At 34.5% G+C, this 144,179-nt stretch overlaps 3 protein-coding genes, 2 long non-coding RNA genes and 1 pseudogene across 6 annotated transcripts; all 6 read right to left on the bottom strand.

Moving 5' to 3' along the window:
- Positions 1-17,717: 17,717 nt before the first annotated feature.
- Positions 17,718-18,760, bottom strand: LOC132295878 (uncharacterized). The gene is made up of 3 exons (XM_059794143.1): positions 18,344-18,760; positions 18,033-18,212; positions 17,718-17,732 (listed from the first exon to the last, which is right to left on the bottom strand). The coding sequence occupies exons 1-3, from the start codon at positions 18,758-18,760 to the stop codon at positions 17,718-17,720; spliced, it is 612 nt and encodes a 203-aa protein (XP_059650126.1).
- A 40,173-nt stretch (positions 18,761-58,933) lies between these two features.
- Positions 58,934-59,611, bottom strand: LOC132295877 (E3 ubiquitin-protein ligase RING1-like). Its single transcript, XM_059794142.1, has 2 exons — positions 59,134-59,611; positions 58,934-58,938 (listed from the first exon to the last, which is right to left on the bottom strand). The coding sequence occupies exons 1-2, from the start codon at positions 59,609-59,611 to the stop codon at positions 58,934-58,936; spliced, it is 483 nt and encodes a 160-aa protein (XP_059650125.1).
- Positions 59,612-61,763: 2,152 nt separating this feature from the next.
- LOC132295876 (amino acid permease 3-like) lies at positions 61,764-73,915 on the bottom strand (annotated as a pseudogene).
- A 21,510-nt stretch (positions 73,916-95,425) lies between these two features.
- On the bottom strand, positions 95,426-96,848 carry LOC132294346 (uncharacterized). Of its 2 annotated transcripts, none has more exons than XR_009478039.1 (3): positions 96,785-96,848; positions 96,610-96,683; positions 95,426-96,408 (listed from the first exon to the last, which is right to left on the bottom strand). It is a non-coding gene; the product is annotated as an uncharacterized LOC132294346 (long non-coding RNA). The 2 variants fall into 2 exon arrangements; XR_009478038.1 differs by having other exon boundaries at positions 95,426-96,053.
- A 50-nt stretch (positions 96,849-96,898) lies between these two features.
- LOC132294345 (uncharacterized) lies at positions 96,899-102,012 on the bottom strand. Its single transcript, XR_009478037.1, has 5 exons — positions 101,859-102,012; positions 100,222-100,281; positions 97,497-97,681; positions 97,174-97,410; positions 96,899-97,087 (listed from the first exon to the last, which is right to left on the bottom strand). It is a non-coding gene; the product is annotated as an uncharacterized LOC132294345 (long non-coding RNA).
- Positions 102,013-105,779: 3,767 nt separating this feature from the next.
- On the bottom strand, positions 105,780-115,576 carry LOC132294342 (amino acid permease 3-like). The gene is made up of 5 exons (XM_059792167.1): positions 113,695-115,576; positions 113,350-113,586; positions 113,120-113,213; positions 107,213-107,427; positions 105,780-107,067 (listed from the first exon to the last, which is right to left on the bottom strand). The coding sequence occupies exons 1-5, from the start codon at positions 114,068-114,070 to the stop codon at positions 106,238-106,240; spliced, it is 1,752 nt and encodes a 583-aa protein (XP_059648150.1). The 5' UTR covers positions 114,071-115,576; the 3' UTR covers positions 105,780-106,237.
- Positions 115,577-144,179: the final 28,603 nt, after the last annotated feature.

The following is a 144,179-nucleotide window of genomic DNA, read 5'->3' as shown; positions in this document are numbered from 1 at the left end:
TGCAGGTGGAGGAATGTGAGTTATAATTTATAAGCCTTGAAGTAAACATACATTGTTCGAACTACTTTACAATGAGATATTTTTTTTTTTAATAAAAAAAAGACTTTACAGTGTCGATTTGGTTTCCCCTGAAATACACCGATGGAATTTAATTTCATCGGTTTTTCTTTACTTTAGTTCGAGAAGCTATGCAAAAGGAGAGAAAAGATGTTGACATGATCTTATGAAAGATGACCTCCAAATTGAGCTTATGTGATTCAAGATTTTGCAGTCTAAGAGAAAGCTTGGAAAGCAGCTGACTCCCTTGACTATGAAAAGCCTTGAAGTTGACTAGTTGGAACCGTAACATTTAAGTGTAACAGAAACTCGTTAATCATAAGAAAGTTACAGTATACACTGTTGTAAACTATTTTCCAAGTTAAACTCCTTTCAGGATAGAATGAACGTATGCCAAAGCAGAAAGTGTATCATGTTTAATAGGTCCAAAAAATTAGTCACAGTATACCCTAACTTTTCTCGGGGTGAGAACAGTAAATACTTACACTCAAATGAACTTGTCAAGTACTCCCACACGGGACAGAAACTGTTGCACAATTGCACCTGAGAGATGCTGTCGGGAAACACCGCCGTAAGGCACTTCTCCGCAAAATCTGTATCAACTTTGATTCCCTTTTTCAAGTTAAAAAATGAAAAAAAAAAAAAAAAAAAAAAAGGGTTAAAATTTGAATTTTTTAAAAAACAATTGATAACGAACTTGATTTAACATTACATACCGCAAAGTAGCAGCTGGCTATAAGATGTTGCAATTGCAATACATCACACACTAACAGCAACAAAAAAATCAAATTGAAACTACCTTTTTCACTAATTGAAATACAAAGTACCACCGTCAAGACAAAAAACTATGAGAAAGGGTCACCGTGACCATTGTGACAAGGTGTCATCGTCACCGCTGTCCTCATCAACCACCAGCACTTTATCATCGATCTCTTGGGCTCACTAACAAGTGACAGTTCATGTCCACCAACACCAGCACTAGCACTGCTGTCCACACTGCAACCGCCCAAACCACTTGAACCACCGGTGTTCACTAACAAAGTTACAGTCCGTATGTACACCAAACCAGGTCATCAATTGTCTACCACCTAAGTTGCACAAACCACCAGCAACTCCCACTCACGTAACATTAATCACCAATGTGACCTCATCCACTTAATCCTTCATTAACCAATGCCAATCCCTTAAACTTGACCACCACAATTGCCCGGCCACATTGCATTTTAGCATATTAGTGCCACTTGCAGTTTGGCTAGAAAAATGCTGCTTCGATTAGCCTTTTTACCAATTACAGTGCCGAAACAAAGAAACATGACACTAAATGCGCAAAAAACCAACAGGTCATAAATTCAACAATCACCAAATTATCCTTTTAAATTTATAAAAGTTCCATACCAAGATTTGAAAAAGATCTTGTGATTAGGATAGTAAAGAATATATAAGCCCTAAGCAATTTTAGATATCAAATCCTCTGTACCAACAACCAATTTTGTAAATAATTTGTCACTTCAAGATGAGTATAAGATTCACACCATTCACAATTCAAATACTGTACATAAGAAGAAACATAAGCTTGTATCATGGAGTTTGACATCTCAGCTATATCTAACATTGAAAACATCAAATTAAAATAAGAATGATGTAATTTGATAGTCACGTGATGGTGGTGACTGTGTATATGTATATGTATATATGTATGATATACGTAGTATCATATTATATTAGTAAAGTATGTTATAAATATATAATATTAATTATTATCTCTGTTTGTAAGTTTGAGTGTATCAGAGCTTTCCATTTCACTGTTGAACACTTCCTAGATCTGATGCATGAAACAAGCCAAAAGCTCACAACCCTATCGTTGGTTCACAATTGTCGTACACTTTTGTGCCCCCAACCATATATCTTTCTCTCTACAAGTCCATATCTATAGAAATCTCCCATGCTAATATTAGTCAAGACGCTCAGAGATCTTATTTTATCCTAAGTTGGATAATTCTTATTAGTGAACTCTCTTCTTTGCTGTTTCAGTTTCAACATTTCAGAAGCTCTGCCAATGCTCAAACTGATAAAGTTAAATTAAAATTGCATATAATCTACTTTTTCTTTTTCATAGATCAAATTAGGGTTTAGAGAGATGAAAAAGAAGAGAGCCTAATTAGAAGAATCATATTACACACCATTGTTTCAGAATTTAAGGAACTGAAAAATCGTGTGTACAGTGACCAAAGATTCTTATAACTAAAAGAATTAGACACTATATTTTCAACTCTAAATTTCCTTCAATTCTAAGTGTTTTGACTTAATTTGAGTGCATCAACATATTATCAACATCATCAATCGTCATTGCTAGAGTCAATGTTGACATCAACATCCTCATAACGTTGACATTAACATCCTCCTCTAGAATCGTCATCTAGAATCATGTAATCCTCTTGCATAGATATACATTTGATTAAAATAAACTAAAAAGAGACTTCCTATCGTAATTGGTCATTTTAAAACCAACATCACTGCTACAACGGTAAGGGGATTTAAATAATTCAATTAGCTAGGCAATAAAAACATACCTATTTTCTTTTTGCCCACTCCACCCATTCCCATCAACTCTCTTCTTTCAGAAAAGAGACCTATATTATTAGGACAAAAGAGGAAAAGTTTTAAAAGCGTTAATAAACTTGTAAAACATATATTCTGCAATTGAAAACTAAAATTTCAAGTCTTTAATTCCTATTAATAAATTGTTCGAGCATCACATCATAACAATATTATATATATGTATGTAGAAACAAAAACAAAAAATCAGTATGTAAAACATGAATAACTAAACGTAACCAATGGCTAAAAATGTCAATTAAAATTTTAGAAAAAGTAAGAGTTGTTATCTGATGACCGATGAGGCATGTTTCTTGAACCTTGTTCTTGCTAAATGTTAAAGCCCAATGCTAACCCTAAAAATAAGAAAACACTCAAGTTGTAAGGAAGAGATTTCATAATCTCACTCATAACAATTAAAACACCACCATCTAAGTACTATCTATATCATGCATCAACCCAACCCAACTATGCTTTCAGTCAAAATGTTGGACACCTATCCATAGAAATAGGTGTGATTACGGAAAGGTGTGATTAACACATATTATACTCAGCTCTTATGTTAAATTAATCCAATAATAAAGTACAATGCATCAATTTAGGAATAATCTTCAAAATTAACAAATCAATATCCTGATATTCTGCATTCTAATAACAAAAGAAAATCAAAAACCAAAATTTGAAAATAAAAATATGACAGAAAGATTGAATATATCCTTCATGCATTACACAGATTGTATTTTTATGTGAAACAAAACATCCAGGATTTCTCAATGGGGGTGGGCTAAATCAAAATATATCAACCAAAATCAACTGTTGTTTAATTCAATTTTTGTTAACTAACAATGTTTCTTTAGACAATTGACTGATTAAGGCATAGAAAATCCTATTTGGGTAATTAATAAAAAAAATACCAATTTATTTCTGAACAATTCACCACTCAGTGCCTTATCTCTTCTTAGAGCTTTACCCTATATTAAGTACTTTTGCTTGTCAAAGTTCTTGTTATTATTATTTTTTTGAAGTTCTAAAAAGATTTCCATCTTCAAAAAGCTTGGCATGTTGATAAAAATTGTTTCAGATTCAATCTCTGTAGATTTCTAATCCAATTCAGATTCTTTTTTTTTTTCTTTTTCATGCCTAGATTCAAATTTTCTTGTAGATATAATTGACAAAAAAATAAAAATAAAAAAGGTTATAGAAATAAATAAATAAATTATTTGTTTTGCTGAAATAAAATGTAGATTACGGTGATTAGCTTGGGTTAATAGAACAAGAGACTTGCCATCTGGACCGATTGCAGGATCTTCGAGAAGAGAGAAGGATAACCCTATTCAGCTTTCTAGAAACATTTGCTTGCTAATGTAATGTCTAGTAAGAACTGGTACTACTGTTAGCGATACCCTTTGGGAACAATGAAAGAAAAGAGATCTCGGTAATGAAAACTATAGGGGGCTGTATTGGCGAGATCCAACGGTGAACAAGGAAAATCACTGAAATCCGCTCAGTTTCCACAGAAGCTACCTCAAAATGCAATGCAAATCTTGTTACTTTATATTATATATATATATATATATATATATATATATATATTAAAAAAAGATCATAAAAAATTTCACTAAATAGGATTTAGTTTGCAAAACAAGAATTACAGACCTTGATTAGTTGATTTAGAAGGAAAAAAAAAATTAAAACAAAACCCATACATACAAGTTACCAGTTGCAAAGAGAGAGGGGGCAAGCTTGAGAGTTGAGAGACAGCGGGCCAGCGGTTGAATCTTGCAAACGATGAACCCGAACTGGAACAGCGGGCGATGGAAATTGAAAGATATGGGTTTTGATTTTTTGAACAATCTGAAATGATATGCCGATATGGGTTTTGAACTTCTGATTCTTGCAGACAGATAAAAAAAACTGAAATATATGGGTTTTGAACTTTTGATTCTTGCAAACAGATAGAAAAACTGAAATATATGGGTTTTGAACTTCTGATTCTTGCAAACAGATAGAAAAACTGAAATATATGGGTTTTGAACTTCTGATTCTTGTAGATTTTGTAGTTTGCAGTTGTAGAGAGAGAGAGAGAGAGAGGTGAAGTTCAGAGTCGAGAACGAGAATAGAGATAGAGGCGATTGGGAGAGGCTGAAATGATTTTCCCTAAAAATAACTAACCAGTCAAATGGTCAAATTTATGAGTCAAAAAACAGATTTAATACTGAAATTGCAGGATTTGGCTCTGACAGAGTGATAATGATATTCTGGAGTTTTGGAACTCACAAAGTCGAGAACGAGAATAAAGATGTTGCCCTGAAAATATTTTGTTTTTTTTGTGACCCATCATCCATGGGCCTATAAATTTTGAGGTAGACGACCGCCTTTACCATCTTGGGTCAGGACTGACCCTGAGCTTATTCGGCTCGGGCCTTTATTTTTTTTTTTTCAAGGCTTCTTCAATCATAAACCTTTCCAAAACCTGAAGTCCACCCAGCTGATCAAGAATTGATTAGTACTTGGCCCTTTTTTATCAAGTTAACTGCAAAATAGGATTTGAGTTAAAAATAAAGTCGTTACATATTATATATACACAAACACACACACACACACACACACATATATATATATAGAGAGAGGGGGGAGCTTAAAAGCTTAAAAAACATTTTGGAAAATTATTTTAAGGCCGAACTCTTAAAAGTAATTTTACTTACTAAAATTTTGATTGGTTGCAAGATATTTAAAAATGGGACCTACGGTCCCAATCCCCATCTCTATATATTGCAAAGAAGACTAATCAAAATTATTTTGTATGTCAGGCAATTCACTTTTATTCTTCGGCTAAGTAAGAAGGCTCAAACATTTTAGATAGAATGCATCATTACCAAGTGCTATCATTTATTAAAATAAAAACAAGCATACCATTTTTCTTCCTACAACAAATTCATGATTTTAAAATTCATATCTAAAATGACTCATTTTTTTGAAAAGGTCTATTTTAGATGATGAATTTCTACCTTTAAATCAATGTAAAAGTAAATGAGATCATTCAATTCATGGAGATATCCAAACAACCCTTTAGAATAGCATACAGACATACCTGTCAGCCCTTGTGATGAGCGCTGAAAAGTGTGTATTTAAACCCCTTAAGCTTAGGCATTCTAGTACCTTTATCTATCTTACTTTACTGTTTTAGATTTATTTCATGTTATTTCCATTTTCAGGCATTTATCCCAAAAATAAGCTAACTCAGCCAAATAAGAGCATAAATGAAGCAATTCTGGGATGAATCAAAGAAAGGAGCCAAGTGGAAGCAAAAGGAAGCAAAAGGTGTAATTCAACATCTTCGATCGATCTCAAATCAAAGTTCGATCGATCCAACATGATTGATCTCAGCACTTCAAGATAGATCTGAGCCATGGTGACATTTTCAGAGATCTCAAAAGTTCGATCGATCCAACATCATTCTTCGATCGATCGAACTACCTCGTCCTTGTCCAAATGATTGATCTTATCTAGTTGTACTGCCCTACCAACCACTTTTGTCCTTTTCCCAAAAATATATTCGAAATATCTCATATTTGTTTTTATCTAAAAAGGCGCCACCATTGAGGAACGATCTAACTTCAGTTGGATAAATCTCAGCTATGTTCGATCGATCCAAGTATAAGGTTCGATCGATCGAACTTCCTCCAGTGCAAAAAAGTTAAATTTCCAACTCATTAAAAGCTGCCCTTATCCAATCATTGGGGAATATTTTGTCTACGACCACAGCTCATTTTGTGTGTCACTTGACCTACCTATATATAGAATATGATACACTTTTTGAGGAGGATTGATCTATCACAATAAAGGCTATTCTTAGGGAGGAAGAAAGGAGGAGAAGGCTAGAGTCACAAGCTTGGGAGCTCTTCATCAACCAAGGAGTAGATTTCTTCCATTGAGTTTGCCCTTGAGGGTTGGAGAAGCATTACCATTAGTGGCTAGACATCCTCTTGGGGCTAGAGTTAGCCCCAAGCATGCTTTCTACATCTTGATTTTGTGTATTATTGAGGGATTAGTGTTGTAATACATGTTTTGGCACTTTTATGTATATAGATCTTGTTTATTCAATGATTTATGTGGTTTAATGCTTCCAATTGATCATTTCATTCTATCCATATGTCTATGTATGCTAGAATAGTTGTTCATGTGTTTGTCTCTATTTCTTGTGTTATTGATGCATGTCTATGTGTATTAATGCCATAGATCTAGAGATTGTCAAAACATAATGCTTAATAGAATGCTCTTGTAATTTTCTTGATGGTTCATGCTCATTGCTTGATGGATTGTGCCTTTCCCTTAGCTTAATTAGTTTAATTTCATGTCATTAGCTTAATTGCAGTGTAGTGGTAGTATAGTTGTTAGATGGGAGTGTTAAAAATTTATCACTTTAATTAGTGGCCTTTACATGATTATACATATGATATTATGATATACTAGATAATTCCATAAGGAGGGTTATAAGAAATTAATTGGAAAGTGATCCAATATTAATTGCACCTAGTGTATTGAAGACCAAAAGTGTAAAGTTTTGTAAACACTTATAACGCCAATTTTTGAGTTACATACACTTCTATAAACTTAAGTGACACTAATGAAATTAAAGTTAATGTTCACTTAATGAAGAGTTAAGTGAACATAACATTTGGTAACTTTTTCAATTAGTGTTCACTTAATGAATAGTTAATGAAGAGTTAGGATTTCTTGTAACTCTTGGTGTTTTTATGAAAATATAAAAGTCTTTAATGGGAAGACTAACTTTAATGAACTAATGTTATATATAAAGGTCCCAAACCATACTCTCTGATGACATGAATTGTGATATGAAACACCACAATTAGTACCCACTAACTATAGAGAGAGAAGTGGTTTGAAGATCTTATAATTTTACATTGGTTATTCAGAATAGACGAAACTAGTTTTTGGCTCAGTTTGAAGTTTAGTCAGCATCAATAACTAAGGTTCAAAATCTCTTACTCATAATGGACCAAGGTAAGATATGTACCAATTCTAAATTTTATAACTCATTGTGTTTTTGTTCATCAAAGTTGAATCATAATGGGCTAATTATTAATTAAAGTATTTATTATGTATAACAAGTGGTATCAGAGCCAACGGTTCTCAATTTTGATGCATGAAACTTATATGAATTTCTTGAGTATCTCTATAGATTATTTTGATGCTTGATTATGTATAACCCAATTAATACTCAATATTGATGAAATTATTTTTAGTTCACATTATGAAGTGTTCAATTTTGAAGTAGTATTGATAAGCCCAACGGAGGTTCAATACTATGAATATCTAGTTGGACATTGTGAAATAATTAAACCATATATAGTTATGATCAGCCCAACGGTGGATCACTATGGTTAAATGAATGTTATGATTAATGTAAAGCATATTGGAGTTTTTCTGTCCAAAGGTGATATAATTCTATAAGGAATATGATATGCACTACATCTTTGTCAACCTCATTTATGGTGACATAGGCAAGGATGATTTTAATGTTATATATATATATATACTAATAATATATTGTAGTTCTGCCCAACGAAAGAATTACAATTGCATTATTAGTTTCTTATGATGATATGGTAAATCTATTGATTTTATATCTAACTACTTTTGATTTTAGTTAGATTTATTGAAAGTGTGGTGTTAATTTGCTAATTAGATTATTTCTTTGCAGCTATGAATCCTACTGCAATTACTGGTTACTTGTCTGGTATTGAGGCTTTAAGTGGAACAAATTTTAAGAAATGGAAGGAACATATTGGAATTGTTCTTGGTTGTATGGATTTAGACTATGCATTACGGGAGCCTGCACCTATAAAGCCTCCTATTGAAAGGACTATAGAACAAAAGGCTTTATATGAAAAATGGGAGCGCTCTAATCGCATGAGTCTAATGATTATGAAAAGCTCAATTATGCCTGCAATTAGATAAGCCATTTCTGACTCCGATAATGCAATGAGCTATATGAAATCAGTTGAAGAACAATTTTTAGGTACTTCCAAATCTGTTGCTAGTACTCTAATGATGAAAATGATGACAATGAAATATAATGGTCAAAGTGGTGTTCTTGAGCATATCATGAAGATGAATGATAGGCCTCTCAATTGAAAGGAATGGACATGGAAATCTCTGAAGGATTTCTCGTTCACTTTATGATCATTTCTCTTCCTGCCCAATTTGGTCCATTTAAAATTAATTATAATACGCAGAAAGAGGAGTGGAAGATGAACGAGTTAATTGCCATGTGTGTTCAAGAAAAAGATAGGCTTAAAACTGAAAAACCCAATATGGCTCACCTCATCATTGCGGTTCCAAGTAGAAATAAGTTTAAGAAAGGTAAATGTAAGAAAACTACACATGCTAATGTTGATGCTCACCAAGTCCAAAAGGAAGATGCATTGCCATTTCTGTCATAAGAAAGGTCATGTGAGAAAAGATTGTCAGGGTTTTAAATCCTGGTTGGAAAAGAAAGGTAAAACCCAATGCTTTGTGTCTTATAAATCATACCTTGTTGATGTTCCACCAAACACTTGGTGGATTGATACTGGTGCAAGTATTCACATAACAAATTCTATGCAGGGATACCTTACAAGCAATAGACTAAATAAAGGAGAGCGGGCCATTACATTGGGAAATAGAACAGAAATAGATGTTGAGGCCATTAGGACTCTACGTCTAATTTTGAACACTGGTTTTATTATGGATTTAGTAGATACACTTTACGTTCCTGTATTTACTAGAAACCTTATTTCAGTTCCGAAACTTGATTCTTATGGTTATGAATTAAAGTTTGGAAATAAAAGAGTTTCTTTATTCCATAATTCTCATTTGGTTGGCTCTGGTATCCTACAAGGTAATCTTTATTCATTGAATTTAGATTCAAATTATGCGCAATCTCTTTTATCCTTTAATGTGAATTGTGTTACCAAGAAAAAGAGAAATCGAGTGGGTGAGAATTCATCCATGTTGTGGCATAAACATTTAGGCCACATATCAAGAGAAAGGATGGCACGTCTTGTTAAAGACAAAATTCTTGATTCACTTGATTTCTCTGATTTCGGTACTTATGTGGATTGCATAAAAGGGAAGTACACAAAAATTAAGAAAAAGGGTGCTTCAAGGACCACAGAATTGTTAGAAACAATTCATACTGATATATGTGGACCTTTTCCAATCTTAACCATTAGTGGACATAAATATTTCATTACGTTTATTGATGACTTTTCTAGGTATACTTATTTGTATCTTATTCGTGAAAAATCTGAGTCACTTGATGTTTTCAAAATTTATAAAGCTGAAGTTGAAAATCAATTTGACAAACGGATTAAAAGCGTGAGATCCGATAGAGGCGGTGAATATTATGGTAGATTCACTGAATCGGGTCAAAATCCGAGTCCTTTTGCCTTATATTTGAAAGAGAACGGTATTTTTACAAATTATACAATGCCAAGCACACCTGAACAAAATGGTGTTGCTGAGCGTTGAAACCGTACTCTAATGGAAATGGTAAAAAGCATGATATGTAATTCCTCTTTACCTGAATTTTTATGGGGTGAAGCTTTGAGAACTGCTGTGCATATTTTAAATCGGGTTTCTAGTAAGGTTGTACCTAAAACTCCTTATGAGTTATGGGTTAGTAGGAAACCGACTTTAAACTATTTTTATATTTGGGGATGTCCAGCAGAAGCTAAAATATTCAACCCACAATTAAAGAAATTAGACTCTAGAACTATAAGTTGTTATTTCATTGGTTATCCAGGATGATCAAAAGGGTTTAGATTTTATTGTCCTACTCATAGTACTCGAATTGTTGAAACTAGACATGCTGTGTTTTTAGAAAATGGGGATGTTGGTGGGAGAACTGAGCCTAGAAAAATTTCCTTTGAGGAAGATCGGATTCTTATGCCATTACAGGTGGTCCAAGATAAGGTGATACATACACCTATTATAGAAAATTGTGGTATTAAAGAAACTTCCCACATTAAGGAATCTACTCCAATTGTAGAAGTACCTTTACGCAAATCCCAAAGAGAAAGTAGGCCTGCTATATCGAATGACTATGAAATTTATTTAAATGAGTGTGATTATGATATTGGCTTGGAAAATGATCCCATTTCTTATGCTCAAGCCATAAGTAGCGATAAACCAACTCTATGGCTTAATGCCATAAATGAAGAGTTAAAATCCATTAAGGATAATGAAGTCTAGGATCTTGTAGAATTACCTGAAGGATCCAAAACTGTTGGTTGCAAATGGAGTTTCAGAACCAAACGTGATTCCAAAGGCAATATTGAAAGATACAAGGCCAGATTAGTTGCTAAAGGATACACTCAAAAAGAAGGGATTGATTATAAGGAAACATTTTCTCCAGTTTCCAAAAAGGACTCCTTTCGAATAGTCATGGCATTAGTAGCTCATTATGATCTAGAGCTATATCAGATGGACGTCAAAATCGCCTTCTTAAATGGTGACTTGCATGAAGTGGTCTATATGGACCAACCTGAAGGTTTTCAGGATAGAGGCAAGGCCCACAAGGTGTGTAGGCTTAAAAAGTCCATTTATGGTCTAAAACAGGCTTCTCGACGATGGTATCTTAAGTTCCATGAAGTTTTAACCAACTTTGGTTTTAAGGAGAATCCAGTGGATTCATGTATATACCTTAAGATTAGTGGGAGTGAGATCTGTATTATAGTGTTGTATGTTGATGATATATTGCTTGCCAGCAATAATATGGGAATGATACATGAGACAAAATAATTCCTGTTAAGGAATTTTGATATGAAAGATATGGGTGAAGCATCATTTGTTATTGGTATTGAAATTCACTGAGATAGGTCTCGCGGTTTTTTAGGATTATCCCAACGAGCCTATATTGATAAGGTTCTTAAAAGATTCAACATGCAACATTGTTCTAATGTTGTTGCCCCTATTATAAAGGGTGACAAATTTGGTGAATTCCAATGTCCCAAAAATGATATTGAAAGGAAACAAATGAAGGGAATTCCTTATGCTTCTGCAGTTAGGAGTATTATGTATGCTCGAGTTTGTACACGTCCCGATCTAGCATATGTGGTAGGTATGCTTGGTCGATACCAAAGTAATCCAGGTATTGATCATTGGAAAGCAGTTAAGAAAGTACTGCGTTATCTGCAAGGAACTAAAGACTACATGCTTACATACAAAAGGACAGATAACCTTGAGGTTATTGGTTATTCAGATTTTGACTATGCTGGATGCACGGATACTCGAAAGTCTACTTTTGGATATGTTTTTATGCTAGTAGAGGGGCCTATTTCATGGAAGAGTCAAAAGCAATCACTAGTTGCCTCTTCCACTATGGAGGCTGAATTCATAGCAAGTTATGAAGCCACATGTCATGCAATATGGTTAAGAAATTTTATCACAGGATTAAGTGTTGTTGATTCAATTACAAAACCCTTGAAAATTTACTGTGATAATGATGCTGCTATTCGATTATCTAAAAATAACAAAACTACTGGAGGATCGAGGCATATTGATATCAAGTATTTGGCTGTGAGAGAAAGGGTTTTGAATCAAATTGTCTTAATTGAATATATCAGTACTGCACTCATGTTAGCAGACCCATTGACAAAAGGTCTCTCACCTAAGCTCTTTAAGGATCATATTGCGTGCATGGGCTTGGTGGACAATCTTTTATGTTTGGGTTAAAAGTGTATTAATATTTTTGGTGTGATCACATTATGTTTATGACAATATGATGATTATGTTGTGTTGCTTTCAACTTTCGTGCACATTTAAATATAAAAGCAATACTGGACCGTTAATGATGAATTAGCACTAATCACCATTACTTTGCTAATGTCATCAGTATTAGTTAAATCTCACCGATTCATGTTGATGAAGGTATTAATGCTATAACTATTGAATGGTATTGAATCGATGAGTGATTCAATAACTGCAATGATTTGACACTAGTAGTTTCATTGAATAGAATCTAATGGAGATGGTGCAACCTCTTCTTTGGAAAAATATGTTGGCCATTTTATGTGAACAATCTAGTAGATGGTATAATCATGCAGGCCAAGTGGGAGAATGTTAGAAATTTATCACTTTAATTAGTGGCCTTTACATGATCATACATATGATATTATGATATACTAGATAATTCCATAAGGTGGTCCAATATTAAGTGCACCTAGTGTATTGAAGACCAAAAGTGTAAAGTTTTGTAAACACTTATAACGCCAATTTTTGAGTTACATACACTTCTATAAACTTAAGTGACCCTAATGAAATTAAAGTTAATGTTCACTTAATGAAGAGTTAAGTGAACATAACATTTGGTAACTCTTTCAATTAGTGTTCACTTAATGAAGAGTTAATGAAGAGTTAGGATTTCTTGTAACTCTTGGTGTTTTTATGAAAATATAAAAGTCTTTAATGGGAAGACTAACTTTAATGAACTAATGTTATATATAAAGGTCCCAAACCATACTCTTTGATGACATGAATTGTGATATGAAACACCACAATTAGTACCCATTAACTATAAAGAGAGAAGTGGTTTGAAGATCTTATAATTTTACATTGGTTATTCAGAATAGACGGAACCTAGTTTTGGCTCAGTTTGAAGTTTAGTCAGCATCAATAACTAAGGTTCAAAATCTCTTACTCATAATGGACCAAAGTAAGATATGTACCAGTTCTAAATTTTATAACTCATTGTGTTTTTGTTCATCAAAGTTGAATCCTAATGGGCTAATTATTAATTAAAGTATTTATTATGTATAACAGGGAGGACAATCCATGTTGTTGTTTGATGCTCCAAACTCCTGAATGCAAGTAGCATATGTCTCTAACCTTATGATGTATTTGGCTTGTGAGCTTAATGAAAGGATTAATGACTTGCTAGATATATTGTGCTTTTCACATGCTAATTAGACAATATATACTTAATTATTAGATATATTGTGCTTTTCACATGTTGCTTAGACAATATATACTTAATTGGTCATCTTTGCTAATTAAATCAACCAAACACACACACACACATCAATATTGCAACACACATTTCCCTCATTAGTCACTTGTTAAGGGTGTAGAAAAGTATTGTTTGGTGGTGACCTCTTAACCCCAAGATCTCTCTCTCTTACTTACTCTTTATTGCATTCAATTATTTAGTTTAATTTGCTCTCTAGTTTAATCAACCAACCAACTATTTGTTTGATCACTCGACCAACTAACTCTAATTGTGATTCCACAACCAAATTTGACTCCAATCCCTTGGGACGATCCCTACTTGCCCTAACTATATTTTTAGTGAAGGTAGTAGTGGCTTTTATAAATGTAAAACTTGGCCCTCGCCTTAATTGTAATACCCCGATATTTTTAAAGGATTTATTAATTAGGATTAATTATTTTATTTTATTTTTCAATGATTTATTTTATTTTATTGAGTGCTAGATTAATAATCTTATTTTAATTAAGTTATATTTCGTGATTATGTATGATGATTGATTGTTGGCATGTTGATGTTATTGGTATAATGTGACTTAGTTGTACATTCTTAAGTGTTTTTTTTTATTATTTTATTTATTTAAATTAATTGTACTGGGTTTAAGGGAAATTGGGCCAAAGGATATGGTCTTGGGCTTGAATGAAACTTTATTGGGTTAATTAATTAAGCCTATGGTTTTGTGATTATTTAATCATTTTGGTATAATTATAACTAGATATTTAATTATATATAAATATAATTAATTAATTAATGTTATAGAAGGACATATATAGGATATATGATTTAATTAACTAATAGTTAATTATGGAAGATATATATATATATATATATATATATATATATAGGTGATATAATATATGTTTATATATATTATATTATTTAAAAAATAATAATTATTATTTTTATTTGGTAATCCTAGTGGGAATAGAATTAGGGTAATTAATGTGTATAAATATAGATATAAGGTTTTATTGTTAAAAATTTTACACGTTAGAAAAATAAGAGAGATAGAGAGAGAAGAAGAAGGGAAAGCTGACAAGGAGTAGGCCGGATCTGAGAAAGAGGATGCCAAAATTTGAAAAGACAATCAAAGATTGAAGCGTCGGTTTCGTTTCGAAACCTTCAGGCAAGTTTTTTTCTAACTCTCCTCTTAGGACCCATAAGTTTATCACCTTGAGTATCATAATTTTAAATTAAATTTACTGATTAAATCATAGTTAGATTAGAATAATAATAAAAAAAAAACATAAATTATTATATTTGATTTGTGGATTTATTGGATTTTAATGGTGTACGTATGTGTTGTATATTTTTTAACAATCAAGGTGTAGGTGAATTTGTGACCCAAGAGGTTTAATTAGGGTTTCTATATGTTCTGGTATTTTTCTAAAATTTTTTGGTATTTTTTTTATATTTTTCTGGAATTAATTAGGTTGATTTTTTTTATATTAAATTATGTGGAAATTTACATTGTATATATATATATATATATATATATATATATATATAATATGGTTTATATATATATATATATATATATATATACACGCTGGGGAATTCGGCGCCTTTAATAAGAGGTGTTCTACTGTGCGGCGCGGCATACAGCGCTACAATGCGCTTTAAATTAGGACCTTAGGATGGTCCTATAATCAAGGGAAGATCCAGTGTGGTGCAATGCATGGAGTGAGGGTGCGGATGATGATCTGAGGCGCTGGGTGAAGTGGTTGAGTGCACAATAATCCAGTGCATCGTGGCGCATGGAGATCGGATGCGCGGATGCATCTAGACCGTAGATGAGGTCTGTTCAACAAAAATTGATCCACTGTGGGTGAGTGCACCAGAACACAAAAGAACAGCCAGTTAGAAGATGCCACGTTAGCAAGAGGAATAATCAGGCGCGTGGACAGCGCGTGAGAGCGTGGGGGCGCGTGAGGCCACGTGGCTATTTGTGGTTGCGCGTGGAAGCGCGTGCAGCAAGTGTAGGAACATTTGGCGGTGCGTGGGGGCGCATGTGAACGTGTTTGGGGTTCTGGAAAATTACTGTGGAGTTCGGTAATGTCTCAGAGTTGATTTCAAGTTTATAAATGTTGAAATTAATTACTAAGGGATGTGTTTTAGGTGTTTGAGGGTTATAGGATGCTACTACGATAACTAGTTGCATTTAGTTAGCGTAATTATAATTAATTAATATATTGGTTATGGAAGGAACTTTACATACATATATATATTTATTTTACATATGTATATATATGAATTAACTAATATGTGATTGGTTTGGAGGGAAATATATATATATATATATATATATATATATATATATATATATATATGTATTGATATATGTATATGTTGTAAATAATTAAGAATTATTATGCAAGGTAATATACATATATATATTGTGTGATATATGTGTATGTATATATATATCATTTAAGATGATTAATATTATCATTCTTATTTGGTATATCTTGATAGGTTGATTATTAAATTAATGATATGCGTAGAATATGCATGAGATGGCTATGTATGATTTAGCGTATGGTTAAGTTTAAAATTGATTCATGGTTAAAGTGTAGGCATGAATGAATTGTCAAAGGGTTAAATATATTACCTAAATATTTATATGAATATAATACATACATGGAAAGCATGGATGAGTTGCTAATTAAAAGTATAAATAATTATACTTGTGGAGGCATGGTTGAATTGCCAATGTATAAATAAACATACTTAAGGAGGCATGGTTGAGTTGCCGATATATAAATAAATATATTTATAATGGCATGGCTGATTTGCCAAAATGTAATTATATTGTTGTGTATTTGATGATTAAAATATATAATCTATGGTTACTGTTTGTGTAAGTTGGATTAGGATTAGATATTCTTAAAGTAGAATAGTCTTAGTGTATTATTTTATACATATTAATAAAATAATACTGGTAGTGACACGGATGATTTGTCAAAGTCTAGATATTGACTGTGTGATTTAAATACTTAAAAATCATTATTGGTTTTGGAATTAAATATAATGTTCTTATAATTATATTTTATGGTTTAAATTATTAAATTGCTGTCTATGATGGAGTTAGGGTTAGAGGAGTTTCTTTAAAAGAAATTGTGGATTGGACTAGGTATGATTATTAATTAATCATTGATAATGGGTTTGGAATTAATGAACTTGGTAATAGTTGTGATAGTTATATTGTATATAATTATGTACATTAAAGATAAAGACTTTATTAGGTTTGGTTTTGATTAGAGATGATCTATTTATTGGTTTTCAGAGGTCTGGTAGAGAGAACTTGCTCGTAGGGTTTAACCCACGATTTATTTTTCAGGTTATTAGAAGTTCAAATCTCAAGGTTGAGGATCCGCAACTGGAGGACTTATCCATTCCTTCTTCTTATTTCAATGTTGGATATTTTCTTATTGTAGATAATGGATTTTATTTAGAGACCATTGGAGTATTGGATTATGTTATCAGGGGCCCTTGACTTACGGGATTCCCGAGTTGTAACTTTTGGAGTTATTAATGGAATTTTTATTTAATAGATTTTCCTTCAGCGAATTATTTATTTATTTTATTTCTTTTTGTACTCTGTGCTTGTTTGAAATACTTTAATTGTTTTGATATCCCCTGATTTTGTGCGCGGACTTGATCAACCCGTGTTCCGAAATCAGGGGGTATCACAGTAATGCACACTCTTAAGCTTGTGGTGTAGTGCGACGACAACAACCCCCCACCTTGATACCTTGCCATTTGCATCAGAGTAATCTCTAAAAAAAGTATATATAAATAAATACCTGCCAAAGAGATGATTCAATCATAAAACTGTTTATACAAACCACTTTCTTCTGGCTTCCACAGGGTTGCAATTTGGACAAAAATCTAGAAAATGAGCCAAGAGCGCCACCACGGACCATCTGTTGAAAATAACACATTTCTGTTACATTTTACTTCAAGAGAGTTAGCAGCTCCAAGAGTTATGAGTTTATAAAATGAATGTTACAGCTTAATCCATGTCTGTCTGTAAAATGTTACCAGACAAATTAGTATGACCGCAATATTAATGATGATAGAGATGGACTAGCTAGATAGCTTTCATTTTGTTATAATATGAAGGAACAAGAATGTAGGATATGAAATGTTAATTTTGCATGTGAAATTTGAATTAAACCATAGTTTTAAACAAAAAAAATAAAGTACCTTCAGAAGAGTTTATTCTATTGCCTCTGACATTGAGGTACCATGACCTCCAATTTGACAATAGACTGATTGGCCACAAAGAATGCGGTTGAGTCCACCACCTGTTCAGTTGATCTGCTACCTCTTCCACACCAAAATTTTCAGCAATATTGTCAATTTGATCAGAATCATCGTCAACTTTTAGCTGGTACCGACACACTGGACATGTATTGTGGATGCTCAACCAAGGAATGATGCAATCAGGGTGATAAAAATGCTTGTAAGGCAGCTCTCTCACTTCCACACCAACCTCAAACTCATCCTTTCAGACAGGACAGTAGGAGTCAGTGCTCAAATGTCCCGATGTGAGTATCACCGTAGGCAAAGCCTCAATGGCTGAAACAGGTGCAGTAGTGGCCCGGACCTATCATTCTGTGTCAGCTCCTGAATCACCTCTTCAATCCCATTACCGGGAGAGACTTCCATCGAGTCCATGGCCTCAGGAACCGCGCTTTCAGGTGGAGAGAGGGCTCCTGGGGGACGAATAGGGCGTGCCAAATGGAGGATTATCCAAGCTTCGCAAGCACGGCAGTTTTCATCACTAGTTTGGCTTGTTGTTGAGGGGGGATCAAACATTGCAACCATGGCATCCAGTAACCGCGATGCAGGGGATGGTTCGAGAAAGAGCATTGGCCTTGACATGTCGAGCTCAGAGCCGAGTAGGCCTAAACAATAGGGACATAAAGTTTGAGATGGGTTGGTTGAGGCTATCCTGACAGTTCTTTGGCATTGCCTACACCAATAGTAATGGTGAGTTCTCATTCTCTGGACTCCATTGACCCTAACCCGAGGGCGATTGATCAGAGACATGGCTATGGAGGTTGGAATTGGAGTGGGTTTTTGGAGATTGATTTAAGGTGGAAAGGAAAGAAAATGATGGAAGGTTTTATATGTTTGGGTTTGTGAAAAGAAGAAAGAAAGGGATGGCTTTTAGGAGTTGTATACTGAGATTCTATCTTTTTAGAAAAACAGTTGCCTGACTTGATTGGTTTCTTTGCTTAGTCCATCATGTCGATCTCCTTTTAACAAAGAGAAGGATGAGTGAGAGAAGATGCAAAAGTTATGTTATACAGATAGTAACGAAGGTTTAGAAGTTTTAATTGAAATATGTTTCACTTTTCTATTTATTTCCTAATTTTCTGAATATTTTAAATAAATAAATAAAAATTAAAAAAATCTTCACTAGGGTTGTAAACAAATTGGAACTATTGGCATTCCTTTGTTAAACTGAATAATTCATGGCTTCGTTCCTTGAGCTCGTGAAAAAATGTTCATTGGTCGAAATTCATGAATTAAACCAGACAAAACTAGTGAATATTATTCATTTAATAGAATTTATATGTTTTATAATTGAATTGTTCTTTATTAATTTTGACCTGAAGTTTGAGCTCAGGAATTGAGTTTGGCTATAGCAAATTATTTAACCTTTAATCTTTCACTTCGAACCAAATAATAAGTTACAACTTTTGGGATAAAAAGGAAAGTAACATTTATTTTTTCTCAATTCTTGCGTGTGACCTGACATTGGGTTAATAAATTTTATGAAACCTGACATAAATTAGTATTATAATACCCGTTTTACTTTTTTATTAAATTTTATCAAACCTGACATAAATTAGTGCTATAATATCCGTTTTACTCTTTTATTTTTTCGAAAATGTCCGGGATTTGAAAAAGTTAACAATAACACTCCACCACCTCTAACACAAAGTGAATTTATACATGAATTGACTTATTTGAATAATGAAATTATCATTTTAAGCTTTTTTCTAATTATTTAATGAACAAAACTAACCCTCTATATATTATAGGGCAAATTACACAAAGCACCCTCAAGCTTTTCATCTCCAGCCAGAAGTTGGGGTGATATATTGGTCAACTACCACTCTAATTTCGTTGACTTGATACACTACCTCCATATGCATATTAAACGTCAAAACAGTGAGAGGTTAAAAAAGTTTTGGACAAAAATAACCTTAACTAAATTATTCATTCATTAAACTGAAATTATTATTTTAATGGACAAAAAGTGACCCACTTGTATCAACAATATAACTGGTGTTCCTCTTCTCTTTCCATCAGTTTGTGTTTGCCGTTCTCTTACTATTTCTAAATTTCATTACCTACCATTACCGTTGTGAACCTTCTGCTGTGAGCTTTCTGGTGCTTCTTAAAAAGAAAACATTAAAATAAAAGTGCTTAGTAAATCAAATTCGTAATATGTATACAAACCAGATTTGAACATGAATTCAGATTGGGTTCAATGGAACTCAACTTTCTCATAGTTTATTTTACTATTCCATGTTCAATAAGATGACATCGACGACAAGAGAATGATTCCGGTGAGAAGCCAGAATTAAAATATTGAGTCTGGCCGAATCCAATGAATCGACAACTGCACTGTCGATGCCAGAGGGATAAAAATATGGATTTCACTTCTCTCTTGCAATGCTCTCTGGGCGATGGCAATCTCACAGTGTTTCTTGCACTGCTTGCCGGCAATATGAACTCTCGAGAAAAAGAGAAGGAAAAACAAAATAAAATAAAATTGGGAAGAAGATTTTCCATGAGTGCAAATTACATAATTGTATTAACTTACAAACATAAGAAGAGTAATAAATAGGGTTATTCTTGTCAAAAAAACCCCACACATATATATATACACACTACACAATCTCTTATAATTTGTTCATCCCAACCAGATTTTTTGAGGGGCAAAAGTATAACTTAATATTACACAATCTCTTCTAATTTTTTCACCATAAACAAATAGTTTAATTATAAGGTCAAAAATATATATTTACACTGATCCATTATGCATGGACGGTCCACATGGAGCTTTCTGTATTATTGCTCCAACTTCTTGTGAATTGACTTATATATGCGCGCATACATATGCTCTCTGCCCCAAATCAACCCCAAAAAAATTAACTCAATTTCAGTTCCTAAGAATCCACAACAACAAAGAACCAAGAACAAAATAAATATAATACACATTTATACATACTAGGAAAAGGCACGTGCGATGCACGTGATAAATGTTTTGTAATTTATAGAAAATTTAGTTTTCAAATTTTTTTTTTTTTAATTGTTGATTTGAAACATATAACAATAAACCTTATAAAAAATTACAATTTTTTGTAACTCTTTTTATATAAATTAATAAATATTTTTTTATAATAATAAATAAATACTGAAATATTTTGAAATTGATAAAATAGATAATTTGTGGTAGAGTTTTATTGAAATTATTATTTTTTTTTGTAAAAATATACATAATAAATAGATAAATACATGTTATATTCGATAGACTTTCATAGAAATTATTTTATTTTGTTTAAATATATTCTTGTCTAAAAAGATTTTATTTTATTAAAAAACTCATAATAAATAGATAATGTGATAGAATTTTATAGAAAATAAAACAGCTAATTTGTGGTAGATTTTATAAAAAAAAATTTATTTTCTTTAAATATATTCTTGTTTAATTATATTTTCTTTTATTAAAAAAACTCATAATAAATAAATAAATAGGTAATATGTGTTAGAGTTTTATAGAAAATCTTTTAAAAACTCTTTTTATATGAATTAATAAATATTTTTAAATATTAATAATTATTGTCTAATTAGATTACATTTTATTTATAAAAAAAAAAACTTATAATAAAAGGTAATTTTTGGTAGAGTTTTAGAAAAAATTATTTTATTTTTTATATCAATTAAAAAATAATTTTTATATTAATAATGCCTGTTTAATTAGATTTTCTTTTATTAAAAAAACTCAAAAAAATAACTATTCTTTTTTATCGATTAATAAATATTTTGTTGTGATTAATTTTAATAAGTAATTTTTAGAGTTTTATAGAAACTATTTTTATAAAACATTTTCATATCAATTAATAAATATTTTATTGCGATTGATTTTATTAGATAATTTTAAAGTTTTATAGAAACTATTTTTATATTAATGAATAAATATTTTTTATATAAATAAATAAATATTGAAATACTAAAATACTGAAACTCATAATAAAAGCTAATTTCTTATCTGTGATAGAGTTTTAAAGAAATTAAAATAGTTAATTTGTGTTAGAGTTTTATAGAAACTCTTTAAAAATATCTTTGTCGGATGTGATAGAGTTTTATTGAAAGTAAAATAGGTAATTTGTGAAAGATTATTATATAAATTATTTATTTTCATTAAATATATATATTCTTATCTAATTAGATTTTCTTTTATTAAAAAACTCACAATAAAAGGTAATTGCTGGTAAAGTTTTAAAAAACTTATTTTATTTCTTATATCGATTATTAAATATTTTTATATTAGTAATTCTTTTCCAGTTATATTTTCTTTTATTAAAAAACTCATAATAAATGTATAAATAAGTAATTTGTGTTAGAGTTTTGTATAAACTCTTTTAAAAAATTATTTTATTTTCTTTAAATATATCCTTGTCTAATTAGATTTCCTTTTAGTAAAAAACTCATAATAAATAGATAAATACAGGTTATATGTGATTGAGTTTCAAATAAAATAAAATAGATAATTTGTGGTAGAGTTTTATAGCAATTATTTTATTTTCTTTAAAAATATTCATAATAAATAGATAAATATAGGTTATACGTGATATAATTTTATAGAAAATAATACAGCTTATTTGTGGTAGAGTTTTATAGAAATTATTATTTTTTGTTTAAATATATTATTTTCTAATTAGATTTTTTTTTATTAAAAAACTCGTAATAAATAAACAATGTGATAGAGTTTTATAAAAAATAAAATAGCTAATTTGTGGTATATTATATTATTTTTTTTTTATTTTTTAAAAATATCTTTGATTAAATAAATTTTCTTTTATTAAAATAACACATAATAAATAGGTAATATGTGTTAGAGTTTAATTGATAATCTTTTAAAAACTCTTTTTATATGAATTAATAAATATTTTTATATATTAGTAATTCGTTTCTAATTAGATTACCTTTTATTAAAAAAAAAAAATGTAATTTGTGGTAGAGTTTTAGAAAAATTGTTCTATTTTTTATAACAATTAATTTTTTTTAATTTTTATATATTAATAGTTCTTGTCTAATTAGATTTTCTTATATTAAAAAACTCATAATAAATAAATAAATAGGTAATTTGTGATAGAGTTAATTGAAACTCTTTAAAAAATTATTTTTATATCAATTAAAAAATATTTTTTATATTAATAATTCTTGTCTAATTATATTTCTTTTTATTAAAAAATACATAATAAATAGATAAATAGGCAATTTGTGTTCGAGTTTTATAGAAACTCTTTTAAAACATCTTTTTATATTAATTAATAATACTTTTCTAATTAGATTTCCTTTTATTAAAAAACTCATAATAAATAGATAAATAGGTAATATGTGTTAGTGTTTTATAGAAATGTTTTAAATATATCTTTGTTTAGTGTGATAGTGTTTTATTAAAAATAAAATAGGTAATTTGTGATAAAGTTTTGTATAAATTATTTTATTTTCTTTAAATGTATCATTGTCTAATTAGATTTCATTTTATTTGGAAACTCATTATAAAATATTTTTTATATTAATAATTCTTGTCTAATTAGATTTTATTTTATTAAAAAATTCATATTAATAAATAGATAAATAGGTTTATTTGAATTTTTTAAGGTAAATATTAGAGTTTTATAGAGTAATATATATATATATATATACAAACTCCATAAAAAATAACTATTCTTTTTATATCAATTAATAAATATTTTATTAGGAAGATTTTAGAGTTTTATAGAGTTTTTTTTTTATATTTTTTATAAAAAAATCCTTTATATCAATTAATAAAAAATAACTATTCTTTTTATATCAATTAATAATTATTTTATTAGATAGATTTTAAAGTTTTATAGATTTTTTTTTATATAAAAAAATAATAATACTAAAACTCTTTCGCAGAGCTTCTGTACTTTAATCTGGAATTCTGAATTTCTAAAATTCTGAATTTCTGTATGTAATACCCCTAATTTTAAAAGGATAGTCTCGGTATTTATTTATTTATTTTAATTGTAAATTAAATATTTTCTTTTCTTTTATTATTTTATTTTATTTTTCTTTTATGGTTTTGGTTAGTAGTAATGGGCCAACCAATTGGGTCCCATGGACTACTTGGATAAGAGGTTGGATGTGTATGAATTATTACCCATGGATAATGTATGTATATATATATATATATATATATATATATATACGTATATATATATATATATACATATATAAAAAGGAAAGTAATTATTAATTATTTTTATGGTAACTTGGGTAGTAATATTTAATTTGATGTATATGTTTTATATTTAAATAATAAAAATATACATAGATTTGATACGTGTTATATTTTAAGTTACTTTATAATATTATGGTAACTTAAGTATTATTGGATAATCCATTAATAAATAATGGAATGTGTATAATTTATTTATTTAATAAACATATACATAAATTATATACGTAACATATTTTACTTACCTTTTTAATATATATATAAAAGAGAAAGTAATTTATTAATTACTTTTATGGTAATTTGGGTAGTAATATTTAATGTGATGTATATGTTTATTTAAATAATAAAAATATACATAGATTTGATACGTGTTATATTTTAAGTTACTTAATAATATTATGGTAACTTAAATATTATTGGATAATCCATTAATAAATAATGGAATATGTATAATTTATTTATTTAATAAACATATACATAAATTATATACGTAACATATTTTGCTTACCTTTTTAATATTTTTATTTTCATTTTTTTAGTTGACTTGGATTGGGAAAAGGGTTAGGGTTATTTTATTTAGCCTATAAATATATAGCTATAGGTTGTAAGGAGGGTTAGAAATATTCACGTGATATATACCGGAGAGATAGTGTTAGAGAGGGAAGGAGGAAAAGGAAGGAATGAGGAGAAAAACCCTATAGAGAGAAGATCAAGGAAGAAGAAGTTTAACTTTCGATCCGAAAGTTTAAAGCAAGTTCTTCTTCTATCTCTTTCCCTTTGATTCGTGTTTCTGTACATGCCTAGGAAATTCCAGAATTTATTAAACATATAAAATTAAATAATTATGCATGTTTAATCGGGTTAAAACATAGGTTTTATGAAATTGGTTCATATCTGTTCTTGTGTTATGAATTGATAAAATGCATGATTTTGATTTGATTTCTTATGTGAATTTTTACATGTTTAAATTATGTATTTTTCATATCTGTGGAATAATGGAACGTAAAAACATGCCTAGGATTCCTGAACATTAAATGGGGACTAGGTTTGGGTTTTAATAAATTTAAATAGAATCAATCATAATGATGCTTTTATGTTTAATTGATAAAATAGGTTTAAATTGAATTAATATTATTTTTATTTTAAATGGAGTTGGGCTTGGATAGGATCAATGGACTTTTTGGATAGTATAAATGGGTACAGTTTTTGCTATTTGAATGTTTTAAACAAACAAATAGATTTAATCTTTTAAAATATTTTAGCAATTGAGATTAAATGTGTAGGATGAATTGGATATGGAGAATCCTTATTTAATGGTATAATAAAATATCATCATGTATAAGATTCAGTTTGTGTAGGACATATGATATAGGAAGTTTAAAGAAATAATAAGTCATTCCTATTATGTGATAACTTGATATCATATTTATCATAGTTATTTATGGAATGTTTGATGTATTTCCTTAATTGTTACATCAATTGTTGGATTGTGTACTTTAATGCACCGGTATGGGACGGTGGCATTTTAGGGATGGATTAACTTATTAGTTAAGTCCTACCTATTTTATATAAGGGAATGGATTAACTAAAATGTTAAGTCCTACTTATATTTAAGTCAGGTCAGCTGAACAAGTTGAATGACTTATGGATGATTAATTTATTATATAAGGGAATAGATTAACTAAAATGTTAAGTCCTACTTATATTCAAGTCAGGTCAGCTGAACAAGTTGAATGACTTATGGAGGATTAATTTATACTGGATAGGATGGTTACTAGATTATATATATATAAGTATGGTGCCATGATATGAGCTTGAGTCTCAGGATCAATGGTTAGGGCACGTATATCGCCAGGGATGTGTAGCTAGATATAGTGTAGTTGTGTACCCTGGTAGGTCTAGGTACTCATACCCACTATATGTGCGTTTTGCATGTTGCCTACTATTCAGGTTGAGACAACCCTATAGTCTAGTGAGGTTCCTTTAGTGTGTATATATATATATATATACGGACTACTAGTTACTGTTGGATTGACTAGGATGTATACGTGTATCGGATCTCTGCTTGGACTGTAATAGAGTAGAACTTGTTTGTGGGCCTGACCCACCATTATTTTTCAGGTGTTCGTCACGAGTAGAGGTTATTCGTGTTGAGCGGGGATCAGTCTACTTCATTCTTCCGATGCTACATAGGAGTTCCTTTATGATTCAGTTTCCTGTTTTAGATTACTGTCATTTGTTTAGTTTGGATTTTCTAAGGGTCCACACAGTATGGATTCCCGAGTTGTATTTTAGATGATCAGTTGTATCAGAAGAGTTTATTAATTAATGGAAATATATTATGAGGTTTATTATTAGATTATCATTTTAGTTTCTTGTCAGCATTTTATTTATTCTTCTTTATTCTTTTGTACTCTGTGTTCGTTTATTATCAATTTGTTTTGATATCCTCAGGTATTCGGGCGTGGGCCTGGCCAACCCGCATTCGGAAATTTGGGGTATCACACTATACCCCTTCCTTCTTCCTCCGTGCCTCTATTTATAGGCTTCTTAGATTAATAAGATGATGACATGTGTTCTCTCATGATAATGACATAATCATAACTAGGTCGGGCTAGTTATATTTTGATAATTATCAAGAATTTTTTTTAGTGTTTTATAGAAACTATTTTTATAAAACTATTTTTATATCAATTAATAAATATATTTTTATATAAATATAAAAAATTATTATTTTTTCTTTAAATATATCATTGTCTAATTAGATTTCCTTTTATTGAAAAACTCATAATACATAAATAAATACAGGTTATATGTGATATAGTTTTAAAGAAAATAAAATAGATAATTTGTAAGAGAATTTTATAGAAATTATTTTATTTTCTTTAAAAATATTCATAATAAATAGATAAATACATGTTGTATGTGATAGAGTTTTATAGAAAATAAAATAGCTAATTTGTTGTAGAGTTTTATAGAAATTATTTTATTTTGCTTAAATATATTCTTCTCCAAATAGATTTTATTTTACTAAAAAATTCATAATAAATAAATAATGTGATAGATTTTTATAGAAAATAAAACAGCTAATTTGTGGTAGATTTTATATAAATTTTTTATTTTCTTTAAATATATTCTTGTTTAATTATATTTTCATTTATTAAAAAAACTCATAATAAATGTGATGTTTTCGATTTTTAGCAATTTTCATTTTCTGGAATTTTCGTCGCCGCAAGGGCATTTTTGTCTTTTCACGTCTTGCGTGAGGAATTTTGGTTGAGTCCATTTGCATTCCATACATTTTATTTTCATAAGATTTATGTGGTGGTGTACTCATATGTGTATGTAGTGTAATATAGAGACAAAAGAAAAATGAAAAATAAAAAGGATAGTGGTGGGACCCACCATTACCCATTAAGTGGTTTAGAGACCACTTTTGCTTCTCACATTCTTTATCCTCGTAGCTTTTTCTTCTCACTCAATTTCTCTTCATTTTTCTTTTCTTTTGGGAAGCAAGCCTTGATCCAAGTTTCCTCTCTCAATACTTGGTGGTTTTAAGTGTCGTTTGAGGCAAAACGGAGAGCACAACAAGCTCTACGTGTGAGTAGCAACAATTTTAGCTTTGGGTCTCCCTTTGGCTTTCGAAATTTAGAACCCATTTTAAGGGTTTTGCATCAAATAGAGGTAGGGGTTCTTAATCCATGAAATTCTTGTGCTTTTGTGAGTTGTCTCCTCATAAATGGTTGTTTAGCATGCTTAATTTGGGTAGTATCCAGCTAATTATTTAGTTGTTGTGTATATAGTTATGTGTATTAAATGAACTATGTGATGAGCATGCCAATGTGTTGATTTTTCATATGCCTTAAATGCTAGATTATTGATGTATGCTAATATGTGGTAAATTCCTTACAAATTCATGTGAATTATATCTTGTTAGTTAATCTTGAGCTAATTGTGAAATTATGAATGTGGACTTGATATTGATGCTTCCATGCATGATCATCGGGCATGAAAAAGGGGAAGAATTGTTTTAGTATAAAAAGGGGACTTTGGGGAAGATGTTTGCTTAATGTGTTTTATGAAAACCCGGTCGCCGTGGGAGTACCAAAGGGCCGGAGTGTTAATATAGCCTAGAGGGAACTAGGGAGATTGCCTTAGCGTGATTGAGCTAGATGGGCCCCATAATGACGCCGCGGGGGTACCAAGGGTCAGGGACACTAGCCAATCATTCTCTCGTGTCGCTACGGGGTCACCAAAGGGCGGGTTATATTAACAGTTTGAAAGCAATGGTTTTGAATGATGAAAATGGGGAGAGACATTCTCATTCATTGCATTGCATAACATCTCTTTGTTTATACTTGAAAGTTGGTTGTTATGTTGTATCATCCCGACATAGTATGATTTCGATTCCCATTGCTTTATTCTTTGTATTGATTCACGGGGACACAAGAAGCATGTCTTAAGTGCTACCTGCTAAGCAAATTGCTCACCCCACATACTTAATATTTTTCAGGTCAGGGAAAGGAGTTACCGGATGACCATCCACCGCAAGCTTAAGTGTTGTTTGATAATCATTTTGTTAATTTTGTAAACTGGCCATTCTTTTGTAAAAGTTTCATTTTGAGGAATGTATTTAAGCTAGTTGTCATGGCCTTTGTAACTATTATGTACCTTGAGTTTAGTTTGATGTAAATTTGTTTAAGTTGTAAAGACCATGCATAATTCCTATGTAACTAAATTATATGATGTTGTAACTATGACTATACATTATATTCTCGTTCACGATTGTAGAAATCTCATTCTTGATTGCATGGAGCAAGTTTGAAGTATTTGCGAGGTCCCCATTCCAGTTTCCTCTCTCCTTCATAGTGCAGCACCTTAGTTTCAGCTTCATGGCTCGACGGAGTCATTTCGGTCGACCGAAGTGGCTCATCCGTCGACCGAACCAAGTGGGTGCTCTCAGGATCTCCTGTTTCGGTCGACCGTAATGGTTCGGTCGACCAAACCATCTTCACACTCTCGACATCTCTCTTTTCGGTTGAACGATGGAAGGTTTCGGTCGACCGGTTCTTGAGGGTCTGCTCCGGCTGACCGAAGCTCTACTTCAATCGACCGAAGTGCACCTGTATGGGTGGTTCTGCTCTTCCTTGCTTATTTCTCCATTCTTAACCTTTGTAAATTGATTAGAGCCATTGTGAAAGCCTAGTTTTGATCTTAAATGGGTTGCTTTGACTCTAGAAATGATAAGGTTGATGTAGACGACCTCGGGTTCGAATAAGGACCCGGCTAACGGTTCGGACCTCCGAGTCGTTACAATAAATATATAAATAGGTAATATGTGTTAAAGTTTTATAGATAATATTTTTAAAACTCTTTTTATATGAATTAATAAATTTTTTATATATTTATAATTCTTGTTTAATTAGATTACCTTTTATTGAAAAAGCTCATAATAAAAGGTAATTTGTAGTAGAGTTTTAGAAAAAATATTTTATTTTTTATATCAATTAAAAAATATTTTTTCTATTAATAGCTCTTGTCTAATTAGATTTTCTTGTATTAAAAAACAAATAATAAATAAATAGGTAATTTGTTTTAGAGTTTAATAGAAACTCTTTTAAAAACTCTTTATATCAATTAATAAATATTTTTTATATTAATAATTCTTTTCTAATTAGATTTTCTTTAATTAAAAAAACTCATAATAAATAGGTAATTTGTATTAGAGTTTTATAGAAACTCTTTTAAAACCTCTTTTTATATCAATTAATAAATAATTTTTTATATTAATATTACTTGTCTAATTAGATTTTCTTTTATTAAAAAACTCACTAATATATATTTTGAGATTTTCAATTAGAAAAGCATGAGATAAAAATTTTGAATTTGGAATTTTTTTTTATTTTTTTAAAAAATAAATTTTAGAATTGCTTGTTACTTCGTTTCCCTTATTTCAAGGCAATATAAAGATCCACAATTTCTGAAGTGAGTCTCTTGCCACTTGCTCGAATTGGCTTTGACCCAATTGAATATGTCTCTCTACTCTCTACTTTTTTTATATTTTGTTAATTTGAATTAATTTATATTTTATTAGGTAATTTTGAGTATTATAGAATTTATATCAATTAATAAATAAATATTAGGTAATTTTGAGTTCTATAGAATTTATATAGTGGGATATAATAATTAATGAGAGTTTTTTATTATGAATTAAACTATTTTTATATTTTGTTAATTCGAATTAATTTGAATTTGTTTAGGTAATTTTGAGTTTTATAGAATTTATATCATCAATTAATAAATAAATACTGAAACTCTTTTCACAACGAGTGAGAAAGTAGTACTACACTTGATCTTAGCCAAAAAATCAAGAAAGGTTAGCCAAAAGGCCGACCCAAAAAAATTTAGTATTACACTTGATCTTAGCCAAAAGGGCGATAAGGTATGATTATTATTTTTTTAGCTCTATAGTTTTATTAGAGACTTTTATGTAATCCTTTTTACTTAAAACCAATGTGGGACTTTGTAATTTGAATTAAACTCTTTTTATATTTTGTTAATTTGAATTAATTTTAATTTTATTAGGTAATTTTGAGTTTTATAGAATTTATATCAATTAATAAATAAATACTGAAACACTCACCCAATTGAATATGTCTCTCTACTTTATACTCTTTTTATATTTTGTTAATTTGAATTAATTTGAATTTTATTAGATAATTTTGAGTATTATAGAATTTATATCAATTAATAAATAAATATTAGGTAATTTTGAGTTTTATAGAATTTATATCGTGTGATATAATAATTAATGAGAATTCTTTATTGTGAATTAAACTCTTTTTATATTTTGTTAATTTGAATTAATTTAAATTTTATTAGGTAATTTTGAGTTTTATAGAATTTATATCATTAATTAATAAATAAATACTGAAACTCTTTGCATAAAGGCCGAGAAAATAGTACTACACTTGATCTTAACCAAAAGACCAAGAAAGGTTAGCCAAAAGGCCGACCCAAAAAAAATTTAGTACTACACTTGATCTTAGCCAAAACGCCGATAAGGTGTGATTATTATTTCTTTAACTCTATAGTTTTATAAGAGGCTTTTATGTAATCCTTTTTATTTAAAACCAATGTGGGACTTTGTAATTTGAATTAAACTCTTTTTATATTTTGTTAATTTTAATTAATTTTAATTTTATTAGGTAATTTTGAGTTTTATAGAATTTATATCAATTAATAAATAAATACTGAAACACTTACCCAATTGAATATGTCTCTCTACTCTATACTCTTTTTATATTTTGTTAATTTGAATTAATTTGAATTTTATTAGGTAACTTTGAGTTTTGTAGAATTTAAATCAATTAATAAATAAATATTAGGTAATTTTGAGTTTTATAGAATTTATATCGTGGGATATAATAATTAATTAGAGCTTTTTATTGTGAATTAAACTCTTTTTATATTTTGTTCATTTGAATTTTATTAGATAATTTTGAGTTTTATAGAATTTATATCATCAATTAATAAATAAATACTGAAACTCTTTGCACAACCGAGAAAATAGTACTACATTTGATCTTAGCCAAAACACCAAGAAAGGTTAGTTAAAAGGCCGACCCAAAAAAATTTAGTACTACACTTGATTTTAACCAAAAGGTCGAGAATGTGTGATTATTAATTCTTTAGCTCTATAATTTTATAAGAGGCTTTCCTGTAATCATTTTTACTTAAAACCAATGTGGGACTTTGTCATTTGAATTAAACTCTTCTTATATTTTGTTAATTTTAATTTTATTAGGTAATTTTGAATTTTATAGAATTTATATCAATTAATAAATAAATACTGAAATATTGAAACACTTTGCACATTTAATAATAGTATAGATATAGATATAGAAATAGATATGAATGATAGAACAATTTAAAACTCTGGACCAAGTCTATTGACAGCCATCCTTCTTTAACCATAGAAATAGATTCCTTTATATTCTTCAGATTGCAATCAAAATTATTGCCAAATTGTACGCACAACCTTCAACAACATAATCTCTCTTCAAATCCACAGTGAAGGAGGCGATGGTGGGTGGTGTTTGGGTATACCGAAAAAAAAAAAAAGAGGTGAAAAAAAAAATCCCTATTTCAACTCTTATATATACAATTACATAATACTACATATATATATATATATAATACACAAAAGTAAAAGATGCATAAGATAATAGATACAGAGAGAATATTCCGAAGAAAATCACCCATCCACCGCCGGCAATGTACTGTATCTTGACGCCGAAGACGACGGCATCCAGATTCTAATCTTCAATTCTATAGGATAACAGTGGCTGCAAGTTGCTGGTCATGAAAGGGAAAGTTGGAGGCCGACATTATTCGTAATCTTCAATTCTATAGGATCCCCTTGATTACTCCAGCACCACCACCGTCGCCACAACTTGGGCCACCAATACCTACCCAAAATTGGGAATTGACGACAAAATCTACAATCAGTCGGTGACACTAAGGAGGAGGAGCACAGAGGCGGTGGTGATGCAGCCGACGGCTGCAATTTGGGGTGGAGGTTGCGGTGGAGAGAGAGAGAGAAGGGATGGGCTGTGGCAATGGTAGGTGGTGTAAGGGTGGACAGAAAGTGGCTACGGTGGGAGTTGGTGGTAGTGGCCACATGATGGTTCTGACTGTGTATGTGTATATGTATATATATATACACATATCATAGAGATAAATAGTTAAATATATTTTTATTTTGGTGGCAGCGAGTGGAGAGATATAGAAGGGTTGGACGGAAGTGGATTGTGGTGGTAGAGGTTAGAGGTGGGTTGTGATGGCACGATGGATGGAGGAGATTGAGAGGTTAGGGAGACAAAAGTAGAGAGATGGGTTAATACTGTTTTATTCCAAAAATAAGGGTGTTTTGGTCATTAATTTTGATATTTGAGAATAAAAATAAATAAAATATTAAAGGGTAAAATAGGTATTTCACTCCCTTTTAGACTGACCGTTAAAAAATTTGGCTAAATTGGGCTAACTTTCATCTGGATCAAACCAGTAGGAGTGAGTGTAAAAAAGATGTAAAAGTAGGAAAATTTTATAGCATTCCAAATATAACAGAACTGTCACCACTATTAGGATATGCAAAACTGGGTACAAATCTAACATATGGTATTAGTTGCACAAAATGGAAGAAAATGAGAACTTAGATTCTACGCACGCATGTACTTCCCCATGCTTGAAACAAGTGGTCCGTGGAGCTAGAATGAAGGAAAGATATAATAAAAAATAAAAAATAAATAAAAAATACAGCCATAAAACAGTGAGTATTTGAAAGCTTATCAATTCTTCCTTCTAGAAGTAGCAACATTTTGGAACCCAAACACCACCCACCATCGCCACAGCCCAAAAACAACAGCTAATGGATATTAATTAACATAAGATGGAATATCTAGAGGTAGCATGCATTAACAATCTGAAAAACCCAAAACAATTACTTGCTCCTCTTCTACTAAAATCATTGCTGTCTGGCACCACAGCTTCATTGGCTTTCGATGCTCCTTCATCTTAAAAATAAAAATAAAAAAAATAAAACATGGGAAAAAAAATAAAAATTAAGCAAATTACGAAAATCAATAAATTGAATCACATCTACAATGGAAATAAAGAGGAAGGGGAAAGGAAGATCTACACATAAACCGTACAGCACAAAAATGGCAAAATTGAGAACGACTCTATCCCCAAAACATCAACTGTTTCTTTTATTTTCATGTTGAACAAGTGGCAAGTCTAAATACCATTCCAAATATCAATCTCAAAAACAAAATATATACACCATAAAAAAAAAACAAAAGAATTTAAATACATACCGACCTTTCTTCATGATGATATATGCAGGGCCATAAGAATCTGCAGGTGGAGGAATGTGGGTTATAATTTATAAGCCTTGAAGTCAACATACATTGTTTGAACTACTTTACAATGAGATTTTCCTTTTTTTTATATAAAAAAAGAAAAAGAAAAGACTTTACAGTGTGGATTTGGTTTCCCCTGAAATACACAGATGGAGTTTAATTTCATCGGTTTTCCTTTACTTTAGTTCGAGAAGCTATGCAAAAGGAGAGAAAAGATGTTGACATGATCTTATGAAAGATGACCTTCAAATTGAGCTTATGTGATTCAAGAGTTTGCAGTCTAAGAGAAAGCTTGGAAAGCAGCTGACTCCCTTGACTATGAAAAGCCTTGAAGTTGACTAGTTGGAACATTAACATTTAAGTGTAACAAAAACTAGTTACTCATAAGAAAGTTAAAGTATACACGGCCGTAAACTACTTTCCAAGTTAAACTCCATCGGTGTATTTCAAGATAGAATGAACGTATGCCAAAGCAGAAAGTGTATCTTCTCTAATAGGTCCAAAAAGTTACAGTATACCCTAACTTTCCTCTGGGGTGGGAACAGTAAATACTTACACTCAAATAAACTTGTCAAGAAACCGTTGCACATGAGAGATGCTGTCGGGAAACACCACCGTAAGGCACTTGTCCGCAAAATCTGTATCAACTTTGATACCCTTTTTCAAGTTAAAAAATAAAAAAACAAAGAAAAAAAAAATGTTAAAACTTGAATTTTTTTAAAAACAATTGATAACGAACTTGATTTAACATTACATACCGCAAACTAGCAGTTGGCTATAAGATGCGCAATTGCATTTCTCATATACCTAAAATGATCCCAAGGTTCATTCGAATACGCCATCACTGGCGTTGTTTTTCCAGGATAAAACAACACCTTAGACAGTTCAGTATTAGGGGAAACACACCTTCGCCAATCTTTTACCTGCTTCCCGTTCACAGTTATTTTGAAACTTCGAAATTGTTTCACAAGACGTGAATAGCAACTCAGTAATGTTACGTTGTCAACGCCTAGTTATGAAATAAGTCCCATCTGTAGGACTTAATAATATCGAATGTTTTGTTGACAGATATTGGATTTTGCTGAAAACAAGACAATTTGGAAAATTAACAGATAGTATTAGGAAAAAATAAGATAAGTGTACAAAAACAACAAAGAAATTCCAGATCTTAAGCGACCCCACCTTCAGTATGTCGAGGAATTCAACAATATCAAACGGTGCATCCTTCTTCGGAGGGAAGATTTTCAATTCGTTCCATTCAGAAAATTTGAGATAATCTTTGGAAACTTGGGAGTCCTCCGCTCCTTTCTCAAGGTCTGCCAACAATCTTGGATGACATAAATGTTTTTCCACTTTCCACTAGTGTGGAATCCCAGATCGTGTAGATGTGTCAAAGCAGACAACATGCCTCTGATTCAATAACACAAGAACAGTTAAAAAGTAAACGCATAACTCAAAAAAAAAAATATTTAATTTTTTAAAAATTACTACACTTACCCAATTATCTCAATGCATGGCCTGCTTTGCCGGTAAGTAGGTGTCTTGGATCGAGCGGGGCCATCGCTTTGAAGTTTCCATTAGCTTGTATAACGTAACAGTGTATTGATCCAGGATCCAAAATAGCTAACTATATTGTATATGTTTTGCCAGCAATAGATCCCACACTAACACAAACAAAAAAAATAAATAAACATGATGGTGAATTAAAATTTAATATGACATACATGTGATACTTAACTTTGATCTACTTGACCTAACACAAAAAAATAAATAAATAATTAACAAGAACTAACAAAAAAATTTAATGACATAGAATAGATCACACACTAACAGCAACAAAAAAAAATCAAATTGAAACTAACTTTTACACTAATTGAAATACAAAGTACCACTGTCAAGACATAAAACTATGAGAAGGGTCACCGTGACCACTGTGACAAGGTGACACCGTCACTGCTATCCTCATCAACCACCAGCACTTTACCATCGATCTCTTGGGCTCTCTAACAAGTTACAGTTCATGTCCACCAGCACCAGCACTGCTGTCGACACTGCAACCACCCAAACCACTTGAACTACCAGTGTTCACTAACAAAGTTACAGTTCATAAGTCCACCAGACAAGGTCATCAATTGTCTACCACCTAAGTTGCACAAACCACCAGCACTCCCACTCACATAACATTAATCACCAATGTGACCTCATCCACATAATCCTTCATAACCAATGTCAATCCCTTAAACTTGACCACCCCAATTGCCCGGCCACATTGCATTTTAGCATATTAGTGCCACTTGCAGTTTGGCTAGAAAAATGCTGCTTCGATTAGCCTTTTTACCAATTACAATACCGAAACAAAGAAACATGACACTAAATGCGCAAAAAACCAACAGGCCATAAATTCAACAATCATCAAATTATCCTTTTAAATTTTAACAAGTTCCATACCAAGATTTGAAAAATATCCAATGATTAGGATGGTAAAGAATATATAAGCCCTAAACAATTTTAGATATCAAATCCTTTGTACCAACAACCAATTTTGTAAAAAAATTTGTCACTTCCAGATGAGTATAAGCTTCACACCATTCACAATTCAAATACTGGACATAAGAAGAAACATAAGCTTGTATCATGGAATTTGACATCTCAACTATATCTAACATTGAAAAGATCAAATTAAAATAATTTCGACGGTCACGTGATGGTGGTGACTGTGTATATGTATATGTATGATATACATAGTATCATATTAGATTAGTAAAGTATGTCATAAATATATAATATTAATTATTGTCTATGTGTGTAACTTTGAGTGCATCAAAGCTTTCCATTTCACTGTTGTACACTACCTAGATCCGATGCATGAAACAAGCCAAAAGCTCACAACCCTATCGTTGGTTCACAGTTGTCGTACACTTTTGCGTCCCCAACCATATATCTTTCTTTCTACAAGTCCATATCTATAGAAATCTCCCATGCCAATATTAGTCAAGACGCTCAGAGAGCTTATTTTGTCCTAAGTTGGGTAATTCTTATTGGTGGACTCTCTCTTCTTTGCTGTTTTAGTTTCAACATTTCAGAAGCTCTATCAATGCTCAAACTGATAAAGTTAAATTAAAATTGCATATAGTCTTCTTTTTCTTTTTCACAAATAAAATTAGGGTTTAAAGAGATGAAAAAAAAAGAGCCCAAGTAGATGAATCATATTACACACCATTATTTCAGAATTTGAGAAAATGAAAAATCGTGTGTATAGTGACCAAAGATTCTTGTAACTAAAAGAATTAGACACTATGCTCAATAGTATGTCTTCAACTCTAAATTTCCTTCAATTCTAAATGCTTTGACTTAATTTGAGTGCATCAACATATTATCGACATCATTAGCCGTCATCCCTAGAGTCAACGTTGACATCAACATCCTTATAACGTTGACATTAACATCTTCATCTAGAATCGTCATCTAGAATCACGTAATCCTCTTGCATAGATTTACATTTGATTAAGATAAATTGAAAAAAGACTTCCTATCATAATTGGTCATTTTAAAACCAACATCACTGTTACAACGGTAAAGGAATTTAAATAATTCAATTAGCTAGGCAAAAAAACCATACCTATTTTCTTTTGCCCACTCCACCCATTCCCATCAACTCTATTATTTCAGAAAAGAGACATATATTATTAGAACAAAAGAGGAAAAGTTTTAAAAGCGTTAATAAACTTGTAAAACATATATTCTGAAATTGAAAACTAAACTTCCAAGTCTTTAATTCCCATTAATAAATTGTTCGAGCATCACATCATAACAATATTATATATGTGTATGTAGAAACAAAAACAAAAAATAAGCATGTAAAACATGAATAAATAAACGTAACTAGTAGCTAAAAATGCCAATTAAAAGTTTAGAAAAAGTAAAAGTTTGTTACTTGATGACTGAGGAGGCATGTTCCTTGAACCTTGTTCTTACTAAATGTTAAGGCCTAATGCTACCCCTAAAAATAAGAAAACACTCAAGTTGTGAGGAAGAGGTTTCACAATCTCACTCATAACAATTAAAACACCACCATCTAAGTACTATCTGTATCATGTAGCAACCCCAACCCAACTATGCTTTCAGTAAAAATGTTGGACACATATCCGTATCCATAGAAATAGGTGTGATTATGGATAGGTCTGAGTGTGATTACGGATAGGTGTGATTACGGATAGGTATAATTAGCACATATTATATTCGACTCTTATGTTAAATTAATCCAATAACAAAGTACAATGCATCAGTTTAGGAATAATCTTCAAAATTAACAAACCAATATCCTGATATTCTGCATTCTAATAACAAAAGAAAATCAAAAACCAAAATTTGAAAATAAAAATATGGCAAAAAGATTGAATATATCGTGCATTACACAGATTCTATTTCTATGTGAAACAAAACATCCAAGATTTCTCAATAGGGTGGGCTAAATCAAAATATTTCAACCAAAATCAACTGTTGCTTAATTCAATTTTAGTTAACTAACAATGTTTCTTTAGACAATTGACTGATTAAGGCATAGAAAAACCTATTTGGGTAATTAATAAAAAAAATTACCAATTTATTTCTGAACAATTCACCACTCAGTACCCTATCTCTTCTTTTGACCAATTTACTAATCCTATTTTAGAATCTACTAGTGGAAGCAGAGTGTGAGGTAGTTCATGGCAAGCCCCTTCCAATACTATGGAATTCACTCAAAAGTATGGTTTTTGTAAGTATTTTATTTTTCTAGAAGTAACTTTAGAGCTTTACTTACCCAAAAAAAAAAAAAAACTTTAGATCTTTACCCTATATTAAGTACTTTTGCTTGTCAAAGTTCTTGTTATGGCTTTTTTTTTTTTTTTTTTTAGTTCTGAAAAGATTTCCATCTTCAAAAAGCTTGGCATGTTGATAAAAATGGTTACAGATTTAATCTCTGCAGATTTCTAATCCAATTCAGATTCGTTTTTTTTTTTTTTTTTCTTTCTTTTTCTTATTTCATGCCCAGATTCAAATTTTCTTGTTTAGATATAATTGACAAAAAGAGAGAGAGAGAGAGAAGTTGTAGTAATAAAAAAAATATATTTGTTTTGCTGAAATAAAATGTAGATTACGGTGATTACCTCAAAATGTAATGCAATTTTGTTACTTTATATGATAAAAATAATAATAATAAAATTATTTTAAATTTAAAATTCACCAAATAGGATTTAGTTTGCAAAACAAGAATTACAGACCTTGATTAGTTGATTTAGAAAAAAATATATTAAAACAAAACCCATACATACAAGTTACCAGTTGCAGAGGGAGAGAGAGGGAGCAAGCTTGAGAGTTGAAAGACAGTGGGCCAGCAGCTGAAGCTTGCGAACAGTGTAATACCCCTAATTTAAAAGGATAGTCTCGGCATTTATTTATTATTTTTATTGTATTTTTGGGTGATTATTTGGTTTAATTATTATTTTTTATTTATTAATTTGATTTAATTGTTTACCTATGTGACATGTGTTTATTTTATTTATTAATTTGATTTAATTCTTTATCTATGTGACATGTGTTATCTTTTATTATTTAATTGGTTACGTGTATTTAATTATTTAATTGAGTTTTAATTTAATTATATTTTAAGTTACAGTTAACTTTGGGGTTGGAATTTCACGTATAGGTAAGCCGTAACAGAGATAGTTTCATTGGCCGACTAGGTTTAGAATTAGGGCTCTGTCTCTAATTAAACAGGGATTAGGGTTTAGGATTTTTACGCCTATATATACATAGTTATAATCTGTATTAAGGGTTGGAAAAAAAAGCCTACTCTCGTAACATAGATACAGAGAGTTACAGAGTGAGGCTTGAGAGAGAGCAGATCAAGTTTTGTGAGGTTTCCAACCGAGGCTTCAAGATTTAGCTTAGGAAAAGGGAAGAACAGAAGTAATAGGAGGCTAGACAGTGTTGCAGTGGTCGCCAGAAGTTAGGACGACGGCGACAAGTTTTGAGTCTAAAACTACTGGCAAGTTCTTATCTTCCTCCTTCCCTTTGGCTTGTGTTCTGTGCACCTAGACAGTCTCTAGGGGATTAATTGGCTTTAAACTGAACCATGCATGTTTTATATATGTTTTACTTGATCGTTTTATCTGTGAGATTTTATTTACAGAACAATTATAGCATGTATGTTTTCCTTGTCTCTGTTTTGGCATGAAACGTTCCACGGTTTTACTTTTGGTTTTGAACCTTACTGCGATGAACCAAGATCTGATTGGATATTAGATGTAATTTAAGTCCTTTAAATTCAAATTTAGAGGAAGAACAAATGAGTTGGAAGGGAACTGTTGTGGTAAATCCGTTTCAGTTTGGTTTTAGAGTATACAGTTCAGTAGCCATTTTAATTCAAATGTAGTCCCTGTAATTGATTCTATTTATTGTAATTAAATTAATAGGAAGCTACTGGGTATTAATTAAACTTCTAAAATTAGTTTTAGAGACCAATAGTGGGTTAGGACTGGATCGGAGATGGAGAAGATGAGCTGAAACGGAGCAGAGACTGAACGGGAGGCTTTCAAGAGGGAGAGAGCCGGCTCTGGAAAGCAAGAGCCGGCTCTCCTTCAACAAGAGCTGACTCCAAGGGAATGTGGAGCCGGCTCTAAGTGAGAAAGAGCCTGCTCTTTCATTTTAGAGCAGGCTCCAACCTTTGGTAAGTTTTAAAATTTGTTTTTACGGCACTTTTTAGTACTTTTGGCACTATTTGAGCATTTGGATGGTTCTGATGGGTTGTAGGGTCTTCACAGAGGGCTTAAAGGGTTTGTTTTAAATAATATTAAACCTCTTGTTGTATGGTTTAAGTCTCTGATATAAAGGAGGAAGCGGTGTAAAAATATACAACCGTGCATGCTTTTAACAAAAGAAAGGAACTGAATGGCTTGATTAAATTTCAGAAATTTAATCGAACTTCACAGAGGGATTTAATAGTTAATTTAGGGTGTAATTAAAACCTTGAATGGATTTAATTTGATCTAGGGGAAAAACAGTATAAAATTGATAAATTTTCTACGCTGTTAACGGATGGAGGAAGGATTAGTTGTTTGATTAAATTTTATCAATTTAAGGAGATCCAGTATCCTAATAAAACTTATTTTTATTAGGGTCATTGTTATATTAAATTTGAACTATGCATGGTTTGGATGTTAATTGTTAGAATAATTAATTCTTCGATGCAATTACATGGATTACTACTGGATTTTAATTGCTAGATTGTTAAGATTCCTTCTGCAATTATTTGGATGGTGGTTTTTGGTCTGTAAATTATTGAACTGTTATATATGTTGTAATTTACATGGATATGGAGGATTGTATGTACCGGTATGGGACGGTGACATACTAGGGACGGTTTAGCTTAAAACGCATAAACCTAACCTAATGGATTAATGGAATGGATTGAAAGTTATCGAATCCTAATTGTGACTAAGTCAGATCAGTTGTAACCAAGTTGGATGACTTCCTGGATTAATGGATGGTAGTTAAGTCATATCAACTGAATAAGTTGAGTGACTAACTAGTTGGTTTATTGTATGTCAGTTTAATAAATAGTTGAATTACATACCCTGGATTTGGACGGACTTTATATATATGTTTATGGTACCACGAGTTGAGCTTGAGTCTCAGACTCGTTGGTTAGGGTGCGTATATGCAGTGGATGCGTAGTTGGTTATAATAGGTTGAGGTGTACCCTGTTAGGTCTAGGTACTCATGCCTACCTTTGGGTGCGTATTCGCATATTGCCTTCTATTCAGGTTGAGACCCCTATTATAGACTAGTGAATGTCCCTTAGTGTGGATATATTTATACGTATAGACTAGATAGATATTGTGAGGTGTCTACGGTGTATCTGCGTATCGGGTCACTGTATAGATTGCAGTTAGATTAGAACTTACTCGTGGGTCTGACCTACTCCTTCATTATTCTTTTCAAGTACAGGATGGTTCCAGCCTTAGAGCTTGATCGTGCTTGTCGAGGACAGTCTCACCTTCATCTGATTACGCAGGACTTCTCTCGATGTTTCTAGCATTATCTATTTCCAGTTTTCAGTTTCAGTTGAATCTTTTGGTTAGGGGTCCACCAATGGATTCCCAAGTTGTAACCTCAGAGTTTTGGAGGATTGGAGTTCTATTTTTCAGTTATGCATGGAGGGTTTTATAATTAAATGTTCTTTCAGTTTTATTTCCATCTTTATTATTTCATTTTGTCATCTGTGTTCGTTTTAAATACTTTAATTGTTTGATGTTCCCTCGGGTTTGGGCCTGGGCCTGATCAACCCGTGTCTCGGATCCGAGGGGTATCACAGTTGGTATCAGAGCACTCCAGGTTCAAGTATCTCTAGGACGTTTCGTATTAAGACTTCCGCGTAGCGTTTTTATTTATATAGAGCTCATGTTTAGGATTCGTTGAATTCTTTTACGGTTCGTTTAAACTCGTACTGATGTCTGTCTTTCTATGTTAACAGCATGGTTAACACTGGAAGAGGACAGAACATGAACAGTCGACAGAGGAGAGAGGCACGTAGACAGCAGGAACGTCTACAACGTCGGCAAATGGAAGAAGAGCAGCAAATGCCAGGGTTTCAAGAGGAGCAGGAGGAAGTTCAACAGACTCAGGGTCGGGTCAGAGATCCAGAGATTCCTCCACACCTCAATGACCTTGTTGCTCGGGCTATAGAGGCTGGGGTAACAGCTGCACTCCGGAGCCAACCACAGGTTCAGCAGGCACTTGTACCAGCACCAGTGGTTCAGACGGATTCTTAGGGAAAGGCTAGGAGCTCTTTCACAAAGGGGAGTCCACCTGTGTTTTCAGGCTCAACCGATGCGAAAGCAGCTCACCAGTGGAAACAGGACATTGAGCGTCATCTTCGTTTGGTTCAGTGCACGGAGGTTCAGAAGCAGATGCTTGCTACTTTCAAGCTAGTTGGGGATGCACTACAGTGGTGGGAGTCAGTTACCACCCCAGAGGAGAGGATGACATTGTCTTATGATGAGTTCAGTGCTCGCTTTGACGAGAAATATTTTCCCTATGCAGCCAGGGTAGCTATAAAGACCGAGTTTCTAAATCTGCAGTAGAGAAACATGAAAGTGGCGGAGTATGAGCAACAATTCACACGCTTATCTCTCTTTGCACCGGAGGAGGTGGATACAGAGGAGAAGAAGCATAACAGTTTCATCAAGGGACTGATGTGGTCTATCAAGAGAGCTATTACAGGTAGTCTAGCCTATACTACCTATGCTCAGGTAGTAGACGCCGCTCTACAACAGTATCAGTTGACTGTGGACATCAGACAGGCTCGGGGTGAGAAGCGAGGTGATAAAGACTCTACTAATTAGTCAGCTGAAAAGGGGAATGGCAATGGTCACCGGCAGAATGACAAAGGCAAGTTCCAGGGACAACAGCCTTGGAAGAAGCACAAGGGTGGTTCAGATGCTCATCGGAATGGGGCACCTATTCAGAGGCAACAGAATGGGGGACCACAGGCAGGACAGGGTCAGCCATAGGCTAACCGACAGAGGAGGCCATTTGGTACTTTCCAGTGTAGTTGTTACACTTGTGGAGAGTATGGTCATACCACCAGGCAGTGTCCTAAAGCAGGACAGGGACAGGGACAGTATGTGCAGTAGGGACAGAAGGCGCCAGTGCCTCTACCAGCTCCGCAGGTTCCACGGATTCAGGGACAGACATATCTGGCTTTACCGGCACCACCGCAGACTCAGGGACAGGCACCACAACAGTTGCACTATGGCAGGGTGTATAACCCCATGCCACAGGATGTTCAGGCACCTCAGACTATTGAGGGTAAGTTTCCTATTCATGGTTTGCATGGATGTGTTTTATTTGATATAGGTGCTACACACACATTTATAGCTAGGACTTTTGTTGCTTTATCTGGGATGCAGACGAGGGTATGCACTAGACCTCAGGGTATTTCTACATCATTGGGTGATACAGCTATTATACATGAGAGTGATGGGCCTGTGACACTAGATATTATCAGACTCAGATTTCTAGCCAATCTACTGGTCCTGGACATGCACACTTATGATGTGATACTTGGGATGGATTGGTTGTCTCACTACCATGCCCAAGTTGACTGTTTTGATAGATCTATTATTTTTACCATACCTGGCCAGGATATGTATGTAGTAGCTATGCCACGTTCTAAAGGAGGCGGTAGCACCTATTTGTTCCATGTGGAGAAAAAAAATGAGGAGGGGATTACTGTACCATTAGATAACATACCGATTGTACAGGATTTCCTGGATGTATTTCAGGAGATTCTAGGGTTGCCACTGGTGCGACCGAGCGTGTGCACAAAATAATGCACAACATTTTAGGTTTATAAATAATGTCAAGTGGGCACCATATTTTAAAATTTATAAAACCACTAAACACTTATACTATGGAGTATGAAGTGAGCAGGGATCGTCCCAAGAGATCTAAACAATTATAGGTTTTCCAGAATTGAATTCTACTTTAATGCTTATGTGATTGCCAAAAGGGTTTTGTTTGTGATTAAAACTAATTTTAAACTAAATGATTGCAATAAGGAAATAGAGTTTAAGAGATTGGAAAGAGACTTAGGGTGTAGGATTCACCACTAAGCACATTCCCTAACTCACTCACTTTCAACTAATTGGGGAAATAATACTATGTAATCTATATGTGGCTAACAAGTGCAATGAAAAGTGTAAACCATCAATTTCAAGCATGAATCAACTACCTAATGACAATTAAACTAAGTGTAGTGCAATTCACCCATTCAAAGCATGATTTATCAATCCAAGTTACAAATGTAACACACATTAATCTAGAAGATAATGCAATTGTGACAAAAAGTATGGAATTCAAACATAAGTATGGATGGTCTACTTACCTAATAATTAAATTGCAATTAAATTAATTAAACTTAAATTAAACTAATTAAACATGAATTTAAAACTAATTAGACAACAAATTAACCTAAACATATAGTACCATCCATCAAATGGAAACATTTTTCATCAATTAGAAACACAATTACAACTAAGCAATACCATGCATAGCCATCACAAGAATCAATTAACAAAGAATTCATGTGTAAAATTTGTTTATCAATCAACCACACATAAGACAATATGAGATTAATACAGATAATCAATTGGAAGAATTTAATTCATAATATTCAAGACTATACACTAATTACATAAATTAATCCCCAAAAAGTATGAAAAGAGAGAGAGAATAGGTTATATGCTTAGGGTTTATCCAACCCTAAGTAGAAGAATCAGCCACTCATGGTTGATGGAGTCGAAGACAGGACAATCCCCATCATCTGCTTCATCTTCTCTGAACTTTTCTTCCAAACCCTAGCCTGTTCTTGCTTTTTCCCTTTCTTCGCGTGTTTTTCCAGAGAGAAAATACGATACTACGATACAGAAAAATAAAACAAATAAAAACTTCTTAATTTCTCTAATAATCTTTACCTAAATAAAAACTAAAACTAACCCTAATCTAATGGCTCATTGGGCCTTCAGTAACAATCTCATTAAAGCCCAACAGTTCCCAAAATGAGCCCAAAAATTAAATAAAAACTGTAATGTTGCTAAATCCTGGGGGATCGATCCCCCACCCTGGGGATCGATCCCCTCAGAGTTGACAAATTCCTTTAAGCCTTATTCAGCTCCATTTTTGCCCCGGGCTATTTGGTTTGCTTCTCCATCTTTGGGAACATCATCAAAGGCCCGAAATTGACCGCTTTGTGCCATTGTCTGAAAATCTTTACTTAACTCCAAAAAGGCTTAATTGGACCGTTCTTAGCTCATTTTAACTTTATTGCCCTGAAATACACATAAACATAAATTCGGACTAAAACATAAAATTAAGATATATGCGAAGACTGAAATACCTTAGCTTAGGTGCTGAAATGTGTAACATTTAAGCACTTATCAGCCACCTAGTTGAGAGATTGATTTTGTGATAGACTTAGCTCCAGGCACTGCGCCTATTGCTAGGGCACCCTATAGGATGGCACCGGTGGAGATGAAAGAGTTGAGGGATCAGATTCAGCAGTTACTCAGCCAGGGTTTTATTCGTAGGAGTACATCACCTTGAGGAGCACCGGTTCTATTTGTGAAGAAGAAGGATGGTTCGCTTCGTCTGTGTATAGATTACAGGGAGTTGAACAAGGTTACGATTCGTAACAAGTATCCTTTGCCCATGATTGATGACTTGTTTGATTAGTTAAGGGGAGCCACATATTTCTCCAAGATTGATCTGCGTTCTGGGTATCATCAGCTAAGGGTTAGGGAGTAGGATGTTCCTAAGACAGCATTTCTCACGAGATATGGTTCTTATGAGTTTCGTGTTATGCCGTTTGGGACAACTAATGCACCTGCAGTATTCATGGACTTAATGAATAGAGTCTTCCGGGCTTATTTGGATCAGTTTGTTATTGTCTTTATTGATGACATCTTGATCTATTCTAGGTCGGAGGACGATCACGCTAGACATTTCGCATAGTCTTGCAGACGCTTCGTGAACACCAATTATATGCAAAGTTCGAGAAGTGTAAATTTTGGCAGCGGGAGGTGAAATTTCTGGGTCACGTGGTGTCAGAAAAGGGGATAGCAGTGGATCCGGCCAAGGTTTCAGCGATGGTTAAGTGGGGACAGCCTACATCACCTACTGAGATTCGGAGTTTTCTCGGTCTGGCAGGATATTACAGGAGATTCATCCAGGGGTTCTCCAAGATAGCAGGACCACTCACTCATCTGACCAAGAAGGGTGTACAGTTCGTGTGGGATGAACACTGTCAGCGAGCTTTTGATGAGCTGAAAAGGAAGCTGACTTCTGCACCGGTTCTGGCTACTCCGCAGAGCGGGATAGAGTATCTTATTTACACGGATGCTTCGTTGCAGGGTCTTAGATGTGTATTGATGCAGGAGGAGCGACCGATTTCTTATGGATCTCGGAAACTTAAGCCTCATGAGCTTAATTATCCAACACATGATTTGGAGTTGGCAGTAGTGGTCTTTGCCTTGCGTATTTGGAGGCATTATCTGTTGGGTGAGTCCTTCAGATTATTCAGTGATCACAAGAGTCTGCAGTACTTGTTCACTCAGCGGGAGCTGAATATGAGACAGCGCAGATGGTTGGAGTTTGTAAAAGACTATGATTTTTTTATACAGTACCATCCAGGGAAAGCGAATGTAGTGGCGGATGCACTCAGTCGCCGACCTGTTGGTAGTCTTTCTGCTCTATTCACTACTGAGTGGAATGCTTTGAAGAGTGTGGATGAGTTGTCAGACGTTTTTATGGCTTGCATGGTGGTTACACCTTCCATCATTCGCAAGGTTTTACAAGCACAACTCACCGATTAGTAGTGTGTCGACAAGGTCACGGAGATAGCTTCCGAAGAGGTTCCAATCTACTATGTTGGGGCTGATGGAGGTTTAAGGTACAAGGGACGGTTAATGGTACCTTCTGCTAATAATTTGAGGAAGGATGTGATGACTGAGACTCACCACTCTGAGTTCTCTGATCATCCAGGAGGCGATAAGATGTATCAGGATATGAAGCGGCAGTTTTGGTGGGCAGGTGTGATACCCCCGGATTTCTAGATGCGGGTTGGCCAGGCCCACGCCCGATTACCCGAGGATATCAAACCAATTAGCAATAATCGAACACATAATATAATTAAAACAAATGAAGTAAATAAAATTTGCTGAAAAGAAACTAGAATGATAATTAAAAAAAAAAACCCAGAATAAAATTTTATTAACAGATAAACTATTCTGTTACAACTGATCCTCCACGAATACAAATCATTCTCCAAATTATACAACTCGGGAATCCATCTAGTGGACCCGTAAAATATCCCACTGTACTCAGCTGACTGGAAAAAAAACCCAAAGCCTAAACATGAAACAAAGTCCAACAGCATCGGTGGAGTGAATGACTGTATCTGCTCAGCATAATTCAGCTTTAAGACTGGAACTAACGAACACCTGTAAAAATAAGAGTGGGTCAAGCCCACATGCAAATTCTTCTCTAACTACAATCCAAACAGTGACCCGATACGCAGATACAACCTAGATATCTCAACAATAACTATTTAGTCCGTAATAGATAAATATATATCCACACTACAGGGCTCTCACTAGACTATGCTGAGAGTCTCAACCTGAATAGAAGGCAACATGCAATACGCACCTGAGTGGGCATGACTACCTAAACCTAACAGGGTATACCTCAACCAACATAGCTAGCTACGCATCCTACTGCATATACGCTCCCTAACCGTCGACTATGAGACTCAAGCTCATGTCATGGTACCATAACAATATATATAAAATCCGTTCACATTCATCCATAAGAAATCCAGTAAGTCGTTCGGCGTATTCAACCGCACCGACTGATATAAATAAGGAGGATTTTATTTAACAACCCGTACCCTTATTCCAAAATAGGTAGGACTGAGTATTTTGAATCAGTCTGTCCCCAGTATGTCACCATCCTATACCGGTACATACAATTCACAAAATCCATATAATTGATTGAACAGGTAAATTGTTCACCAATTAAAATCCATAAGGTAGGAATTAGCGTTTTGAGCTAAACCATACCTAGTATGTCACCGTCCCATACCGGTGCATACAATCCTCCATATCCATGTAAATTACAACATATAAATAATAAGTAAGTAATTTACAATCCAAAACCAAATATCCAAATAATTGCAGAATAGTTTATGCAATGCTACAACAATTATAGTTCAAAACCATAATCCAATTAATTGTAGAATAATATATAAGATTCCACAATGAACATCCAAACCATGTAAATTACAACATACAATTAACAGTTTAGCAATTTACAATCCAAAAACCATCCTAAATAATTACAGAAGACAATTTATAGTTTCAGTAATTTAAATCCAAGTGTTAAACCATGTATTTGTAGGAAACGGTTTAAAGGTTCAACAATTAGCATCCGAAGCATGCGTAGATCACATCTAATGTATCAATGACTCTATCATGCATTAAAATTATTTGTTAATCATATTATAGTCCAATAAAATTGCTAAATTAATTTAGCAAGTTAATTCTCTCCATCCGATAACAGCGTGCTAAGTTATATACTAATATACTGTTTAATCTTTTAGCACAGAGCCACAATATGCTACAAGTCTAATTTTGTTAATTAAAAGACTCCATTATACATCCAAACTTTAATTTAGAATCATATTGTCACCCCTTAAATTGTCAAATTGAAATTAGGCAACTTAACTTCCTTCTAGTAGTTAACTAGCTCACTGTTAATTCCATTTATACAAAGAGGGTATTTTATGCAATCTAAGACCTTGATTACATGTTAAATTAATTATTGAAAAGCCCCCTAAAGTTTTAAAACTGTTCAAGAACCCCAAATGCCCAAACAGTAGCCAAAAAGTCACTGTACGCTTCAAAATGAAAGAGCCTGCTCCAGAAAAATAGAGCAGGCTCTAAATCAGCCTAGAGCCGGCTCTACCACCACCTTGGAGCCGGCTCTAAATAGGTGGGAGCCGGCTCTTGGCATTCCAGAGCCGGCTCTCTCTCCCCCTGTGAGCTACCCCTCCGTTTCAGCTTCGTTCTGACCTCTGTTCCAATTCTGGCCCGTTGCACCCTTTATGTTTAGTTTTAAAACTAAGTTAAGAGTCTTATTTAAGTCTAAAATCATCCCCAAGATTTGTTTACAACAATGTGAAATCAAATTACAGAGATTAAACAAAGCCATTAAACCAGTATACTTGAAGAACAACTCTAAAACTAATCTAAGAAGTTTCAGTCCAATTCCAACCCCTCTGTTCCTCTTCACCATTGAACCTAAGGATCTTATCTCATCCCAGTAATATCCCCATGGTTTTCTTTGCAGTAGTTCAAATCAATTACTAAGTCTAAAGTTACAACAGAGATTACATGCTTACAGAAAAACAATTGGAACGAGACATGTAGAAATTGTAACAGTTTTGATTTCAACACAAACAGATTATTAATATAACATATACTAAGCATGTAAATTTTAGTTACTGATTGATTAAACCCTAGAGATTATCTAGGTGCATAAAACACGAGCCAAAGGGAAGGAGAAAGTAGAAGAACTTGCTTGATTTCAGTTATGAAAACCCCAGCATCGTCTCTAAGTTTCCGGCAACTACTAACTTCCTTCAAGCCTCCTATGGGTGTGATTTAAACCACAACAACCCTCCTTTGATCCTCTCTATTCTTGTCCTTGGTAGCTCTTACGACTGCCTCTGTTCTCTCAACTCCCTCTTTGTTACGTCCTATTTTCACTGTGCCGTGAATAGGGTTCTCCAAAACCCTTAGTGAAACTCATACACGTATATATATATAGGCCCTTAGAAAACCCTAATTAAACTAGAGCTAAGGCAGAAATCCTAATTAAACTAGAGTCGGCCCATAAACTTAAGTCACATACACGTTAGATACTTGTATGACGGCTCCAAGAAAACCCAAACTGAAAACATATTTAAAACCTTAGTTAACGGATTTACATATTTAACCTAGTAAATTTAACAATTACCAAATAAGTCAAATTTAAAACAAACAGCTTATCAAGTTCAATGTAACAAAAATAATTAATTAAATGACAAAATTAAATGCAATTAAAACAAATAAGACACAAAATGCAAATAATCTCAAATAAATCAACTAAATCTATTAAAAGCAAATAATAACCACAAATAAACAATTATCATATAAAAATATACTCAAATAATTTATTAAAAATAATTGAAATTTCAATTTTATCCTTTTTAAAACTATGGGTATTACAGCAGGAATGAAGAGGGACATTGCTCTTTTTGTTTCTCAGTGTAGTACTTGTCAGATGGTTAAGATTGATCATCAGAGGCCACCATGAGCTCGACAGTCACTACCAATTCCGGAGTGGAAATGGGAGAGCATATCTATGGATTTTATGGAAGGGTTGCCAAATTCTTTCAAGGGGCATAATTCCATATGGGTCATTGTGGATAAGTTGACCAAGTCAGCTCATTTCTTGCCTATTTGCACTGACTACACTTCGGAGCAGTTGGCGAGGCTTTACATTTCCGGGATTGTGAAGCTACATGGCATTCCATTATCTATTATATCGGATAGGGATTCGAGCTTTGTATCTGGATTTTGGAAGAGTTTTCAGCAGGCTTTAGGTACGGAGTTACACCTTAGTACTGCTTATCATCCTCAGACTGACGGACAGACTGAGAGGGTGAATCAGATTATGGAAGATATGCTTCGGTCGTGTGTTCTGGATTTCAAGGGCCACTGGGAGGAATATTTGCCACTTGTGGAGTTTGCTTATAACAATAGTTTCCAAAAGACTATTGGGATGGCACCTTTTGAGGCGTTATACGGTCGACCGTGTCGATCACCTGTTTGTTGGATGGAGGTTGGAGAGAATCGATTCTTAGGTCCTGAGTTCATCAAGGATACCTCTGAAAAGATTGCTCCTATTCGAGATCGCATGCGTACTGCCCAAAGTAGGCAGAAGAGCTATGCTGATCGTCGCACTCGTGCTTTGGAATTTCGGGTTGGGAATCAGGTTCTTCTCAAAGTATCTCCTATGAAGGGTGTTATGCGTTTTGGGAAGAAAGGGAAGTTGTCTCCACGGTTTGTCGGTCCATTCATGATTACGGATCGAGTTGGAGCTGTTGCTTATCGGTTGGCACTGCCGGATAATTTGGACCGCGTACACAACGTATTCCATGTGTCCATGTTGCAGAAATTTCTGCGAGATGAGGATCGGTATTAGCATATCGATATTGGGGAGATTGAGTTGCGGCCAGATGTAACTTATTTGGAGCCACCATGTCGTATTGTTGACCGTCGGGATCAAATCCTTCGCAATAAGGTTATCCCTTTAGTTCGTGTGCAGTGGAGTCATCATAATGAGGCTGAGTCCACTTGAGAATGGGAGGATGTCATTCGCTCGCAGTTTCCTGAAATATTGGAAGAAGGTAAAAGCGAATTCCGAGGACGGAATTCCTCTTGTTAGGGGGGAAGAATGTAATACCCCTAATTTTAAAAGGATAGTCTCGGTATTTATTTATTATTTTTATTGTATTTTTTGGTGATTATTTGGTTTAATTATTTTTTTTATTTATTAATTTGATTTAATTGTTTACCTATGTGACATGTGTTTATTTTATTTATTAATTTGATTTAATTGTTTACCTATGTGACATGTGTTATCTTTTATTATTTAATTGGTTATGTGTATTTAATTATTTAATTGAGTTTTAATTTAATTATGTTTTAAGTTACAGTTAACTTTGGGGTTGGAATTTCACGTATAGGTAAGCCGTAACAGAGATAGTTTCATGGGCCGACTAGGTTTAGAATTAGGGCTCTGTCTCTAATTAAACAGGGATTAGGGTTTAGGATTTTTATGCCTATATATACATAGTTATAATCTGTATTAAGGGTTGGAAAAAAAAAAACTTACTCTCGTAACATAGATACAGAGAGTTACAGAGTGAGGCTTGAGAGAGAGCAGATCAAGTTTTGTAAGGTTTCCAACCGAGGCTTCAAGATTTGGCTTAGGAAAAGGGAAGAACAGAAGTAATAGGAGGCAAGACAGTGTTGCAGTGGTCGCCTGAAGTTAGGACGACGGCGACAAGTTTTGAGTCTAAAACTACAGGCAAGTTTTTATCTTCCTCCTTCCTTTTGGCTTGTGTTCTGTGCACCTAGACAGTCTCTAGGGGATTAATTGGCCTTAAACTAAACCATGCATGTTTTATATATGTTTTACTTGATCGTTTTATCTATGAGATTTTATTTACAGAACAATTATAGCATGTATGTTTTCCTTGTCTCTGTTTTGGCATGAAACGTTCCACAGTTTTACTTTTGGTTTTGAACCTTACTGCGATGAACCAAGATCTGATTGGATATTAGATGTAATTTAAGTCCTTTAAATTCAAATTTAGAGGAAGAACAAATGAGTTGGAAGGGAACTGTTGTGGTAAATCCGTTTCAGTTTGGTTTTAGAGTATACAGTTCAGTAGCCATTTTAATTCAAATGTAGTCCCTGTAATTGATTCTAGTTACTGTAATTAAATTAATAGGAAGCTACTGGGTGTTAATTAAACTTCTAAAATTAGTTTTAGAGACCAATAGTGGGTTAGGACTGGATCGGAGATGGAGAAGATGAGCTGAAACGGAGCAGAGACTGAACAGGAGGCTCTCAAGAGGGAGAGCGCCGGCTCTGGAAAGCAAGAGCCAGCTCTCTTTCAACAAGAGCCGGGTCCAAGGGAATATGGAGCCGGCTCCAAGTGAGAAAGAGCCTGCTCTTTCATTTTAGAGCAGGCTCCAACCTTTGGTAAGTTTTAAAATTTGTTTTTACGGCACTTTTTAATACTTTTGGCACTATTTGGGCATTTGGATGGTTCTGATGGGTTGTAGGGTCTTCACAGAGGGCTTAAAGGGTTTGTTTTAAATAATATTAAACCTCTTGTTGTATGGTTTAAGTCTCTGATATAAAGGAGGAAGCGGTGTAAAAATATACAACCGTGCATGCTTTTAACAAAAAAAAGGAACTGAATGGCTTGATTAAATTTCAGAAATTTAACCGAACTTCACAGAGGGATTTAATAGTTAATTTAGGGTGTAATTAAAACCTTGAATGGATTTAATTTGATCTAGGGGAAAAACAGTATAAAATTGATAAATTTTCTACGCTGTTAAAAGATGGAGGAAGGATTAGTTGTTTGATTAAATTTTATCAATTTAAGGAGATCCAGTATTCTAATAAAACTTATTTTTATTAGGGTCATTGTTATATTAAATTTGAACTATGCATGGTTTGGATGTTAATTGTTAGAATAATTAATTCTTCGATGCAATTACATGGATTACTACTGGATTTTAATTGCTAGATTGTTAAGATTCCTTCTGTAATTATTTGGATGGTGGTTTTTGGTCTATAAATTATTGAACTGTTATATATGTTGTAATTTACATGGATATAGAGGATTGTATGTACCGGTATGGGACAGTGACATATTAAGGACAGTTTAGCTCAAAACACATAAACCTAACCTAATGGATTAATGGAATGGGTTGAAAGTTATCGAATCCTAATTGTGACTAAGTCAGATCAGCTGTAACCAAGTTGGATGACTTCCTGGATTAATGGATGGTAGTTAAGTCATATCAACTGAATAAGTTGAGTGACTAACTAGTTGGTTTATTGTATGTCAGTTTAATAAATAGTTGAATTACATACCCTGGATTTGGACGGACTTTATATATATGTTTATGGTACCACGAGTTGAGCTTGAGTCTCAGACTCGTTGGTTAGGGTGCGTATATGCAGTGGATGCGTAGCTGGTTATAATAGGTTGAGGTGTACACTGTTAGGTCTAGGTACTCATGCCCACCTTTGGGTGCGTATTCGCATGTTGCCTTCTATTCAGGTTGAGATCCCTATTATAGACTAGTGAATGTCCCTTAATGTGGATATATTTATACGTATGGACTAGATAGATATTGTGAGGTGTCTACGGTGTATCTGCGTATCGGGTCACTGTATGGATTGCAGTTAAATTAGAACTTGCTCTTGGGTCTGACCCACTCCTTCATTATTCTTTTCAGGTACAGGACGATTCCAGCCTTAGAGCATGATCGTGCTTGTCGAGGACAGTCTCACCTTCATCTGATTACGTAGGACTTCTCTCGATGTTTCTAGCATTATCTATTTCCAGTTTTCAGTTTCAGTTGAATCTTTTGGTTAGGGGTCCACCAATGGATTCCCAAGTTGTAACCTTGGAGTTTTAGAGGATTGGAGTTTTATTTTTCAGTTATGCATAGAGGGTTTTATAATTAAATGTTCTTTCAGTTTTATTTCCATCTTTATTATTTCATTTTGTCATCTGTGTTCGTTTTAAAATACTTTAATTGTTTGATGTTCCCTCGGGTTTGGGCCTGGGCCTGATCAACCCGTGTCTCGGATCCTAGGGGTATCACAAACAATGAACCCGATCTGGAACAGCCGGCGATGGAAACTGAAAGATATGGGTTTTTATTTTTTGAACAATCTGAAATGATATGTCGATATGGGTTTTGAATTTTTGATTCTTGCAGACAGATAGATAATCTGAACTATATGGATTTCGAACTTCTGATTCTTCTAGATTTTGTAGTTTGCAGTTGCAGAGAGAGAGAGAGAGGGCAAGTTCAAAGTCTAGAACGAGAATGGAGATGGAGGTGATTGGGGAGGCTAAAATGATTTACCCTAAAAATATTTTGTATTTTGATGACCCATCATCCACTGGCCTATAAATTTTGAGGTAGGCGACCACCTTTGTGGCCTTGGGTCAGGACCGGCCTGGGCTTATTTGGCTTGGCCCTTTATCTTAGTACGGTGGCTGAGTTAACTTGGGTTTGATTGGGTGGGCTAATTTTATTATTATTATTTTTTTTTCCTTTTTTGGGCTGAAATTAGTATAGTAAAATTTTCGTTTTTTTTTTTTTTTTTTTTTCCGAATGGGCTCAAGCCCATCAGAATCCACCCCTACATCCACCCTTGTATGTTACATTTTCATATACAATAGTAATCATAGTGGTAGATAGTTAAAATATTGAACATTTTTTTTTTCCTTTCCAAAACCTGAAGTCCACCCAGCTAATCAAGAATTGACTAGTACCTTGGCCCTTTTTATCAAGTTAACTGCAAAATAGGATTTTAGTTAAAAATAAAGTCATTACATATTATATATATGGGTGAAGTGCAGAAAACACCCCTGTAGTATAGATATAGTGCATATCACACCCCTCACGTGCAGAAAACACCTATAGTTTTAATTTTGTGCAAATAAGTCCATCTGACACATTTAAAATAGAATTTGTCTAAATTACCCTCACCCATACATTTTACAAATAATTTAAAAATACATTATGTTGTGAAATGACGAAAAAGGACACAAAAAACCAAGTGACATCGTTTGGCCCATCATTGTATTTCCCACTCACCTCACCCATTTGCATCAGTCTCTGACGGGCAGGAACTGAAGATCACCGGAGGTTCATCGGAACTGTTACATGTTGGCATTGTACCTCTGTGTTCTCAATTTGGCTAGCTTAAAATTCTCAGGTGGTGGTGGTCTGAAATTGTTACTCTCACTAGATGGTCTGGACTGAGGTCGCCGGACAGAGCTGAAGCTTTGCGACTCACAGGAACTGATAAGGCTTCGATGTACTCTTCATGGTCTCTACAGGTTCATGGATTTCAATGGTTCAATTGGTGATGATTAAAAGCAATTCGGTTGGGTCGGTGATTATTAGAAGCTATTCGGTTGGGTCGGTGATTATTAGAGACATAGAGCCTATTCGGTTTAGTCGGTGATGATCAGAGACACATAGTCTTTATCAAAAGACCACCTATGTTCCAAAGACACAGAGCCTTTATAATTAATCATCTCTTTGATATAGACCACCTATGTTAGAGAGAAGGGGGATCATGTGAAAGAAAATTTAAGAGAGAAAGGAGATGAATCTGCCGCCACCGGAGAAGATGAAGTTGAAGGTGTTATCATCAACTGGATGATGAATTTCCTAACCTGAAATCACCGATGGCTTCAACGCCTTCTTGAAAATTCTGATTTGAGTCTGAAATGCCGATCTGTCAAAGCGAACACCATCGGCATTTCAAATGCAGAGCGACTTCGAATCCGGCATTTAATTAACATATAGGAAATTTTAATTTATATACACACTTGAGCCTTCGGAATTATGAAACTGAAAGCTTTAGCAACAGCAACCAAACTGGACGATGAAGAGACCCCACAGTTTTAGCGAAACCAAAACAGTGGATTCGCCGGAGCTTCCGGTGATCCTTAGTTCCAGCAAGCTTCGGTACTTCTCGCCGGTCTTCACGGTCACTAAGGTTATGGTCTTCCCAGTGATGGAGATGATACCCATTTTCTTCACCCGGTTGTGCACAAGTTTGCCGGAATTGTTTTTCGCTGTTGCAGCAATTTGGGTCCTTGTTGATGGGTGTCTCTCTCTATTGATATATATATCAGTTTAAGCACCTTCGCTACTTTCTACTCCAATTCCGAGTCAAGCATCCTAACTAACAGTTTGGATTTGGATTCCGAAGGTAAAAAAAAACAGAGTATTCTCCTGCAAGTTGAAACATGAAAAATCAGAAAAGGTGAACGAGGATCCTCTGTCTGAGGAGAAGTACTTGGGGAATTACTATGGCTACATGGACCCAGCAAGTATTACTTTTGTAGAATCAGATTCTAATAACTTGTTTTCTGCTATATAAGAAGGTATACATATAATTCATGTTGTTAAAGCTTTAAAACTTCTATCAAAAGAAACATTAAAGCTACATAATTTAATTATTAAATTGTGCTTCACATGCACTAAACGTTACAAAACAGTTGTTATACTTGTGTAGGAAGTGGAAAATTTGACATGAAAATGTTGATCGGCCTGTGCTGGTAATGGTGTAAATTCAGGACCTTTTGCAAGGCATAACAATTGTCTACTTTTCTTATATAATTTTTCCTTAGTTAAATAAAATTATCCCGAAGTCTAATTAGAACTTGAAAAGATGATAAATAGGGGGAGAAATACAATGTTGAGAGAGAAAAAAAAAATGTTGGAGAGTGAAAACACTAAATGTTAAATATATATATAGAGAAAAAAAGTTTAAGATAATGTGCACAAAAAACCCCTATAGTATGAGATTCATAGCATATGTATCCCCTTGGGTATTTTGGGAAGAGTAAAAGGGCAAAATAGGTATTACAATACTAATTTATGTCAGATTTCTGATGGAGGGGTAATTTTGCACAATTTCAAAAGATTAGGGGTGTTTATTGCACACTTTTTCAAATAGGGGGTAAAAGTGCTACGAAAAATATACTTCAAGGGTGTTTTTTGCACCTCCCCCTTATATATACACACACATAGAGAGAGAGAGAGAGAGAGAGAGAGAGAGAGAGGGGAGCTTAAAAGCTTACAAAACATTTCGGAAAATTATTTTAAGGCCGAACTCTTGAAAGTGATTTTACGGACTAAAATTTTGATTGGCCGGAAAATATAAAAAAAATGGGACCTACGGTCCATACCCCCTTCTTTATATATTGCAAACATGACTAATCAAAGTTATTTGGTACGTCAGGCTATTCACTTTTATTCTTCGGCTAAGTAAGAAAGCTCAAACATTTTATAGATAGACTACATCATTACCAAGTGCTATCATTAAAAAAAAAAACATTTTTCTTCCTACAACAAATTTATGATTTTAAAAATCATATCTAAAATGACTTATTTTTCTGAGAAGGTCTATTTTAGATGATGAATTTCTACCTTTAATTCAATTTAAAAGTGAATGAGATCATTCAATTCATAGGGATATCCAAACAACCCTTTAGAATAGCATACAGACACACCTGCCAGCCCTTGATACCTTTCCATTTGCATCAGAGCAATCTCTAAAATAAAGTATATATATAAACTCATACCTGCCAAAGAGACGATTCAATCATAAAACTGTTTATACAAACCACTTTCTTCTGGCTTCCACAGGGCTGCAATTTGGACAAGAATCTAGAAAATGAGCCAAGAGCGCCACCACAAACCATCCGTAGAAAATAACACATTTCTTACATTTTACTTCAAAAAGAGTTAGCGCCAAGAGTAATGAGTTTATACAATGAATGTTACAGCTTAATTCATGTCAGTCTGTAAAATTTTATCAGAGAAATTAGTATGACTGACCAGTTTATAGCAATATTAATGATGATATAGCTGGACTAGCAGCTTTCATTTTAGTATAATATGAAGGAACAAGAATGTAGGATATGAAATGTTAATTTTGTATGTGAAATTTGAATTAAACCATAGTTTTAAACAAAAAAAAACAAATAAATAAAGTACCTTCAGAGGAAGAGTTTATTCTATTGCCTCTGACATTGAGGTACCATGACCTCCAATTTGACAATAGACTGATTGGGCACAAAGAATGCAGTTGAGTCCACCACCTATTAAGTTGATCTGCTACCTCATCCCCACCAAAATTTTCAGCAATATTGTCAATTTGAGCAGAATCATCGTCAACTTTTAGCTGGTACCCACACACTGGACATGTATTGTGGATGTTCAACCAACGAAGGATGCAATTAGGGTGACAAAAATGTTTGCAAGGCAGCTCTCTCACTTCCACACCGACCTCAAACTCATCCTTGTAGACAGGACAGTAGGAGTCACTGCTCAAATGTACTGGTGTGAGTATCACGGTAGCCAAGGCCTTAATGGCTGAAACTGGTGCAGGAGGTGGCCCCAACCTATCATTCTGTGTCAGCTCCTGAATGAACTCTTCAATCCCATTACTGGGAGAGACTTCCATTGAGTCCATGGCCTCAGGAACCACACTTTTGTCAACATATCAAAGGCATATATTCTTGTCTGTATGAATTTTCTTCGACTGTAGCAATTGTTTCTCAATCACCTCACGCATCCAATGATACCTAACGTCGATGTGCTTTGTGCGAGAATGATACATCGCATTCTTGCTCAAGTCAATAGCACTCTGACTGTCACAGGATACTACGTATTCTTTTTGCTTTAACCCTAATTCTTGAAGGAACTGTTTTATCCACAGTAATTCTTTATTGGCTTCAGTAACAGCAATATATTCGGCTCAGTTGTAGACAAGGCAACACACTTCTGCAATTTAGACTGCCACGACACAGCTCCCACTGCCAAAGTGAATAAATACCCCGACGTTGATTTTCTGCCATCAAGGTCACCTGCCATGTCTCTAATGTTTTGTGATATGATGAAAAATATTAAATTAACTAGTTGCAAATTAATCTTTTATTATGTTTAATTTATGTAATTAAATGTACGGGTTGGATTTGTGATTTTAATTATAGTTGTGGTTTACAAGCATGATTCATGGCTGTAACTATATGTTGTACCATTGTTATATATGGTTTGATGGATTTAATGTATATTTGAGATGAAATCATTGAGATAGTTAATAAGCTAGTCTCTTTGATACTTTATGCAATTGTTAGATATGACGTTGATGATTAGATGAGTAGGTAAACTGGCTAATAATTCTAGACACGTTACATTATGCTATTTTCATATTCGGCTTTCTTGATGATCTTATATATGTATATGCCGTGATACGAGTTTGGAGTCTCGGGATTAGTGGATAGGACTAAGGTGTATATTGCCGGAGATGAGTATCTGGATATAGGAGATGTGTTAGCCCTGGTAAAAAAGGGACTCTTGACCATCCTGTGAATGATTATCAAGTGATACTCTCTATCAGGTTGATACTGCCCTATATTCAATGACGTCTATAGCATATATATGGATGTATTGACTATGTAGGTATATCATGAGTTTTAGCTGGGGATGTACTATTTATTGGTTCTCTGATTGGGTCGTAGTAGATAGGACTTGTTTGTGGGTTTAGCCCACAATTTATTTTTTAGGTCCACATCATTTCCAGACTTAGAGGTTATTCGTGCTGATTAGAGAGCATTCATCTTTACTCTTCCGGATTATCGATGTAGGACATTATCTCTGATTTCATTCATTGTTTAGACTTAGTTATTTAGACTTTATTATTATTTTAGTTTTGGATTTTTTGTTAGGGGTCCATGTAACATTGGATTCCCGAGTTGTACTTTGAAGGATTTTTCATTTATTGATTTATTTGGAGATTATTGGTATCAAGGATTTATTAATCAATTATTATTTAGTTTTTTCATTCAGGGAATATTTATTTATTATTATTTCATCTTGTATTATGTGTTTGTTTATTATTAATTATTTGATATCCTCCTATTTTTGGGTGAGAAAAAGACAAGTCTCTTAACATAGCAAAAAACGATAGAATGTTCACAAGGAACACGTTACTTTGAATCTACAAAGTAGGGTATCTTGAATCTACAAAACAAGAGATAAATTCAGATAAATGTGATATTGTATTGAATAATTGAATTAATTGCAATACACATATTTATAATTAAAGAAATTCTAGTATTAAAAAGATTAACCATAAAGAAACCTAATAACAAAAGAAAAATAATTCATAAAAGAAAATAATTAAAGTTAAACTTTCTATAAAAGATTATAAAACATAAATAAATAAATAAAATCTAAACTTTAAAAATACTAAACACAAAGTGTCGTGCATCACATCGGATCCATACCCTTTATCCAAATCTGTCAAGGTCTGGAGCAATCATGCATCCAGATAATATAATATACTTGCACAAACACGTGATACACGTATACACCAAAAGACTGTGAAGCTTGTCTAAATAATTTAGTTGGTCTGTGGAACTTCTCTAAGCTCTTCAATTTGACCGCAACCAGCTGTACTAACGAATTTTAAGAAGTTACATATTTTTAAAACAAATTTTACACCTTCTCTTTGTAATGCTGTGAAACAAAACAGAATGCAAAAGCAAATAGTTCTTTTGAGACAGATGAACATTTTTCCTTCACTAATTTCAAAAAGGTTGAGTGAGATTGGTTCTGTTGAATTAGCATAAATAGGTTTCGAAGGGTACGTAAAACTTGCTAGAATCAACAATCGCAGCAATGGAGCCTGAAGCAGCAGCAATTGTGATAATTAAGGAGGCAAGCAACACTTACGATTTCAAGGGAGATCCATTTTGTGCTCCATTTGGGTATCTTCTTTTGCTCTATATACATCGTTACAGGGAAGTATATAGTGAGAGGCCAAAACGCAATGGCCTCCATAATTGTAAAGGCATCATTAAACGGCACAAGCATTGCTACGAGAGTGATTATAATCACAAACATAGTTCTCCAGACCAAACGAAAAGGTTTGAATTTGTAACCTTTCCAGGGAAGAAAATTTTTGAATTTGTAGAGCTTGAAGCCCTGAATTGGGATTTCGATTTCTTTGATGATGGAATCAATTTGAGGAAATCTTTCTGATACAGTTTTCTCTATGAAAGCAAAAATGGGTTGGGAGTTGATTTGGTATGCACCAAATTGTTGGATTACTATGGCAGCGTAGGCTATTTCGAGAAGCCAATATGGCCTATGGAAGCCGTCACGGGGCAATCCCGGGGTCAGGTCCCCGAAAGCAGCATAGCCCATGCAGCCACTGAACATGTAGGCAGTAGTCATGATTGCAACACTTCGCAGATTTGCTTTCTTCATTGCAACTGACTTAGCTTCTGTTGGTGAGGACTTGATTGTGTCCTGAATTTCAATTAGGATTTCAGAATAAGAATAGGCAAAAGCTATGGTGCCGAGTGCTTGGAAGATGCTCCATATCTTTTGGGCTGGAGTCCCACTACTGCCAATGCTTATTCCAGTGATGCTTCCCATGAATTTTCCGGTTCCTGATCATCGACCATGAAAAAAAGAAAAAAAAAAAAAAAAAAAGGTGTCATGTGAAATTGGATGTTTTTGCAACAACTATGATCAACTAATTGAATTTGGAACTGTTTTATCTTAAACAAACAGAATTGTAAGTGGGATTATATCTCCAATGCACCTGCAACTTTGCCAATTCCGATTGATATACTTATTAATCGGAATTGGCAAAGTTGCAGGTGCATTGGAAACACCATGACTACTGCAACAATTGAAAGCCACAACATCCCATCAAAGCATGGAATTTGAGAGGAAATGATTCCTATGAGGCCAAACACAATCATATATTCATATATGGTTTGCTTGAGAAGACGCAAGGATTTGTCCCGCCACTCTGATGGTAGCAATCATACCATTTGATTCCCCTATTTGATTAAAAACCACAAGAGCATCCAATCATTAGGACAAAGATTTAAACAAAAAAAAAAAACCACTTAAGATAGGGTTTCAAAGATATATATAATTTGGTAAGCCTTACTCATGCAAATAATAAGTACCCAAATTATGTATACAGACATAAAAACTAGAGTATGTACTGTGTCATTTTTCTTTGCAATAATTTTAGGTGAAATAACAAAAAATTTCCAAGAAGATATTCCATGGCAATGGTGCATGATGTTTGCCTATGATCTTCTACTAGTAGATACTTGTAAAGAAAACTTAATTAGCAATAAAATTAGTAATACATAGAAATGCTTTAGAATCAAAAGGATTGAGAATTAGTCCAAGGAAAACAAAATATATGGGATATAAATTTTAAAAAAAAAAAATCAGATATAATGAAAACGATTACTCAAGATAATCACTTTCAATGTTTAGGATCAAAAAAAAAAAAAGGAGAGAAAGTGTAACAACCCTCAACTTGGGCTGGCCAACCCATCCCAACCCGAACCCAACCTCAACCCGACTTCGGGTTGGGTTGGGCTGGCCCGTGGTAACTCGAATTCGTGGTTCAACCCATGAAACCCAACCTAAATATTTTCCAGTCGGCCGGGTTGTATAGGACAACCCGTTTTTTTTTTTTTTTTTTTTTTTTTTTTTTTTTTCAGTCAGCGAAAATGGGTTAGGCCTCCCTCTCTATATATATCTCCATGCTAATACCATACTGTCAATATATATATATATATAAGTGGACAAAAAATCTAAAGTTCAAAATTAGTAAAACAAGGAGAAGATTTGGGTACCATCAACTAGTATGAAATGATAAAAATTAATAGGCAGGACAAATCGGCAAGAAATAAGCTTGAAAATTATTTTTCATAAAAATACAGGTTATATATATATATATTTGGTAGGCTTCTATATTTATAAATATATGTATATATAAACACATATACCATATGTCAATATATATATATATATAATATATACACTATATAAGTGGACAAAAAATTTAAAATAAAAAAATAGTAAAACAAGGAGAAGATTTGGATACCATCAACTAATATCAAAGGATAAACTCTAATAGGCCGGAAAAATGGGCAAAAAAATAGGCCTTCCATAAAAATATGGCTAATATTTACGTTTAGTCTTTTACATATATATAAATTTGGATTTCCAAAAATAACACTTAAAAGATTTCAAATTGAGATTCGGCACCTATTAAATAGTAATTTCAAATTTTTGGGGGGCTTAATATGTATTTGATAAGTATGTGTGTGAGTCTATATATATATACACACACACAAAATAGGGATTTAGGGTTCAATGATTGTGGTGTAGAGAAGGATGGTGATGGAGAATAAAAATAGTAGTAGTGAGTGGTTGGTTAAGCTAAGGGTTTTGTCGAAGCTTTGTGTGACTATTGCAATGGGGCTACTCTCTGAGTTGCCATACTTTATCTATTTAAGCAAAAGAAGTGAGGATGACGAGGAGGAGGGAGATGGGACATTTATAGTTGTACGGCGGCAAGATTATGACAGCGGTGACGACAGTAGCAGTGAAGGTGAGATGGCGACGACAGCGATGGTGACAAAAATATAATATAATAATATATATAAATGTAATTCGGGTTACAGGTTGGGTCGAGCTAAACCCGTCTAACTTGCACCCCTAGGATCAATAATAAAAACGGAAGGAAAGTGTAACAACTCTCATTCTAGCCAGACACAATATTGTCCGTTGACTTCCTAGAGGGTCATCCATCCATCCTGGTACTACTCTAGTAAAAGGGCGTTGAATCTACATATAACACATGATCCCTCCACACCCAGGCGATGTGAGATTGTACACTTGCAACTCGCCCAGTGTCGTAATTATTAGTTGAATCTACATATAACACATGATCCCTCCACACCCAGGCGATGTGAGATTGTACACTTGCAACTCGCCCAGTGTCGTAATTATTAGTGTCACCTGCACACGCTCCCGCTAGCATCTTATGTGATAAAAGAATAACACAAATATTGAATTAAATAAAAATTATATATAGAAAGGATTGCTTTAAGTCAACATTATGCTTTATGGAGTGGAGTGTTGGTTTTAGAAAGAAATAAGGACAATATTTTTTATAGAACGAAAATAAGAATGTTAAAGTGAACCGTTGAAGTGATTAGAAGAGATAGGGAACATGTATGAGAAAAATTAATGAGGTATGGCACCATTAACAATATAATAAAAGAGTAGACTTGGTTACACTGAAATTTTATAAATGCGACGGTGTGGTGGAAATTTTAAATTTTAATTTCCAAGTAATAGATGAAGAGATAGAAAAAAACCAAAAATAGCATGGGAATGACATTATTATAAATGACTCTAAAAAGTTACATAAACATACTTAACAAAAAGGAATGGAGACTGAGAATTCACATAGAATAAGACAAGGACCACAATGATGATGTTGGGTTTTGTGGCTCAAATTCAGTGTGCAAGCAGTGTTCTAGGAGATATGAACAGGTTTAAGATGTTTGGAACCAATTCAACTTTTTCTTGAACCAATTGGACATGATAGTAACTCTAATTGAACCCGTTCAAAAAAAGTTGAATCAGTTGGACATGGAAATCAGAAGACTGCTATTTTAGAGTTGAAGGCTGATAAGGTAACTCCGTCTATGAAAATTAGAGAAAAAAAGATGTAACAGATTTAAGGATGAGCGTTGTGAGGAGAGGGGAAAGTATATGTAATTTCCGAGTGTAGAGTATATTGCTAAGATTAGCCTCAAAAGAGATGATGAGTGAGTGAGTGAGTAATTGAGTGGGGTTCTCTGTGAGATATGAATTTGTAATTGGCATATTTAGTTATCAAAACGAGTCTGATTGAATTGTAAATTTTCAGTTTGATTTGTCAAGAATCAAGATCGAAAACGGAATTGAAGAATTTCAAGTGTTTATACTTCGATACACTCCGGGATGATGAGAACAACGTTTTAGAAAAGTAAGAGACTGTGTAAGGACACTCAAGAGGTTCAATATTGAGTTTTTGGGAAGTTTACATTCTGCCCAACTTAAACTGGTTCAAGTTTCTTGTAATAGGTTCAAGTGTCAAAGTTGGTTTGCAAGAATTTTCTACTGACCAACTTGAACCGGTTACAGGTGGCTGAACTGGGTCAAGGTCTTCAACAAATTTTGGTAACTTTGTTTCCGTATCTGTTTTGACTTCCTATTTTGCATAAACTTTTACCATAATGATCATACACGAAATTAACTTGTTTTTGAAATATAATTAGGTTTTCAAAAGTCTATCAATATATGTTTTATCACTTAAACTTTTAGGGCCTGAAAATATATATTTTTCTAATAGAGAGAATTGCTTGAGAAAGATTTTTATTCAGAAAATCAATTTAGTTTTTCTGATTTTATTTTTAAGAGCATACACATAAAACACGAGTGATTTAGGAGTGTTGTAATACCCCTAATTTTAAAAGGATAGTCTCGGTATTTATTTATTTATTTTTATTGTATTTTTTTTAATTGTTTAATTGATTATTTGACTAATTGTTTATGTGTTTAATTGAATTAAATGTTACTTGATTAATTGGCTACTTGTCTATGTGTTATTTATATTTTGTTTAGGTGTTATTTGTATTATTTGTTTAATTAGATTGTGTGCTTAAATGATGTATTTGATTAATTGTAATTAATTGTAAATTAAATGATTAAATGTTTTATTTTATTTTATTTTATGGTTATGGTTAGTGGTAATGGGCTAACTAATTGGGTCTCATGAACTACTTGGATAGAGGTTGGATGGGTATGGATAATTACCCATGGATAGTTGTATATGTATATATATAGATATATATGTATATACATATATATAAAAAGGAAAGTAATTTATTAATATTATAGTAACTTTAGTATTAATAAATAATCTGATGTATATATTTTATATATTTATATAATAAGGATATACATATATTTTATACGTAACATGTTTTAAGTTACCTTTTTAATATTATGGTAACTTTAGTATAAATAAATAATCTAATGTATATATTTTATTTATTTAATGATGATACAGATAGATTATATACGTAACATATTTTAAGTTACTTTTTAATATTATGGTAACTTTAGTATAAATAAATAATCTGATGTATATATTTTAATTTATTTAATGAGGATATAGATAGATTATATACGTAACATGTTTTAAGTTACCGTTTAACATTATGGTAACTTTAGTATTAATAAATAATCTAATGTATATATTTTATTTAATTAATAAGGTTATTTAATTAATAAGGATATACATAGATTATATACGTAACATATTTTAAGTTACCTTTTTAATATTTTCATTTTTTATTTTTCTTTATTAAGTTGACTTGGATTGAGAAAAGGAATAGAATTATTATTTAGCCTATAAATAGGCAACTATAGGTTGAAAAAGGAGTGAAAATATATCACGTAATATATTCTAGAGAGAGAAGGAGAAAGAGGAAGGAATGAGGAGAAAACCCTTTAGAGAAAAGATCAAGGAAGAAGAAGTTTAACTTTCAGTCCGAAAGTTTAAGGCAAGTTCTTCCTCTATCTCTTTCCCTTTGATTCGTGTTTCTGTACATGCCTAGGAAATTCCAGAATTTATTAAACACATAAAATTAAATAATTATGCATGTTTAATTGGGTTAGAACATAGGTTTTATGAAATTGGTTCATATCTGTTCTTGTGTTATGAATTGATAAAATGTATGATTTTGATTTGATTTCTTATGTGAATTTTTACATGTTTAAATTATGTATTTTTCATATCTGTGGAATGATGGAACGTAGAAACATGCCTAAGATTCCTGAACATTAAATAGGGACTAGGTTTGGATTTTAATAAATTTAAATAGACTCAATCATAATGATGCTTGCTATTTGAATGTTTTAAACAAACGAATGGATTTAATCTTTTAAAATATTTTAGCAATTGAGATTAAATGTGTAGGATGAATTGGATATAGAGAATCCTTATTTAACGGTATAATAAAATATCATTATGTATAAGATTCAGTTTGTGTAGGACATATGATATAGGAAGTTTAAAGAAATAATAAGTCATTCCTATTATGTAATAACTTGATATCATATTTATCATAGTTATTTATGGAATGTTTGATGTATTTCCTTAATTGTTACATCAATTGTTGGATTGTGTGGCTTAATGCACCGGTATGGGATGGTGGCATTCTAGGGATGGATTAACTTATCAGTTAAGTCCTACCTATTTTATATAAGGGAATGGATTAACTAAAATTTTAAGTCCTACTTATATTTAAGTCAGGTCAGCTGAACAAGTTGAATGACTTATGGATGATTAATTTATTATATAAGGGAATGGATTAACTAAAATGTTAAGTCCTACTTATATTCAAGTCAGGTCAGCTGAACAAGTTGAATGACTTATGGAGGATTAATTTATACTGGATAGGATGGTTACTAGATTATATATATATAAGTATAGTGTCATGATATGAGCTTGAGTCTCAGGATTAATGGTTAGGGCGCGTATATCGCTAAGGATGTGTAGCTAGATATAGTGTAGTTGTGTACCCTGGTAGGTCTAGGTACTCATGTCCACTATATGTGCATTTTGCATGCTGCCTACTATTCAGGTTGAGACAACCTTATAGTCTAGTGAGGTTCCTTTAGTGTGTGTATATATATATACAAACTACTAGTTACTGTTGGATTGACTAGGATGTATACGTGTATCGAATCTCTGCTTGGACTGTAGTAGAGTAGAACTTGTTTGTGGGCCTGACCCACCATTATTTTTCAGGTGTTCGTCACGAGTAGAGGTTGTTCGTGCTGAGCGGGGATCAGTCTACTTCATTCTTCCGATGCTACATAGGAGTTCCTTTATAATTCAGTTTCCTGTTTTAGATTACTGTCATTTGTTTAGTTTGGATTTTCTAGGGGTCCACACAGTATGGATTCCCGAGTTGTATTTTGGAGGATCAGTTGTATCAGAAGAGTTTATTAATTAATGAAAATATATTATGAGGTTTATTATTAGATTATCATTTTAGTTTCTTGTCAACATTTATTTATTCTTCTTTATTCTTTTGTACTCTGTGTTCGTTTATTATCAATTTGTTTTGGATATCCTTGAGTATTCGGGCGTGGGCCTGGCCAACCCGCATTCTGAAATTCGGGGGTATCACAAGTGTCCACACAAGAGTGATTTAGGAGTGTTGTTCTCTATCTCATCGTAATTGAAGCATAATTGAAGATTTAGAGATTCTGAAAAACAAAATTTATTTCACTGTCTATCAAATTCAAATTCAAGGAAAATGGGTGAAGCGATCATACTTTGAAGGAGTCAAAGCATTCGTGGAGTGTTGTTTGATCTACCTGCAACTCTTCTACATAGATCAAGTGTAAGCCTGAGGCTGTTGGACAGGGGAGTCGCAAGCCAGGGATTGTTAGCAATTGGTTTTTGGTAGAACGGTATGGTGTGAGTCTTAGTCAAAGTTCAGTATACTTTGCTTCAAATATAGTTGACCGTTTTGCTTTGGACGACATAGTCCACGAAGTTTTTCCTATAACGATCGGTTGATTTCCACCAATCGGGGTTTCCTCGCTAAAAATCCTGGTGTCATCTCTCACTTTATTTACTTTACTTGCACTTTATTTTTGCTTTGTGGGTTTAATTTTAGTTTTATTTCATTAAAATTAAATAAATAAAAATTAAATAAAGCAGCAAATAATACCTATTCACCACCCATCTAGATTATTTTTAATACAAACTTCCACATCTTATTCCGCTACATAACTCACATTTTCTTCCTTGATATATAATAGTAAAATATTTCTTTATGGACTTAATCTTAGAGTTGGGTGAATCCTGTAAAATATTATGTTGTAAATGGATGTATATGATTACTACCACTATATACATTTATGTTGATGCGATGTGATGTGAATGTGACGATGTTTCCTTTGTGTTTGATGAACGAGGAATTTAACTCTTAATGATGATTCCAAATCACTGATCTAACGCACGCATATAATATAAAGCCGTGTTTGGATAAATTCAAAAATCGTGCAATCGTACTCACATCATGCTCCTAGAAGCTGAAATGGTGCTAGTAATGGCTCCTTGAAAAAGTTTCAGGTATTGAATAACTCCACAGACCTTGACCTGAACAGAAGACGTTTAGTTTGTTGATCTTCATCTTCAATATATATATATAATAATGAATAAAAAATCACTTGCCAATCTATCTCAAAATGAGAGAGAGATTTACCAAGGTTTGATGATCTAACAGTGTCCGTGTAAGTATAGTTTCTATTGCCGGTGACTGGGTCACCGGAATTGTAACATGCGGCCAGAAGAGTAGAGGTGTAGTAAATTAAAAAGGAGAAGAGAAAGATGGCAAGTGGATCACCAGCAATCCATCCAAGCTGAGCGATCGCCCAAGCAACTGAGAGAAGTCCAGGCCCCATGGCAGCTGTTATTATGTGAGCAGTTGCTCTCCAAACATTCCCTATATAGCCAAACACATAACTGCTATAAGTAAGAGAATTAAGCAGTAATAAAATACGGAGTAAGACATTATTTAGCTAGGTGAAAGTGTTTGTGAAAATATATATAATGTTAAAAAGAGAAGAAAGTATACAATACAATTTGATATCGCGGTCCATGGACAATAATTTCACGTCGCAAGGTGGAGAAATGTGAAAAGGATAAAAGTATACTGAGAGAAGAAAAAAAGAAAGCTGTCACTTCATCGTAGGACTAGGCCACTAGCTTACAAATTCTGAACCACCATATATTCCGTTTTTGAATTTGGGTTGGAATAGTTCGCTAGTTCTTGACTTAAAATGTTACTCTCGTTATGGAATTGGGATAGGTAGGCGAGAGTTTAATTGGTAGCTATAAGTTTAAAAAATGAAAAGATGAATAATTACAAGAGTTCTCACGTCATAAAAATAAAATAAAAAATAAAAAACCTTAAGGAAACTCGTACTAAGGGAGAAAAAGAAATTAATTTGTAGCTCGAAATGAAATTTTTTAAAAAAAAAATTGATAGATTCAATTAATATAGAAAAATGAATTTTGTGATTTTTTCTTGAACGAAGGAGTAATTTAGTTGTAATAAACTCAAATATGAGTTTTAGGACACGTTTTAATGTTGAATTTAGCTAATTACAACATTACTTACAGAGAAAAAAAAATTATATCTCACACTTTTCCTAAGGTGTAAAAATATTCGAGTTTAAATTATATATGTTTTTTTGTTAGTAATTACACACATTTGTAATTTGCAAATCATTTGGGAGTTCAAGGTGACTAATGAGTGTGCTAATTATTTATTAAAAAAAATTAAATAAATAAATAAATCAACTGAAGTTTTAGCGAACTTTTAAAGTGAAGAAATTAAGAAGAAGGAACCGTTAGTTTCATGCAAGCTGCATATACATTTAATATTGGCGATAAATAGCACAAAAATTATTTCGGGATGTTCATGATTGTTGATTTGTTGTTCTTTAAAATCTGAATTGGGGTAAACAAGAAAATTGCAGTGGTGTTTTTTTTTTTTTTTTTTTTTTATTTTATTTTTTGGGTACTACGCCTTTTATGCCACGTATAATCAAAGGAGAGAAATTCATTTCTTGCTCGATGGTTGAAGGGCGTTCTTGTAAGAGCTTCTTTGAATAAAAAATAATAATAATAATAATAATAATAATAATAAAAGAAAAAGAATAATAACATAAAATACAACAAATACACTGTTTTACTTACATGTCCCCAGTTATCAATGCCTTTAGACAAAAGCCCAATAGCCTGCATGACAGATGATAATTGCCAGTTTCCGATTCATTACAAGCTATAAAAAAACAAAAAAAAAAATAAGAAAGACCATTGGACTTCATTCAATAGATTAACATATGGCATAGTTCTACTTCTCAAAAAAATATATACGGAAATAGTTCATCAGAGACTCAGTCAGTGACGAATCTAGAAATTTTTTTGAGGAGGGCATGATTAAAAAAAATTGTAGACAAATTTTAAAAAAATAAAAATGAAGTGGGCCATTTTAAAAATTGAGTGGGGTATTTTTAAAATTTTAGCTAAAGCTTTAGGTAATAATATAAATTAGAAAAAATCCAATAGAGAAATTAGTGAGATAAAAATGTGAAGGGGGGCTTTTAAAAAATTGAGTAGAGATATTTTTAAAATTTTAATTAAAGTTATAGTTAATAATGTAAATTAAAAAAAAAAATTTAGGGAAGGCTTCCGCCCCTACTGTCCTGAAGTGGTACGTGCCTGGTCCCAGTAAGATTTCCCAAATTTTCCACTATATAGTGCAAGGCTTTAAGTGAGGCTCCGAGGGGCATACCATATTTAGAGCAATCACACGCGCTATACGCTGCAAGTCTCTCTTACCACCTTTAACCAGGTTCCTCTGCCTCAAAAAAACAAACACTGCAAAGGCTCCAACCTGACCACTAACCAATTCTATAAATATAGAAATATAGGAGTACAACACAAGAAAAAGGGAAAGAGAAATATTTTTTTCTTTTTTCATTTTAAAAAGGGTACACATTGACAAAATACAAGTCCCAGAAATTTGTAACACGCTGGCATGTATAAATATGAAAATTGATCAAGGTTTATTCCAAAGTTCCTTTTCAAGGTTGAAACCTATGACCTTCATTAACCTGTGTTTAAATCAACAATTACCAACTACATGCAAAAAAAGAATGTCTATAACAGGTTTTTTTTTGGTCTCGAGAATTAACTCCCACAATGCACTTTAGCATACTCAAAACTTCCACCTTTCACTTTGAAATGAAAGGAAATATCACTAGGCCACAGGCCTTGGTAAAGAATGTCTATAGTTGACATAGTAAAATAGGCGTGGCACCAGCTTAAGGATGAGTCTGGCTTTGATACCAACTGTAACGAGTGGACGCGTGTCCATTTATCGAAAAGTTTAAACTGTTGGATACTACTGCATACCCACTGTAGGTACCTAGCGTTCGGGTAGGTTCAAAATCATAATAAAGTAACAAATGGTGAAGTATAACTTGCAACATAGTAGAATTTGAGGTGAATTGAGAGAGGTGGAAATCCAGGCAGACTCGAGATAGAGATAGAAAGAGGATGGCAGTGTACAAAAACACCATTGACTCCTTTGATGAAGGTGTGAAGTGTGGGGAAATCTGGATATATCTGATAGGGAGTCTAAAGCTCTCTCCCAATGGGAGGTCATTTCGTCCTCCGTTTTGTCTATCCCCTCTTGGCCTTAGGTCATTTCTTTTTATAAGCCAAGTGAGAGTGGGTGATGTCATCGATGACATCACGTGTGAGTCCATTAACTAAATATTAAAAGAGAATAATTTCTCAAATAATTATAAAACAATGTCAAATAAGATAGAGTGCTCGGGAGTAAAAATGGTATTTTTCTCTCTACAAGTCTAGCCAAGTGTCGACTCGACGAACCCTGAACTTCAGTCACCAAACCAAAACCTCCTAAGATCCCAGGTAATCCTGAGTCATGCTCTCCCAACTTAAGTCTTCATTCTTCTGTTCGACGTATGTTGATGTCGCGGTAACTTTGACAATTAACAAAATTATGCGGACCATTGCTACTGATGTGGCGTAGCTCGTTGACCGTTTGACCGAGCTGTGTGGGCCAAATGCCATGTGGACTCGAGGGTATAACACCTACTCGTTTATACTCCTTTCATTTTTCATCCAAATCCGACGTGAGACAAATACCCTTGTAACACTAAGCCGTTTTTTTTTTTTTTTTTTTCGTTTAGTGAACTTACGGGTGGTGTTAAGGTCAAGCTTTATGGAGCGATTCATACCTAAATCTTTTTGGAACGCCGTTGGGTGCACCATTTCAGCTTCTACATGCATGATCTGAGTAGGATACAATATTTAATTTGGTGTTTAAGAATCTTTGGCCTAATGTGTCTAATGGGGTTTAATTCAAACAAGGCAATCAAATAGTCTAATTGCTTCCACAAGAGTGATGGGACAAATCCTTACAATATCTCGAGTAATCCATATATGATCTCGAGCGTTTGGGGCCATAGGAATCGTTTCCTCTCAAATTCGAGACCTTAATCGGACATTGTGGCTTTCAATTGTTGCAGTAGTCATAATGTAGAACCTTTTGCACCAACAAGCCAGTGGCCTAGCGGTACCAAGTCCCTATTTTTCAAAGAGAGGTCAGGGATTCGAGCCTCAGTGGAGTCATGTGTGTGTCAGTACCAATTAGGGAAAAAAAAATGTAGAACCTTTTGCAAATAAGAAATTAGGGGGGAAAAAAGGTGTCATGTGAAATTGGATGTTATTCTAGCTAGTAACTATCAATTAAATGAATTTTGAAATATAATTAATGGTAATTAGGATTAAATCTCCAATGCACCTGCAAGTTTGCCAATTAGGAGGATTAATTTTTAGAACTCTCTCACTCATAGACCATGTTTTTATGTGCATAACTGTTTTTTGGGACTTTCATCTAGGGGACCATTATGGCATTATCCAGGTTAATTAACACAATTGTTTTTAGAGGCTCATAGTATGCTATATCAGTGCAAGAATTCAAAATGTACAACTTTGTTGTAGCATGTATTTAATTTAATAATTTCAAATATAATTTATATTTCCTATCAATCAATGAGTATATATATAAACTGCAATACTTTTAATACAATAATAATTTCATAAGTAATAAATTTAAATTTCGATTTAATTATGATAAAACATGTTCCTCAAATTTCAACTCAATATTCAAATAGATCAACATGCTATATATATCGATCATTATACCAATACATATAGTTGAAAAATATATAAATTTAACTAGAAATAGTGAAACCTATAAAACTTATGCATGAACAATTAATTAGAACAATAATTCAAGACAATGAAATTCTCTACTATTTTCTGAATTGATTAACTTATTATTAAAACTTTATTCTTTATAATAAAACGTATTATTACCAATTTAAACATTTTTATTGTAAAAAATTTCTTTTTTTCATACAATATATTGATGAAAAATTAATAAAATATTTTTTTAAAAAAATACCTTCTTTTCATGTAATATATTCATTAAGAATTTTAAAAAAATTATAATTTTTTTAAAAATTTTATACTAAAATTTTTTATTTACATAAATAATTAAAAAAATTAAAGGTAAATTTATGCAAATTTAATGAAAAATATCTTATCAAATAGTGTAATGACTCGATCATTTTCCTTCTTTTCCTTTTTTCAGATTTTCACGGATATTTTTTTTCTCGTTAATCTTTTCTTTTCTGAGTTCAGTTTCTTGTCACTTAGTGTCGTCTCGAGTGCTCTGGAATGATTTCTGAGACTCTTTCCTTTGGATTGACAATTTCTTTTGAGAACCGCGTCATTTCCACATTTTTCATTTTTCGGACGTATTATTCACTTTTCGTCATTTTCCCTATTTTGTCTTTTCCCCATTTGTCACTTTGTTGGCATAACCACACTTTTTGTATTCGAAGTTGATTTTTGACTTCATGTATCTTCATTCTAAGTGGTTTTTACGAAATACGTATCTTTACTTTTTCAGAAAAGTACTCTGGTTGCTCCCAGTGTCCATAGGGGCAAGGATGCATAGTTCTTTAGAAACATTTTCTTTTCTTGGGGTGTTTTCATAAATACCTTTTGAAGATATTTTATTTCAAAGGTTTCTAAGAAAATATTTTTGGAAGATATTTTCATTCTAGGCCAGTTGTGCAGTTTTCACTTTTTGGAGGGCCATTAAGCAATTAATGAAAGTTATTGTTAAATATCTTATTTTGAGCCTGTATCCTTGTACGGGATTCATTTTCACTTTTCTTCAAGTAATGTACTCTTAGAATTTCTTTCTAGTCGTTTTCCCGCAGTTTTAGGGTTTCTGACCCTAGTTGCCGCCGAACTTGTTAGGGGCATATCTCTCTGCTCGAGACTCAGTTTTCAATACAGTTTTTTCCATTGTTCATATTTTCTCATTTTGGTTCTTTTTTGTTCACGGAGTTTTGCTGTTTGAGTGCATTCACGCGAATTCAACTTTTCCGGACCTAGTGGGGCTCGTTCGGGGCACTTTTTGAGATTTTCTATAAATATGGGGTCTTTAAGTGAAAAATCAGATTTCACTCTCTCTCTCCCCTCTCTTGGATGGATTCCATGGCAGCCATGGCTGCCACCTTCTCTCTCCTCTTTTGAACATCTTCCCCTTAGTGAAACGCCATAATGCCTTAGTGTTTTATGATCGTCTTAGCAAGGCCTTCAATTCCACCGATTGGAATCTCGTTTTGGCTATTTCTTGAGTTCGGGTTTGAAGTCAAGTTGTGATTTTGAAGGGGCTTCCTTGGGGTTCTTGTTCATCGTGTTGTCCCCGATAAAACCTAGAAGTTTCGTCGGATTCGGAGCGATTTCATTTTGGTAGCTTTTGAGATTTTCATCTCAAATTGAGTTAGGGGGTGTTTTAGGATTTTGTATGTGTTGTATTGAGTGTTTTCCATGATTATACAACTTATTTGCATGCGTTGTATCAAATTTAGAAAATTAGTAATATTTATTTCTTTGTATAAGATTTAATTTACAAGGATGTATATAGCTTAGAATTGAATTGTGGCATGATGATAAATTATGCTTTGATATGTTTGTTAACATATATTAAATTGGAATTATTGAATAAAAATTGCACTTTTTATTTAACAATTATCTTTTGTGAAAGTTTAATTCTCATGGATGTACCTTGTATGAAATTAACTTGCGATATACTTTTAAATAAAGTTTTGGCATGTTCTTTAACATACTTTAATTTGAGAGCATTTGGATGAGTATGAAAATCTAGAGATTTTAATTAATAGGATTAATTAAAATCAATTTAAAGGTTTCATTGGCCTAATTAAGTTTTTAACTTGATATTTGTGATAACTAGGACTTGTATACTAGCATATGTTAATTTGGGACCATTTGATATTATTTTAGAATTTAGGAATTTGATTATAATGATTTAATTAAATTTCATTTTTTTGTTCAAATGGCCTGATTAAGTTTTTGAATTGGTATATGTAATGACCATGCTATATTGTTTCACATGTGTTAATTAGAAATCATTTGATTGAGATTTGAAACTTAAAGAAATTAATTAGGTTATGTAATGAATTTCCGTTTCTATTGTGTTAATAATTTAATCATGTGTTTAACATTGGTAGTATGTTTAAAGCATAATTTTAGACTTGTATTAGATTCTTTAGCTTATGTTTTCAATACTAGATTATATTATTATAGCGTGTAACGAATCGCATACTGAAGATTCGACATATAGCGTATAACGAATCGCACTCTAAAGATTCGACAATGTCATCCTATTGTAATTGTGGATTTAGAGCATGTATTGTGTGGTTACAAACTACTTGGGCATGGAATGTGGTTTCGTGCTTTATATATATTTCGTATATAAGTTGTTAACTTATTTATTTTGGAGTTACTGGGGACATTGTTACTATGATATGGCTAGAATTTGGCTCTAGTACAGAAGGTATGAGTTATCCCCATTGAGATATTGCTTACTAGGGTGGTCTTCCCAGCCGGTTAATGCCCGGAATAACCATTTTGATCATGGTTTAATTCGAGATGTGATGTCCAAGTTTTCCACTATTTGATTTCGCATTCAATTCCAAGTTGACAACCAATGTGTAATTGTGACTTGTGATTTTGGTTATTGGCGATTTAATATTGTTAAGTACATTTATACATTATGATTTTGAATGAATCATAGTATACCTTTAATGTTGTTAAGTACATTCATGTTTTATGATTTCTAATGAATCATTACAGGTTTTGATGTTGTTAAGTACATCTATGCTATATTGTTCAAATGTGACTTAGGAATGATCCTATAATTTCACTTAGAACATAGACGTTAGGTGGTGTAATACCCCTAATTTTAAAAGGATAGTCTCGGCATTTATTTATTATTTTTATTGTATTTTTGGGTGATTATTTGGTTTAATTATTTTTTTTTATTAATTTAATTTAATTGTTTACCTATGTGACATGTGTTTATTTTATTTATTAATTTGATTTAATTGTTTACCTATGTGACATGTGTTATCTTTTATTATTTAATTGGTTACGTGTATTTAATTATTTAATTGAGTTTTAATTTAATTGTGTTTTAAGTTACAGTTAACTTTGGGGTTGGAATTTCACGTATAGGTAAGCCGTAACAGAGATAGTTTCATGGGCCGACTAGGTTTAGAATTAGGGCTCTGTCTCTAATTAAACAGGGATTAGGGTTTAGGATTTTTATGCCTATATATACATAGTTATAATTTGTATTAAGGGTTGGAAAAAAAAACCTACTCTCGTAACATAGATACAGAGAGTTACAGAGTGAGGCTTGAGAGAGAGCAGATCAAGTGTGAGGTTTCCAACCGAGGCTTTGAGATTTGGCTTAGGAAAAGGGAAGAACAGAAGTAATAGGAGGCTAGACAGTGTTGCAGTGGTTGCCGGAAGTTAGGACGACGGCAACAAGTTTTGAGTTTAAAACTACAGGCAAGTTCTTATCTTCCTCCTTCCCTTTGGCTTGTGTTCTGTGCACCTAGACAGTCTCTAGGGGATTAATTGGCCTTAAACTGAACCATGCATGTTTTATATATGTTTTACTTGATCGTTTTATCTGTGAGATTTTATTTACAGAACAATTATAGCATGTATGTTTTCCTTGTCTCTGTTTTGGCATGAAACGTTCCACGGTTTTACTTTTGGTTTTGAACCTTACTGCGATGAACCAAGATCTGATTGGATATTAGATGTAATTTAAGTCCTTTAAATTCAAATTTAGAGGAAGAACAAATGAGTTGGAAGGGAACTGTTGTGGTAAATCCGTTTCAGTTTGGTTTTAGAGTATGCAGTTCAGTAGCCATTTTAATTCAAATGTAGTCCCTGTAATTGATTCTAGTTACTGTAATTAAATTAATAGGAAGCTACTGGTTGTTAATTAAACTTCTAAAATTAGTTTTAGAGACCAATAGTGGGTTAGGACTGGATCAGAGATGGAGAAGATGAGCTGAAACAGAGCAGAGACTGAACGGGAGGCTCTTAAGAGGGAGAGAGCCGGCTCTGGAAAGCAAGAGCCGGCTCTCCTTCAACAAGAGCCGGCTCCAAGGGAATGTGGAGCAGGCTCCAAGTGAGAAAGAGCCTGCTCTTTCATTTTAGAGCAGGCTCCAACCTTTGGTAAGTTTTAAAATTTGTTTTTACGGCACTTTTTAATACTTTTGGCACTATTTGAGCATTTGGATGGTTCTGATGGGTTGTAGGGTCTTCACAGAGGGCTTAAAGGGTTAGTTTTAAATAATATTAAACCTCTTGTTGTATGGTTTAAGTCTCTGATATAAAGGAGGAAGCGGTGTAAAAATATACAACCGTGCATGCTTTTAACAAAAGAAATGAACTGAATGGCTTGATTAAATTTCAGAAATTTAACCGAACTTCACAGAGGGATTTAATAGTTAATTTAGGTGTAATTTAAACCTTGAATGGATTTAATTTGATCTAGGGGAAAAACAGTATAAAATTGATAAATTTTCTACGCTGTTAACGGATGGAGGAAGGATTAGTTGTTTGATTAAATTTTATCAATTTAAGGAGATCCAGTATCCTAATAAAACTTATTTTTATTAGGGTCATTGTTATATTAAATTTGAACTATGCATGGTTTGGATGTTAATTGTTAGAATAATTAATTCTTCGATGCAATTACATGGATTACTTCTGGATTTTAATTGCTAGTTTGTTAAGATTCCTTCTGCAATTATTTGGATGGTGGTTTTTGGTCTGTAAATTATTGAACTGTTATATATGTTGTAATTTACATGGATATGGAGGATTGTATGTACCGGTATGGGACGGTGATATACTAGGGACGGTTTAGCTCAAAACGCATAAACCTAACCTAATGGATTAATGGAATGGATTAAAAGTTATCGAATCCTAATTGTGACTAAGTCAGATCAGCTGTAACCAAGTTGGATGACTTCCTGGATTAATGGATGGCAGTTAAGTCATATCAACTGAATAAGTTGAGTGACTAACTAGTTGGTTTATTGTATGTCAGTTTAATAAATAGTTGAATTACATACCCTGGATTTGGACGGACTTTATATATGTGTTTATGGTACCACGAGTTGAGCTTGAATCTCAGACTCGTTGGTTAGGGTGCGTATATGCAGTGGATACGTAGTTGGTTATAATAGGTTAAGGTGTACCCTGTTAGGTCTAGGTACTCATGCCCACCTTTGGGTGCGTATTCGCATGTTGCCTTCTATTCAGGTTGAGACCCCTATTATAGACTAGTGAATGTCCCTTAGTGTGGATATATTTATACGTATGGACTAGATAGATATTGTGAGGTGTCTACGGTGTATCTGCGTATCGGGTCACTGTATGAATTGCAGTTAGATTAGAACTTGCTCGTGGGTCTGACCCACTCCTTCGTTATTCTTTTCAGGTACAGGACGGTTCCAGCCTTAGAGCTTGATCGTGCTTGTCGAGGACAGTCTCACCTTCATCTGATTACATAGGACTTCTCTCGATGTTTCTAGCATTATCTATTTCCAGTTTTCAGTTTCAGTTGAATCTTTTGGTTAGGGGTCCACCAATGGATTCCCAAGTTGTAACCTTGGAGTTTTGGAGGATTGGAGTTTTATTTTTCAGTTATGCATGGAGGGTTTTATAATTAAATGTTCTTTCAATTTTATTTCCATCTTTATTATTTCATTTTGTCATCTGTGTTCGTTTTAAAATACTTTAATTATTTGATGTTCCCTCGGGTTTGGGCCTGGGCCTGATCAACCCGTGTCTCGGATCCGAGGGGTATCACAGTTGGTATTAGAGCCTGACCCAGCCGGAAGTGTGCCGACGGGGACGTCAAGCCTCCAAGGAGGGTGGATTGTGATGACCTTGTGGGCGGGTGTGCCGTGTGCGGGTGCGAGATACACTGTCAGGCTACCACACTGGCGAGCTACGGGTGCACAGTCCCACATCGCCTGGGTAGAGGAAAGGTGAAGTGCTTATATGTAAGTGTGTCACCTCCAATTGGTATGAGGCCTTTTAGGGTGAAATCCAAGAGCAAAACCGTGCGGGCTCAGGCCCAAAGCGGACAATATCATACCATGTGGTGTAGTGGGTCGTTGCAGTTGGTATCAGAGCACTCCAGGTTCAAGTGTCTCTAGGACGTTTCGTATTAAGACTTCCGCGTAGCGTTTTTATTTATATAGAGCTCATGTTTAGGATTCGTTGAATTCTTTTACGGTTCGTTTAAACTCGTACTGATGTCTGTCTTTCTATGTTAACAGCATGGTTAACACTGGAAGAGGACAGAACATGAATAGTCGATAGAGGAGAGCGGCACGTAGACAGCAGGAACGTCTACAACGTCGGCAAATGGAAGAAGAGCAGCAAATGCCAAGGTTTCAGGAGAAGCAGGAGTAAGTTCAAAAGACTCAGGGTCGGGTCAGAGATCCAGAGATTCCTCCACACCTCAATGACCTTATTGCTCAGGCTATAGAGACTGGGGTAACAGCTGCACTCCGGAGCCAACCACAGGTTCAGCAGGCACTTGTACCAGCACCAGTGGTTCAGACGGATTCTTGGGGAAAGGCTAGGAGCTCTTTCACAAAGGGGAGTCCACCTGTGTTTTCAGGCTCAATCGATGCGAGAGCAGCTCACCAGTGGAAACAGGACATTGAGCGTCATCTTCGTTTGGTTCAGTGCACGGAGGTTCAGAAGCAGATGCTTGCTACTTTCAAGCTAGTTGGGGATGCACTACAGTGGTGGGAGTTAGTTACCACCCCAGAGGAGAGGATGACATTGTCTTATGATGAGTTCAGTGCTCGCTTTGACGAGAAATATTTTCCCTATGCAGTCAGGGCAGCTATGAAGACTGAGTTTCTAAATTTGCAGCAGGGAAACATGACAGTGGCGGAGTATGAACAGCAGTTCACACGCTTGTCTCTCTTTGCACCGGAAGAGGTGGATACAGAGGAGAAGAAGCGTAACAGTTTTGTCAAGGGACTGATGTGGTCTATCAAGAGAGCTATTAAAGGTAGTCCAGCCTATACTACATATGCTTAGATGGTAGACACCGCTCTACAACAGTATCAGTTGACTATGGACATCAGACAAGCTTGGGGCGAGAAGCGAGGTGATAAAGACTGTACTAATCAGTCAGCTGAAAAGGGGAACGGCAATGGTCACCGGCAGAATGACAAAGGCAAGTTCCAGGGACAACAGCCTTGGAAGAAGCACAAGGGTGGTTCAGATGCTCATCAGAATGGGGCACCTATTCAGAGGCAACAGAATGGGGGACCACAGGCAGGACAGGGTCAGCCACAGGCTAACCGACAGAGGAGGCCATTTGGTACTTTCCAAGGTAGTTGTTACACTTATGGAGAGTATGGTCATACCACCAGGCAGTTTCCTAAAGCAGGACAGGGACAGTATGTACAGCAGGGACAGAAGGCGCCAGTGCCTCTACCAGCCCCGCAGGTTCCACGGATTCAGGGACAGACATATCTGGCTTTACCGGCACCGCCGCAGACTCAGGGACAGGCACCACAACAGTTGCACTATGGCAGGGTGTATAACCCCATGCCACAGGATGTTCAGGCACCTCAGACTATTGAGGGTAAGTTTCCTATTCATGGTTTGCATGGACGTGTTTTATTTGATACAGGTGCTACACACTCATTTGTAATTAGGACTTTTGTTGCTTTATCTGGGATGCAGACGAGGGTATGCACTAGACCTCAGGGTATTTCTACACCATTAGGTGATACAGCTATTATACATGAGAGTGATGGGCCTGTGACACTAGATATTGGCAGACTCAGATTTCTAACCAATCTACCGGTCCTGGATATGCACACTTATGATGTGATACTTGGGATGGATTGGTTGTCTCACTACCATGCCCAAGTTGACTGTTTTGATAGATCTATTATTTTTACATACCTGGTCAGGATATGTATGTAGTAACTATGCCACGTTCTAAAGGAGGCGGTAGCACCTATTTGTTCCATGTGGAGGAGAAAAATGAGGAGGGGATTACTGTACCATTGGATAATATACCGATTGTACAGGATTTCCCTGATGTATTTCAGGAGATTCCAGGGTTGCCACCTAGTCGAGAGATTGATTTTGTGATAGACTTAGCTCCAGGCACTATGCCTATTGCTAGGGCACCCTATAGGATGGCACCGGTGGAGATGAGAGAGCTGAGGGATCAGATTCAACAATTACTCAGCCAGGGTTTTATTCGTAGGAGTACATCACCTTGGGGAGCACCGGTTCTATTTGTGAAGAAGAAGGATGGTTCGCTTCGTCTGTGTATAGATTATAGGGAGTTGAACAAGGTTACGATTCGTAACAAGTATCATTTGCCCAGGATTGATGACTTGTTTGATAAGTTAAGAGGAGCCACATATTTCTCCAAGATTGATCTGCGTTCTGGGTATCATCAGCTGAGGGTTAGGGAGCAGGATGTTCCTAAGACAGCATTTCTCACGAGATATGGTTCTTATGAGTTTCGTGTTATGCCGTTTGGGACAACTAATGCACCTGCAATATTCATGGACTTAATGAATATAGTCTTTCGGGCTTATTTGGATCAGTTTGTTATTGTCTTTATTGATGACATCTTGATCTATTCTAGGTCGGAGGACGATCATGCTAGACATCTTCGCATAGTCTTGCAGACGCTTCGTGAACACCAATTATATGCAAAGTTCGAGAAGTGTGAATTTTGGCAGCGGGAAGTGAAATTTCTGGGTCACGTGGTGTCAGAAAAGGGGATAACAGTGGATCCGGCCAAAGTTTCAGCGGTGGTTGAGTGGGGACAGCCTACATCACCTACTGAGATTCGGAGTTTTCTCGGTCTGGCAGGATATTACAGGAGATTCATCCAGGGGTTCTCCAAGATAGCAGGACCACTCATTCATCTGACCAAGAAGGGTGTACAGTTCGTGTGGGATGAACACTGTCAGCGAGCTTTTGATGAGCTGAAAAGGAAGCTGACTTCTGCACCGGTTCTGGCTACTCCGCAGAGCGGGATAGAGTATCTTATTTACACGGATGCTTCGTTGCAGGGTCTTAGATGTGTATTGATGCAGGAGAAGCGACCGATTTCTTATGGATCTCGAAAACTTAAGCCTCATGAGCTTAATTATCCAACACATGATTTGGAGTTAGCAGCAGTGGTCTTTGCTTTGCGTATTTGGAGGCATTATCTGTTGGGTGAGTCCTTCAGATTATTCAGTGATCACAAGAGTCTACAGTACTTGTTCACTCAGCGGGAGCTGAATATGAGACAGCGCAGATGGTTGGAGTTTGTAAAAGACTATCATTTTTCTATACAGTACCATCCAGGGAAAGCGAATGTAGTGGCGGATGCACTCAGTCGCCGACCTGTTAGTAGTCTTTCTGCTCTATTCACTACTGAGTGGAATGCTTTGAAGAGTGTGGATGAGTTGTCAAACGTTTTTATAGCTTGCATGGTGGTTACACCTTCCATCATTCGCAAGGTTTTACAAGCACAACTTACCGATCAGTAGTGTGTCGACAAGGTCACAGAGATAGCTTCCGAAGAGGTTCCAATCTACTATGTTGGGGCTGATGGAGGTTTAAGGTACAAGGGACGGTTAGTGGTACCTTCTGCTAATAATTTGAGGAAGGATGTGATGACTGAGACTCACCACTCTGAGTTCTCTGTTCATCCAGGAGGCGATAAGATGTATCAGGATATGAAGCGGCAGTTTTGGTAGACAGGTATGAAGAGGGACATTGGTCTTTTTGTTTCTCAGTGTAGTACTTATCAGATGGTTAAGATTGATCATCAGAGGCCACCAGGAGCTCTACAGTCACTACCAATTCCGGAGTGGAAATGGAAGAGCATATCTATGGATTTTGTGAAAGGGTTGCCAAATTCTTTCAAGGGGTATAATTCCATATGGGTCATTGTGGATAGGTTGACCAAGTCAGCTCATTTCTTGCCTATTTGCACTGACTACACTTCAGAGCAGTTGGCGAGGCTTTACATTTCTGAGATTGTGAAGCTACATAGCATTCCATTGTCTATTATATCGGACAGGGATTCGAGCTTTGTATCTGGATTTTGGAAGAGTTTTCAGCAGGCTTTAGGTATGGAGTTACACTTTAGTACTGCTTATCATCCTCAGACTGACGGACAGACTGAGAGGGTGAATCAGATTATGGAAGATATGCTTCAATCGTGTGTTCTGGATTTCAAGGGCCACTGGGAGGAATATTTGCCACTTGTGGAGCTTGCTTATAACAATAGTTTCCAAAAGACTATTGGGATGGCACCTTTTGAGGCATTATACGGTCGACCGTGTTGATCACCTGTTTGTTGGATGGAGGTTGGAGAGAATCAATTCTTAGGTCTCGAGTTCATCAAGGATACCTCTGAAAAGATTGCTCTTATTCGAGATCGCATGCGTACTGCCTAAAGTAGGCAGAAAAGCTATGCTGATCGTCGCACTCGTGCTTTGGAATTTCGGGTTGGGGATCAGGTTCTTCTCAAAGTATCTCCTATGAAGGGTGTTATGCGCTTTGGGAAGAAAGAGAAGTTGTCTCCGCGGTTTGTCGGTCTATTCATGATTACGGATCGAGTTGGAGCTGTTGCTTATCGGTTGGCACTGTCGGATAATTTGGACCGCGTACACAACGTATTCTATGTGTCCATGTTGCGGAAATTTCTGCGAGATGAGGATCGATATCAGCATATCGATGTTGGGGAGATTGAGTTGCGGCCGAATGTAACTTATTTGGAGCCACCATGTCGTATTGTTGACCGTCGGGATCAAATCCTTCGCAATAAGGTTATCCTTTCGGTTCATGTGCAGTGGAGTCATCACAATGAGGCTGAGTCCACTTGGGAACGGGAAGATGTCATTCGCTCGCAGTTTCCTGAAATATTGGAAGAAGGTAAGAGCGAATTCCGAGGACGAAATTCCTTTTGTTAGGGGGGAAGAATGTAATATCCCTAATTTTAAAAGGATAGTCTCGGCATTTATTTATTATTTTTATTGTCTTTTTGGGTGATTATTTGATTTAATTATTTTTTTTATTTATTAATTTGATTTAATTGTTTACCTATGTGACATGTGTTTATTTTATTTATTAATTTCATTTAATTGTTTACCTATGTGACATGTGTTATCTTTTATTATTTAATTGGTTACGTGTATTTAATTATTTAATTGAGTTTTAATTTAATTATGTTTTAAGTTACAGTTAACTTTGGGGTTGGAATTTCACGTATAGGTAAGCCGTAACAGAGATAGTTTCATGGGCCGACTAGGTTTAGAATTAGGGCTTCCTCTCTAATTAAACAAGGATTAGGGTTTAGGATTTTTATGCCTATATATACATAGTTATAATCTGTATTAAGGGTTGGAAAAAAAAACCTACTCTCGTAACATACATACAGAGAGTTACAGAGTGAGGCTTGAGAGAGAGCAGATCAAGTTTTGTGAGGTTTCCAACCGAGGCTTCAAGATTTGGCTTAGGAAAAGGGAAGAACAGAAGTAATAGGAGGCTAGACAGTGTTGCAGTGGTCGCCGGAAGTTAGGACGACGGCGACAAGTTTTGAGTTTAAAACTACAGGCAAGTTCTTATCTTCCTCCTTCCCTTTGGCTTGTGTTCTGTGCACCTAGACAGTCTCTAGGGGATTAATTGGCCTTAAACTGAACCATGCATGTTTTATATATGTTTTACTTGATCGTTTTATCTGTGAGATTTTATTTACAGAACAATTATAGCATGTATGTTTTCCTTGTCTCTGTTTTGGCATGAAACGTTCCACGGTTTTACTTTTGGTTTTGAACCTTACTGCGATGAACCAAGATCTGATTGGATATTAGATGTAATTTAAGTCCTTTAAATTCAAATTTAGAGGAAGAACAAATGAGTTGGAAAGGAACTGTTGTGGTAAATCCATTTCAGTTTGGTTTTAGAGTATGCAGTTCAGTAGCCATTTTAATTCAAATGTAGTCCCTGTAATTGATTCTAGTTACTGTAATTAAATTAATAGGAAGCTACTGGGTGTTAATTAAACTTCTAAAATTAGTTTTAGAGACCAATAGTGGGTTAGGACTGGATCGGAGATGGAGAAGATGAGCTGAAACGGAGTAGAGACTGAACGGGAGGCTCTCAAGAGGGAGAGAGCCGGCTCTGGAAAGCAAGAGCCGGCTCTCCTTCAACAAGAGCCGGCTCCAAGTGAGAAAGAGACTGCTCTTTCATTTTAGAGCAGGCTCCAACCTTTGGTAAGTTTTAAAATTTGTTTTTACGGCACTTTTTAATACTTTTGGCACTATTTGAGCATTTGGATGGTTCTGATGGGTTGTAGGGTCTTCACAGAGGGCTTAAAGGGTTTGTTTTAAATAATATTAAACCTCTTGTTGTATGGTTTAAGTCTCTGATATAAAGGAGGAAGCGGTGTAAAAATATACAACCGTGCATGCTTTTAACAAAAGAAAGGAACTAAATGGCTTGATTAAATTTCAGAAATTTAACCGAACTTCACAGAGGTATTTAATAGTTAATTTAGGGTGTAATTAAAACCTTGAATGGATTTAATTTGATATAGGGGAAAAACAGTATAAAATTGATAAATTTTCTACGCTGTTAACGGATGGAGGAAGGATTAGTTGTTTGATTAAATTTTATCAATTTAAGGAGATCCAGTATCCTAATAAAACTTATTTTTATTAGGGTCATTGTTATATTAAATTTGAACTATGCATGGTTTGGATGTTAAGTGTTAGAATAATTAATTCTTCGATGCAATTACATGGATTACTACTGGATTTTAATTGCTAGATTGTTAAGATTCCTTCTGTAATTATTTGGATGGTGGTTTTTGGTCTGTAAATTATTGAACTGTTATATATGTTATAATTTACATAGATATGGAGGATTGTATGTATCGGTATGGGACGGTGACATACTAGGGATGGTTTAGCTCAAAACGCATAAACCTAACCTAATGGATTAATGGAATGGATTGAAAGTTATCGAATCCTAATTGTGACTAAGTCAAATCAGCTGTAACCAAGTTGGATGACTTCCTGGATTAATGGATGGCAGTTAAGTCATATCAACTGAATAAGTTGAGTGACTAACTAGTTGGTTTATTGTATGTCAGTTTAATAAATAGTTAAATTACATACCCTGGATTTGGACGGACTTTATATATATGTTTATGGTACCACGAGTTGAGCTTGAGTCTCAGACTCGTTGGTTAGGGTGCGTATATGCAGTGGATGCGTAGTTGGTTCTAATAGGTTGAGGTGTACCCTGTTAGGTCTAGGTACTCATGCCCACCTTTGGGTGCGTATTTGCATGTTGCCTTCTATTCAGGTTGAGACCCCTATTATAGACTAGTGAATGTCCCTTAGTGTGGATATATTTATACGTATGGACTAGATAGATATTATGAGGTGTCTACGGTGTATCTGCGTATCGGGTCACTGTATGGATTGCAGTTAGATTAGAACTTGCTCGTGGGTCTGACCCATTCCTTCATTATTCTTTTCAGGTACAGGACGGTTCCAGCCTTAGAGCTTGATCGTGCTTGTCGAGGACAGTCTCACCTTCATCTGATTACGTAGGACTTCTCTCGATGTTTCTAGCATTATCTATTTCCAGTTTTCAGTTTCAGTTGAATCTTTTGGTTAGGGGTCCACCAATGGATTCCCAAGTTGTAACCTTGGAGTTTTGAAGGATTGGAGTTTTATTTTTCAGTTATGCATGGAGGGTTTTATAATTAAATGTTCTTTCAGTTTTATTTCCATCTTTATTATTTCATTTTGTCATCTGTGTTCGTTTTAAAATACTTTAATTGTTTGATGTTCCCTCGGGTTTGGGCCTGGGCCTGATCAACCCGTGTCTCGGATCCGAGGGGTATCACAGGTGGCATGACCCACTTTGGTTGTTTTCGCATTTTAGATTTCAAGTTGATGACTTTGAGAATCTATATCTTGTTGCTTTGTATAGCATGCTTCTATATTGTTTGAATTGCATGGATGATCTGATTTCTGCTAGAAACGATCTAGGGTAGCTTAGGATGCTCCCTGAATCTTACCCTTGACATAGACGTTAGGTGGCATGAGCCCCTTTAACATGTTTCACCTTAAGGTGATAAAATTGTAAAATGTTAAGTCGATGCATGCTCATTTCTTACGAGTAGCTTTATGTTACTCACCCCGAAGTTACTGGAATATTTTTCAGGTACAGGAATCATGGTTGAGATTCTCATTATGCTTGGACGAGTTATGGATTTGAAGGTTTTATTTTTGTAAAGATTGGCTTAAAATGCCACTTGTAGCCCTTTTTGTCAAATGTGTATATTTGATTCTAAACTTCTAATGTTTGCCTAAGCACACTTTTTGATTCTCATTTTATGTATATGATATGAGGCTAAGGGCCAAACCATATTTGAAATCCATGTATATTCATAAATGTTGAAAATTTCTTTTAATGAGAATATTATGAAAACTATGCGTTTTAATATGTCATTTATGCACTGGAGTGTGCATTGGGTATAAAATTCATTATCTAACATTCATTTAATATGTATAAGGTGTGGTCAAAGGCCAATCACCATTTTGTTTTCATTTTTGCACTTTAGTTTCATACAATGCATTTTTGGGCTAAACTAGAAAATCCGAGCCTTTAAGGGCTCATTTCCAAGTCGGGTGGTGCAAAGTGTGCACGAGCACGTTCATTAGGACCTATTTGATATGCATGAAGTGTGGCCAATGGCCAAATGGCCTTTTGATTACATTTAGGTTTGATTCTTGCATTTTTTGCTTTTAAAAGACATTTTTCAAGCTTTTGAGGTTTGGTAGGTCATTTCTTGCATCGGCGGTATTTTTAAGCCATGGATCATTGTAGCGCGTTCTAATAGGTAAGTTACGTCTGCGTGCATGATCGTTTCCAGGAAAAACCCTTTCCTTGGTGAAATGAGCCTCCTTTGGATTCATTTCATATTTTTCTTGCATATTAGGGTTTAAGGACATTTTGGGGTTTTCTTTTGGGAAATAAATTCCGGTCTTGACTCTGTCACATAAAAAATGTGATTTTAGGAGTATTTTCTTTATGACATTTTTCCAAAAAGCATCGTTTTGGTCTCGGAAATCCCAAATCCATTTCAGTCTCAATTTTCTCCATTTTTTTCCAAAGTAGCAGGTTTCAGCATGCTCTTGGCTCAAAAGAGCCGACTCGGTTCTAAAAGAGCCAACTCTTTCTTCAACTCAGCCAACTCGGTTCACAAAAGAGCCAACTGGGTTCAACTGGGCATCATTTTCTTCATTTTTATGCTCTCAGCCCAATCTAGCCAACTCAATTCTTAAAGGAGCCGACTGGGTTCTTTTGCACCTCATTTTGGTCACTTTTGGTGCTCTCGGCCTAAAAGAGCCAACTCAGTTGCCAACTGAGTCGACTAAGTTTGGCTGCAACAATGACCTGTCTTTAAATGGTCATAATTTGTTCATCGGAGGTCCAAATTAGGTCATTCTTGAGTCTAAATTCAAGAGTTTGAAGTCAACTTTCCAATGGTACCAACTACACCCTGAAATTCCAACCGTAGTGAGAGTTATGATGGTTTTAGTGACATAGGGTTGTGGTATCTCCTAATTAGAGGATGTCTCCTTGTTCTATCTTCATATCTTTGTCATCCGAACTCCGAATCAAGTGTTTCTTGAGTCTATCTTTGTTAATTTTTCGTTGTGTTTCCAATGGTGTGCACGGTGGCACCTATTTTAGTGTGAAATAACCATTTTGCCCTTAATTCATTTCTTTTTGGGTTTGGCATTCTTGCTTCATTGCTTAGCTCATTTGAGTTTTATGACTTCATGTGGAGTCATTTTGGTGCCTTAAGGATAACGTACATCTCTAGAAGTCACCTTTCTTCTTTCGCTTCTGTATTTCGGATCCGTTATCGTATCATTTTTTCGGTTCATCACTGACGCATCGGGTTGAAAAACTTGGGCCGTCACAAATAGTATGAATTTTTTTCATAATTTATTTAAATAAAAAATATATATGAAATGTAATTCAATAAGAAGGAGCATTATGGTCATTTAATGAAATATAGTATAGTCCTTGGGGTATGTTGCAACAAAATTAGATAGTTTAGGGGGTTTTATGTACAAAATATAATTCAAGGGGGTTATTTGCAAATTCAAACATAATTCAAGAAAAATTTTTACACTTTACCTTAAATGAATTGATAATGAACTATTGACCCACTATTCACTCGCCCACCGAATTACCACCCCTAATACATCTAACCAACAAAATATTGGGCTTGTTGAGCGTAAGTCTCAACATCCTTATAAAGGTGAAAAGGAACATTTTATTCTCTCTTTTTCTCTTTGATTAGTGTATGGAAAAGTGAAGCATGTCACAAATAAATTCGTGATATGTAATTATGTGATATGTAATTATGTATTATATGATGGCCATTTGATAAGTACACAAAACCTATTACTTCATGTACCAAAATAAGCTTTTAATTAGACTTTAATATTATTTAAACATTCTTATATGCTCGTTTTGTGTTATATAGGTGTTAATGTATGAAAAAAAAAAATAAAAAAAAAAAGAAAGTAAAAATAAAAGTCAGCGAGAGAGAGAGAGAGAGAAAAAAAAAAAAAGGTGTGTGTGCACGCAGATTTTTTTTTTTTCCTTTACTATTATATATATATATGTGTGTGTGTGTGTGGTGCCCCCAGAAACTTGTTTTTACCAATTAAATTACTGATGAAGAAAGCGTTTTGATGCACCTTCACCTACAGAGTCAAAACAATTTTATAAAAAATAAAATATTTACCGTGAGACTATCGAAACCCTTTAATCGTTTTACCCATTTTCCTTGTTCGCTCAAAACCCTTTGATTTACCCCTTTTCCTTATTTGATTTATCCCTTTTCCTTATTCGCTCTCTACTTCTCTGCTATGGAAGACTGAATTGCCGACTGAAAAACAACAACAATTCTTTGGGAGACTTCTCATCGAGTCATCGACACAAATACCCAATACAGCAGTACCCCCTTATATATTTGCTTCAATATTTTCCTTCTATTTTTCTCCCTTATATATTTTCCTTCTATTTTTCTTTCTTCTTTTATCCTTCTTCTGTTCTTCAAATAAAAAAACCCTACATAAGAAGAACTGGAATGTTTCCACACTGTCACGGTCACATGGAAATTTGGAATCACGGATACAAAATTATATATATATATATATATATATATATATATATATATAATCCAAAAAAATAAATAAATAAACCCAAAAATTTTTCTTTTCAAAAATTTCCTTTCATGGTTTCCTTCCTTTTTTTATATATTAAAGACTAAAGTTACTTTTTTTTATGTCCCCCAATAAATATATCACAATAATTTAATAGTAATTTTTTTTTTTTTTTTTCCAAATATTTGTGTGATTAAATTACTTAAATTAGAATCTTAAATAAATAAGAGGAATAAAAATTCTATTGATATGAATTATATGATGTTATTGTTGGCTGAATTTTGTTCTATAACTAACACCTTGTTATAAATTTTTTTTTTTTGGACAAATGACAATAAATGACTTGGAATTTTCTTTGTGTACTGTGTAATATATATTTGCCATCTTAGTTGATATATATATATTTTCTCAAGTACATTGTGTCCCCCTGACTTAAAATCCTAGCTTCGTCCCTGCGTGCACGTGAAAAAGAGAAAGGAAGAGAGAGAAATAATAAAAGAAGAGAAGAAAATAAAAGAAAAGAAAAGTCAACAAAGGTGAAGAAGTGGTAAGAAGTTAGGAAGAAAAGGTGAAGAAGTAGTTGATATAGAAAAGTTCAGGGTAAGATGCAGCGAGGTGGCATGAAGGAAGAAAGAAGTCAGAAGTATTGATCAGAAGGCAACAAGTGGGGATACACAATTTTGGCTATAAATAGCCGACTCTGGAGCATTCAAAAGAGGAGATAGATAGAATGATATAATAGATTCTTAGAGTTTTCCTTTTTGTTTCTAATTGTAATTTTCTTCTCAATGCATTGTTGTTTTATTACTCATTAGTTTCTTGCTCTCAATTTATATACTTGAAATTTCTCATTCTAATATTGCTTTAAATATTTGTTGTCCAATATTCATTTCTAGTTAATAACAAACTCCAAAATCAATGTTTTAAAAATCTCTTATCCGAAAACAAAAACTCACTTGAATGCATGGTTCGACCCTACTTGCCATTATACATTTTTAGTTAAATGGTTGTAGGTATTTTATCTTGATATAGAATGTATTTGACAACGATAAGTCCATAAATACACGCCTATCACCGTTCCACGTCTATCAAGATAATAGTAATTTACTATTTACTATTTATTTTTTATTTTATTATAGAAAAAGAAAAAAAATAATGACGCAATTTGATTCACAGTCCATTCTATAGTATTTTGATACAAAGTTGAGGATTAAGAATCGAGGTACCATTTGATAATTCATTTTAATTCTTAGTTCTTAAAAAAAATAAATGTATTTCTATTAATTTTTTTATTTGTATTACTATTTATAATTTTTGTTAAAATTTTAAAAATGTCCCCTCTCAATTTGTAAATTTTTAAAAAAAGCTCCCTCAATTTGTAAAAATACCACATCTTGCCCCTTCTTATTTTTTTAATATAAAGATAATCATCTCTTTTTTCACCCGCCACATTCATGTTTCTCTCACACACTTTGATATTTCCACTTAATTTTTAAAAATACCCACTATATATATTCTTGTATTTTAGATCCAAAAGAAATAAAGCAAATCGAATTTTTATTTCTTCACGTCCACATCTATAGTAATTTAGAAACCACGAACATAATAAAAAAATCAAGGAATCTGAGTCGAACAAATCACAAAAAATTAAATTCTTATATTTATTATTTTATTTTAAAAGAAATATCTTTAATTTTTTTTTATTCTTTAACAGCACCCCTTAAAAAAATTCTTTAGCTCGTCAATGTGTATTTAATAAAATTTTAAGTACCACTTAAAATAAAATAAAATTTTAAATTACAAGAATATCATTTACAGTACATAAATATAGTAGGGTATGTAATAATGTGGGTTCCACATGTAGGATGACAAAGAAGAAAAAAAGGGACTCGGGTGCTTTTGTCTGTGTGTGTTTGTGACACGTGCGAGTATAGTGAAAAGTCTAATGATTAGATAGATCATTAAGTGTATAAAGAGTATTGGAGTAATTTGGAGCATGGAAAAATAGTTTGCATCGGAGCACCATTCAAGGAAAGAAAATGGTGTGAAGGATTGAAATTGGGGCATGGAAAAATCGTCCCCTATCATTATTTTTTACCTGTAGAAGGACACAAGTCTACAAAAATGAAGGCAGAGTAAATTTAACAAAAACAAAATATATATATATATATATATATATATATATATATATATATATATTTTATTTGTATAATTTTTGAGTGCTTTTTCTCTGTTATGATGTTATCTCAGTACGAGATTTATATATATATTCATCTTCCTTTTTGTTGAAATAGAAAATAATACTGCAGTAAAAGGACAACCAATAAGGATGAACATTATGACAAGGAAAATATATGTGATGCAAGTAGTAGAATATTATAGAAAAATATAAGATGGTTCAACGTGATACACGTGACCTAGAAGATGTCCCATTCCTTCTGGAGAGCTTGGTGGACAGAAGGAATGTGGCTACGGTAGGAGGAGGTGATAGTGGCCACGTGATGGTGGTGACTTGTGTATATGTATATGTGTATATATATATACATATAATAGAGATAAATAGTTAATTATATTTTGGTGGTGGTGGCGGCAGCAAGTGGAGAGATATAGAAGGGTTGGACGGAGGTGGCGGTGACGGAAGTGGATTGTGGTGGGATGGAGGAGATTGAGAGGTTAGAGAGAGAAAGTAGAGAGAGGGTTAATACTGTTTTATTCCAAAAATAAGGGTATTTTGGTCATTAATTTTGATATTTGAGATTAAAAATAAATAAAATATTAAGGGTAAAATAGGTATTCACTCCTTTTTAGACTGTTTATCTGACCGGTCAAAAATTAGGCCAAATTGGGCTAACTTTCATCGGTGTGAGTGTAAAAAAGATTAATAACAGAACTGTCACTACCATTAGGATATGCAAAACTGGGTACAAATCTAACATATGGTATTAGTTGCACAAAATGGAAGAAAATGAGAACTTTGCATCAATAGAGTCTACGCACACATGTACTTCCCCGTACTTGAAACAAGTGGTACGTGAAGCTAGAATGAAGGAAACATATAATAATAAATAAATAAATAAAATACAGCCATAAAACAGCGAGTATTTGAAAGCTTACAAATTCTTCCCTCTAGAAGTAGCAACATTTTGGAACCCAAACACCACCCACCATCGCCACAGCCCAAAAACAACAGCTAATGTATATTAAGTAACATAAGATGGAATATCTAGAGGTAGCATGCATTAACAATCTGTAAAACCCAAAACAATTACTTGCTCGTCTTCTACTAAAATCACTGCTGTGTGGCACCACGGCTTCATTGGCTTTCGATGCTCCTTCATCTTAAATAAAAAATAAAAAATAAAACATGGGAAAAAAATAAAAATTAAGCAAATTAGGAAAATCAATAAATTGAATCACATTTACAATGGAAATAAAGAGGAAGAGGAAAGGAAGATCTACACATAAACCGTACAGCACAAAAATGGCAAAATTGAGAACGACTCTATCCCCAAAACATCAACTGTTTCTTTTATTTTCATGCTGAACAAGTGGCAAGTCTAAATACCAATCCAAATATCAATCTCAAAAACAAAATATATACACCATCAAAAACAAAAGAATTTAAATAAATACTGACCTTTCTTCATGATGATATGCAGGGCCATAAGAATCTGCAGGTGGAGGAATGTGGGTTATAATTTATAAGCCTTGAAGTCAACATACACTGTTTGAACTACTTTACAATGAGATTTTCCCTTTTTTTTTTTTTTTTTTTTTTTTAATAAAAAAAAAAAGACTTTACATTGCGGATTTGGTTTCCCCTGAAATACACAGATGGAGTTTAATTTCATCGGTTTTCCTTTACTTTAGTTCGAGAAGCTATGCAAAAGGAGAGAAAAGATGTTGACATGATCTTATAAAAGATGACCTTCAAATTGAGCTTATGTGATTCAAGAGTTTGCAGTCTAAGAGAGAGCTTGGAAAGCAGCTGACTCACTTGACTATGAAAGCCTTGAAGTTGACTAGCTGGAACCATAACATTTTAAGTGTAACAGAAACTAGTTAATCATAAGAAAGTTACAGTATACACTGCCGTAAACTACTTTCCAAGTTAAACTGCATCTGTGTATTTCAGGATAGAATGAACGTATGCCAAAGCAGAAAGTGTGTCATCTCTAATAGGTCCAAAAAGTTACAGTATACGGGGTGGGAACAGTAAATACTTACACTCAAATGAACTCGTCAAGTATTCCCTCACGGGACAGAAACCGTTGCACCTGAGAGATGTCGGGAAATACCGCCTTTTCAAGTTAAAAAATGTAAAAACAAAGAAAAAAAAAATGTTAAAATTTGAATTTTTTTTTTAAATAATTGATAACGAACTTGATTTAACATTACATACCGCAAAGTAGCAGCTGGCTATAAGATGCGCAATTGCATTTCTCATATACCTAAAATGATCCCAAGGTTCAGTCTAATACGCCATCACTGCGGTATCTTTCCAGGATAAAACAACACCTTAGACAGTTCAGTATTAGGGGAACACACCTTCGCCAATCTTTTACCTACTTCCCGTTCACAGTCATTTTGAAACTTTGAAATTGTTTCACAAGACGTGAATAGCAATTCAGTGATGTTACGTTGTCAAGAAGCCTAGTTATGAAATAAGTCCCATCTACAGGACGTAATAATGTCGAATGTTTGGCTGAAAAACAAAACAAAATTTGGAAAATTAACAGATAGTATTAGGAAAAAATAAGATAAGTGTACAAAAACAAAGAAATTCCCGACCTTAAGCGACCCCACTCCAGTATGTCGGGGAATTCATCCTTCTTTGGAGGGAACAGTTTCAATTCGATCCATTCAGAAAATTTGAGATAATTTTCGGAAACCGTCCTCCACTCCTTTCTCACTCCTTTCTCAAGGTCTGCCAACAATCTTGAGCTATGTTTGACAACATAAATGTTTTTCCACTTTCCACTAGTGTGGAATCCCAGATCGTGTAGATGTGTCAAAGCAAACATGCCTCTGATTCAATAAGACAAGAGCAGTTAAAAAGTAAATGCATAACTCAAAAAAAAAAAAATTAATTTTTTAAATATTACTACACTTACCCAATTATCTTAATGCCTTTGCTGGTAAGTAGGTGCCTTGGATTGAGCGGGGCCGTTAGGTAAAATGGCCAAAAACATAGCTTCATACTTCTTGACCCACTCGTCAATGGTGGTCTCGTAGCAACATCATAGTCGCTCTGAAGTTTTCCATTACCTTGTATAACGTAATAGTGTATTGATCCACACTAAAACAAACAAAATAAATAAATAAATGTGATACTTAACTTCGATCTACTTGACCTAACAAAAAAAAATTAATTAATTAATTAATTAACAAGAACTATCAAAAAAATTTAATGACATACAATAGATCACACACTAACAGCAACAAAAAAAATCAAATTGAAACTAACTTTTACACTAATTGAAATACAAAGTACCACTGTCAAGACACAAAACTATGAGAAATGGTCGCCGTGACCACTGTGACAAGGTGTCACCGTCACTGCTGTCCTCATCAACCACCAGCACTTTACCATCGATCTCTTGGGCTCACTAACAAGTTACAGTTCATGTCCACCAGCACCAGCACCGCTGTCCACACTGCAACCACCCAAACCACTTGAACCACCAGTGTTCACTAACAAAGTTACAGTTCATATGTCCACCAGACCAGGTCATCAATTGTCTACCACCAAAGTCGCACAAACCACCAGCAACTCCCAGTCACGTAACATCTAAGAAGCACGGACACTCCAAAATGGGCGAAGAATCCGTGTCCGACACGTGTCGGACACGGACACGCGTCGGACACGCCCCGACACGTGTCGGACACGCCAAAAAACGTGTCTGGAATTTTTTTATTTTTTTTTAATTTTCGGACACGGCTCGGACACGGCTCAGACACACTTTTCTGGATTTTTTTTTTTTTTTAAATTTTTAATGCTGATATGTTAATTTTTATTTTTTATTTTTTTTTAAAAAAAATTTTTAGTGCTGATATGTTCTATTTTTTGTTTTGTACTACCCTAAAGATGCTGATATATATATATACTAACCTAAAGATGCCACAATTCGCCGTGTCCTAAAGATGCTGATATATATATATACTAACATATCAGTGATATATATATATATATTCCAACCTGAACTTATCAGTGTTTTTTTTTTTAAATTATTAATGCTGATATATATATATATATATATATACTATTCGCCGTGTCCGTGTCCTAATTTTTTTGGATTTGTCGTGTCGCCGTATCCGTGTCGTGTCGTATCCGTGTCCGTACTTCTTAGCGTAACATTAATCACCAATGTGACCTCATCCACATAATCCTTCATAACCAATGCCAATCCCTTAAACTTGACCACCACAATTGCCCAGCCACATTGCATTTCAGCATATTAGTGCCACTTGCAGTTTGGCTAGAAAAATGCTGCTTCGATTAGCCTTTTTACCAATTACAATACCGAAACAAAGAAACATGGACACTAAATGCACAAAAAACCAAAAGGTCATAAATTCAACAATCATCAAATTATCCTTTTAAATTTTAACAAGTTCCATATCGAGATTTGAAAAATACCCTGTGATTAGGATAGTAAAGAATATATAAGCCCTAAGCAATTTTAGATATCAAATCCTCTGTACCAACAACCAATTTTGTAAATAATTTGTCACTTCCAGATGAGTATAACCTTCACACCATTCACAATTCAAATACTGGACATAAGAAGAAACATACGCTTGTATCAAAGAATTTGACATCTCAGCTATATCTAACATTGTAAACATCAAATTAAAATAATCATGATGAAATTTGACAGTCACGTCATGGTGGTGATTGTGTATATGTATATGGATATGTGTATGATATATGTAGTATCATATTAGATTAGTAAAGTATGTTATAAATATATAATATTAATTATTGTCTCTTTCTGTAACTTTGAGTGCATCAAAGCTTTCCATTTCACTGTTGTACACTTCCTAGATCCGATGCATGAAACAAGCCAAAAGCTCACCACCCTATCGTTGGTTCACAATTGTCGTACACTTTTGTGTCCCCAACCATATATCTTTCTTTCTACAAGTCCATATCTATAGAAAACTCCCATGCCAATATTAGTCAAGACGCTCAGAGAGCTTATTTTGTCCTAAGTTGGGTTATTCTTATTGGAGGACTCTCTCTTCTTTGTTGTTTCAGTTTCAACATTTCAGAAGCTTTGTCAATGCTCAAACTGATAAAGTTAAATTAAAATTGCATATAGTCTTTTTTTTTTCTTTTTCACAAATAAAATTAGGGTTTAGAGAGATGAAAAAGAAGAGAGCCCAAGTAGATGAATCATATTACATACCATTGTTTCAGAATTTGCAGAACTGAAAAATCGTGTGTACAGTGACCAAAGATTCCTGTAACTAAAAGAATTAGACACTATGCTCAAGAGTATGTCTTCAACTCTAAATTTTCTTCAATTCTAAGTGCTTTGACTTAATTTGAGTGCATCAACATATTATCAACATCACCAGTCGTCATTGCTATAGTCAACGTTGACATCAACATCCTCATAACGTTGACATTAACATCCTCATCAAGAATCGTCATCTAAAATCACGTAATTCTCTTGCAAATATATACATTTGATTAAGATAAATTGCAAAGAGACTTCCTATCATAATTGGTCATTTTAAAACCAACATCACTGCTTCATTTTAAAACCAACATCACTGCTACAACGGTAAGGGGATTTAAATAATTCAATTAGCAAGGCAAAAAAATCATACCTATTTTCTTTTTGCCAACTCCACCCATTCCCATCAACTCTCTTCTTTCAGAAAAAAGACCTATATTATTAGGACAAAAGAGGAAAAGTTTTAAAAGCGTTAATAAACTTGTAAAACATATAATCTGAAATTGAAAACTAAACTTCCAAGTATTTAATTCCCATAAATAAATTGTTCGAGCATCACATCGTAACAATATTATATATATGTACGTAGAAACAAAAACAAAAAATAAGCATGTAAAACATGAATAAATAAACGTAACCAATAACTAAAAATGACAATTAAAAGTTTAGAAAAAGTAAGAGTTCGTTACGTGATGACTCAGGAGGCATGTTTCTTGAACCTTATTTTTGCTAAATATTAAGGCCCAATGCTAACCCTAAAAATAAGAAAACACTCTAGTTGTGAGGAAGAAGTTTCACAATCTCACTTATAACAATTAAAACACCACCATCTAAGTACTATCTGTATCATGTATCAACCCAACCCAAGTTACCCAACTATGCTTTCAGTAAACATGTTGGACACCTATCCGTAGAAATAGGTGTGATTACGGATAGGTGTGATAAGCACATATTATACTCGGTTCTTATGTTAAATTAATCCAATAACAAAGTACAATGCATCAATTTAGGAATAATCTTCAAAATTAACAAGTCAATATCTTGATATTCTGCATTCTAATAACAAAAGAAAATCAAAAACCAAAATTTGAAAAAAAAAATATGACAAAAAGATTGAATATATCCTTCGTGCATTACGCAGATTGTATTTCTATGTGAAACAAAACATTTATGATTTCTCCATGGGGTGGGCTAAATCAAAATATATCAACCAAAATCAACTGTTGCTTAATTCAATTTTAGTTAACTAACAATATTTCTTTAGACAATTGACGGATTAAGGCATAGAAAAACCTATTTGGGTAATTAATAAAAAAATTTACCAATTTATTTCTGAACAATTCACCACTCAGTACCCTATCTCTTCTTTTGACCAATTTGCTAATCCTATTTGAGAATCTACTAGTGGAAGCAGAGTGTGAGGTAGTTCATGGCAAGCCCCTTCCAACACTATGGAATTCACTCAAAAGTATGCTTTTTGTAAGTATTTTAATTTTCAAGAAGTAACTTTAGAGCTTTACCCTATACTTCTGCTTGTCTAAGTTCTTGTTATGATTTTTTTTTTTTTTTTAGTTCTGAAAAGATTTCCATCCTCAAAAAGCTTGGCATGTTGATAAAAATTGTTTCAGATTTAATCTCTCCAATTCAGATTCTTTTTTTTTTTTTTTTTCTTTTTTCATGCCCAGATTCAATGTTTCTTGTAGATATAATTTTGAAAAAAAAAAAAAAAAATCCAGAAATAGAAGTTATAGAAATAAATAAAAAAAATATTTGTTTTGCTGAAATAAAATGTAGATTACGGTGATTACCTCAAAATGCAATGAAATTTTTTTTACTGTATATGGTAAAAAAAATTAATAATAATAATAATAAAAATTATTTTTAAAAAGATCATAAAAAATTTCACCAAATAGGATTTAGTTTGCAAAACAAGAATTACAGACCTTGATTAGTTGATTTAGAAAAGAAAAAAAAAATTAAAATTAAAATTAAAACAAAACCCATACATACAAGTTACCAGTTGCAGAGAGAGAGAGAGGGGGCAAGCTCGAGAGTTGAGACACAGCAGGCCAGCGGCTGAAGCTTGCGAACGGTGAACCCGAACTGGAACAGCGGGCGATGGAAACTAAAAGATGTGGGTTTTGATTTTTTGAACAATCTGAAATGATAGGGGTTTTGAACTTTTGATTCTTGCAGACAGATAGATAATCTGAAATATATGGGTTTTGACCTTCTTATTCTTGTAGATTTTGTAGTTTGCAGTTGGAGAGAGAGACAGAGAGGGGAAGTTCAGAGTAGAGAACGAGAATAGAGATGGAGGCGATTGGGGAGGCTGAAATGACTTACCCTAAAAATATTTTGTTTTTTTGGTGACCCATCATCCATGGGCCAATAAATTTTGAGGCTGGGTCAAGATCGGCCCGGACTTATTCGGCTTAGACTTTTATTTTAGTTTGGTGACTGAGTTGACTTGGATTTGATTAGATGGATTAATTCTATTATTATAATTTATTTATTTATTTTTTTGGCTGAAAATAGTATGGAAACTTTTCTTTTTTTTTTTTTTTTTTTTTTTTTTTTGATTGGTCTCTAACCCACCAAACCCACCCCTACATTAACCTTGTATATTCATCCACTGTCATATACAATGGTAATCATAGTGGTAAATAGTTAAAATATTGAACATTTTTTTTTTCCTTCAAGGCTTCTTCAATCAGAAACCTTTCCAAAACCTGAAGTCCACCCAGCTGATCAAGAATTGATTAGTACCGTGGCCCTTTTTATCAAGTTAACTGCAAAATAGGATTTGAGTAAAAAATAAAGTCATAACATATTATACATATACACACACTTATATATAGAGAGTGAGAGAGAGGGAGCTTAAAAGCTTGCAACACATTTCGGAAAATTATTTTAAGGCCGAAATCTTGAAAGTGATTTTACTGACTAAAATTTTGATTGGTCGCAAAATATAAAAAAATGGGACCTACAGTCCCTACCCCCTTCTTTATATATTGCAAACATGATTAATCAAAATTATTTTTTACATCAGGCAATTCACTTTTATTCTTTGGCTAAGTAAGAAGGCTCAAACATTTTATAGATAGAATACATCATTATAACATTTTCCTTCTTACAAGAAATATATGATTTTAAAAATCATATCTAAAATGACTCATTTTTCTGAAAAGGTCTATTTTAGATGATGAATTTCTACCTTTAATTCAATGTAAAAGTGAATGAGATCATTCAATTCATAGGGATATCCAAACAACCCTTTAGAATAGCATACAGACATACCTGCCAGCCCTTGATACCTTGCCATTTGCATCAGAGCAATCTCTAAAAATATATATATATATAAACACATACCTGCCAAAGAGAATCACAAAACTGTTTATACAAACCACTTTCTTCTGGTTTCCACAAGGCTGAAATTTGGACAAAAATCTAGAAAATGAGCAAAGAGCGCCACCACATACCATCTGTAGAAAATAACACATTTCTTACATTTTACTTCAAAAAGAGTTAGCTACAAGAGTTACGAGTTTATACAATGAATGTTACAGCTTAATTTATGTCAGTCTGTAAAATGTTATTAGAGAAATTAGTATGACTGACCAGTTTATAGCAATATTAATGATGATATAGATGGACTAGCAGCTTTCATTTTAGTATAATATGAAGGAACAAGAACGTAGGATATAAAATGTTAATTTTGTATGTGAAATTTGAATTAAACCATAGTTTTAAACAAAAATAAATAATTGAATAAAGTACCTTCAGAGGAAGAGTTGACATTGAGGTACCATGACCTCCAATTTGACAATAGACTGATTGGCCACAAAGAATGCAGTTGAGTCCACCACCTATTAAGTTGATCTGCTACCTCTTCCACACCAAAATTTTCAGCAATATTGTCAATTTGAGCAGAATCATCGTCAACTTTTAGCTGGTACCGACACACAGGACATGTATTGTGGATGTTCAACCAAGGAAGGATGCAATTAGGGTGATAAAAATGTTTGCAAGGCAGCTCTCTCACTTCCACACCAACCTCAAACTCATCCTTGTAGACAGGACAGTAGGAGTCACTGCTCAAATGTCGCAGTGTGAGTATCACGGTAGGCAAGGCCTTAATGGCTGAAACTGGTGCAGGAGGTGGCCCCAACCTATCATTCTGTGTCAGCTCCTGAATCAACTCTTCAATCCCATTACTGGGAGAGACTTCCATTGGAGTCCATGGCCTCAGGAACCACACTTTTGTCAACACATCAGAGGCATTCTTGTCTGTATGAATTTTCTTCAACTGTAGCAATTGTTTCTCAATCACCTCGCGCATCCAATGATACCTAACGTCGATGTGCTTTGTGCGGGAAAGATACGTCGCATTCTTGCTCAAGTCAGTAGCACTGATTGTCACAGGATTCTACGTATTCTTTTTGCTTTAACCCTAATTCTTGAAGGAACTGTTTTATCCACAGTAATTCTTTACTGGCTTCAGTAACGGCAATATACTCGGCTCAGTTGTAGACAGGGCAACATACTTCTGCAATTTAGACTGCCACGACACAGCTCCCTTGGCAAAAGTGAATAAATACCCCGACGTTGGTTTTCTGCCATCAAGGTCACCTGCCATGTCTCTTATATTTTGTGATATGATAAAAAATATTAAATTAACTATTAAGTTGCGAATTAATCTTTTATGATGTTTAATTTGTGTAATTAAATGTACTGGTTAGATTTATGATTTTAATTATAGTTGTGGTTTACAAGCATGATTCATGGTTATAACTATATGTTGTACCATTGTTATATATGGTTTGATGGATTTAATGTATGTTTGAGATGGAATCATTGAGATAGTTAATAAGCTAATCTCCTTGATACTTTATGTCATTGTTAGATATGACTTTGATGATTAGATGAGTAGGTAAGCTGGCTAATAAGTCTAGACACGCTACATTATGTCATTTTCAGATTCGGTTTTGTTGAAGATGTTATATATGTATATGCCTTAATACGTTGGGGTCTCGGGATCAGTGGATAGGACTGAGGCATATATTGCCGGGGATGAGTAACTGGATATAGGAGATGTGTTGCCCTGGTAGAAAGGGGTTTCTTGACCATCCTATGTGCGATTTATCAAGTGATACTCTCTATTAGGTTGAGACTGCACTATATTCAATGACGTCTATAGTATGCATATGGACGTATTGACTATGTAGGTATATTATGAGTTTTAGCCGGGGATGTTCTATTTATTAGTTCTGTGATTGGGTCGTAGTAGATAGGACTTGTTTGTGCATTTAACCCACAATTCATTTTTCATGTCCACATCATTTCCGGAGAGGTTGTTCGTGCTGACTAGAGAGCATCCATCTTCACTCTTATGGATTATCAATATAGGATATTATCTCAGATTTTATTTATTGTTTAGACTTAGTTATTTAGACTTTATTGTTATTTCAGTTTTGGATTTTTAGTTAGGGTCCATGTAACATGGATTTCCGAGTTGTACTTTGGACGATTTTTCATTTATAGATTTATTTGGAGATTATTGGCATCAGAGGATTTATTAATTAATTATTATTTAGTTTTTTCATTCAGCGAATATTTATTTATTCTTATTTCATTTATTATTAATTATTTGATATCTCTCGATTTTTGGGAGCGAAAAAAATAAGGCTCTGATACCTACTGATATAGTGAAATATGATAGAATGTTCATAAAGAACACGTTACTTTGAATCCACAAAGTATGATATCTTGAATTTACAAAACAAAAGATAAATTCAGATAAATGTGATATTGTATTAAGTAATTGAATTAATTGCAATACACATATTTATAATTAAAGAAATTCTAGTATTAAAAGGATTAACCATAAAGAAACCTAATAACAAAAGAAAAATAATTCATAAAAGAAAATAATTAAAATTAAACTTTCTATAAAAGATTATAAAAAATAAATAAATAAATAAAATCTAAACTTTAAAAATACAAAACACAAAGTGTCGTACATCACATCGGATCCGTACCCTTTATCCAAATCTGTCAAGGTCTGGAGCAATCATGCATCCAGATAATATAATATACTCGCACAAACACATGATGCACATATACACCAAGAGACTGTGAAGCTTCTCTAAATAATTTAGTTGGTCTGTGAAACTTCTCTAAGCTCTTCAATTTGACCGCAACCAGCTGTACTAACGAATTTTAAGAAGTTACATATTTTTAAAACAAATTTAACACCTTCTCTTTCTAATACTTTGAAACAAAACAGAATGCAAAAGCAAAAAGTTCTTTTGAGACACGGGAAGAACATGTTCAACATTTTTCCTTCACTAATTTCAAAAAGGTAGAGTGAGGTTGGCTCTATTGAATTAGGATAAATAGGTTTCGAAGGGTACGTAAAACTTGCTATAATCAACAATCGCGGCAATGGAGCCTGAAGCAGCAGCAATTGTGATAAGGAGGCAAGCAACACTTAGGATTTGAAGGGAGATCCATTTAATGCTCCATTTGGGTATCTTCTTTTGCTCTATATACATCGTTACTGGGAAGTATATAGTGAGAGGCCAAAACGCAATGGCATCCATAATTGAAAAGGCATCATCAAACGGCACGAGCATTGCTACGAGAGTGGTTATAATCACAAACATAGTTCTCCAGACCAAACGAAAAAGTTTGAATTTGTAACCTTTCAAGGGAAGAAAAATTTTGAATTTGTAGAGCTTGAAGCCCTGAATTGGGATTTCGATTTCTTTGATGATGGAATCAATTTGAGGAAATCTTTCTGATACACTTTTCTCAATGAAAGCAAAAATGGGTTGGGAGTTGATTTGGAATGCACCAAATTGTTGGATTACTATGGCAGCGTAGGCTATTTCGAGAAGCCAATATGGCCTATCGAAGCCGTCAAGGAGGAATTCCTGGGTCTGGTCCCCGAGAGCAGCATAGCCCATGCAGCCACTGAACATGTAGGCAGTAGTCATGATTGCAACACTTCGCAGATTGGCTTTCTTCATTGCAACTGACTTAGCTTCTGTTGGGGAGGACTTGATTGTGTCCTGAATTTCAATAAGGATTTCAGAGTAAGAATAGGCGAAAGCTATGGTGCCGAGTGCTTGGAAGATGCTCCATATCTTTTGGGCTGGAGTCACACTACTGCCAATGCTTATTCCAGTGATGCTTCCCATGAATTTTCCGGTTCCTGATCATCGACCATGGAAAAAAAAAAAAAAAAATCGTCATGTGAAATTGGATGTTTTTGCAACAACTATGATCAACTAATTGAATTTGGAACTGTTTTATCTTAAACAAACAGAATTGTAAGTAGGATTATATCTCCAATGCACCTGCAACTTTGCCAATTCCGATTGATATACTAATTGTAGAATAAGTAAACACCATGACTACTGCAACAATTGATAGCCACAACATCCCATCAAAGTCTGGAATTTGAGAGGAAATGATTCCTATGAGGCCAAACGCAATCATATATGGTTTGCTTGAGAAGACGCAAGGATTTGTCCCGCCACTCTGACGGTAGCAATTATACCATTTGATTCCCCTGTTTGATTAAAAACCATAAGACCATCCGATCATTAGGACAAAGATTTTTTTTATAAAAAAAAAAAAAAAAACCAACTTAAGATAGGGTTTCAGAGATGTATATAATTTGGTAAGCCTTACTCATGCAAATAATAAGTGCCCAAATTATGTATACAGACATAAAAACTAGAATATGTACCGTGTGTAGAAATTAATAGGCGGGAAAAAACGGCAAGAAATAAGGCTGAAAATTATTTTTCATAAAAATATGGGTTATATTTACTTTTATACACACTGTATAAGTAGACAAAAAATTTAAAATTAAAAATTGGTAAAACAAGGAGAAGATTTGGGTACCATCAACTAATATCAAAGGAAAAAACTAATAGGCCAGAAAAATCGGCAAAAAAATAGGTCTTCCGTAAAAATATGGGTTATATTTGCTTTTAGTCTTTTACAAATATATAAATTTGGATTTCCAAAAATAACACTTAAAAGAATTCAAATTGAGATTCGGCACCTATTAAATAATAATTTCAAATTTTTCGGGGGCTTAATATGTATTTGGTAAGTGTGTGTGTGTGTGTGTATACACAATAGGGATTTAGGGTTCAATGATTGTGGTGTAGAGAAGGATGGTGATGGAGAATAAAAGTAGTAGTAGTGAGTAGTTGGTTAAGCTGAGGGTTTTGTCGAAGCTATGTGTGGCTGTTGCATTGGGGCTGCTATTTGAGTTGCCATACTTCATCTATTTAAGCAAAATAAGTGAGAATGAGGAGGAGGAGGAGGGAGATGGGGGACTTATAGTTGTACGGCGGCAAGATTATGGCAGCGGCAACAACAGTAGCAGTGACGGCGAGATGGCGACGACAGTAGCAGCGACGGTGACGGAAATATAATATAATAATGTATATAAATGTAATTCGGGTTTCAGGTTGGGTCGGGCTAAACCCGTCTAACTTGCACCGTTATAATCAATAATAAAAACGGAAGGAAAGTGCAACAACCCTCACCCTAGCCAAGCCAAACACAATATTATCCGCTGACTTCCCAAAGGGTCACCCATCCTGGTAATACTCCAGTAAAAGGGTGTTGAATCTACATATAACACTTGCTCCCTCCACATCCAGGCGATATGCGATTGTGCGCCTGTAGCTTGCCCAGTGTGGTAGTCTACTGGTACCACCTATACACGCTCACACACATCTGCCCACAAGGTCGCCACAGAAAGATAGATAGTGATATAACTAATAGAATTGGATCGGAGTTAACAAAATGAAGATAAGCTAGTAGCATCTTATGTGATAAAAGAATAACACAAATGTTGAATTAAACAAAAATTATATGTAGAGAGGATTGTTTTAAATTAGCGTTATGCTTTATGGAGTGGAGTATTGCCGTATTGGTTTTAGAAAGAAATAAGAACAATATTTTTTATAAAACGAAAATAAGAATGTTAAAATGGATGGTTGGTGATTAGAAGAAATAGGGACGGCACAAATGAACGTGTATGAGAAAAATGAGGTATGGCACCATTAACAATAAAATAAGAGAGTAGACTTGGTTACACTGAAACTTGATAAATGCACCGGTGTGGTGGAAATTTTAAATTTTAATTTCCAAGTAATAGAAGGAGAGAAAAAAAAACCAAAAATAGCGTGGGAATGACATTATTATAAATGACTCTAAAAAGTTATATCAACATACTTAATAAAAAGGAATGGAAACTGAAAATTCATATAGAATAAGACAAGGACCACGATGATGATGTTGGGTTTTGTGGCTCAAATTCAGTGTGCAAGCAGTGTTATGGGAGATATGAACAAGTTTAAGTTGTTTGGAACCGATTCAATTTTTTCTTAAACCATTTGGACATGATAGCAACTCCAATTGAACCAGTTCAAAAAAAGTTGAATCAGTTGAACATGGAAATCAGAAGACTGTTATTTTAAAGTTGAAGACTGATATGGTAACTCCTTATATGCAAGTTGGGGAATACTTGTCCAACAAGAAATTAGGTTTGAAAACTTTATAAATAGAGATGGGTGTAAGAGGTTTAAAGAGATAGAAAAGAGAGAAAAGATGTAACAGATTTAAGGATGAGCGTTGAGAGGGGAGAGTATATGTAATTTTTGAGTGTAGAGTGTATAGATATAGCCTCAAAAGAGATGATGAGTGAGTAAGTGAGTAGGGTTCTCTGTGAGATATGAATTTGTAATTGGCATATTTCGTTATCAAAACGAGTTCAATCGAGTTGTAAATTTTTAGTTTGATTTACCAAGAATCAAGATCGGAAGCAGAATTGAAGGAGTGCAAGTGTTTATGCTTCGATACACTCCGAAATGATGAGAACAACGCTTTAAAAAGGTAAGAGAGTGTGTGAGGACACTTAAGAGGTTCAATATTGAGTTTTTGGGAAGTTTACATTCTGTCCAACTTGAACTGGTTGAAGTTTCTTGGAACAAGTTCAAGTGTCAAAGTTGGTATGCAAGAATGTAATGTTCTTGATTTTTTTTCCTTTTTCTATTTTTTAGAAATTTTTTATTTTTCTGGATTACTTTCATTTGGTCTCGTTTTACATGCCAAACAACGTGGGGTGTACCGGGTGAGTTGCATGAATTGGTTACGACATTTCCTTAAGTTCATGACTTTTGGAAATGCATTAGTTGTCATTTCGGTATTTTTTCGTTTTTCAGGCCTGACAGTCCTGGGAGAGACCCATTACTGGAGTGGCACGAAGACTGTGTTTTGGGTTCGTCGCATTTCGTATATCATTATTTTGTACTCAATTACTTGGTTATATATATTTAAAGTTGTGGTTGTGATATGTTTGATATATATATTTGTATATATATAATGTTAGTGGATTTTTTTTCATTTCTGTGGGACCCACCACCATTTAGTCATTTTAATGGCCATGAGGCCATTTGCCTAAATCACTCATTTCTCTCCCACTCTCCCAGTGTCATACTCTCTCTCCCTCTCAGCTTCATTTTTCCTTTTTCTTTTGCCACAAATTTTTCCTCCACTTTTCGGCCAATCGATCAGGTTTCCGGTCTTGATTCTTAACGGAAAATGTTCCTCTCATCATTCTCTATCACAGAGTCAAAGGATTTAATTTTTGGAGGAGCGGTGATTATTTTACGAATATTTAAAGTTTTTAGATCTAAGATTTCGGAGGGGGTTTTGGGCCACTTCAAGTCTGATTCCGGAAACACACCTTTGGAACAGTAAATTCTCTTTGTCATCGGCTACGTTTCCACCGAACAATTTTTCGATCTGTCGGCGTTGACCGGCATTGACCGCGTTAACCGGCGTTGACCGGCATTGACCGCGTTAACCGGCGTTGACTTTCCCGACTGGGGATGCATTTTGGCTACTTTTGAGGTAGGGGTGATCTAATACCCATTTCTTTGAACTTAGTGAATTAATCTTCTTTAATTGTTGTATTAATATGTTTATTTTGTGTTAAATCCTTGAGATGTGATTCACATGTTATATATATGATGTCTATGGTGTAAATATGAGCATGCTTATGTGTTAAATGCTATGTTGTGATGATGATGTATATTTAAAATGATGACTTTGTGTACTTTTTATGTTGGATGTGTTGGATTTGCTATATGAAAGCATGATGTGTTTTATCATAGAGTTTTTATGAAAGCATGTTGTATTCTTGTAGTTAATTACGAATTATAGAAAATATATACATTATCATGGTTTAGTATGGCATGAAGCATTCATGCACTCATTGGGAAAGAAAAGGAAAAAGTTGTTTTAAAAGCAAATGAAAATTGTTTTGGAAAAATATTTTTAAAATGTTTACGAAAACCCAGACGCCTAGGAGTCGCCTAGTGGTCTGTGGCGTTAGTGTGGTCTAGAGGGGATTAAGGAGAGACCTTAGCGTGGTTGAGCTACCTAAGCCCTTTAACGATGCCTTAGAGTTTCCATGTAGTCGGGGATAATTAGCCAATCCTCCTCTCATGACGCCATGGAGTCGCCATGGGTCGAATTGCACTAACGGTTTGGAAAAGTGAAATGGTATTGTTTCGAAAAACAGGAAGTGACATTGCATGACATCGTACTTCATCGGCATACGTTGTATACTTGGTGGTCGGATGACTTATATATATTCTTGTTGTTGTATTGTTGCTTTGCTTGTTTTCCCGAGGCATGATTCCGTTTACATTTACCCTATGCTTTGTGTGGATTCACAGGATCATTAGGAGGTGTGTCTTAGACACCTCCTAGAGCGGCTAGCTCACCTTATCATATTATTACATTTTTAGGTCACGAGAAAGAAGTGACGGGCGACGCTTCTCCATAAGTTTGAATGGGTTAGTGGATTGTTTTAACATCTTTTGTATTTGTGATCTCATTTTTTTTGTATAAACCTTGGGATGGCACGTATACCGTGTATCAACGTTGAAGTTGACCATAGTGCCCTTAGACTACCTCGGGTTCGGGTAAGGACCTGGTTAACTATTCAAACCCTCAGGTTCTAGGTCATTACAAAGAATTTGCTACTGGCCAACTTGAACCGGTTAAAGGTGGCTGAACCGATTCAAGGTCTTCAGCAGATTTTGGTAACTTTGTTTCCTTGTCTCTTTTGACTTCCTATTTTGCATAAACTTTTACCATAATGATCATGCATGAAATTGACTTATTTTCCAAATGCAATTAGGTTTTCAAAAATCTATAAATACATGTTTTCTCACTTAAACTTTTAGAGCTTGAAAATATATATTTTTCTAATTTAGAGAATTGCTTAAGAAAGATTTTTTTTTCGAAAATCAATTTGATTTTTCTGATTTTATTTTTGAGAGCACACACATAAACACAAGAGTGATTTAGGAGTGTTGTTTTCTATCTCATCGTAATTGGAGCATAGTTGAAGATATAGAGATTCCAAAAAGCAAAATTTATTTATTCTTTATCAAATTCAAATCTGAAGAAAAGGGGTGAAGCAATCATACTTTGAAGGGGTCAAAGCATTCGTAGAATGTTGTTTGATCTACCTGCAACTCTTCTACATAGATCAAGTGTAAGTCTGAGGTCGAGAGCTGTTAGACGAGAGAGTCGCAAAGCCAGGGATTGTCAGCGATTGGTTTTTGGTAGAATGATAGGGTGTGAGTCTGAGTCAAAGTTTAGTGTACTTTGCTTCAAATATAGTGGATTGTCTTGCTCTGGATGACATAGTGCACGAGGTTTTTCCTATAACGATTGGTTGATTTCCACCAATCGGGGATTCCTCGCTAAAAATCCTGGTGTCATCTCTTAAACTTTATTTGCACTTTATTTTTGCTTTGTGGGTTTGATTTTAGTTTTATTTCGGTAAAATTAAAATAACTAAAAATTCGATAAAGGGGCAAATAAAACCTATTCACCACCCATCTAGATTATTTTTAATAGAAACTTCCACATCCTATTCCGCTACATAATTCACATTTTCGTCCTAAATATATAATAGTAAAATCTCTCTCCATGGACGTAACCTCAGACTTGGGTGAATCTTGTAAAATACTATGTTGTAAATGAATGTGTATGATTATTATATTTATGTTAATGTGATATGAATGTGACGATGTTTCCTCTCTGTTTGATAAACAAGGAATTTAACTCTTAATTTTTCCTATCAGAAGATTCCTAATCACTGATCTAATATAAAGGCCTTGTTTGGATAAATTCAAAAATCGTATAATCGTACTCACATCATGCTCCTAGAAGCTGAAATGGTGCTTGTAATGGCTCCTTGAAAAAGTTTCAGGTATTGAATAACTCCACAGATCTTGACCTGAACACCACCTGTAAGTTCATAAAACACAGAAGACGTTTCGTTTGTTGATATACATCTTCAATTATATATATAATAATAATAATAATTAATAAAAAATAAAAAAATCACTTGCCAATCTATCTCAAAAATGAGAGAGAGATTTACCAAGGTTTGATGATCTAACAGTGTCCGTGTAAGTATAGTTTCTATTGCCGGTGACTGGGTCACCGGAATTGTAACATGCGGCCAGAAGAGTAGAGGTGTAGTAAATTAAAAAGGAGAAGAGAAAAATGGCAAGTGGGCCAGAAATCCATCCAAGCTGAGCGATCGCCCAAGCAACTGAGAGAAGTCCAGGCCCCATGGCAGCTGTCATTATGTGAGCAGTTGCTCTCCAAACATTCCCTATATAGCCAAACACACAACTAGTATAAGTAAGAGAATTAAGCAGTAATAAAATACGGGGTAAGACGTTAATTAGCTAGGTGAAAGTGCTTGTGAAAATATATATACCAGTTGTTTTGGGATGTCTATGGTCGTCCAAGCAACATTTGGAGTCCTCGGGTGGAGGAAAGTTAACGTTGATGGAGAGATCAAAGCTGTGGACGATGCGGGTATGATTAAGCTGGCCCTCTTCGGCACTGCTGCTCTGATGATCACCCATACAGAATCTCAAATCAATATACAAATTTTTGGGTGTTATGATCTGGGTCTGGGTGTGTTTTATACATGGCGATGGTGCATTGAATTTTTTTTTTGTTTTTTTTTCTTTTGGAAAGTTCAAAGAATGGCAAATCACAACCGGACACATATACGCTCCATTCTGTGTAGTCCATTTCACGCGGTAAGGTAAGAAGTGGGAAAAGGAGAAGAACATATACAATTCCATTTGATATCGCCGTCCATGGACAATAATTTCACGCGGTAACGTAAGAAGTGTTGAAAAGAGAAGAAAGTATACAATACCATTTGAAGTCGCGGTCCATGGACAATAATTTCACGTGCCAAGGTGGAGAAGTGTGAAAAGGAGAAGAAAGTGTACAGAGAGAAGAAAAAAAGGATAAATTACACTCACACCCCTGTGATTTGGTCATATTACACCTAGATTAACATTTTGGTTTTAGATTACGCTTATATTTAAATGAGTTATTTAGCATGTCACTTACATCCCAAACATTAATTTTTGATTGAATCAGACTACTTTTGAGGTGTTAAATGACTATACTACCCTTTAACCTCACATTGACTTTTTTTTTTACCAAAGTACCCCTCACAATCACCACCGCCTCTCTGTCATGAACCTTCATTTTGACCTCAGATATGTGTGTAGGACAATGCCTATACTGCCTGATGACATTTTCCTACTTTTGTTGGTTGAAATTGTTGTACTCAAAAGGAATATTCATTAGTTAGTATCAATTATTTTGGCTGAGTTCTCTCCACAACCCGTCTTCATCCTTGTCGTTCTATCCCGCCGTGCACCGCCGCCCGTCCACGGCTGCTCCACCGTTCCGAAGCTCACTGCCGCAGTTCATCCCAACCCGCCGTTCATCCATCGGCCACGTTTCCACCGGATTCCGTGCTATTAAGCCGTCGTCCACTGCCGTTTCAGCCATCTTTTCCGCTTCTTTCGCTGCCAAAGAAGTTGGGATTTTCGCCGACGTTGTGAATCTGTGGTCGCCGATTCACTTCCCCGACCTCGACGGAAAACTCTCCACCGATCCTGACGGCCATGTTCAAATCCTCTGCAACGACACCGGTGTCGAATTCATTCAGGCCCGAGCCAAACACCTCTTCATCAACGACATTCTAGCCCCTCTAGACGTACCTAATTGCTTCAAACAGTTCTTAACCTTCGACAACACTCTCAGTTACGCTGACCACTATAAGCCGTTGACAGCCGTCCAGGTCACTAAGCTCGGCGACAGTGTCTTCATCGACTGCACCATCAACCACTTCCTTCTGGAATATCTTTAACACCTTCGCGAATGGTGGAAGGTGCAGACAGAAAGGAAAGTTGCAGGTCGAAAAGGATGGGTTTTGGGGGTGGGTTATGCCGCAGATCGATTCGTGATAAGGATGGGTTAATGGTGGTGGTTATAAGGATGGAGGTGGGGATGGTGGCAGTGGTTTGGATATGTGGTGGTGGATGTCGGGATGGAGATGGTGGCAGTGGTTTGGATATGTGGTGGTGGATGTCGGGATGGAGATGGTGGCAGTGGTTTGGGATAAGTGGTGGACCAGTGGTGGATGTAGGCTGCCCCAAAGCAACTGTCATAGCTTCTCGGAAGCGGTTTAGGATAGATTGTTGAAAGATTCTGAAGATCTTAACTCTATTCAATGTTGGGACATAAATACTCCAACAAGGTTCCAAAACTACTTTACCAATTTCTTAAACTTGAAGGAGTTGTACACGAACTGGTGCATCTAATGGAGCCGGAAATGGTGGCGGTTGTATGGGGTAGGGATAAGGGTTTTTTTGTCATTTAAGATTATATTTATTTTGTATTAAAAAATTGAGGATAAAATGGTCCATTCACATGATTGGGGTGTAAGTGAAAGTTAAAACCAAAATCTTCATCTAGCTGAAATATGACCTAACCTCAAGGGGTGTCAGTGTAATTTACCCAAGAAAAAAAGAAAGCCGTCACTTCATCGTAGGACTAGGCGACTAGCTTACAAATTCTGAACCATCATATTCCGTGTTTGAATTTGGGTTTGAATTGTCTTTGTAAGTTTTTGATTTAAAATGCTACTCTCATTATGGGGTTGGAGTAAGTAGGAGAGCTACAAGTTTAAATGATAAATAATTGCGAGAGTTTTCACGTCATAAAAATAAAAAAGTAGAAAATTAATACCTTAAGGAAACTTGTACCAAGGGAGAAAAAGAAATTAATTTGTAGCTTGAAATGAAATTTTTTAAAAAAAATTGATAGATTCAATTAATATAGAAAATTGAATTTTGTGATGTTTTTCTTGAACGAAGGAGTAATTTAGTTGTAGTAAACTCAAATATAAGTTTTAGGACACGTTTTAATGTCAAATTTAGCTAATTACAACATTACTTACTGAGAAAAAAATTATATCTCACACTTTTCCTAAGGTGCAAAAACATTCGTGTTTAAATTATATATGTGTTTTGTCAATAATTACGCACATTTGTAATTTGCAAATCATTTGGGAGTCCAAAGTGACTAATGAGTGTGCTAATTATTTATTAAAAAAAATTTAAATAAATAAATAAATCAAGAGTAACTGAAGTTTTAGTGAACTTTTAAAATGAAGAAATTAAGAAGGAACGGTTAGTTTCATGCAAGCTGCATATACATTTAATATTGGCGATAAATAGCACAAAATTTATTTCGGGATGTTCATGATTGTTATTCTTTAAAATCTGAATTGGGGTAAACAAGAAAATTACAGTAGTTTTTTTTATTTTTAATTTTTTGGTACTACCCTCTGCATTTTATACCCATAAGTCACAAACCGTATAATCAAAAGAGTATTGTGTGGTGGACAGAATTTAGCGAAAAGGGAAAGTAAGAAAGAATGTCGTCCTCAGTTAGTGGAGAGTGGTCCACGCGTTCCTCAACAGTAGTTTCCGCGTATGCATGTCTCTTTCGCATGCAAGGGTGGGCTCGGCGTCGTTGGCGTCGTTGGCGAAATATATTCATTAACTTGAAATTGTCAAATCTCCACTCAAACATCCAAACTGAAAATCAATCAAGAATTTCCAAGAAGTAACATTTAGACCAGGTCATGAGGTGCAAAAAAAAGGCAAGATTGAAAAGTACTTAAGATGGATGAATCTTCACCCAAACAAGCCCTTAAAAATCCCCATCAAAGGTCCATATGCAACCCCCAATAGATTGACATAGCTCATGCGTTTATTTGAATATCTGGAAAAGAGTTTTGGGGTTTCGGGTACTAAATAAAAAGGGTTCTACTCTACTCAGCTTTTTATCCAGTAGTTGAATTGGGACCTAACGAGCCATGACAGACTATACCAAAGGAGAGAAATTCATATCCTGCTCGATGGTTGAAGGGCGTTCTTGTAAGAGCCTCTTTGAATTAAAAAAAGAATAATAACATAAAATACAACAAATACACTGTTATACTTATATGTCCCCAGTTATCAATGCCTTTAGACAAAAGCCCACTAGCCTGCATGATAGATGATAATTGCCAGTTTCCGAATCATTACAAGCTATAAAAAGCAAAAAAAAATAAGAAAAATCATTGTGAAAAGTGCAGTAAGATGAAAAAAAGACTCAGACGCAAACGTAATTTATGAGAGAGAGAGGGATCACTTTTAAACTATCACAGACCATTGGACTTCATTCAATAGATTAACATATGGCATAGTTCTACTACTCAAAAATATATATATATATATATATGGCATAGTTCAGCTGAGTCACAGTCTCGGATCCAGGATATTGTTTTGAGGAGGGCATCATCGAAGAATATAAAAAAAAAAAAAAAGTAGACAAATTTAAAATACAAAAAAAAAAAAAAAATTGTAGGCAAATTGTTTCTTAAAAAAATGTTTTTAAAAAATTGTAGAAGTGGGCCATTTTAAAATTTGAGTGGGGGTATTTTTTAAATTTTAGCTAAAACTTTAGGTAATAATATAAATTATAAAAAATTTAGTAGAGAAATTAGTGAGATAAAAATGTGAGGTGTGGGGGGGGGGGGGGGGGGGGGGGGTGTTTAAAAATTGAGTAGAGATCTTTTTAAAAAAATCAAATAAAATTAAAAATAAAAAAAAATAAATTCAGTGAGGGCCTCCGTCCCTCTTGAACGGGGTCCGAGCGTGGTCACAGTAAGATTTCCCAAATTTTTCACTATATAGTGCAAGGCTTTAAGTGAGGATGTGAGGGGGGCATACCATATTTAGAACAATCACACGCGCTATATGCTGCAAGTCTCTCTAATTACCTTTAAGTCTTTAACCAGGTCCCTCTGCCTCAGGAAAAAAACAAAAAAAAAAAAACTGCAAAGGCTCCACCTGACCACTAACCGATTCTATGAGTATAGAAATATAGAAGTACAGCACAAGAAAAAAGGAAAGTACAACACAAGAAAAAAGGAAAGAGAAATATTTTTTTTCTTTTTCATTTTAAAAAAAGGGTACACATTGACAAAATACAAGTCCCAGAACTTTGCAACACGCTATCATATATAAATACGAGAATTGATCAAGGCTTATTCCAAAGTTCCTTTTTAAGGTTGAAACCTGTAACCTTCATTAACCTGTGTTTAAATCAACAATTACCAACTACAGGCAGAAAAAAGAATGTCTATAGTAGGGTTTTTTTTTTTTGGTCCCAACAATTAATTTCCACAATGTACTTTGCCAGACTCAAAACTTCCACCTTTCACTTTAAAATGAAAAGAAATACCACTAAGCCACAGGTCTTGATGGTAAAGAATGTCTATAGTTGACATAGTAAAATACGCGTGGCACCAGATCAAGGATGAGTCTGGCTCTGATACTAACTGTAACGAGTGGACGCTTACCTATTTATCAAAAGCTTAAATTGTTGAGTAGTGTTGCATACCCACTGTAAATACCTAATATTCGGTTGGGTTCAAAATCATAATAAAGTAACAAATGGTGAGGTTTAACTTGCAACATAGTAGAATTTGAGTTGAGTTGAGAGAGGTGGAAGTCCAGGCAAACTCGAGAGAGAGAGATAGAAAAAGGATGGCAGTGTACAAAAATACCCTTGACTCCCTTGATGAAAGTGTGAAGTGTGGAGAAATCTGGATATATCTGATAGAGAGCCTAAAGCTCTCTCCCTATGGGAGGTCATTTCCTCCTCCTTTTTGTCTACCCCCTCTTGGCCTTAGGTCATTTCTTTTTATAGGCCAAGTGAGAGTGGGTGATGTCATCGATGACATTACGTGTGAGTCCATTAACTAAATAATTAAAAGATAATAATTTCTCAAATAATTATAAAACAATGTTAAATAAGATGGGGTGCTCCGGAGTAAAAATTGTATTTTTCTCTCTACAAGTCATGCCGAGTGTCGACTCGACGAACCCTGAACTTCAGCCACCAAACCAAAACCTCCTAAGATTCCAGGTAATCCTGAGTCATGCTTCCAACTTAGGTCTTCGTTCTTCTGTTCGAAGTATGCTGATGTTGCAGTAACTTTGACTGTTGACCCAGCTATGTGGGCTATTGCTACTAATGTGTCGTAGCTCATTGACCGTTTGATCAAACTATGTAGGCCAAATGCCATGTGGACTCGAGGGTATGACACTCACCCATTTATACCCCTTTCACTTTTCATCCGAATCCGACGTGAAACAAATACCCTCGTAACACTAAGCATTTTTTTTTTCCGGTTCAGTGAACTTACAGGTGGTCTTAAGGTCAAGGTCTGTGGAGCGATTCAGTACCTAAATCTTTTTGGAATGGCCATTGGGTGCACCATTTCAGCTTCTACATGCATGATGTGAGTAGGATACAGTATTTAATTGGGAGTTGTTGGATTGGTGTTTAAGAATCTTTGGCCTAATGTGTCTAATGGGTTTTAATTCAAACAGGGCAATCAAATGGCCTAATATATCGCTTCCACAAGAATGATGGGATAAATCATTGCAATATCTAGAGTAATCCATATATGATCGCGTTTGGGGCCATAGGAATTGTTTCCTCTCAAATTCAAGACCTTGATTGAACATTGTGGCTTTCAATTGTTGTCGTAGTCATAATGTAGAACCTTTTGCAAATAAGAAATTAGGGGGGAAAAAAAGGTGTCATGTGAAATTGGATGTTATTCTAGCTAGTAACTATCAATTAAATGAATTTTAAAGTTCTGTTTAATCAGAAAACAAATATAATTAATGGTGTTGATGATGGATTCTGCGCAACCCGGATCTGATCTAACTTCCTAAACAAAAAGAAGAAAAAGTGACCCTATAAGCGCCGGTGTGTTACCGGTGGAGTAGAACTATTGATGATGGATTTTGCGCAACCCGGATCTGATCTAACTTCCTGAACAAAAAGAAGAAAGAGTGACCCTACAAACACTGGTATGTTACCGGTGGAGTAGGCTCCGACGAACAAGTCAGTGTGCGAAGTAATCTCTCTCTAGAGAAATCAAAAGATTAAGTTAAGATTTATTGCAAACCAAAAAACATCGATTAGCTCCCTTCTCAATGGGGAAGCGCACAATAACTTAAAACAGTAAATTAATCAAAGTAATAAGGCGGTGTGTAACCGACCAAGATATATTATATAAAAGGAAATAATTAAAATAACTGAAATCAAACTTATATTATTGAATAACTTAAAACAGTAGGTTAACTTACAAATTACTGAAAGTGGTCTGATGAATACAGCATACTGAAATGTATTTCACTCAGAAAAGATAAATAAAGACTGAACTGAATATTACAATTCAAAACTGGAAATGTACTGAAGCCTGAAATTTCTCCAATGAAGCCTACCTTTCAAATGAAATGGCATCTGTATTTATAGACTGCGATGCTGCACTGTGGAGAGGAATCTGCAGCGTAAATTTTGGCTTTTTGAAAAGTTACTTTTGGCTTCTGAGACTGTTTTTAACTGTTGATGAATAGTGAGTTACTGTTCCTGTTGTTTGCGCCGACGGTTGAATAATACTTTGTCGGGGTACTATAGAAATAGTGATCCTGCCAACAGTTACTGTAGAAATAGTACTATTGACTTAGTACTGTAGAGCATCTTGGAAAATAGGATCTGAGTATGGATCTTGCAGATGACTTGATTCAGCAACAGAATATGCATCATCGGCTTCTTCTTCATCTTGTGAGAGATCCTGAATCTTCTCGACAAGAGATGTTGTCATTTCTTTGAGTTTGTCAATTTCTGAGTTTGATGCAGTTCTTCTTGTTCTTGTAGTATCTGCAGAGGAAGTTTGTTCTGGCTTACTTTGTTTGATGACCTGTTTTAGAACTTCTGATGAGGTAACTTGTAATGGGACATGTTTTGGAAATTCATTATCAACATAACGCATGATCCTTTCAATTTGGAAACCATCCCATCATTTAACATAATGGCGTCAAATGGCTAAATTGCCTCAGCAATCATATTGCCATTTGAAAATCCAGGGGACTCTGTACTTGCAAGCGAAAAGCAGTAGATTGGTAACTGAGAGTTGTGTTTATTCACTTTGTATATGGTATGAAAATATTTGACTTGATCAGCTAATACAAGGGGGAGGATTTCTGGAATGGCACCATGATAAGTCTACCATTTCAGAAACCAAGTGGGAAGTTGACTTTTGAACTTGTTATCAAAATTGATAAACCATGAATGAGTAAATGACTTATTTTGGTATAGCAATATGGTTGACCAGGTTTCTACATAGTCGAAGTAACTGAATTGGAGTTCATGACCAGGTAAGGGTTTGAGGAGAGAAGGATAAGCACCCCATTGTTCCATGGAGATGATCCTTTGGATATATAGTCTGTGATAGATAACTTTGGTTGGATCATTTCGATCTGGGATTGGTTTAATAGTAATTGACTCAGTGTGATATAGAATATCAATATATAACTTAAGGGTTTTGTGAGGACGAGAAGGATGAAAGTGTAGGTTACTTGGAAAATAGGACCTTGCTAGTGAAATTGGATCTTTTATGTGACTGTGGTGAGGCTCTATATAAAATAGAGGAATATATGGTTTTTCATAGTATTCACTAGGTGACTTTTTTGGAATTGGTTGGGGAACTTGTGGTCTAGGAGTACGGACTTGGACCTGAAATGGGTCTGGTGCTGGATTAACTAGGGCTGACTTGAAAGTGGAGGCCGATGTAAGAGGCTGGAATCTGTTAGCCACTACAAGGGCAGGGGATGACTGGGTTTGTGTAACTGGGGGGCCACGAAGAGAACTCTAGCAAATGTCAAATGGTTCAATTACTTATTTCCCCTGGGGGGGCCTTCTGGGAGGTTGCCTGTTTGCCATTCTACAGGAAATCTCTAATAAGAAAATCTGGAATAGAATTGTCACTTCCTTTGATATATTCTATATCAAAATCAAATATACTTAAAATAACTTGCCAGCGGGCAAAAATCTGTTTAGATGCAATATTTTCAACATCTTTTTTCTAAAACATATTTTGCACTTTGACAATCAACTCTGACTAAAAACTTTTGATTTGAAATATCATCTTAAAATTTGCTAATACATAAAACAATGGATAATATTTCTTTCTTAATAGTACTATAATTACTTTGTGCTTTAGTCCAACCACCGGAATGAAAATGAACTAATTGTTCGGGAACATCTGGACTGATTCTTTGCTTGAGAATGCCACCATAACCAATGTCAGAGGCATCAGTTTCAATAATTTTGAATGAATTGGTAGTTGGAATGCCAAGGCATGGCAAAGACTTGACATAATGTTTTATGGATTTAACTAGATTTGTATGAATGGATGTCCAAGGAGGTGGATTACTTTGAAGTCGATCAAACAAGGGCTTACATTGTTTTCGGAGATCCTTATAGAAATCCGCAATGTAATTGAGAGACCCTAAGAATCGTTGTAACTGAGATTTATCAAGAATTTCATCAGAAAACTTGTCAACAAACTGGAGTGACCTATCAATTGAACCAATTTGTCCTTGGTGAATATTGTAACCAAGAAAACGGATTTTTACTTGAAAGAGTTTGAATTTTTGAGCAGAAAAGACATGTCCATTTTTCTGGATAGTACCGAGAAACGATTTCAAATGTTTCCAGTGTTCATCGATTGACTTGGAAAAGATGAGAATATCATCACTATAGACGATAGAAAAATGACTGTAAGAATTCAAAATATCATTCATAATATTTTGAAATTCACTTGGAGCATTCTTTAAACCAAAGGGCATAACTTTCCACTCATAATGTCCAAATGGAGTGGCAAAGGCGGTTTTATACCCGTCTTTCTTTCTAAGACGGATCAGCCAACATCCTGACTTCATATCGAACTTGGAGAAAACAACTGATTGACTTAACCTACTAATGAGGTCCTTTTTATTGGGAATGGGATATCTAATCCATTTTAAGACTTTATTAAGAGGTTTATAGTTAATAACTAAGCGAGGGACTCCTCTTTCGAGTTCAGAGTTCTTCTGAACATAAAAAGCGGGACAAGACCATGGTGACCTGCTTTTTCGAATTATCTTTTTATGGAGAAGGTCTGCAATTTCTTGTTTGCAGAATTCCATAACTTCAGGACTCATTTGGATAGGTCTTGCCTTGGTAGGGATATGTTTATCCTTGAACCCTTTAATGTAAGGTAATTTAACGGAGTGTTTTTTTCTATGCCATAAAGCAGTTGGTAGGTTAGAGCATACTTTATCCTGAATTTCTTTTTCAAAATTTTTAATTTTTCTTTGAAGAATTGGATCTGTTAATTGAGAGTCAATTCTTTTATAATTCACGTATTCTTTTAAAAATTGTAGTTGTTGGGTTTTGCTATGTAGTAAATTAATTGACTTTGAAACAGAGGATTCAATAACTAATTTTAATTCCTTTCTAGAGGGAGGACTTAAGAACTTAAATTGGACTTCTTGTCCAAAGGGCTGGGTAGTAAGCCCTCCATTGTCAGTGGTAAATGGGTATAGGAGGTAAATGAAAAGGACTCCTAAGATTAATTTATCTGTCATGTTTTTAACTAGTACAAACGACGTCTTGAAGCACATATTATTTTGTATGTGCTTTGGACAGTTTGTACTTTATATCCATCTTACTTCCATTTGCAAAACTTAATTGTTCAGTAGTTTTTTCATAATATTTTGTAGGTATTAAACCTTCCTGAATACAATTAAGATCAGCACCTGTATCAATTAAAGCAATGACTTCGAGTCTGAAATCTTTGTTGATGATAAGGGTAATCTTAGCATACCATTTTTGGAATGATATTTTGTTTAAGGTTTGAAGGTGGTGAGATGGAGTAGATTGGACTGACTTAGCAGATTCTGCTTGATCTAAATTTTCTTCATCGGTATCTTTTTCATTAAAAGAGAAAACAGGATTTGTTTTAAGGTCGGAAAGATCACTTTTTATAACTTGATTTTCTGACTTAAGATATCGGATCTCAGCTTTTATGGTATTGATTTTGGCTTGAAGATCTGGTATAGTTACTTCTTTTGGATGATTGTTGAATCTTTCAAGGGTTTTACCTAATAATATTTTAAGTTTCTTAAGATAAGAGGATTTTAATTCAGGATCATCTACCTTACTGATAAGATCAATAAGGAGATGTTCTTGTTCCTCTATCTTTGTGAGAACATTTAGTGACTTGTTAATGTAACAACTATCCTTACATCCTATTGTGATGTCTAGGGAGCTAGAATAGTCATCTGAGGTCTGTGAAGAAGAACTATTTTCTGGGTTACTATCAGTGTCCTTTAATTGGAAGATTTGGTAAAGGGATTCTTTATTTTCTTCAGAAATCTGTAATTGGTTTATTTTCTTTTTGACATAACAATCTTTTGCAAAATGTCCTTCTTTTCCGCATTTATAACAAGTGACTTTGCTTTTATTTTTAGATTCTTTTTTTTGTATATTTCTTTTTGGGCTTTTGTTTTTCTTTAGAATAATATTCTATTTTTGGGAATACAGATTTTCTCTTTTTATAATTTCTATGATAACCTTTGTGACTTCTAAAGGACTTCTTCCTATTATTGGCTTTTTCTCTAGAGGGGGCAATGGGTGGGAGACCATACTGTTCACAAAAGGTTCCCATTTCATATTTAGTATGTTTTCTGTCATCTTGTAACCGATTACTAATTTTCTTGTCAATACACATCTTTAATCCTTCCTTTTGGATTAAGCTGATAATATTGTCATATGTGAGGTTATCAAAATCTATGACACCTGTGGTTTTACTAAGGGTTTCTCTTATTTTATGGGCAAACAAATTAGGTAAACCATTAATGAATTTTTCTTTCCAGAATGGCTTATTACTATCATCTTTGAGCACTACTCTGGACAAAAATACATCTTTGTACCATCTAAAATCACTCATTGTTGGACAAGTGAGATTAGTAAGTTGATTATGTATTCTGGCAGTAATGTTACTAGGGGTTCCTATAAAATGTTCAACTATGGTGTAAATTAATGTGTTAACTCCATCGGGGACACCACGTCCTATGGCTTCATCAAAAATAGGTATTCCATTGTTGTCTTTTTGGACAGCATTTTTAATTCTGTCACGAGAATCCTCGGTGAGATGTTTTTCCTACCAAGATTTTAACATTCCCGAGAATCCTGAAGTAAGAAGATCAACAATATCTGGTTGACTGAGGTCATGGGTAGTGACATAAATAAATAAGATAAATCACATATCTATGGTGGCTAACAACTCTGTCACTACCCATGAAGCGGCAGTTTTGGTAGGTAGGTATGAAAAAGGACACTGTTATATTTGTCTCACGATGTAGTACTTGTCAGATGGTCAAGATTGATCATCAGAGGCCGCCAGGAGCTCTACAGCCACTGCCGATACCGGAGTGGAAATGGGAGAGCATTTCTATGAATTTTGTGGAAGGGTTGCCAAATTCTTTCAAGGATCACAATTCCATTTGGGTCATCGTGGACAGATTAACGAAATCAGCTCATTTCTTGCCTATTCGCACTGACTTCATTTCGGAGCACTTGGCAAGACTTTACATTACTGAGATTGTGAAGTTGCATGGCATTCCATTGTCTATTATATCAGACAGGGATTAGAGTTTTGTGTTAGGATTCTGGAAGAATTTTCAGCAAGCTTTGGGTACAGAGTTGCACCTTAGTACTGCTTATCATCCTCAGACTGATGGACAGACTGAGAGGGTTAATCAGATCATGGAGGATATGCTTTGGTCGTGTGTTCTTGATTTCAAGGACCACTCAGAGGATTATTTACCGCTAGTGGAGTTTGTGTATAACAATAGTTTCCAGAAAACTATTGGGATGGCACTGTTTGAGGCATTGTATGGCCAACCGTGTCGTTCGCCTGTTTGTTAGATGGAGGTTAGTGAGAGCAGATTCTTGGGTCCTAAGTTCATCAAGGATAGTTCTGAGAAGATAGCTCTTATTAGGGATCGCATTCGCACTGCCCAGAGTAGGCAGAAGAGTTATGCGGATCGTCGCACACGTGCGCTGGAGTTTCAGGTTGGGGATCAGGTGCTACTCAAAGTGTCGCCTATAAAGGGTGTAATGCGCTTTAGGAAGAAAGGGAAGTTGTCTCCGTGATTTGTCAGTCCATTCATGATTACGGATCGCGTTGGAGCTGTCGCTTATCGGTTAGCACTTCCGGATACTTTAGGTCGCGTTCACAATGTATTTCATGTTTCCATGTTGCGAAAATTTTTGCGATATGAGGATCAGTATCAACATATTGATGTTGGGGAGATTGAGTTGTAGCCAGATGCGACCTATGAGCCACCGTGTCGTATTGTCGACCGTCAGGATCAAATCCTTCGTAATAAGGTTATCCCTTTGGTGTGTGTTCAGTGGAGTCATCACAATGAGGCTGAGTTTACTTAGGAACGATAAGATGTCATTCGCTCGCAATTTCCTAAAATATTGGAAGAAGGTAAGAGCGAATTCCAAGGGCGGAATTCTTTTTGTTAGGGGGGAAAAATATAATACCCCTAATTTTAAAAGGATAGTCTCGGTATTTTAATTATTATTTTATTGGGTTTTTGTTTGTTTAATTGCTAATTATTTGTTTAATTGGTTATTTTGGTTGTTTAATTGATTAATTGCCTTTGTTTATTAATTTTGTGTGTTTAATTGATTAATTGATTGGTTAGCTTTTTTAAATGATATTTGAATTAAATTATTAATCGTATTATTTTTTTTGTTTGTTTAATTCACTGTTTTAATATATTTCTTGTAATGATAAAATTAGTGTAATGATAAAATTAGGTTATTAACTTAAGTTACGTTCATATAGCCGACATAGATTTTAAACGTAGGTTTTGTTATATAGGCCCACTAGGATTAAGATTAGGGCTCTATCTCTAATCATACAGGGAATAGGGTTTTATTTACGTCTCTATATATATATAACAGTACGTTGGTTTAGGGTTTGGAAAAACAAAGTGTGGGTTCTGTAAAGAGAGAGTTAAGTGAACGGAGCACCTTAAAAGTCTGTCAAGGAAAAGAATAGGGAGGACCAATGGGGTGTGGTGGTGGACTATTTAGAACCAAAGGAGGCTTCACAGTAGCTCGTGTTGGCAGAACAGTGGATAATTGAAATCACAGGCAAGTTCTTTTCTTCCTCCTTCCCTTTGGCCTGTGTTCTGTGCACCTAGATTGTCTCTAGGAGATTAATTGGACATTAATTGAACCATGCATGATTGTTATATGTTATATTTGATTATCTGTTATCGGTGAAATTGATCTGAAATTATTCTGTCATATATGGTTTTGTATCGTCTCTGTTTCGGCATAAAACGTCCCACTATTTTAAATCTTGTTTTGAATCTTCTGTAATAAACCAAGGACTGAATCAATACTAGATGTAAATTAAGACCTGTAAGTTCAAAGTAGAGGAAGAACAGTAAGGTTCGAATGGCCGGAGACGGAAAGGATGAGCTGAAACGGAGCAGAAGGAGGCCGAAAACTCTAAGAAGGGGTGAGAGCCGGCTCCATAGATGTGGGAGCCGGCTCCCACACATGTAGAGCCGGCTCCAGGCTTACTAGAGCCTGCTCCCAAATCTGGAGTAAGCTCTCTCTCAATTATAGCTTTCTGATTTTTTTTTTACGAATAGTTTTGAGACTGTAGAAGTTGTGAACTGTTTGGGCTGAGTCTGGGACTTCACAGAGTGATTAAAAAGTTAATCTTGGGTGTTAATAAGACCTTTAGTTTATTAAAGTTTACTTCTAAGTCAACGGCACAAATAGTATAAAATTATTGAACTTTCTATACTGTTAACGGATGAAAGACGGATTAATTGCTTAACTAAATTTTAGCAATTTAATGGGATTTAGGATGTTTATAAAACATGATAGGGTCATCTTTGTAATTGTGTTGATCTATGCATGCTCGGGATGCTAATTGTCGAAATATTAAACCTTTTCTGCAATTACTAGGATTACTGTTGGATTGCAATTGCTAGAATAATAAACGTTTTTCTGCAAATATTTGGATAATGGTTTGGACTGTAAACTACTGAATTATGATTTAAGTTCTGTAATTTACATGGATATGGAGGATTGTATGCACCGATATGGGACGGTGGCATACTAGGGATGGTTTAGCTTCAAAACGCTAAGACCTAACCTATCGGATTAACGGAATAGATTGTAAACTATTGAATCCTAAATTGTGTTTAAGTCAGATCAACTGACTAAGTTGAGTAACTTCCTGGATTAGATGGTTGTAGTTAGGTCATATCAGCTGAATAAGTTGAGTGACTATCTGGATTGTGTTTTGTATGTATCCTCAATGAATAATTGAATGGCATACTCTGGATTCAAACGGACTTTAGATATGTGGTTATGGTACCACGAGATGAGCTTGAGTCTCAGGATTGTTGGTTAGGGTGCGTATATGTAGTGGATGTGTAGCTGGATATAGTAGGTAGGTGTACCCTATTAAGTCTAGGTACTCATGCCCACCTTCGGGTGCGTTTTCGCATGTTACCTTCTATTCAGGTTGAGACCCCTATTATAGTCCAGTGAATGTCCCTTAGTGTGGATATATATATGTATGGACTAGATAGCTATTGTGAGGGTATCTAAGTGTATCTGCGTATCGGGTCACTGTATAGACTGCAGCTAGATTAGAACTTGCATGTGGGCCTGACCCACTCTTTTATTTTTCAGGTGCTCGTCAGTTCCAGGGTTAGAGCTTAATCATGCAGAGCAGATACAAACTTCTATTCCACCGACTACGTAGGACTGCTTCGTTATTAGCTTTGGATTTTGATTTTAAATATTTTATTTTACGGTTGGGATTTTTATTTAGGGGTCCACTAGATGGATTCCCGAGTTGTAATCATGGAGGTTTTGGAAGTTGTATTTTGTTAAGTTTTATCAGTTGAGGATTTTATATTAGTATTATTTTCAGCTTTATTATTTTATTTTTCTTAAATCTATTTTGGAATCTGTGTTCGTTTTAAATATTAATAGTTTGATATTTCCCTCGGGTTTGGGCTTGGGCCGGATCAACCCGTGTCTTGGATCCGAGAGGTATCACACCTATCCAAATAAGTCCTGAAGTTATGCAATTCTGCAAACAGGAAATTGTAGACCTTCTCCATAAAAAGATAATTCGGAAAAGCAAGTCACCATGGTCTTGTCCCGCTTTTTATGTTCAGAGAACTCTGAACTCGAAAGAGGAGTCCTTCGCTTAGTTATTAACTATAAACCTCTTAATAAAGTTTTAAAATGGATTAGATATCCCATTCCTAATAAAAAGGACCTCATCAGTAGGTTAAGTCAAACAATTGTCTTCTCCAAGTTTGATATGAAGTCAGGATGTTGGCTGATCCGTCTTAGAAAGAAAGACGGGTATAAAACCGCCTTTACCACTCCATTTGGACATTATGAGTGAAAAGTTATGTCCTTTGGTTTAAAGAATGCTCCAAATGAATTTCAAAATATTATGAATGATATTTTTAATTTTTACAGTCATTTTTCTATCGTCTATATTGATGATATTCTCATCTTTTCCAAGTCAATCGATAAACACTGGAAACATTTGAAATCGTTTCTAGCTACTATCCAAAAAAATGGACTTGTCGTACTGCTCAAAAAATCAAACTCTTTCAAGTAAAAATCCATTTTCTTGGTTATATTATTCACCAAGGACAAATTCGTCCAATTGATAGGTCACTCTAGTTTGCTGACAAGTTTCCTGATGAAATTCTTGATAAATCTCAGTTACAACGATTCTTAGGGTCTCTCAATTACATTACAGATTTCTATAAGGATCTCTGAAAATAATGTAAGCCCCTGTTTGATCGACTTCAAAGTAATCCACCTCCTTGGACATCCATTCATACAAATCTAGTTAAATCCATAAAACATTATGTCAAGTCTTTGCCATGCCTTGGCCTTCCAGTTACCAATTCATTCAAAATTATTGAAACTGATGCCTCTGACATTGGTTATGGTGGCATTCTCAAGCAAAGAGTCAGTCCAGATGTTCCCGAACAATTAGTTCGTTTTCATTCCGGTGTTTGGACTAAAGCGCAAAGTAATTATAGTACTATTAAGAAAGAAATATTATCCATTGTTTTATGTATTAGTAAATTTCAAGATGATATTTTAAATCAAAAGTTTTTAGTCAGAGTTGATTGTCAAAGTGCAAAATATATTTTAGAAAAAGATGTTGAAAATATTGCTTCTAAACATATTTTTGCCCGTTGGCAAGCTATTTTAAGTATATTTGATTTTGATATAGAATATATCAAAGGAAATGACAATTCCATTCCAGATTTTCTTACTAGAGAATTCCTGTAGAATGGCAAACAGGCAACCTCCCAGAAAGCCCCCTCAGGGGAAACAAGTAATTGAACCATTTGACATTTGCCAGAGTTCTCCTCGTAGCCCCCCAATTACACAAACCCAATCATCTTCTGCCCTTGTAGTGGCTAACAGATTCCAGCCTCTTACATCGGCCTCCACTTTCAAGTCAGCCCTAGTTAATTCAGCACCAGACCCATTTCAGGTCCAAGTCCATACTCCTAGACCATAAGTTCTCCAACCAATTCCAAAAAAGCCACCCAGTGAATACTATGAAAAATTATATGTTCCTCTATTTTATATAGAGCCTCACCACAGTCACATAAAAGATCCAATTTCACTAGCAAGGTCCTATTTTCCAAGTAACCTACACTTTCATCCTTCTCATCCTCACAAAACCCTTAAGTTCTATATTGATATTCTATATAACACTGAGTCAATTACTATTAAACCAATCCCAGATCGAAATGATCCAACCAAAGTTATCTATCACATACTATATATCCAAAGGATCATCTCCATGGAAGAATGGGGTGTTCATCCTTCTCTCCTCCAACCCCTACCTAGTCATGAACTCTAATTCAGTTACTTCAACTATGTAGAAGCCTGGTCAACCATAATATTATACCAAAATGAGTCATTTACTCATTCGTGGTTTCTCAATTTTGATAACAAGTTCAAAAGTCAACTTCCCACCTGGTTTTTGAAATGGACTTATCATGGTGCCATTCCAGAAATCTGGTGTGTCACCCGCGCGGTCGCGACCAAATTTGTGAAAAGTGGACTAAGATGAGTGTGGCCAAGTTTTACATTTATAATTTGCCACTACTACCTTTTACTAAAAATATGGTTAGGGCGAGTAGGGATCATTCCAAAGGATTGTGGGTCGTATTAGGTTGTGGAATCGAGATTAGGGTTATTTGGTCGAGTGATCAAAAGATTGGTTAGTGATTGAATTATACTAAGATGCAATTTAAACTAAAGTAAACAATTAAATGCAATAGAGGGAAAATAAGAGAGAGAGAGAGAAAGATCTTGGGGTTTAGAGATTACCACTAAGCATAGCTTTTCTACACCTTTAATGAATGATTGATGAGGGGAAAAAAACATGTATTGCAACAATAGTGTGTGTGTGGTTGTTTCAATAAGCATGGATGACCAATTATGTATATATTGTCTAGACAATACAATGAATAGCACAATATATCAAACTAAGCCATTAATCCCTCTTTAAGCTCACAATCCAAACACATCACAAAATTAGAGAAATATGCTACTTGCATTCATAAGTATGAAACATCAAACAACAAGCATGGATTGTCCTTCCATTTAACATCTAAACTACAACTACACTACAATTAAGCTAATGACATGAAATTAAACTAATTAAACTAAGGGAGAGGCATAATCCATCAAGAAATGAGTATGAACCATCAAATAAACTACAAGAGCATTCTATTAAGCACTATGTCTTGACAATCTCTAGATCTATAGCATCAATACACATAGACATGCATCAATAACACAAAATCTAGAGACAAACACATGAACATCTATTCTAGCATACATAAACATATGGATAAAATGAAATGATCAATTGGAAGCATTAAACCACACAAATCATTGAATAAACAAGATCTATATATATATAAATGTCAAAACATATATCACAATACAAATCCCCTCAAAAATACATAAATCAAGATGTATAAAGCATGCTTAGGGCTAACTCTAGCCCCAAGAGGATGTCTAGCCTCTCATGGATGGTGTCCTCCAACCCTCAAGGGCTAACACCATGGTAGAGATTGCTCCTCTTCTTGGTTGATGGAAGAATTCCAAACTTGTGTCTCTAGCATCCTCTCTTCTTTTCTTCCTCACTAAGAATATGATATGAAAATTGTGTCAAAAGTCTTTTGTAAAAGTGGCTCATATTCCTTATATAGATAGGTCAAATGTCACCCCTAATAACCTAGGCTCGTACACTAATATTCCTCCCCAATGATTGGATATGAGACAACTTTTAATGAGTTGGAAATTGAATTTTCTCGAACTTAGGGAAGTTCGATCGATCAAACATTCTCTGAGATCAATCGAACATGGTTGAGATCTATCGAACTTAAGCTGAATCGATCCTCTAAGGCGGTGCCTTTTTGGATAAAGACAAATCTGAGATATTTTGAAGATATTTTTAGGAAAGAGACAAAAGTGGTAAGTGAGGTGTTACAAGATAAGATGGAATCTCTTCGATCGATCCGAAGAAAGTTGGATCGATCGAACTTTGTGGGATCTTTGGATAAGGACAAAATAGCTCAGATCCATCTTGAAGTGCTGAAATTGATCGAAGTTGGATTGATCGAACATTTACTGAGATCGATCGAACTTGTTAAATTTCCACCACTTGCTTCCTTTTGCTCTTTTCTTTGATTCATCTCAAGATTGCTTCAATTATGCTCTTATTTAGCTGAGTTAGCTTATTTTGGGGATAAGTACCTGAAAAGGGTAATAATACAAAATTAGTCTAAATCGAGAAAGTAAGATAAATAAAGGTCCTAGAATAACTAAGCTTAAGGGGTTTAAATGCGCACTTTTCAGCGCTCATCAAAATCCTCCCCCTTATATTAGCTGATCAAGTCAAATATTTTCATACCATATACAAAGTGAATAAACACAACTCTCAATTTCCAATTCTACTGCTCTTTGCCTACAAGTACAAAGTCCCCTGGATTTTCAAATAGCAATATGATATCTGAGGCAATTTAGCCATTCGACGCCATTATGTTAAATGGTGGGATGGTTTCCAAATTGAAAGGATCATGGGTTATGTTGATAATGAATTTCCAAAACATATCCCATTACAAGTTACCTCAACAAAAGTTCCAAAACAGGTCATCAAACAAAGTAAGCCAGAATAAACTTCCTCTACAGACACCACAAGAACAAGAAGAACTGCCTCGAAGTCAGAAATAAACAAACTCAAAGAAATGGCAGCATCTCTTGTCGAGAAGATTCAGGATCTCTCACAAGATGAAGAAGAAACTGATGATGCATCTTCTGTTGCTGAATCAAGTTATCTGCAGGATCCATGCTCAGATCCTATTTTCCATAATGCCCAAGACCCATTTGCACTCTAGAGTAAACGATAGTCAAAATCACTATTTGCTACAATACCAAGTTAATAGTACTATTTCTACAGTAACTGTCAGCAGGATCACTATTTCTAGAGTACCACCGACAAAGTACTATTCATCTACAGCAACCGCTAGCACAAACGACAGGAACAGTAACTCACTATTCATCAACAGTTAAAAGCAGTCTCAGAAGTCAAAAGTAACTTTTCAAAAAGCTAAAATTTACGCTGAAGATTCTTCTCCACAGTTGTGATACCCCTCGATTCTAGAGCCACGGGTGATAAAGTCCGAGCACAAATCTAAGGGATACCAGACAATCAATATGTAAACAAGCAGGAATAAAACTAAATTAAGACTAAAATAATAATGCGCTGAAAGAAAACTAAAATGAAAATCCTCAAACCTTAAATAATAAATTAATAGAATTAAAATCCGTACAACTCGGGAATCCACCTAGTGGACCCCTAATCCCAAATCTTTAAATACATTTACAGAATTAAAATCCAAAACCAAAATAGAAAGGAAGTCCTATGTAAGTGGAAGAGTGAGTGTCTGTCTCTCCATCAACACGATCAAGCTCTAAGCCTGGTACTGGCGAACACCTGAAAAATAGGAGTGGGTTAGGCCAACATGCAAGTTCCAATCTACTACAATCCGTACATAAACCCGATACGCAGATACATCCTAGATAGCTCAGTAATATCTAAACATAGTCTATATATATATACATACACACTATAGGATACTCACTAACCTATAGTCATCACACCTGCGTAACAGGTAACACGCAAAACGCCGTAGCGTCGTCATGCACACCCAGACCTACCAGGGAACGTCATTAGGTCTAGTTATCCCTCCATGCGATATACACACCCTAACCATGATCAGGAGACTCAAGCTTGTACCACGGTACCATAAGTATATATATAAATACCTTCCTAATACAGAGAAATAAAGCAAATATCTGTTATGTCGTTCAACTGTCTTAGTTGACAGGACATGCATCCATATAGGATTTAACTGTTTTAGTTAATCCATTCCTTATGTATGAATGGGTGGGGATTAGCGTTTTGATCTAATCCGTCCCTCCGTATGCCACCGTCCCATGCCGGTGCATACCATGCAAATGATCCGTAAATGATGCAATATTTTAAGCAGTTCATCAAATCAAATCCACGTAATCCAAATAGTTAATATACAGAATTTAAACAGTTCATCAACTAGCAATCCAGAATCCATCCACATAACTAACGAGACAAGGTTTAATAGGTCACCAAGTTAAAATCTAGCATCCATCTATGTAATTGACAGAAAATATATATAATTATTTCTTCAATTAATTCCAAGCCAACACCCAATTAAATTAATAGAACCTAAATATTAGTTCAGCAATTTAAGTCCAAACTATAACCCAAGTAATTGTAGAATAGTGCTTAATATCACAGCAATTACTATCCAAGCTTAAATCCATATATCGCAGAACAGAATTTGTATTTCATCAAGTAATATCCAAAGTATGCATAAATCAAACATGATATAAATGATCCTAGCATGCTACCATAATAAAATTTATAAAGATATATATACTCCATTAAACTGCTGAAATTAAACTGGGCAATTAAACCCATTCCTTCCGTTAACAGCCTGCACCGTTGTACCTTCCTACGGTTAAATCCATGAATATAAAGACATTAATTTATCAAGTGTGGCTCTAAATTAGCATAATATCATATTTAAAGTCCATGCTACAATCTGTTAAATTTTTAAAACAAGATTTAGCAATTTAGTCCGTCTTATCCGTTAGCAGCGTATAAAGTTGCTTATTCTTACCCTTTTTATTCCAATTGCCTTATGGACCAAATTATACAATTGGAGGGATTAAAATCCATTGTAATTACTTTTAGAATTCTCATTCCAGTCCCTGAAACCATTTAAAATCTCAAATAGTGCCCAAACAGAGCCCGAACTGTGTCCAAACCACGTCCAAACATCACCCAACCAAGGGAGCCTGCTCTAAAATCAAAGAGCAGGCTCTTTGCCACTTAGAGCCGGCTCCCTAACCCCTTGGAGCTGGCTCTTTGAAAGGGGGAGCCGGCTCCCACATTCTGGAGCCGGCTCTATCCTCTTTGAGCCTTCTCCTCTGCTCTTCTGTTCTTCTTCTTCTTCCACGGCGAACTTTAACCTTCTGTTCCCAATTTTTCTAAAGTTTTTAGAGTTCAAACAAGGTCTAAATAGCCCTAGAAATTCTTTGAATTCCATTATAAATATTTACAAATGTTTAAATCCGAATCGAAGCCGTCTATACAAGAAAGCAAACACAGCTATACCCAAAACGTAGAATAGATTTCAATTTGATTCATTATGCATAAACACTTGTTTTAAAGTTTTATTACATCCTTGGAGTCTATTTAGAATGCACAGAACACAAGTTTATAGGAAAGGAATAGACTGAAACTTGCCTTAAGATTTCAGTTTGAAATATTCACCGCCGTTTCTAAGTTTCAGAATTTCCAAAACTGTTCCTTCCTCCTCTGTCCACTGCCCTCTACTTTGGTTGCTCCTTGGCTAAACCTACGAGCAATTCCCTCTGTCTAACTCTCAAGACACTCTATGTTTCTCTTTCTGTGTTTTCCTCTCCAAACTGCTCTCTGGTTTTTCCTCTCAACCTCCCAGTTTCTCTCTTCTCTAGTTACGGGGAGAAGAGTTATTTTTAAAACCCTTGCAAAATATACACTTATATATATATATATATATATATATATGCTCTATAAAACCCTAATCTTTATCCCAGCCTAACCCTATGTCGGCTAAACTAATTACATAAAACAAAACCCTAATATCATAATCATACAGCATACTCTAACACACGTTATTTAAAACCATTAAATCAAATAATTAAATTAACTCACAAATAATTAATTCAATAATTAAATTAAATACACATAAATAATAATTAAGCAATTGAGCAAATACACATAAAATAAAATTCCCCAAATAAAACAATCAATTTAAACAACTAAGTCATATAATTAAATAAAAATGAAATAAAAACCAAAATTCAAAATTAAATTCCCATTTTTATCCTTTTGAAAACTAGGGGTATTACATTCTTCCCCCTGACAAAAGGAATTCCGTCCTCGGAATTCACGAAACTCTGAATTAATGTCTTTGCAAAATTCATTTCCGTTTTCGTGTGGCATAGCCGTTTATATGAGCTCCACCAAATTCTGCCACATCCAAAAATATCCAGGTTCCTATGTTTAAGAACACCCTAAATGTACAACTCTGAGGTTATATCTAGCAACTATCCAATCCTACCCCAAAATTTTGGGGAAGGTAACAATCCCTATTCCTCCAAGTTTCAGAGAACAAACGCATAAAATCCCTATGCATCCAGCGCTTAACAAGTTGGTAATGCTAAGCAATAGGCTACTACCGAAATTGATAAACAAAATCCGTGAAAAGTCAGTGTAATACACAAAACTGACCTTTCTCCAAAATGCAATGCTTCCCTTAATGAAGACATCCCAAGAAACCATTTCCTGATAGAAAACTCCCATGTACGAGTTCAACTATCAACAAAATCCGACTGTCGCCTCCAAACCGTACGCAATCATTTCCAAAAGAGAGTATTAATCTCCAATGTATCCTTTAAAAAAAAGTAAGGTCTTATTATATAACCTCGCTTCCATGCCATACCAAACTATGAGATCTGTACAACATACGATCCAAAATCCCAAACATTGTCGCTCTAACCTCCTTGTGCCAATAATAGCACAGATAATCACTGAAAAGCTAAATAACGTTTTTGATCACTTATGCCAACCCAGTATATACATCCTAAGCATATTTGTCATGATCTCATATTATTTCGCGATCCGATTTACCGTCTAGAGATGCGAAGCATAGTTATTGCTCCAACACCTTCAAAACTCCATTGACATAGCAGTGTTTAACTCCTATACGAGATAATTACAGACTATGACTCCGTTATCAGTGCAATGTAGAACTGACATAACATGCTAAAATAAACACCACTAACAGTGATGTCCACAATCGAACTTGTTTGATCCACGACTCATAATCCAGATAGAAGTAAAATTCTAACCAATTTCATTACTTCCTACCAACCATCCCCTCCTGATCGGTCCTACTTCCATGTTGATATAGGAAGTAACTAAAACTTCCAATGATATCCAAGTATCAACTTTCCACCTTGTTAAAAGGTAACACTTGGAGACAATGATATACATGTCTCTATCCATACCGGCTCACCAAGATGAACCTGTGAAGCCGTGTTGTAACTCCTATCCATTTGACTGCACTGTAAAATACATGAATTTTATATCTCAGTCACTCCCACCTTCCTAGAATTTGAAAAACAACTACCAATCTTGCTTCAGTACCCTAAACTCATCTGTGTAAGGTATTCCCTCCTATGGGGTCAACGTAAATATTCCAAGTTGACCTCCTCTATTTCCCTCGTAATAGCAAGTGTTATTATCTCCACATGTTAAAACTTAATTGACCTCAAAATAACCACCAAAGGCTCAATTACCATAGCGGTTAATAAAATCATCCTCCTTCCTATTACCTCCACTAGACACAACTTAATGCAAAGCGTGAATCATCACAGCTATTGTGATACCCCCGCATTTCCGAATGCGGGTTGGCCAAGCCCACGCCCGAATACCCGAGGATATCAAAACAAATTGATAATAAATGAACACATAGTACAAAAGAATAAAGAAGAATAAGTAAAATGCTGACAAGAAACTAAAATGATAATCTAATAATAAACCTCATAATATATTTCCATTAATTAATAAACTCTTCTGATACAACTGATCCTCCAAAATACAACTCGGGAATCCATACTATGTGGACCCCCAGAAAATCCAAACTAAACAAATGACAGCAATAACTGTCTAAATTGGGAAACTGAATCATAAAGGAACTCCTATGTAGCATTGAAAGAATGAAATAAACTAATCCCCGCTCAGCACAAACAACCTCTACTCCTGACGAACACCTGAAAAATAATGGTGGGTCAGGCCCACAAACAAGTTCTACTCTACTACAGTCCAAGCAGAAATCTGATACACATATACATCCTAGTCAATCCAACAGTAACTAGTAGTCCGTATATATATATATATACACACACTAAAGGAACCTCACTAAACTATAGGGTTGTCTCAACCTGAATAGTAGGCAACATGCAAAACGCACATATAGTGGGTATGAGTACCTAGACCTACCAGGGTACATAACTACACTATATCTAGTTACACATCCCTGGCGATATACGCACCCTAACCACTGATCCTGAGACTTAAGCTCATATCATGGCACCATATTTATATATATATAATCTAGTAACCATCCTATTCAGTATAAATTAATCCTCCATAATTTATTCAACTTGTTCAGCTGACCTGACTTGAATATAAGTAGGACTTAACATTTTAGTTAATCCATTCCCTTATATAATAAATTAATCCTCCATAAGTCATTCAACTTGTTCAGCTGACCTGACTTGAATATAAGTAGGACTTAACATTTTAGTTAATCCATTCCCTTATATAAAATAGGTAGAACTTAACTGATAAATTAATCCGTCCCTAGAATGGCACCGTCCCATACTGGTGCATTAAACCACACAATCCAACAATTAATGTAACGATTAAGGAAATACATCAAACAATCCAGAAATAACTATGATAATATGCTATCAAGTTATCACAAAATAGGAATGATTTATTATTTATTTAAGCTTCCTATATCATATGTCCTACATAAACTGAATCTTATACATATGATGATATTTTATTATACCGTCAAATAAGCATTCTCCATATCCAATTCATCCTACACATTTAATCTCAATTGCTAAAACATATTAAAAGATTAAATTCATTCATTTGTTTAAAACATTCAAATAGCAAGCATCATTATGATTGAGTCTATTTAAATTTATTTAAACCCAAACATAGTTCCTATTTAATGTTCAGGAATCCTAGGCATGTTTCTACGTTCCATAATTCCACAGATATGAAAAATACATAATTTAAACATATAAAAATTCACATCGAAAATCAAATCAAAATCATGCATTTATCAATTCATAACACAGAATAGATATGAACCAAATTCATAAAACCTATGTTCTAATCCAATTAAGCATGCATAACTATTTAATTTTATGTGTTTAATAAATCCTGGAATTTCCTAGGCATGTATAGAAACATGAATCAAAGGGAAAGAGATAGAAGAAGAATTTGCCTTAACCTTTCGGATCGAAAGTTAAACTTCTTCTTCTTTGATCTTCTCTTTATAGGGTTTTTTTCCTCTTTCCTTCATTTTCCTCCTTCCCTCTCTAACTCTCTCTCTTTATAATATATCACGTGAATATTTTTAGCCCCCTTTTACAAGAAAGGGGTTGAGAAGATTGATTCGTAGTCGCCTTATTATGCATCGGATTCGGATCCACCACGTAAGTTTTCTTAACCACTCAATAAATACAACACTTCTCTTCTATGCCCCTTGTAGTGACCTTTAAGCCACTTTCTCCGCCTCTTTCTCAGTATTTCCCATTGAGTCATCCCTCGTCTGTTTTGCTGCCTTTTATGAGGCCCAGGAGTTCAAGCTTTCCCTTATGCTTGTGTTCTTCCCCCTCTTGGTCTGGTTTACGGTGCACCCACTCGAACCAGTTCTTCCTTCTTTAGCTTAGCAGCAGGTATGTGAGTCGGAGGTTTAGCATGAGCTGATTAGCTGGATTGGGGTTCGACCCCTGCCACAGAAACATAGGCTTGGGGTGAGGTTCATTCTTTAGCTATATATTTATAGGTTAAATAAAATAACCCTGACCCTTTTCCTAATCCAAGTCAACTTAAAAAATATATATTTATTAAAATATTAAAAAGGTAAGTAAAATATGTTACGTATATAATTTATGTTTATCTTTATTAAATAAATAAATTATACACATCCCATTATTTATTAATGGATTATCCAATAATCTTTAAGTTACCATAATATTATAAAGTAACTTAAAACATAACACGTATCAAATCTATGTATATTTTTATTATTTAAATATAAAACATATACACTAGATTAAATATTACTATCCAAGTTACCATAAAAGTAATTAATAAATTACTTTCCTTTTTATATATGTATATAATATATATCTATATATATACATACACAACTATCCATGGGTAATAATCCACATACATCCAACCTCCTATCCAAGTAGTCCATGGGACCCAATTGATTGGCCCATTACTACTAACCATAACCATAAAAGAAAAATAAAATAAAATAAAATAATAAAAGAAAAGAAAATATTTAATTTACAATTAATCAAAATACCATTTAAGCACATAATCTAATTAAACAATTAACATATAGATAAATACAAATAATACATAGACACATAATCAAATAATCAAGAAATACCTAATTCAATTAAACACATAAGTAATTAGTTAAATAATCAATTAAATAATTAATAATACAATTCAAACAAATAAATAAATACTGAGACTATTCTTTTAAAATTAGGGGTATTACAGCTATCCATCTAAGCCGTCTCGCGATCCGTTCTATTCGTAGGAACTGATATCTTACCAGTTCCAAAATAGACAACGTAAAGCTGATTTAATTGTATCAGTCAACCAGAATCCTGACCCTTGTGTAGAATCAGCAATCTCTCATCTAGATCCGTCGAAACTACTCCGTCAGTCCCGCTCCAGTATGAGAAGTGGCTGCAAGGATCTAATGATCTCTTACGGTCCATCTAGATTATCCACTAGATATCAGACTTTGAGACAAACCACTGTATCCCTCCTCCTACCGGCCTTCCAAACATCTGCTTCTTTTGCAAAGCATCATGTTTCCTCCAAGACCCATAAAGAACTAAGAGTTTTGAATCTCAGTCCTTACATCCTCCTTCCAATTTGTCTAACGAGAATATTGTTAGTCTGGTAACACCAGCTTCCATCATTAGATGTTCAGTCTCATCTTCAAGTCTTTGACATCCTACTTTTCTAATACAAGTAAGTGTCTAATAGACTTACTGTCGCACTGCACAAGATTATGGAATCCTCCCATCTCCCAACAGTCAACGATTCCCGAGCAACAACTATTTGTTACGAACTGTGACAAAAAAAAAAAAAAAATCCATATTATTTATGCAAATGAAGTGACTTGCTTCCTCTTCGAGGTGTAATTCCGACAACTCCTCCTAACGACACGCCCTCATGAATCAGCTTCCTTATTAAAGATAGTCTAATAAACAGTTAATCCGTCTACTATCCTCAGTCGGTGTCGTTCAAACAAGTGCTTAGACCAGTACAAAATCTTCCTGCTGACTTGGGAACACCTGTTTAAAATTTTCGAGAAAATATTCAGCCAAGTCAGTTCCTCCGATAAACCATCGTGACGTTACAGTTTATCCAATGAATCTATATCATTTGACTCAAACTACTGGTTTACTTATCCCATCCTGAAAAACATACGATAGCCACACATGTCTCGGTTCCTCAGATTGGCTAAAGTTAGGTATACTTAACCAATTCTATACCCCCATACCTAAAATCCTAGCGTAATTAACGCTATTCTTCTAAAACGGTAGTTGGCTGTTCACCCACTTGTGTCCCCAACTAAACCGTATTCTTGATCCTGACTAATTAACAAAAATGAAACACATAATGCACACACAATCAAACACAATAAAATAAAATAAAAAATAAAAAAATTCTTAAAATATCGTTCCTCCTGGCAAAGAAAATCGTCTTTAGAAATCAACTTTACCTGATTAGTTCACAATCCCCTTTTCCAGTTTAGGAGGTAATCATCCAACCTCGAAGCATAGCGCAAAGCCCTAGCTCACAACAAAATCCATTTGCCTTAGCAAATTCCGAGGCTTAACCCTCATCCTCCTTATACGCAGAATGCCAACCGTCTAATGTAACTGTAAAACAACTTAGACCATCACAACCTAATCCCCATACTCCCCAGAACGTAATAAAAAATCATTACTTCGTTCTGAGAAGAATTCCATCCGATTCCAGAACCCCTAAAGAGTTCTCTGTATCTACCTCGTTTAAAGGTAATACACAAGGTTAACTCTATGTAGGTCGATCCCCACCAACACTACTAGTATCGTTCACTGTACTATCAGCGAACGAGATCACCTTTGCGCGATCCTTGATTATCAAGATTCAATACCCCCTTTATTGGGTATGTTGAATTCTCCTCCCCTAGAGTCCTCTTCGGGCTCCTATTTCTCGGTTGTCTCTTTTACGAGAACAACTGAAATCATGTTAGTCCTGTTATTCTGTGACCTAAAACGCACTCCTATATCCCTCCTTGGCTTATACTTCTAAAAGTAGCGCCAACTGGAACTAAACCTTCGATCCCGAGTTCTGCTTCTGATAGAGAACTCGATAACGTACTTCTCTACCCCGTCGGGTCTCATTCGTTGTCGCCTTGGACCCCATCCTCCTCCTAATGTCAACCATTCTATAATTATGAAACATAATTGACATCAGCTACTCCTCCTAACGAACCGTAAAAAAGTACAACGAATCCTAGAATGGCTCTAAGTTTTAAGAGATGCAACGCGAAAGACTTCTAACGAAAGACACTCCTAAGGACACTAGAACCTGGAGTGCTCTAATACCAACTGTGATACCCCTCGATTCTAGAGCTACAGGTGATCAAATCTGAGCACAGATCCGAAGGATACCAGACAATCAATATGTAAACAAGCAGGAATAAAACTGAATTAAGACTAAAATAATAATGCGCTGAAACAAAACTAAAACAAAAATCCTCAAACCTTAAATAATAAATTAATATAATTAAAATCCGTTCAACTCGGGAATCCACCTAGTAGACCCCTAATCCCAAATCTTTAAATACATTTACAGAATTAAAATCCAAAACTAAAATAGAAAGGAAGTCAGATGTAAGCAGAAGAGTGAGTGTCTGTATCTGCATCAACACGATCAAGCTCTAAGCCTGGTACTGGCGAACACCTGAAAAATAGGAGTGGGTCAGGCCAACATGCAAGTTCTAATCTACTACAATCCGTACATAAACCCGATAAGCATATACATCCTAGATAGCTCAGCAATATCTAAACATAGTCCATATATATATACATACACACTATAAGATACTCACTAACCTATAGTCATCACACCTGAGTCGGAAGTAACACGCAAAACGCCGTAGCGTCGTCATGCACACCCAGACCTACCAGGGAACGTCATTAGGTCCAGTTATCCCTTCATGCGATATACGCACCCTAACCATAATCAGGAGACTCAAGCTCATACCACGGTATCATAAGTATATATATAAATTCCTTCCTAATACAGAGAAGTAAAGCAAACATCCGTTA

This window comes from Cornus florida, unplaced genomic scaffold (genome assembly GCF_030987335.1).
Source record: "Cornus florida cultivar Cherokee Brave unplaced genomic scaffold, ASM3098733v1 CherokeeBrave_3.0.0_Hap2_Chr02, whole genome shotgun sequence".
NCBI lineage: Eukaryota > Viridiplantae > Streptophyta > Magnoliopsida > Cornales > Cornaceae > Cornus > Cornus florida.
The sequence above is the reverse complement of the archived record's forward strand: the minus strand, read 5'-3'. Positions and strand labels throughout refer to the sequence as shown.

Excerpts from the sequence above, each read along its gene's own strand:
- LOC132295877 (XM_059794142.1), bottom strand. The coding sequence starts at position 59,611 with ATGGACTCAATGGAAGTCTCTCCCAGTAATGGGATTGAAGAGTTCATT.
- LOC132295878 (XM_059794143.1), bottom strand. The coding sequence starts at position 18,760 with ATGTCTCTGATCAATCGCCCTCGGGTTAGGGTCAATGGAGTCCAGAGA. Across the intron at positions 18,213-18,343 it reads CCGGTAATGGGATTGAAGAG|GATGAGTTTGAGGTTGGTGT; the intron begins GTGATTCAGGAG and ends CCTGTCTGAAAG.
- LOC132294342 (XM_059792167.1), bottom strand. The coding sequence starts at position 114,070 with ATGGAATTGTATATGTTCTTCTCCTTTTCCCACTTCTTACCTTACCGC. Across the intron at positions 113,587-113,694 it reads TAGACATCCCAAAACAACTG|GGAATGTTTGGAGAGCAACT; the intron begins GTATATATATTT and ends TTGGCTATATAG. Across the intron at positions 107,428-113,119 it reads TCAGCTTCTAGGAGCATGAT|GGGAATCAAATGGTATAATT; the intron begins GTGAGTACGATT and ends TTAATCAAACAG.